Source organism: Phodopus roborovskii, unplaced genomic scaffold (genome assembly GCF_943737965.1).
Source record: "Phodopus roborovskii unplaced genomic scaffold, PHOROB, whole genome shotgun sequence".
Classification (NCBI taxonomy): Eukaryota; Metazoa; Chordata; class Mammalia; order Rodentia; family Cricetidae; genus Phodopus; species Phodopus roborovskii.
In genome coordinates, this window is record NW_026126638.1 from 195,116 (window position 1) to 339,294 (window position 144,179).

Genomic DNA, 144,179 nt, shown 5'->3' on the forward strand with positions numbered 1-144,179 from the left:
ATTAGCAGCATTAGCTCACACTGGCTGCTTTTCAGAAATCGTATTTGCTTGTGGAAATGGAGGGCTCGGGTCTCAGCATACACCATTGCTTAGTTCCTCTTTTCCGTTTCTTCCTGTTTCTTCCTCTTCCCCTTTCAGCCCACGTTTCACAGTATTTGCATATCCACCCCAAACAGGTTTAAAGCTTGCGATTCTTTCTTCTGATTGTGGGGATCGGACTCTCTGTGAACCAGAGAGTTTCACCCTGTGGCTTTAAATTTTCATGCTGTAGTCTCAGAGGTACTTTGCCCGTGTAGCGCCTTTGAAGCTTCCAGTTGCTGGTGGTATACTTATCACCATGCTTATTTCTTGTTTGTAAGGGAAAAAAATTAAGGATGACACGGGCTTTCTGAAGAAAGCAGGTCTCTTCTCAATATGGCTTCACCAAACATATACACAGATGTGAACTTCAAAATTCAATCAGTTTCCTCAGGCACTGTCTCAGACTCATCGCCAGGTAAACTTCCCCCACCTCCAGAACAATGCAACCTCATTTTCTGGTGGTCTAAGCTAATGGTGAGGTGAAGAAGGAGTGTTTTTGAGCAAGGCTTGGGGGCATCTTCGCTGCTGTCTGTCTGAGTGCTGTGTACGGAGGCAGGAGTCTCCCTACTTGAATTGTTTGTGGAGAGCTTGAAGGGGGTTTGCCTTGTATGGTGGAAAAGACAAGAGCTCGTGATACTACTGTCTTTATTCTCACCATTTAGAGAAAGTCTGAATTCTACTGCATCATTTTTGACGTATTTAGAGAAAGCATGCATTTTTGATATATGTAAAACTATACTTTCCCCATGAAAATAAAATCTTTTTTCTTTCTTCCTTTTCTCTTTCTTTCTTTTTTCTTTTTTGAAATAGGGTTTCTCTGTGGCTTTGGAGCCTGTCCTGGAACTAGCTCTTGTAGACCAGGCTAGTCTTGAACTTACAGAGATCCTCCTGCCTCTGCCTCCAGAGTGCTGGGATTAAAGGCGTGTGCCACCACCGGCCCACTGAAAATAAATTCTTGTGATATTATACTGAAGTTATTAGTTTTCTGCTTACTTGACAGCACACTATAACTTTAAGAAATTACTTTGTATTTTGGAGGCAGTTTTATTTTGAAGGACAGTTTGAGTGTCCTCATATTGCAATGTGTCTACTCATATTGCAATGGATACAGGAGGTCACACATGCTGGATATAAGCTCTGTAACTAGAGTTACAGGGGTCTATACTATTTCAGAAAATTTTATTTTTTAAAACAAATTCTTTAGCTAGCATGCAAACCAACCGGTTGATTCATTATGGCATTTTATACAAACACATCATATCCCTAGCTCTCCCCCACCCTCCCTCCTGGTCCCCTTCAACCCAGAAGAGGGATTCTAACCAAGAGATAGTAGCTAAAAAGATAACCTTAGACCACATCCTAAACATGTGACTTACCTGGTTTTGCATGCTTTAAAGTAATATTGGAGACAGTTTGGGAGATTATTTAAATATACAACGTATGTAGCCAAATAAAGAATATTAAAGAAGAAGGTATGGTGACAGAAAAATGTTCATAATACAATGTGAAGGAAAATAACAGGGCAGAAATGCGTGATTGTGGTATGTCAGTCATATGGGGAAATATGCATGCATATATATGCACTTTAAAACTGTGAAAGGATATACAGCTACACTCACATGTGTCTCTTAAATATCAACATTAACGAGTTGTTGTCACTGATAGAAACTTGTGCTTTCATTTTATCCAATGGACAGCATTGTTTCTCTCCTATTCAATTTTTATGTTGTTTCAAGAGTCCATACTATTAATATTTCATGGTAGAAAAGAAGATGACAAAGAAGAAATGACAGAGTTCACTACTGATTTAATTTGGTTTTTCCTTTAGCTCCCCCAAAGAAGACCACCATTCACAAAAATAGTCCTGGCTGTCCCACGCTGCTTCTTGCCTCAATGATATTTTTCCTGCTGTTGGCAATCTTGTCCTCTGTTGCTTTGAACAGTAAGTATGTCCATGGAGTAAGCAAGCAACGCCTATCTTGTAGGAAGAGAGACACCCATTAGAAACAGATAATTATCAGTGGTTTTCTCAAGAAACCTGAGACTGATGCTTTCCCTGGGGAGGTAGATGGCATTGGGAATTTTGCTCTGTCTCAGAACAACTCTTCTGTAAAGTCATTCTTTCTCCCTGGAGAAACAGGTGTGTTTGTTGGTATGATAGAGTGAAACCCTGGGCTTGTGTGTTAGGCTCCAGTACTGAGGACCGGTCTGTGCTTCCCAGCAGCGTTTAGAAGCCAGCCCCATGGACACACAGGCACTCATATTTTGGAATGAGTAGCAAGAGAAAAGAGATGGGTGAAGCGATTCCAGGGGCAGAACTCCTAATTATTTATTCCTGCTCCAGACTGCGTGAGATCAAAGCCAATTTAGCAAACAGGTGGCTTTCAGCAAAGAAAAAAATAAAGGCAAGGCACAGCAGAGGCAGGTAGATCTCTGTGAGTTCCAGGCCAGCCAGGGTTATATAGTGAGACCTCGTCTACAAATAAAAGTGCAAAATTAGTATATTTTTGTGTATTTGAGCTTATCTTTCCCCTCAATAACTGGTAATGTCCACTTAGGGTGTGATACACAGTGTGTTAGAGTCCAGAATAACAGCCCCTGTTCTAAAAAACTTTAGAGTGACCGAGTGAAGCTACTTTTACAAAATTGTACAGGAAGTGTTGTGCAGGCTGGGTGTAAGCACAGGGGGCTGAGGTAGGCTCGGGGGAGGTGACATCTGGACCTGTGTGGAATAGCAGTGTCCTGGAAGTGTGAGAGCATAAGAAAATATGGGGAAAACTAAGCAAGCTTGTCTAGAACACATAGCCCCAAGGGGAGAAGAAATGGAGCGATGTGTGGTAGACATAAACAGGACTGATGGACCCGGGAAGCAAAGCCACTCCAACACCCGGACTTGGTAGACTCAGCTGCGATGAGCGTGTTGACACAGGAAGACAATACAGGGCAAGGGGCAGGTTTAGGATAGAAGATGTTGATTTGACTTGTGAGTGTGTTGAGTTTATCTTCAAGTGTCGTGTTTAGTGAGCACACCCTGGTCTGGGTGTCAGGGGGGAAGGTCTGAGGTCTCCCAGACCTTCACATTGGGTAGCAGGTGAGACCGTGGGCCTCACTTGGCGGAAGGAAGCATGAGAAGGAAGGATAATGGAGCAGTGGGGAATGTTGTGTTTGTAAAGGGGTGGATGGAGGGAGAGGAGATTATAAGAGACAGTAAGAAGTGGAGGCGAGGAAGGTGAGGCACAACAGAGCAGAGTCCCAAGGGCTGAGGAGGGAGAGAACTGGGGTCAAGTTAAAAAAAACCACGGCCCACTTTGTAGCCTAGACTGGATTTGAACTTGATACACAGAGTTCAGGCTTGTTTGGAATTTGCAATCCTCCTGTCTCCCCCCTCCCCAGGCGGGGATTATGTGTAGGCGCTATCATGTTTGGCTCAAGGGTGGTTTTAGTGAAATGAGAACAACAGGCAGGATGTGGTGGGTCAAAGGGCAATAGGTGTAGTCAGGGAAGGGAAAAGCAGTCAGTTAAAAAAAAAAGTTCATTGCAAATCACAGACAAAAAGTATTTCCATCTTCCTTATTTTAAAAGTACATTTCTATGGTTTGAGAATTTCATACAATGTATTCTGGTCATATTCACCCACATCCTTTCCCCCTGTTCCTCCCAGATCCACCCCAGCCCCCTATCTCCCTGACTTGTATCTAGGAGTCGTTTCAAATTGCGATCGATCACTATGCTGGTTTGGTTCATTAAAGTGATAGCCAAGAGTGAGGGTTCAGGCCTAGTTCTCTGGGGGGAAGGCGAGAAAACTGTGTGAGATGAGTCAGGGCTGCACAGCTAGACCCTGCCTCAAAGAACCAAACGCCAGGAAACGCCAGGCAGTGGTGGCTCACACCTTCCATCCCAGCACTCAGGAAGTAGAGGCAGGTGGATCTCTGTGCGTTTGAGACCAGCATGCTCTAGAGAGTGAGTTCCAGGACAGCCAGGAACCCTGTTTTGTAAAACCAACCAACCAACAAACTGACCGACCAAACGAACAAAAAGTGTGTGTGTGGAAGACATGAGTGAGGAGTAAAATTACAGTGCTACCAGGAAAATGACTATCTTTCGTTCTTTTTTCCAGTTTTATTTCAATTATATTCTGATCTTCTTGAAGAAAAAAATACTATAGAACAACTGAATCACACAAGATTGGATTGTATGAAAAACAACTCATCTAAGGAAGGTAAAACTGAATGTGCCTTGAATCCAGTTGTCAAATGCAGAGTGTAAACACCCTACATATAAGTATTTCCAGGACACATTAAGTCTTGGATTATTAGCCATTAGACCTAGAGATGTATTATTTAGGAATTCTTTTTTTAAAACATTTTTTTAAAATTTATTTTTCTTATTTTACATATTGATCCCAGTCCCCTCTCCCTCCCTCTCTTCCTCTCATCTAACCCTCCCATGCTCCCCCACCCTCCCCTCCCATTTCTCTCACCCCCCCCCCATTCCACATGTAGGGTGATGCCTTCCAGGAGGGGTCATCTAAATCTGTCAAGTCAATTGGAGTAGGGTCTAGGCCCTCCCTCCTGCCTCTAACTTAAGGGAGTGTCCCTCCATGGGGAATGTGCTCCCAAAGTCCTTTTGTGCACATGGAATACATCCTGGTTCCGCTGTCAGATGTCCCTTAGACTGCCCAGGCCTTCTAACTGAGACCCATGTTCAGGGGGTCTGGGTCAGTCCCATGCTGGATTCCCAGCTTTCAGTCTGGGGGCCTGTTAGCTCCTCCTTGTCCAGGTCAGCTGTCTCTGTGAGTTTCTGCAGCGTGGTCTTGTCCTCCCTCTCTGCATCTGGATTCCAGTTCAGCTCAGTGTTTAGTTGTTATTTAGGAATTCTTATGCATTTGATTTGTTTTTTCTATCCATTAATTATTGTCCTTAGTCACGTGTATCTGCATGTACCGGCAAACATTTATTGTATTATGATTTGACACTTTTGTGTTTTCTGCCTTTGTGCATTTGGACTACTTCCCATTGGTCCTGTGTTTTTGGCATATCACTGTCAACAGTTTGCTTCCTAACTTCCGGGATTTAGAAAGCCTCTGTCCTAGACTCTCGATGGATAGTCTCCATCCTCATCTCAGCCATTTCACTGAGAAGCCCTGAATCCTTTTATTGAAGAATAGTGTCCTACAAGTTTTGACATTCCGTATTTTCATTTTTGTTCAGTTCAGTTTTATTTTGAGATAGAGTCCTACACAGCTCAGGCTGGCCCCAAACTCATTATGTAGCTGAAGGTGACATTAAACGTTGAATCCTCCTGCCCCCACCTCCCTAATCCTGGGATCATAAGTGTTCCCTGCTCCAGTTGGTTTTATGATGTGCTGTGGATGGGACACAGGGCTTCTTATTCATTAGGCAAACACTCTAACTGAGCCTCACCCAGCCCAGTTAAATGTGTTTTTAAAATAGACTTTGATGTTTTGACACCTATGTTACTTAGAAGTGTATTAATTAGTTCTAAGATTTTTTTGTATGTTTTATAGTATTTGCTGACATATGATTTATTTCCACCATTCCCTTAACACTCTTTCTTTCTGTTTTTCGGAGTGGTCCTCTCTCTCTGAGTGCCTCTTTTCTCCTTTCCCATGTGTCACTTTATACTTCACAAATCTTGGTCCTGTGTTATCTCATATATACCCATTTGGGATCATAACATGAGGCTATATTTATTTTATCTGTGTATTTCCCTTTTGTTAAGTTGGTATTTTTTATGGTCTTATTTGACAGTTCACTGATTTGTCTGTTTCCTCCCTCTGCTATTGGCTCCATTTATTGTAAATTGAAAAGGTTATTACATTTTTTTCAAGTAAAAAAATTCCATTTTGTTTTTTTTTTACATCTGCTTTTTTGCTGCTTTTTATATTTTCAAAGATGTTTGTATCTTCTCACTGAAGCCTTTAAAATTATGTTTTCTATTTTTGATTATGATTACATAATTTCCCCTTTCCCGTTCCTGAATCCAAACCCTCCCATTTACTCCTTGCTTTCAAGTTAATGGCCTCTTTTTAAAAAAATAATTGTTGCTACATATGTACATGTGTACATCATATACATCCATCTATCTATCTATCTATCTATCTATCTATCTATCTATCTATCTATCTACCTACCTATCTATCTATTCCCAAAGGCTCTCCTTGAAGAAAAATTAAGTACACTAGTATAACCTGCTCATTATGTAGAATGCTAGCTGTATGTGTGTTTTCAGGGCTGACCATTTGGTATTGGATAACCAGTGGGTGTGCTCTTCCCTGGGGAGGACCACATCTCCCTCTCAGCATTCCTTAGTTGCCTGTAGTTCTTTGTGTAGGGATGAGGCCTTGTAGACTCCCTGCCTCACACCCCATTCATGTTAGCATGTCTATTGTTGTTGTCCTTGTTCAGCTCATGTTTGGGCAGTATTGGTGGTGAGACTTTATGGGTGTACATCCTGACATTCTTAGGAGACACAGTCTTTGATCAAAGGCTGCCATTATTCTCTTTTAATCGCCTGCCCTTTCCCACCAAGACCCTTCCTTTTTCCAAGACCCCTTCCTACTTCTTCCTCTTAATTGAATGTCTTGCTTTCTGTGACTCACTGCATTGAGGGAGGATTTCTTGCATGAGCATGCATGGTTAGGGGTTCTTTATTTGAGTGATAGTGAAAGACCCTCAGATCGAGGACCTTCATGCTCTGACTCAGGAAAGGCGACACCCCAAATCACTCACAAGAAGCGGTCTTGATGCAAACAGCATGAGGACTTTTTTATTTCAAGTGCACTGGGGTCCACAGTCATACACCACACAGGGGTAGAGGACTGAGGACCCCAAGTGCAGAACTGAGACAGCTTTTATAGAGTTTACAACAAAGCGTGCACATCGCAAACCAATCATCCTAAGTATCAAGAGCCTGCACTGAATTTAAACCATTCAAGCCCGCACTTTATAGACCAATCAGTTTTCTATAGCCCCAGAGGTCTGCATTTGCACAGGCTCCTGGGTGGGGTGACAAATGACAGTTAAGATAGGTCACTGGGGTGGGGGTTTCACAAGAAGTTTACTGATGTCGGATAAGCTGTTAGTCAGTTCATTTCCCATTATCTTACTATGCCAGGATCACGTACTCAAGGGCCTGTCTGTCGTAAGCGGCAAGGAAGGTGGCCTTTTGCCTATTTACTGGCAGAGGACAGGGTCTGGAATTTGAGGTTTTTAGGGCTTCTTAGGTAGTATTTCGAAACTTCTAGCTTCCTGGGGTCATTGGAGAGTTAGGCTGTATTTTCCATCCTTTCAATAGCAGTGTATCCACGGCTATACCACTGAAGAACAAGACTTCGTCATTCTGCAACCTTTAACTGCTGAGGTCCTGTAGGAAGGGTATGATGGACTCAGTTTCAGGTGGGTCACCACCACTGTGATTGTAATGTGCAACAACCACGTTATGTCCAGAAGAGAACACTCCTTCCCATCATTTGGCTCTTATATTATTTCTTCTCCCTCTTCCTTGATGTTTCACTTCTTGTTTTGTTTCGTTTGAGAATTTCTTGGTTCTTGGTATGATCACTTTCTTCTGAGCACCGTCTTATGCAATATTTATACACTGTGCTTTGCATTTAATCTCCTTCCTCCCGGATAGACAAAGTCTGGAGCTGTTGCCCAAAGGACTGGAAGCCATCTAGTTCCCACTGCTACTTCATTCCCACTGCCTCGGCAAACTGGAGCGAGAGTGAGGAGAAGTGCTCCAGCATGGGCGCTCATCTGATGGTGGTCCACAGCAAGGAAGAGCAGGTGCATTGTGGGAGGGAGTGGCGCCTGGGGCCTGCCTGGTGTCTGCCTCCTCATTTTACTGAGAGGGAGTTTTGCGGACATGGAAGTTGGTGATGTGGCAGAAGGCTTTCCATCCAATAGCCGGAAAGGTAGCTTCAGCCTTGGCATTCTACACCTTGCTCCTGCTTCAGTGGAGCTAAACAGCCCACAAGGAACCATGGCAACAGACATGCCAGGCCTGAGGGTGGAGGGAAGGATGAAATGTTTCTGCCTGAAAGACCAGTGTGCCATCCCAGCCCTCTAATGCTTCCTGTAGTAGCAACTGCCTAACAGAGGAGGGCGCAGAGCTGACTAGGGAAATGGGATGGAATCAGCAGTCACAGCCAGCCATCAGAAAGGAAATATCCGAAGTTATGAATGGAGAATGATTCATCTGCAAAATTCTGTCATGTACAACTTTCAAGAACGGTCTTGGGGAAGAAAAGAGGGGAGTGAGTCTGAGATGAGAATTATTATGATCATGGCAGAGACTGTTTCCAGTCACATGGAAATCAGGCCTATGGGTGATGACTTTGTGTCCTGGTCAGATGGGGACGATGGCCCTCCTGGGGGTGGGGGTGGCCCTTCTGGTCTTTGATCCTTTCTTTGTCTTCTCATCTCTGTGTGACCAGAAAAAAGTATCACAGAGTACCTCTAAAATGTACAATTATTGTGTATGAATCTAAAATTTGAAAACTGTTTAAGGGTTGGAGAGATGAACTATGTTTGATTATTATATATTTGCATATGTGCATCACACTGAACCTATAATTTTATGTTGTTATAATAATTTTTAAAAGAGTGTATAAAACTTCTATAAAAGAAACAGCAGCCCTCCATCCAGGCTGAATACTTCATCTTTCCTTCCTTTAGGATTTCATCACCAAGATCCTGAATGTTCATGATGCTTATTTTATCGGGCTTTCGGATCCAGGTCATCGGCAGTGGCGATGGGTTGATCAGACACCATACAATGAAAGTGCCACGTGAGTCTAGAGTTACCTAGAGGAGGCCTGGGTGCTGTGGCATGAGAAGACTTTAGGGTGTTCCAGCTGTTGGTTGTGAAACTAAAGCAGCTCAGTCCTGGTGTGGCTGCTGGGGATGGAGTTACTTTTAGCCCCATGTACTCAACACAGGAGTCCTGTGAGACATGTGTTGTTGATGCTCAAGAAGAGATGAGGAAATTGAGTTTGAAGAGTGTGGAATGATAGGTACCCGGTGTACACAGTCTAGGTGCTTACACGTAGGTGTGTTTTGTTATGATTTCAGGCACTCATCTCTATTTTAGAAACTAGGATCCATTTTTACTTTTGTTTGTGTGTGTGCATGTGTATCTCTGTGTGTGCCATGTGTATGTAGGTGCCCATGGAACCCATGAGAGGTTGTTGGATCACCTGGAGCAGGGGTCACAGGTGGTATGGCCACGCCAATATGAGTGCTGGAAACAGAACTCTCACATTTTCTGGAAAAGTAGCAAGCATTCTTAATTTTTGAACCATCTCTTCAGCTTTTATTTATATCTTCATGACAAAAATTAATGTCAAGATCATAACTGATTATTTTTCACAAATCAAAAGCCCCAATCTGATATTGTTGTGTTTTATATTTATGTAATTATTTAAAAACTCGAATATCTTAGTATTTTCCCATATTTTATCCTGATTTCTGTTTTGAGAAATAGTTAGTGATGGTATTGTTGTTCTCAGTTTTCAGAGAAGAAAAGTAGGAATCCAGGATATTAAATTACTTGTCCTAGATGACAGAATAATTAGTTCGTCTACATATTTTAACTAGTTCTCCAGTTTCTAAAGTAATACTGTTCTAAAAATGAAAAAACTTTATTAAAACATGAGAAGGAGAGACCTTTTCAGCTTGTAAATAAGCACCTATGGAATGACAGCCCCAGATACCAAGACCTAGGGATGAAGTAGCCTCTGGGATGTGTCCTGGGAGAACAGTTAAGTGACAAGCTAAGAGAACTTTGAATGTGGTGGGCTGTGTTTTCCAGGGAAATGTCAGATATGGGTGGTGGAGAATGGCTGCTTTGCACACACTTGAATCTGATTTCCACAAATTCCAGCCTCATCCTCAGACTTGCTTACTGTGCCTTCTCTTTCCCAGCATTGCTGTAGGAAACACCCTGATGACCTTTCCTCCCTTTCAGGTTCTGGCACCCAGGTGATCCCAACAACGACAAGGAACAATGTGTTATAGTAAATCATCCACGTTCTAGTTGGGGCTGGAATGACATCCCTTGCAGTGTGAAACAGAAGTCAGTTTGTCAGATGAAGAAAATATACGTATGAAAAACCATTCTCCATGGACATGTGATTGCATTTTTATCTGCCATTACATAGACACCTGCCAAGTTTTAGGCATACCTATTTAGGCATAGGTATACCTATGATAATACCGCTCCACGAATATACTTACTTATTCATCCTTTACTTTCTTATATAATGAGAATATACCAGACACTATACAGGATCCCCTTTGTGCATATGTGGAAGCACACCAGCTTCTCTGTCCATTCTTAGATTCCTAAAGCCTTAATTGATGATAGAACTGTGTGGTGTGGTTCCTCTACTCATTTCTCTCTCTCTCTCTCTCAGCTCCTGTCGTTGGATTTATTGATGTATAATTGGCAAATAAATTATATATATATATATACTAATATTATATTGTCTTTATTTGATAAGGAAATGCATTGTGCAGTGGCTACCACAATCAGGTTAACAACACCTTCTATTACATGACATAGTTGCCTGTTTTGTGTTTATGGTGTTAGATCATTTAAGATCTTCCTAAGCACCTTCAGACAGACAGGGCGACATTGTTACCTACTGTCACTTTGATCCTCAGTGCTTACTCAAATTTTCTTTTAATTAAGTGCTACCTTGTTAAAAATTAATCTTTATCAATTTTGATGGTATCCATAGCTTTCCTCCACCTGTGGAAACAAAAGCAAAACCTCTTCCCCAATTTAACACATGTCCTGGTTTACATTTGGAGGTCAACACATCTTTAAAATATAGAGGCTGATTTTTCTTTTGTTTATGTTTTCTCCCTGTAGATTTATTTTTTATTTAAATTAGAAATGATCTTATTTCATATATCAATCCCAGTTCCCTCTCCCTCCCATTCTCCCATGCCTCCCACTGACCCCCCATCCCATCCCTCTTCTGCTCCATAGAAGGTGAAGTCTTCTATGGGGGATCATCATACTCTGTCACATCATTTGGGGCAGGACCTAAGCCCTACCCATGTGTCTAGGCAATGAGAGTATCCCTCTATGGGGAATGGACTTCCAATGTCCATTCGCACACTAGGTATAAATGCTGTTCCATTACCAGGGTCCCCATAGATTGCCCAGGCCTCCTAACTGACACCCACGTTCAGGGGGTCTGGGTCAGTCCTATGAAGGTTTTCCAGTTATCAGTCTGGGGTCCATGAGCTCCTCCTTGTTCAGGTCAGCTGTTTCTGTGGGTTTCCCTAACATGATCTTGACCATTTGCTCATCACTCCTCCCTCTCCACAACTAGATTTCAGGAATTCAGCTCAGTGCTTAGGTGTGGGTCTCTGCTTCTGTTTCCATTAGCTACTGGATGAAGGCTCTGTGATGGCATATAAGGTAGCTTGTTACGAGTGGTGTTTTTCCACCAGCCTGGTCTCATTGCCATGCCAGCCCCAAATAACACACAGAGACACTGTATTAGATATAAAGCTGTTGGCCTGTTACTAGCATTTCTTATTGACTAGCTCTGTCTTAAATATTAACCCATTTCTATTAATCTAAGTATCTCCACATGGTCTTATGTTACTGGAGAGAGGGTCCGGGATTCAGCTCTCTTGGTCCTACATGTTGAATATCTTCCTACCTCTTCCCAAAACCTACTTGTCTCCTAGTCCTGCCTATCTTGCTTTCCTATTGGCCAACAGGGCCTTATTCATTAACCAATAAGAGAAACATTTACAGAATGACATCTCCCATCATCTCCTCTTTTCTGTCTAAAACATAGCAAAATATATAACAAAACAGTTATCAGATAAGAACCACAGTTAACAATATTTAGCCCATTAACATTTAGCAAGATTTACAGAAAATATTTCATCATCTATCCTATCTTTGTGAGTCTAAAGTTCTATATGTAACTTCTCTTTAATCCTAAGGAAAAGTATAACCATAACTATCTGTCTTCAACTCCATCAAAGACCACAGAAGGATAATATATAAACTCTAGAAATGACAGAGACATCTTGCTACCTGGTCAGTCACCTGAAGTTCTTCTGTAATGTTCCATCTTCAGCCCATAGGCCATAGTGTGTCTGGCAGACTCCTCAGCAAAGCAACAAATTTTAAAATGTCCCACCTGTGTTGGCAGTTTGTCAGTCACTTTTCTCTGTGTCCTGCAGACTGTCTGGCAGACTCTTCCATGAAGCAGGAACCCTGTAGCAATGCCCACCTTGTATCAGCAGTCACTTTCCTGTGGGTCTTGCATGTCTACTTTATATAGCATAAAGTCAAACAGTCCAGTATTTTGCCCAAATGGCTAATCTTGCTATATTGAAAGCAAACTCCATAATGAAGTTCTTTTATGTTCATCTTCCTTTCTGACACAGGTGGTGTTGCTAGGAAGAGTTGTGCCTCACTGTTAAGAAAAATCCTAAACCATTTTAAATGCCATATTCTGTAGGTCTTTGAAAGATTTGAAGAATGCATATTCATCTCAAATATATCTCAATATATCTAGAAAACCTAACTCACTTAACTATAAGTTTTGACTATTATAGGTATACTAAATTATACATTTTATATGAGTTTTATAAACACAATACCTAAACAAGAGGAGAAATAGACATATCATAAAATTGACCTTAAATTTGTATCAATAAATGAAAATCCATTCCAAAACCAAATATTTATATATCTATACCTTTTTTTTTTACCTTTAAAGAGAGATTGGTTGTAGTAATTTAAAACCAACCCCATATAAATGAAAACAAACATTTATACACAATATTTGGGAATTTAGGTGTTGTTCTTTCCAAACTGCTTCCTGATGGTAGGGGGCACTGTCATGGAGAAGCCTAAGAAGATGCAGAAATCCTGGCTGTAGTGGTCTGCAAGGCTGCCTTTTCCCAGCTGTTTTGAATGTTGGATCACCCGGAACATTGCTTCAGAGGGTCTTGTTTGATCAAACCATGTTAGTTTGGAATAATCCACAGTTTTTTATTTTCTGTGGAAACAAAAATACAAATTCTTTTCCCCAGTAACTTGTCCTTAGACTTAAATTTGGAAGTCAAAGCATTTTTAAAATATATAAATTGGATTAATTTAGCAGCATTTCTTTTAACAATTGTTGCTATTTCCTCAGCAGTCAAATAATACAAAGACAACACAATACCATATAGTATCCAGAATCTTTTTTGTGCTTTCCATCTTTATGTGGCTTTTTTATAATTCTATTTTTTTAACTTTTATTTTTACATTTTTTGAGGCAGGGTTTTTACTTTGTCTTAAATATTAACCCATTCTATTAATCTAAGTATTTTCACTTGGTCTTACCTTACTGGAAAGAGGGCCTGGACCTCTGCTTTCTTGGTCTTACATGTTGACTCCTCCTACCTCTTCCCCAAACTTCCTTGTCTCCTAGTCCTTCCTATCTTGCTTTCTTATTGGCCAACAGGGCTTTATTCATTAACCAATAAGAGAAACATATTTACAGAATGACATCTTCCATTAGTAGCCATCAATCTCATTATAGAGGAAGGGCATTTAAGTTAGCCTGTCTACTATTGCTTAGATTGTTAGTTGGGTTCATCTAACATATCTCTGGATATTTCCCTGGTGCCAGATTTCTCTTTAAACCTATAATGGCTCCCTCTATTATGATATCTCTTTTTTTGCTCTCCTCTATTCTTCCCCTGACTCAATCTTCCTGCTCCCTCATGTCTCTCCTCTTCTCCCCTTCTCTTTCTCCTAACTCTCTCCCCTCCCACTGTGCTCTCAGTTTGCTCAGGAGATCTTGTCCCTTTCCCCTTCTCCAGGGGACCATGTATGTCTCTCTTAGGGTCCTCCTTGTATCCTACCTTCTCTGGAGGTGTGTATTATATGCTGGTAATCCTTTGCTCTATGTCTAATATCCATATATGAGTGAGTACATACCATGCTTATCTTTATATGACTGGGTTACCTTACTCAGAATGGTTTCTTCTAGTTTCATCCATTTGCCTGTGAATTTCAAGATTCCATTTTTTTTCCCACTGTATAAATGTACTCCATTGTATAAATGTACCACATTTTTTTTCAATCCATTCTTCAGTTGAGGGGCATCTAGGTTGCTTCCAGGTTCTGGCTTTTACAAATAATAATTCAGCTGTTTTTTCTATACTCCAATGTCTTTCTGCAGTTGTTGTTCCTGTCTTACTAGCATTCAGAAAATTCAAAGTTAATAAAGCACTATGAAATCTATTTCTGGGGTTCTATATCATCCCTTTTGTTTATTTGGCATATCCTTTAGAGTTAAATTTGATCTTTTTATAACTGCTTGCCCTGTAGGATTGTGTGGTATATTTGTAATATGCTTTAAATTATAATAAGCAAAAAACTGTTTCATTTTCTTAGAGACATATGCTGGAGCATTGTCTGTCTTTATTTGTACAAGTATACCCATGATGGGCATGACTTCTAGCAAATGTATAATTACCAAATCATCCCATTGAAAACCTGAATAGGTGTCAATGATGTGGTGTATATATTGTAATTTTCAAAATTCTATAAAATGGAACCCATCCATGTGCTAGATTCCATTCCTTTGAGTACCCTTCAGGTTACTTCCCGCAGGTAGTGGTGTTTGCTTATATAAGCAACAAGTAGGGCATTTCCTTATAATTTCTTTGGCTTGTTACCAAGTGATGGAAAAATCTTTTTTTGAACCTTTGTTATTGAAATGATGTTTTTTAAATGGAATTCTGAGGTGTTTAGCACAGTTCCTATCAATAGCTGATCAATTTCATCATTGTGCTAGAGGGCCTGGCAGGTTTGTATGGGATCAGATATGTGTTATGTATATGGGATGATTCTTATTCCTGATTATGCCTTGTAATTGAATAAATAATAAAGTCAATTCTTTATCATCTGGTATAAATTCAATGGTTTCAATACTCAAAATAACTGCATATTTTGAATCTGTAACTATACTGAGAAGTTCTTCATGATCCATTACCACCATGAGAATAGCATATAATTCTGCCTTTTGGAGAGAAGTATAAGGACTTATAATGCATGGGAATTATGATTCACTGTAGTACCCGTGCTATAATCTGTTCCATGAATTGGGTGAAGGCCTAGAGATTGAAATAAGAGACAAGACAGAGGGTCATTTGTTGAATGGCAGTGTCGGAATGCCAAATGCTGTTTATTGAGGGGATGGAGTGGGCTTTTATACTGATTTGCAGCAGAGTGGAAAATAACAGGATTTTCAGGCTTAGCTTCTCCCCACCAGGTGTGTGTTAGCAAAACAGGAAGAGTACCAATGACAACTTCAGGGGGCAGGAAGAGTACCAATAACAGCTCTGGGGCAAGAAGTTCTGGCCAACAGCTTAAGGCTTGCTCAAGGTACCCCGAGGATCCATTCAGGGCCCTACAATTCACTAGACTCAGTATAGGTCAAGTGAGGTTTATTTGGGGAGAATGCACTTACACAGGAAACAGATGACCGCCATAGGTTCCTGTTCCATGGATGCCACCCTACCATCTTGATGCTCTCTGAAACCCGATCAGGAAGCTAGAGCAAACTGGGGTCCAGGATCCCAGAGGTAGCCTTCCCCGGCCATGTCCACACCTGTGACCATGTCCAAACAGGTATGGTCAGTTTAACAGGTGCGGGAGGGATGGATATCTAACTACAGATTTAGATTCACCTTATTTAAATTTTCTGGTTTGTAACCTGCCTTTCCTGATTTATTTGCACCAGTATAAAATGTAGGGGCTCCAGTTATTGGTGTTTTCTGTACAATGCAATAAAGGATCTAGTTAATTCTCTTTATAAGTTTAATTGTCTTTCTTTTGGGGGTAATTTTTAATCTCTCCCCCAAAACTACTACAGGTTCTTTGCCAGGGTTCACTTTCTACCCATAATTTGTCAATTTCATCATTAGTAAAAGATCCTATAATTTCTTATGGATCTGTTGCTGCTGATTTTCTTAATTTTCTTTTTAGAATCAACTCAGAGATCTTTCCCACATAAGTTTTAATTTTTGACTTGGTTTGTGTGGTTAAAAGATCCATTCTATGGATAATATTTTCCTCTGAATTAAGATTCCTGTAGGGGAAAGTGATAGGGATAGAATGCAGTTAAGCTTTGGATCCACACAATCCACATGCACAATCTAGAATTTGTTTTCCACTAACACCAACTCTCTATCAGCTTCAGCTGTTAATTGCCTGGGACTATTTAAGTCCTTGCCACCATCTAAGGTTTTGTTTAAATTAATCAGTTGAGCAGGTTTTATTCCAATAATGTGCCATAGATGGGAAATGTCTCCTAGCAATCTTTGAAAGCCAATAAGAGTCTGAAAATGATCTTTCCCAATTTGCACCTTTTAGGGTCTAAATTTGTAAACCTATTTTATACCTTAAGTAATTAATAGAATCTCTTTGTATTTTTTTCAGGAGCAATTTGTAATCCCCAACAAGGCTAAATTTTCTTTACTTTTTTGATTCTTTCTAAAGTATCTACATTTGAATCAGATAATAAAAGTCGTCCATGTAATGGTAAACTATAGATTGAGGAAATTGCTTACATATTGTTTTCAATATTGGCACAGGGTGGGGCTATTTAACAGTCCTCATGGGGCAATCTTCCATTGATATTTCTTAGCAGGCTGAGAATTACTGTAAGTAGTCACTGTGAATGCAAACTTTTCTTTGTCCCTTTCTTGTAATGGTATATTAAAAAAATCTTTTAAATCAGTAAGTGTGAGAGGCCATCCTTTAGGAAACAGAGAAGGTAAAGGAATACCAGAATGTAAAGAGCCCATTGGTTGAATCACCTTATTAATAGCTCTTAGATTTGTTACCATTCTCCATTTTCCAGATTTCTCTTTAATAACAAATACAGGAAAATTCCAAGGGATGGTTGATTCCTCAAAATGCTGAGCATTTAGTTGTTCCTGAACCAGCTCTTCTAAAGCCAGCAGTTTCTCTGTCGTTAGAGGCCATTGCGCAACCCATACAGGTTTGTCTGATAGTCATTTTAAAGGTAGGGCTGTTGGTGCCTTTGAAAGATTAGCAACTGCTGTGTTCTTGTACTATCTGAATGGTTGGTGATTTTTCTTTTACCAATAAATTTTCCAGAACCATATGTTAATTATGGTTTGTTTTTAATATTTGTGGAATGTTTTTCTGAGTATTCCATTGCTGTAATAAATCACATCTCCACAAATTCATTACAATATTAGCAACATATGGCTTTAATATTCCTCTCTGTCCTTCTGGCCCTATACATTCGAACCATTTTGTGCTCTGTTTTTATCTGAGATAAAGTTCCAATCCCTAAAAGTTGAACATTTACTTCCTAAAGAGGCCAATTTGAATGCCAAGATTCTTGGGATATATAATTGTTATGTCTTCACCTGTGCCTACTTGACCTTCAATTTATTTGTAATTTTAATTTTGGTCTCTGCTCATTTATAGAAGTTTGCGATTTTTACTTTTTTTTTGTTTTCTCTTTTATAGCTCTTCTATCATCCAGAGCAGCATGATTTCCTACAATAGATATTGAGCTCTTTGCTCTGGAAAGTAATTTCCACAGTGATAGGAAAGGACTGACCTAAGGGCCTTCAAGAGGCCATTCATGGAGTTTCCTGATGGCAAAGCATTGCCTTGATAATCTCTTGCTGACCTACATGTTTTAGTCCAATGCCTGCCTTTGATATACCTTTTGCATAATCCAGAATGGAGGTGCATTCTGTTTGAATTATACTTATAAAAAGTATTGTTTCTAGAAATGCTCTGCTTACGATCCCTTTTTAGGTGAACTGTTTGCCACAATTAAAACATTTGACAATTTGATTTTTCTTTAAACCTCTTGAAATCACCTCTGCTATCCATGTATCATCATCATGGTCATGAGCTTCAATATTAATTGTATCTTGGATCCAATCCTCCAAAAGTTCTGTCCTTGCTTTTAAAGTTCTAGTTATTCTTTTGCATTGGGCGCTAGCATTTTCAAAAGCCATTGTTTCACTTATTATTTTTCTAGCTTCTGACCAAAATTTGTTTTATTAAGGTCTCCAAGAATAAAGAAGAATGTTACTTAAAAAAGGATAAAACTGTAGGCCCATAGTGAAATATTCTCATAGGATAAGAAAGCCTGAGAAAGGATGGAGGAGTGATCAAATAGAGGTGAGTCTTTGGGATACTTCCCTGCCTACTAAGTGTGGTGGGCCCAGTTTTCAGGAGAAATGCAGAGATTCAAGTGGAGGAGAAACTGCATGCCTAGTGGGGGGAGGAGAAATTTGGGTGCACATAACCTTGGTTTCAACAAAGTTTACTGCCTGTTGCCTCTGTCCCCTTTCAAAGTATTACTGTGAGAATTGCCCTTGTCCTTTTCACTTAGACGAACCCAGTAGCAACCAGGAATTTTGTGTTGTGCTAAACTATCACCCAAACATTAAAGATGGGGCTGGAGGGACATCCCTGTGATGGTTATCAGAGGTCAGCTTGTGAGATGATGCGGCAGCACTTATGAATCAAACATTTTCTATGGACACAAGACTTGGTTGGAGTGGAATCCATAATTATGGAGATAGCTTGAGCACTTCCTTATTTGGCCCTAGGAATCAAACATAGGCTCTTGGAATTGAAATCAGTAAACCAGGGTTTTAGCTCTCTCTCTCTCTCTCTCTCTCTCTCTCTCTCTCTCTGTGTGTGTGTGTGTGTGTCTCTGTCTCTTCACGGTGTCTCACTGTGTAGCTTTGGGCATCCTAGAAGTCACTATGCAGACCAGGCTGGTCTCATGCTCACAGAGATCCTCCTGCCTTTCCTTCCAGAGTGCTGGAATTAAAGGCTTTTGATGCTGTACCAGACTCCTAGTAAATTCTCAATGTCTGCAGAATTTTAGGGAGCTGGGTCACAGATTCTTCCATTTATGAGAACACTGGCTCACATCTGTACTTATTCATTCATTTTCTCTTTCATGAAAAAGCATTTTCTCCACATCAGCCCTCACGTTAGAGACCCCTTTGTGCACACACAGAAAGCACATGTGTCTCTCTGCTAAGGTCTGTCTGTCTGATAAGATTTTACTCACTGATGGGATGATGTGTTCTGTCCCCTATTTGATGGCTGTCTTTCTCTTTGGCTTCGTTGATGTATAATTGACAATAAACTTTTGTATACTTAAGATACCAGATGTGATGATCTGTTGTACCTATATACTAGGAAATGATTACAGGTTAATTAACACATCCCTTACTAAAGACAGTGGCCATTTATTTGTGGTGAGATATTGGTTATGATTTATTAAAGCTTTCCTGGGGATTCAGAAAGCAAAGTCAGCCACAGGCCATAGAGGCCCGGCACATGCCTTTAATCTTAGCAGCCAGAAGATAGGAGTCGGTGGTACACACCTTTAATCCTAGGACTCAGGATTAAGAGGTAGCTGGATCTCTGTAAGTCTAAGGCCACTGAGATCTTCACAAGAGTGAATCAGTCTAAAAGAGAATTATAGCTCACATCTTTAATCCCAACATTAGGGAAGTATAGAAGACAGAAGCAAGGCCCCAGAGAGGCATTCATTCCCCAGATGCACTGAGGAGAGGTAGCAGTTTGAGACTTGGCCCTTTCAGCCTGAGCTAGAGAGCTAGTGGCCGGCTGCTTTGCTTTTCTGATATTTAGCTTGAAGCTTGAACTCCAATATCAGTGTCTGGGTGTTTTATTTTTCATGTTACATTTATTATGTTTGTGTAGTAAGAACACTTTAGGTCTTCCTGAACAAATTTATATCACGCTGTAATATTATTGACTGTTGTCACCGTGATGCTCACGGGATCTCCAGAACTTCTCTTTGATCTGAAATGTTCAGTGTGCCACCATCGCCCATTTCTCCCAACACCCAGGTCCTTGAAATTGCTACTGTACTTTTTTCCTGTGAGATTTACTTGTGAAGATTCCACACACAAGCGGGATGTACACATGGCGATCACAACGTGACCTCAAGAGTTCCTGCCACTGAGCCTTTCATTAGCTGCCTATTTCCTGACCATATCCAAATCTCAAGTTATTTTTATGCAGCTTTCAGTTTCATGTGTTGTAAGATTTACAAGTTCACTTCCCAGAGAACAATTTACATAATAATTCCGGGGGAGACTTTTTCCCCCCTGATGTGGTTTCTCTGTGTAGTTCTGGCTGTCCCGGAACTCACTCTGCAGACCTAGCTAGTCTTGAACTCAGAGATCTGACTCCCAAGGTCTGGGATTAAAAGTGTGGGCCATCATTGCCTGACTTCTGGGGGGAGGGATGTGTTTATTAAAGTATTTTTACAGCAGAGGTGGGAAGGAGGAAGAAGAAAATTTCATTTCACTAGGTACCTCTGATGGCACAGTGCAGTGCTCTTGAACTGTAGCATCACCTGGTACTCAGGGCTGAATGGCTTCCCTCTGCTTTGTGTTTCCTGTGCCTCTTTAATTTTCTTGAGCACCTTTAAATAAACAGACAAGTCAAAAAATTAAATAAGGGCTGTGCTTACAGAGTGATACTAAACTAAAATCTGCCCAGGTGAGCCCTGGGCAGATCAATGAATAGGTCTGTAATCAGGAAACAAGTGTCACTTTTGTTCCCGAACATGGAGCAGAGGTGGCAGGAGAAAAGCAATCTGTGGTTTGTAATTTAAGCCACACTGGAGCAACAGTGAACTGTTTTAATCCAGCCTATCCCAGACAATCCCCACAATGCCAGGGCAGGGAAGTTTCCCTCTGGACCAAGAGGGCTGTTTGTATTCTCAGAGGCAAAGACTCAGGAGCCAGGAGGATCCTAGCCACCTGAGTCACCTCAGTAGCCCAGTCTCCTGCCATTCCCTGAGCCACCCCAGTAGGCCAGTCTTCTGTCATCTGGAGCAGGTGCCTCCAGGCAGAAGCTGTTTTCAGTGTGTATGTGACGGGTGGGGGGGGGTGGGCAGTTGCTACACCGGGCTGAAATGATCCGAGCTTGTGTTTAACTGCAGATGATGTCTTGTTTTTGCTCTGACACTTGCTAGAACAAACCCAGGGTAAAGGACAAAGCCTCCAAAGGGAGGCTAGGACAGTGGCGTTAGAGAATGTCTAAGCTCCTAGGCCCACTTCTCTGGAAAAATCTGTGGGAGGGGCTGGGCCATGCTTTCCTTTACTGTTACTCAACTTCCAAGACATGTTTACCCAGACTCACTGTTATTACTTGTGCACTGGTATCCGAACAGTTGAACTGCTGTGCTTTGGGGAGGCCTCTGCAACCCTAGCGACCTTCCTCGGCAGCTAATTTGCACATTTTGTAGAATAACCAGTATTTCCAAGCCTCCTGTGAGAGTCAGGGGTCAGATACTGGAACTTGACTTTGTTTTTTTTGCATAGCCTGAGTTTGACTTGATGCCTGAAAGAGAATCCCGCAAGCGAAAGCTGTTCAGACCACAGGCCAAATGAGCAGCGTTGCACAAGGAGATGGGAAAGTGGGCGACCTCCTTTGTATCCAATGCCAACGTAGTGAGGAGGAGGGAAGACCCCAGTAGCACTGCCAGCTCCTGGAGCTGGGGCTTCTTTTCCAGCTCCCCAGCACCTCAGGAAGGCCACTGGGGGAAGATAGAGCGTGAGGCTGCCACCATACCAGAGCCTCTGTCCTGGATGACACCAAACAAAGTCCTGTGGGAGCAGGGAGAGTGGGGAACCAGGTGGAGAAAGCCATGGCCACCCCGCCCGCCCCCCCCCGTCTCCCCTCCCTCCGCGGAACTCAGATCTTCTGGTCTGTGTAGTACATGGTTTCTCATTGTAGGTCACAATCCCTGGGAGGGTCAAATGACCCTTTCACAAGGGTCGCTTAAGACCATTGGAAAACGCAGATATTTACATTTCGATTCATAACAGTAGCAAAATTACAGTTAGGAATTATCAACGAAAGTAATTTTATGGTTGGGGTTCACCACAACACGGGGAGCTGTATTAATGGGCAGCAGCTGAGCAGAGGAGGACGCCAGCTCCTGCGTGCCTGAAGCACTTACCTGTGGGCAGGCCTGGCTCCTGCAGCCAGTGTGTACCTGCTCTCGCTTACACCTGTAGCAGCTTCAGAGACTGTGTACATTGCCCCTCACCCAGCTGGCCCTCTGCACCCAGCTCAGGGCTTGCAGGATCAGGCGGCCCGACAGCCTTTCCGGGCTGGAGTAGGTCTGAGCATTGAGTCGGATCTAGTGCCTTCCATCTGCTGCTGCGGTGCTCAAAGTACAGCCCCACCCCGTGCCCCCTTCAGATCCTAGTCTTTGCAAGGCCTGCCAGCCCTGGCTTCACCACACTTAGCAGATGCGTCCCAATACCCAGCTGCCGAGTACTTAATTAGCAGACGCTGCATTCTCCAAACCCTAACTTTCACCATTTGTTCTTTAAAACTTTCTGGTTCTTCATAGAAATTCTCAATATTGATTTTTATGGCACATTGAACATACTTTACTTCAAATTGCAAATCTAAAAAAAAAATCAACTCCATGTATTTTGAGTTCCATGCACTTACTATTTCTTTGGGATATATAAATATATATCTTCAAATTGTGGTTGCATTCGTTAACTGTGAACTATTGCATGAAGAGTCTGATGGCCTCTTAATCTTTTATCAGAATGGAGTGACTTCTGCTTCCCAAGACAGCAGAGAACTCCAGCACTGTTCAGCCACCTGAATCCATTTTCACAAGCTTAGCTGATTCAAGTTGAACTGCTGGATCTGGGACTGCCCGTCAGTTTTGGTTGGCCTTTGTGTCTAGGCTGTAAGGATCCAATTCAACCTTAGGGCAAAGATGATAGCAATTAGTGAGGTTACTTGAGATCAAATGATTGTTTTTTTCCTCAAAGGGTTTTAAATAAATAAATAAATAAATAAATAAAGAGATGCTTTTTGGGGGAGGCAAGACCAGCTCATACTGTTTATATTAAGGAGTTAAAATGTTAAAAAAGTACTATTTATAATTTTTGTTTTGAAATATTTATGAAAGAACATCCATCAGTGAGTCCAGAGCTTACATTGGAACCTGAAATGGGTCTGTGAGCCCTGCGAGCTTAGGAACATCATCCTGATTGGTTTACGATTCTCACACCATAGCTACTGTTTTACTGCTCTCTGATAAGGGCAAGGAAGGACAACCAAAGCCACATATCAAACTGTTCTTCTTCCTGTTGTGTCGTGTCTGTCTTTCCACACCATTCATCATATGAGCCAGCAGGACAAATCAGGCTGCAAAGCCCTGCACAGGGCTCAAGGATTGAGGACCCGGCTTTACATCTAACCGCCTGGAAAGGCTCCAGGGTTTTCCGTTCACCTGCACACTGGTCTTGAACCTACCCACCATTCTGCCCATCTCTTGGGGCTTCCATTCCTCCTTACCACTCACTTTGTTCTGTTTGGTATTATATTTTAACCAAGCTGTTCTTGTGTTGGAGTTTGTTCTACCTGCCCATCACTCTTTATAGGGAGGTGTGCTATCATACTCTAGAAACTTAGGACAGAAGGCTGGAAGGAAGCAGACAGTGGCCACAGCGTTGCCAGTGGGCAAGGGCACACAGCACAGGCAGGGCTCACACAGATGAGGAAAAGCAAAAGAAGCTTAAGCTGCTTTGCTGGTGCCGCTGAGGAGAACATTTTCTCTGCACAGCCAGATGACTCAGTCTTTCAGCTTGCATCTCTTCCTCCCTGAGGAAGAGACTGGAAAACATGATAATGTCCTATAACCACTTCCTCCTTTTCTCCTTATGACTGAATCATCCATGCACTCACACCAGCCATGATCGAATTGTTTTGGATTAAAAAAAAAGTTATTTAAAGTCTATTTAAAAATTTTAAAAAGTCAGACATGAAAGACAGAAGTTGAGAGAGATACCAGAAGGTGGAAAGATATCCCCTGCTCATGGGTTAACAGGGTGAATGTGAAAATGGGTTGGGTATAGAAGGTGATGCTCAGACTCGGGTATCTCTTTTAGATAAATATTGGGTCTGGTTGGAAAGGGTGTGGTTTAGATGGGATATGGGTAGATTAACTTATCTTCTTGTGAATTATCTTAGTAATTATAGTTATATACAACTTACATTGTTATAGATTCTTATGTGTTGTAACTTATGTAAAATCAAGTTTCTGTTCCTTTCTTAGATAATTTGTATATTATGTCTTGTCATATTGTGTAAGATCTTTCTGTTTATGACGTTTTATGCACAATATCCTTATCATATTCTATGTATGTATACTTTTACATATGTTCAAGACATTTTGTATATTGATACAATTTAGAATATTTTTATCATGTTGCACTATACAGTTCTACCTCTGGTGAAGACATTTCAATTCTACCTCTGTTTTAGAGATTTACATGTATATGATGGGAGATGTCATTCTGTAAATATGATTCTCTTATTTGTTAATAAATAAAACCTTGTTGGCCAATAGGAAAGCAAGATAGGCAGGACTAGGAGACAAGGAGATGTAGTAGAAAAATTCAAGATGTAGAGACTTGAGAGAGAAGCAGTCCAGACCCTCTCTCCGGTAAGATAAGACCACATGGAAACAGATTAATAGAAATGGGTTAATATTTAAGACAGAGCTAGCCAATAAGAAACACTAGTACAGGCCAACAGCTTTATATCTAATACAGTGTCTCTGTGTGTTATTTGGGGCTGACGTGGCTCTGGGACCAGGATGGCAGGAAAGCTGCTCATAGCATATACATATATGTATATATATATATATATGTATATAGTTATATTGCTAAAATCATTGTCCTTGCTAATTACTTAGGGAAGTTTCAACCATTCGTATAGCTAGGTTCCTGAGTATTACAGATTATCTTCACCCATGTTGCTTATACCTATGAGATTAGTCAGTTATAGATATTAGATCTTCAAACACTTCATAGATCTGCAGAACATGATATTTAAATGTTTTAATATTAGTACTCTGTTGATATGAGACACTATTGCTCCTGATAGCATCAAGCATTTCCCAAGAATATATTGGGCACTAATGTCACTCCTTCTGGAGTCCATCCTCACCCAGCTAATGGTCTCTTGGGCAAAGAACTGCCCCCACCTCGACCACTGACTTTGGACACACTGTCCTGCTGTGCTTGCAGGAGACAAACATAGAAGATTGCTAAAACTTGCCAAGTCAGGGTAAGATAGCCTTTCTACCTCCCTGCTTCTGTAGTGGTCTGTCAGATACTCTAGACTTTAGCCAAAACTGGTTGCCTGATGTTGCTGAGAGACTTTAGGTGACTGTCCAGGTAGCCTGCTGTTTCTGTCTTCACCACACCTTTTGGAAGCTGCTCGCCTGCACTTCCTGCCCACTCTACTATTGTTATCTTCCTTCTCAGGCCTTTGATGAGGTTGAAGATTAGACTGTCACAATTATTGTTCTCTCTCCCTAGATAGAAATATTAGGTACAAGACTTAAACTTTCCAGCTTAGGACAACTTTATAGTAATTTCTATAGAATTGGATATGTAGGTGTTATGTTTGCATGTTCTTAATTTTCCTTTTCCTAGAGTATACTTGATATTTACTATCCTTGTATATAGTTTTGTTTCAGGCCTAAATCTTTTATTTAGACTAAAAGCAGAATTGTAGTGAGATGTCCACCCCACCCATACCTGTTGCACTGACCATGCCCATTGGGGAGTGGAGACAGGATACAAGTTAAAGAACCTAGGTTTTGGAAATTTTGTTGCCTTGTTCACATTTCCATAGGCAAAATATTGATTCATTGTCTGTACCAGAGTGTGCTTGGCCAGACCACAGACCACAGACTAAGTTCTATACAGAAGGAAAACCTTTTCTTTTGTCTACATGACTGTCATACTATATATTTCTACTCTTGTTTAAGGTTTTTATGTTTATAGAGCTCATTTAAAACTGTATAGTTAAAATACAAATTAATAGTCATCTATAATAGTCAAGCTTATAGTGTTAGATTTTCTAGATATGCAGAGATATATTTCAGATGGATAGGTAATCTTCAGACACTTCAAAGACCTACAGAATATGGCATTTAAAATGTTTTGAGAACTTAGACTTTTCTCAACAGTGAATCACGTCTATTCCTGGCAGCATCAATTGCTTCAAGAAGATGATGGACATGGAAGAACCTCCTTATGGAGTTTGCTTTCAATGTGGCAAGACTAGCCATTTGGGCAAGAAGCTGCTTTTGCCTGGACTGCGTGATAATATGTTATATAATCTGAACAAGCATGGCACACAGAAAAGTGACTGCTGAACTTGCCAAAACAAGATGGGACTGTCCTTCAGGGTTCCTGCTTCATGGAAGAGTCTGTAAGGCAAGCTGTAGGAAACAGAGAAAAATAACGGACAATACAGGTGGGACAGTTTCAAGTTTTCTGCTTCACCGAAAAGTCTTTGAGATATGCTAGGCCTGTAGGCCAAAGGTGGATGCCTCAATATTGCAGAGGAACCTTGGGGGACTGTACAGGCAGGCAGCTGTTTCTGTCTGTCATTTCTCACTTTTTTTTTTGGAAGTCACTTTCTTGCATATTGCTTACTCAGGCAACAATATCATTTCCTTCTCTGGTCTCTGATGGAGTTGAAGACTTTCTAGTTTTAGTTTTCTTTGTTATCAGATTCAGAAAAGAAATTCACTGGAGAAATGTATCATGTTTAAGGTTTAGAGACATAAAAAGAGTTTTGGTAATGCAAGTTAGGATAGAAAGTAAATTAGGTACAACGTTTTGGACTCACCATGATAGGACAGATACAGAGTATTTTCTCTCAGTTTGTCAATTGTTAATGGACTAGAGAATGTTGATGTATTTATTGCCTGTATATATTATCCATAGTTATTGTACTTACTGTATATAGTTTTTCTTATATTAGTTATAACCTTTTTTATTTTTAGACAAAATGGGGAAATGTGGTGAAATCTTGTTTATATTCTGACAAATAAAGCTTGCCTGAAGATCAGAGTTAACCATAGAGGTCTGGAGGTCTGTACAGACAAACAGGAAGTGAGATGGCTGGGTGGAGAGGGGAGAAGACAAGAACTCGGCCCCTCTTCAGTCTGAGGATTTCACAGAGCTCTAGTGGCTAGCAGCCCTGCTTTCCTGACCTTTCAGCTTTCAGCCCTTAATATATGACTCCAGGCTTATTATTAAGACCTATTAGAACTTGTGCTATATTAACTTTCTTCTATAAATACAGAAGACCCAGGATAACAAAAACAATCTTAAATAACAACGACAAAAACAAAACAAAACAAACAAAAAGACCTGCAGGGAACATCACCCAAGATGTCAGTTATACCACAGAGATATAATGATAGAGGCAATATAGTACTGGCATAAACACAGGCTAAAAATAACTCACCTTGGTTTTGACAAACACACCAGCAACACAGGTTTGAGAAAAGATATCATCTTTAACACATGGTGCTGGTCAAACTGGATAGCTATATGCAGAAGAACAAAACCAGACTTTTAGTACTGATCTTGCACAAAACTCAACCCCAAATGGATCAAGGATCTTAACATAAGACCTGGGGTTCTGAGTCTGATAGGGCAGAAAGTGGGGGCATACTTGACTTCAATGGCACAGGAAATGACATTCTGAACAGAACTCCAATAGTACAAGCATTATGACCATCAATTAATTAAATTAATACATGGGACCTCGTGAAACTAAAGGCATCTGTACAACAAAGGCAGTCCATGGCATGAGAAAAAATCCTCTACCAGCTATATATCTGACAGAGTTAATATCTAGAATACACAAAGAGAAAAAGGAAAGCACTCCTCCCAAAAGAGAAAGGAATGAACAATTCAAAAAAAAAAAAAAAAAGTTAAGAAAACAACTTTTAAAACATCCTTAGCCAAGCAATTAAAGAGTTCTTTGAGATTTTTATGTCATTGCAGTCAGAATGACTAATGCAAAAGAAAACAAAACCAAGGAAACAAGGCAGCAACACATGCTGGGTTTGATGTGGGAAAAGGGGAACACTAATCCATTGCCAGTGGGAGTGGAAACTGGAGAAATGGCTGTAAATATCGTTGTTCTTCAGAAAGCTAAAAATAATATCTAGCACATGATCAAGCTATGCCACTCTTGGGCATTTACCCAAAGGACTCCTCCCAATCTAGAGACACTTGATCCTCTGTGTTCACAATGGCCTGGAATATGAATAATGAAAATGTATATTTACACAATGGAATATTATTCAACTGTTAAGAAAGATGAAATTTGCAGGTGAATGAATGGAACTGGAAACAGTCATTATGAATGAGGTAATCCAGACCCAGAAAGACAAATGTGCATTTTTCTTCAGTTGTGGGTGTTAGCTTCGAATCTTAGATATGTTTTATTTGTTACACGCATAGAGGTCAGGAAATTCCCAAGGGACGAGGAAGAGGCCTCTAAAAGGATGAGCAATAGACTGCAGTGATATAAAGAGTTAAAAGAGAATAATGAAACAGGAAGAGTTATATTGGTTAAGGGAGAGGAGGATAGAGTAATTTAGGATGGATAAATAATATTAAAGACCTTTTGAAAAAGTCATATGAAAACATATTGCCATATAGGATTTCTAAAACACACACACACACACACACACACACACACACACACACACGTTAAAATGGAGTTATCCTGTAATATGGCAACAATGTCCCTACCAAACGGAGGCTAGCAAATAAAAACCCAGAGCCAGGAATTTATTACTTGTTTTGTACTTGTAGGTCTCATAGACTTCCAAACAGTATAGGCTATTGCTATCATTCTTGATTACTCTTCAGAATGCTCTTTTTAGTTTTAATTTACTGTATTATTTTTAAAAAGTCTCTTGTATTATTCGTTGCATGTGGTATAATTACATAGGACATTTTCATATACCTATACAATACACTCTGAGCTCATTTCCCGCATACTCCCTGGCTATGAATCCTGGGAGCTACAGTTATGATTAACCTGGAAAGGCAGTGTCACGGGTGCAATAGTGGCTGGTACATCACGGGAGCAACAATGATGTTCTCATTAGATTTAAGTTTTGCGCTATAAGATGAAACACATCCCTGGCACCATTATTGGGCTAAGAACCTATGGCTAGACATATCACAGGCCACAGGGGAGAATTTATTACTGTTATTTAGCTAGAGGGACATAGTATACTGACTCTTGAAACTCATCATTAAGCCCTAAGATCAATGCATCTCTCAATACCTCTCCTGAGAAGCTTCAGTTTGCTACAGATGATGATTAACACAGAGAGCCACAACTGGCGAAGGTCCAGACATTAAGCAGAATGTTCACCCCTAAATGGGGCATCCATACCACAACTCCTTTCCCTACAGAGCTCTGGGAACACTGTGGAAGAAGGAACAGGAGTTTTTAATAGCCAAAGTGATGAATATATGGACTCACAGTGGTTATTACACAGCACACAAGCCCAAGTCATACCAGATCCTATCATGGGAGAAACCCTGTCTCTAGGTTGTTTCCAGGTTCTAGCTTTTATAAAATAATGCTGCTATAAACATAGTTGAGCAAGTGTCCTCGCGGTATGATTGAGCATCCTTTGGGGGTATATGCCGAAGATTCTTCCAGGGATTCGTATGTCTCCCCTTCATTTTGACTGGTACAAGTTGGAGTCTCAAAAATATTTAAATTTTTATTTCCCTTATGGGTAAATATTTTGAACACATTTTAAGGTATCATTGGCCATCTATATTTCTTCCTTTGAGAACTCTCTGATCAGTTCATGAGCCCTGTTGAAAAAGATTCCCCCCCCCCAATTCTGTAGGCTGTCTCTTCACCCTGCTAATTGTTTCTTTTGCTGTTTATGCTGCATTTTTTTCGTTTATGCCCTCACTTCTTCCAAGTTAACACTTCAGGGAGGCTAAGTGGCAGCTCTTTAGGGCTCAGGAGTAGAAATCACAGCACAAGATGGGAAAAGGAGGCTTCATTGTAGAGGTTGTCTTAGACCACGTGTCAGAATCTCAACTCTGTGAGGAGTTTGACTTCTCTAATGGCCTGGTTCCTCTTTTCCATTCCTTCCTGTTTTCTTCTCTCCCCGTCTGAGTTCTTGGTATTGCTATGATTGTATAATTGTCCTGCGTGTATTCTCTGTCTGTGTTCTCCCTTTGTAGGGCAGGGGATTGGACCTCAAGCTACATGCTCAGGGAAGCTGTTACTGCCCCTCATCCCTAGCTGTATCAGGATAATTTGCTCCCACTTTTGTTCAGGACCTGTTTTAAAGAAGGGATGGCACACATCTTCTGAGAGCAGGGGAAGATTTCTTCTCAACATGTATTCAGAAAACATTTATATTAACACGAACCTCAAAAACAAATTTGATTCCTCAGACATCAAAGCAGACCCTCCTCCAGGTAAGAAAGCATTTTCTGATGCTCCTAGCTAGTGATGAAGGACGAAGACAGATAATCTTAGTTGCTGGCTGTGTTTCTGGGTCACTGGAGTCTTAACCAAGTGTTCTGCCTTTAGACAGATGTGAAAGGTTGTGGGACTGTACAATGGAAAAGAGAAGGTGTTGTCTTTACTTTTACCATCTTGAGAAAATCACACCATCAATGTTATTGTATCTTATGTGTAAAAACACATAAATATGTATAACAAATTGCTTCAAAAATTAAATTATGGTTTAGTGATTTCCCCTTCTCTATTTTGTAACATGTTGTAGCCTGTTTGGCATCTAAGTGTTGAGTAGCCTTTTTCACTCATCTCCCTCCAGTGATGAGGACAGAACCTTGGACCTCACAAGAGGTTGGAAAGTATTGTAACTCTTTCAGAAGTGGTGACTTTATCATAAAATGTAACTTATTGACTGTGAATACTTTGAAGTTAGAAGCAAGCTGGAAGACTTTAAAAGTCCATAATGGAGTACTATGCAATCATTATAAAAATGATAAAGAAGACATGATGGTATAAAAAATGTTCATCCAGATGTTCAGGCACATGTTTGTAATCACTAAATTCAGGAGGCTGAGACAAGATGGGAGGGATTGTTGTGGGTTTGAGGTCACCTTGGATTACACAATGAATTCAAGGTCTGTAGCAAGACTCTGTATCAAAAATAAAAAAAAATCATAAAGGAAAAAATCATGTCAAAAAATGATAGTCAGGAATCAATATTTATGATGTGGAAATCAGTTGTGGAAAATAAAATTAAACTTGTTGGAACGATACATACCAGAATACTGACAACAATCATTCTCAATGTCAGGAATGGGTGATTTTACACTTACTGTAATGCTTTTATAATTAACATGATTTTTTTCCTATTTGCATTTTCCTATTATTTCAAACATCATGTTATTAGTGTTTATCATGCACAAAAAGAGAGGAGAGGGAGGAAGATGAGGAAAAAGGAACAGAACTGAAGACATGAATTTGTTTCATTTTTCAGATCCTCAAAAGAAGACCACATCTCATGAAAGCTGTCATGGATTCTTCAGGGTCCTCCTCACCTCATCCACAATATATTTCCTGCTGTTGACAATCTTATTCTCCACTGCTGTGATCAGTAAGTATGCCCGTGGGACAAGTAAACTAAGGGGAGGAAAGGGACCCATTAGACAGATGCTTTCCCTGGGGAGGCAGATGACGCTGGGAATTTTGCTCTGTCTCAGAACAACTCTTCTGTAAAGTCATTCCTTCTCCCTGGAGAAACAGGTGTGTTTGTTGGTGTGACAGAGTGAAACCCTGGGCTTGTGTGTTAGACTCCAGTACTGAGGACGGGTCTGTGTTTCCTCAGCAGCGTCTAGAAGCCAGCCCCATTGGATGTGTAGATACTTATATTTGGACTGAGCAGGGTGATGAGAAGATATGGCCAGAGATATTCCAGGGACAGAGCTCAAGTGAATTTCCTTCTAACCATTTACTTTTTGTTTCAGATTGTATGAGACCTGAAAGCTAGTTCAGAAAATAGTGGATTTCTCTGTAAATGGCTATCAATTTATGAAAAATTAAAAAGCAGAAATTATATTTTTTGTAGGTATTATATTCATTCATTCAATAATTAATGATATTCATTTCCTATATATTAGGCAGCATATCAGAGAGTCCAGAAAGTGCTACCATCCCCAGTGTCGAGAAATTTAGACAACAGTCAAGTGAGTTAGTGCTTAAGAAATTGCATGGGAAATGCTATGCAGATGGGAAGGAAGAAGTAAACACAGGGAGCTCAGAAAAGCTTGGAGCAGATGACATCTAGACCTGTGTGTGACTTCAGTGTTGTAGACATGAGGGATCATGAAAAATATGGGCTAATATAGTGATGCATTACTTTAATGTATATTGCTATGTGAAATTGTAGAGGACATACAAAACTAGACTCATATCATAAAGTAGTACATCCCATATTACATGGGTGTCCCTCTAAATGTTATTTTATTTAGTAGACTTAGTAGGTTAGTTGAGCTTTTTATTTAAATCTTGCTTGGTAGCTTTACTGAGACTGGGTTCTCTTGGAAGATTCCCTCCGTCCTAGGTGAACTTACTCCTTCTCAGCTCAACTTCCCATGCCAATTGCAAACTTCCAGGCAAGATGTGGCAGGAAGCCAAGCTCAACATGGAGCAAACATACATTTGCTTTTGTGTATTTTAGTGGCCAAAGAAAGTCTTAAAGGCAGCTCAGATGAGGTAATGTAGAAGTAGACCTTGTTTCTTGAGTAGGGATATTCATATCAGGAAGGTTAAAAAGTGTGTCTGGTTTTTCAATGTGCCACAATCATGAGGATTCAATGAAGAATCAGAAGCAAAACATACTAAATTAAAAGTGACTTAGAGAAGTGTGCTCTCACAGAGGTTTGGGAAGGAAAACAGGTGAAAATTAGGAAGCTGATTCAGAACCTATTTGATCAGTACTTGGGGTTTGATCCAAGTGCTGATGATTACAGGAGGGGAGAGAAACTTGATGGAAAGGAGGTGAAGTTTTGATTAATATTTATGGCTGAGGATTAGGGAAACACATAGGAGTGAGGCCTGGTTTAATATTCTGACTTCATGAAGTCAGAAGTCATGAAGTTATTACAAGACAAGAAGGTAAGGAACAGGTTTGGGTGGAATACGATGATCGAAGTTTTGTTTATGTTCACCTGAATCTCAGATGCACAGATTCTATTCGAATGACATTAACATGTTTTAGGAAAGAGGTGTGCATTTTAGAAGACCTTTGCTTATAGGCAACAGATAACAACAACAACAACAACAAGACTACAAAAACAAAACAACAATGCTTAGTTCCCACCCCCACCCCAACAACCCAGGGAAATACAATATCACTAAGCAAGAGGAATTTGGAGAAAAAGGGGTTATAGATGGAACTGGGTGCAATATTTCATTGTAAGAGAGGTGGGTGGAGAAGGAAACATGCAGGAAGGAGCTCAGGAAATAGCATCAACAGGGCCAGGCAAAGCTGGAGGGAGCCACGGTCTCCTCACAGTTAAGGAGGAAGAGAAGTCAAGTGAGAAGTCCCACAGGAAGGTGTACAAGAGCGGCATTGATATCTATTTCAGGAACAGTTTGGTAAATTAGCAGATGTGAAAGCCAGACTCTAGTGACTCAAGGAACAAGTGGGACATGAGGCAGAGAAAAAAGAAAATTGTATTTCTAGAGGAAAGGTGAGTTAGTTTTAAGTGAGGAGCACCGTGAATGTGTAGGGACACTGGGAGTCAGGGCTAGCTGGGGTGGAGGGAGGGACAGGAAAGAAGAGGGTGGAAACAAGGTCCTTTAGATCAGTGTCAGACTCTTTATGACTTCATGCTCAGGTAACCTGGAATTAGCTCATTTCTCCCTCACCTTTCCTGGGATACCCACATACTTAATAGAACTTGTCTCCTAAGATGTAGTCTTTAGTAATTTAGTTTTTAAATGTTGAAGACTATCCAGGGTCATGATCTGTCCTGTCCTTTTCCTGGAGATATCTGTGTCATAACGGGGTTATATTGGCTGTGGGTTGATGGCAAATTGCCTTTTTTGTGGTAAGGTATTGTGTAGCCAAGGATAGACATAAACTAAGTAGATAACCAAGTAACTAAACCAACCAACCAACCAACCAACTACACTAACTTGTATAGTTAGGGATGACCTGAAACTTCTGATCTTCATCATTGTAACTTCCAAGTGCTAGGACCACAGCCACCACACTATAGTGATGGGAAATCTTTCCCAGACAGGCTCTAACTACTCAGGTAGTTAACATTTATAGGTTTTGCTTCTACAAAGAATGTAAGACAATAAAAGTAAAGAATTGAGTCTTAGTACTTTCAGGAAAATGAAGTGTTTTTATTCTGTTTTACAGCTTTGTTTAAAAAATATTCTCAGCTTCTTGAAGAAAAAGCAATCAGAAAAGAACTGAATTATACTGGATTGGAATGTACAAAGCAGCATTCATTCTTGAAAGGTAATGCCTGGAATCTGCATTTCCAGCATAATTCTTGGGTAGATCCATCCCCCAGTAATGGGAGCTATGGTAACATGTTCAGATCAGATGCTCAGGGAGTCTGTTCTAGAGGTCTCCAATGAGGCATAATTGGGATGTATGACAACCTATTGACAATGAAGGAGAGTTTCAGGGACTGAGAGCCAATGCTGGGCTGAGTGAAGTTTATTAGAAACAGAAAGGAGCTCCAGAGAGAATAAAGCAACCTGATGGTGTGAATGTGAGCATCTCTAGGGTGTTATGCTCAAGGGGTGTGTTTAAGGTTTTATTGTTTAATTAAAATACCTATACATGCATGTGCTTGTGTGTGGATTTGTGCATGTGAGTACAATGCCTGAAGAAGGCAGAAGAGGGCGCCAGATTCCTGGAGCTGGAGTTGTATGTAGTTGTCAGCCACAGGTGTGGGCGCTGGGAACTAACTCCAGTCCTCTGTGAGAGCTGTGCACACCCTTAACCACTGGGCCTTCTCTGTAGTCCCTCAAGATTCTCTCTCTCTCTCTCTCTCTCTCTCTCTCTCTCTATATATATATATATATATATATATATATGTATATACACACACACACACACACACACACATATATATATATGATGCTGTTGCTTTTTTAGTTACAGTGTCTAAAAGTGTAATTTTTTTCAAAATTTGAATACAGAATTTGTTTTTCTTGTAAACTAAGCTGGAAGGTGGATGTATGAAGGTGTATTGCTTAGATTTAGAAACGAGAAGGGAGTGCTTAAGGCTATCCCTTACTTTGCCTCTAGTAAGCAAAGTGTCTTTGACATCTATAAGTGAGATGTCTTTGGAATATACCATCTGGCCCTAAATAGGCAGTATCTTTACTGTCTGTGACAAGAGATCTTTTGCAGAAGACTGTTTGAGCTTGTCTAGGGTTTCCAGCCCTTCTGAGCACATCTCTCCATCTCTTCACTCAGCCGTATCCTTTGCTGTAAAGAAGCCTGCAGTCCTATTCATGGAATCTTTGCCTGTGACTACATCTTGAAATGTTTCTCTATGGTTTTTTCCCCCTCTAACAATTTCAGGATTCCAGGCCTCACAGCAAGATGTTTAACCCATTTAGACTCATTGTAGAGTCATTTTATATTCAGAATGGCTGTGGATCTAGCTTCATTCTTCTGCATGTTGGTAACTAGTTTTCCCAGAACAATTTGTTGAAGAGCCTATCTTCCTCCACTGTTTATGTTTGGTGAAAAGTCAGGTGGCCGTAGCCGTGTGGGTTTGTGTCTGTGGTTCTCTTTTGTGTTTATTGATCAATGTGTCTCCTTTTGTGCTGGTACTGTACCCTATAGTGTAGCCTGAAGTCAGGCATGGTGATACCTCCAACTTTATTCTTTTTCCTTCAGGGTTGCTTTGACTATCCAGGGTCTTTCATGCTGCTATCTGACTTTTGAGATTGTTTTGCCTATTTATCTTATGAAAAATCTTGGAATTGTTTTTTGGTAGGGATTGCATTCATCTGTAGGCATTTAGGATCTTTATAGGAGACTTTATTTTTCTATTTCATTTCAGTTTTTCCCCCTTGAGGGTTCACGGATATCTCTGTTGCTTTCAGGATTCAATGTAATACCCTGGAAAACTTAGAATATGATTTTCAGATATAAAATTGTTTATTGTAATATATTTAACACACATTTATCACCACTAATGAAAAATATCTGTCTGCTAATTCTGAAATTTTACTGCCTTGGCTAATGACATGTATGTATGTATGTATGTATGTATGTATGTATTCTTTTTATGTAGCAAACTTTCTGGTTCTTGGTGTGATGAGTTCAATTCTTTGGAGACCCAGGCTATTTAACATTATGTCTTTAGTGTCTGAGTGCCCTTTACACTGTGTTCCTGACATCACCCCAGTAGGACAAAGGGGTCTTGCCATTAGTGCAGATGGATGTAAACTGGGGTTGCTTGGCACCTGACGGGGAGAGGCTCCTTGTTACATCTGGAGAAGTGGGAGTCCCAACTCCCATGTGGTCTCTGCACACAACAACTTTTAAATGACTTAATGACATTGACTCACATCTCCTTCCTCCCGGATAGACAAAGTCTGGAGCTGTTGCCCAAAGGACTGGAAGCCGTTTAGTTCCCACTGCTACTTCATTCCCACTGCCTGGGCAAACTGGAGCGAGAGTGAGGAGAAGTGCTCCAGCATGGGCGCTCATCTGATGGTGGTCCACAGCAAGGAAGAGCAGGTGCATTGTGGGAGGGAGTGGCGCCTGTGTTCTGCCTGGTGTCTGCCTCATTTTACTGAGAGGGAGTTTTGCGGACATGGGAGTTGGTGATGTGGCAGAAGGCTTTCCATCAATCAGCCGGAAAGGTAGCTTCAGCCTTGGCATTCTACACCTTGCTCCTGCTTCAGTGGAGCTAAACAGCCCACAAGGAACCATGGCAACAGACATGCCAGGCCTGAGGGTGGAGGGAAGGATGAAATGTTTCTGCCTGAAAGACCAGTGTGCCATCCCAGCCCTCTAATGCTTCCTGTAGTAGCAACTGCCTAACAGAGGAGGGCGCAGAGCTGACTAGGGAAATGGGATGGAATCAGCAGTCACAGCCAGCCATCAGAAAGGAAATATCCGAAGTGGAGAGTGATTCATCTGCAAAATTCTGTCATGTACAACTTTCAAGAACGGTCTTGGGGAAGAAAAGAGGGGAGTGAGTCTGAGATGAGAATTATTATGATCAGGGCAGAGACTGTTTCCAGTGACATGGAAATCAGGCCTATGGGTGATGACTTTGTGTCCTGGTCAGATGGGGACGATGGCCCTCCTGGGGGTGGGAGTGGCCCTTCTAGTCCTTGATCCTTTCTTTGTCTTCTCATCTCTGTGTGACCAGAAAAAGTATCACAGAGTACCTCTAAAATGTACAATTATTGTGTATGAATCTAAAATTTGAAAACTGTTTAAGGGTCGGAGAGATGAACTGTTTGATTATTATATATTTGCATATGTGCATCACACCGAACCTATAATTTTATGTTGTTATAATAATTTTTAAAAGAGCATATAAAACTTCTATAACAGAAACAGCAGCCCTCCATCCAGGCTGAATGCTTCATCTTTCCTTCCTCTTAGGATTCCATCACCAAGATCCTGAATGTTCATGATGCTTATTTTATCGGGCTTTCGGATCCAGGTCATCGGCAGTGGCGATGGGTTGATCAGACACCATACAATGAAAGTGCCACGTGAGTCTAGAGTTACCTAGAGAGGCCTGTGTGCTGTGGCATGAGGAGACTTTAGGGTGTTGCAGCTGTTGGTTGTGAAACTAAAGCAGCTCAGTCCTGGTGTGGCTGCTGGGGATGGAGTTACTTTTAGCCCCATGTACTCAACACAGGAGTCCTGTGAGACACGGGTTACTGATGCTCCAGGTAGAGATGAGTGTGAAGAGTGTAGAATGATAAGTACCCAGGGTACACAATCTAGGTGCTTATACCTAGGTGTGTTTTGTTACACTTTCAGGCACTCATCTCTATTTTAGAAACTAGGATCCATTTTTACTTTTGTTTGTGTGTGCATGTGTACCTCTGTGTGTGCCATGTGTATGGTGGTGCCCATGGAGCCCATAAAAGGTTGTTGGGTCACCTGGAGCTGGGGTTACAGGTGGTATGACCACGCCAATATGGGTGAAGGTATCTCTCATGTTTTCTGGAAAAGCAGCAAGCACTCTTAATGTGTGAGCCATATCTCCAGGTTTCATTCATATCTTTTCTTCTTCTTTCTTTTTATTTATTTTTTAAAAGTCTTTTCTCATTTTACCAATCTCAGTTCCCACTCCCTCTTCTCCTCCTATACCCTCACTCATTCCTCAGAGAGAGTTAAGGCTTCCAGTCAACAAAGTCTGGCACATCGTTTTGAGGCAGGACCAAGCCCTTCCCCCTATATCTAGGCTGAGTAGGGTACCCCTCCAAAGAGAATGTGCTCTAAAAACGCCAGTTCAAGCATTAGAGATACCTCCTGCTTCCTCTGGCAGTGGCCACACAGACTGCCCAAGCAACAGAACTGTCACCCATTCAGAGGGCCTAGTTTGGTCCTATGCAGGTTCCAGTCCAGAGTCAGTGAGCTCCTACTAGCTCACTCAGCTTTTTCTGTGGGTATCTCCATCATGGTCTTGACTCCTTTGCTCATATTATCACTCCTTCCTCTCTTTAACTAGACTCTGGGAGCTCTGACCAGATTTTCAGGCAAATTGATGGAACTAGAAAAAAACCATCCTGAGTGAGGTAACCCAGACCCAGAAAGACACACACAGTATGTACTCATTCATAAGTGGATATTAGACATAAAGCAAAGGATAACCAGCCTATAGTATATGACCCCAGAGAAGCTAGGTAACAAGGAAAATCCTAAGAGAGACATATATGGATCCCCTCCCCCCAGGAAGGGGAAATAGACTATATCTCTTGAGAAAACTGGGAATATGAGCTGGGGGAGAAGGGAGGGGAAATGGGAGAAGGAGAGGAGGGAGAAAACCATGAGGAAATGTGTTGGTTGAGATAGGGGAAGGACAGAGAGGGAGAGCAAGGAAAGAGATGTCCTGATTGAGGGAGCCATTGTGGGTCTATCGAGAAGCCTGGCACTAGGGAAATTTCCAGGAATCCACAAGGATGACCCCAGCTAATAACCCCAAGCAATAGTGTAGAGGGTACCTGAACTGGCCTTCCCCTGTAATCAGATTGATGACTGTCTTAATTGTCAGCATAGAACCTTCAGCCAGCAACTGAAGGAAGCAGACATAGAGATTCATTTGTATCTTTATAACAAAAATTAATGTCAAGATAATAACTGATATTGTGTTTTGTGTTTATGTAATTATTTTAAAACTCTAATATCTTAGTATTTTCCCATATTGTATCCTGACTTCTGTTGTGAGAAGTAGGTAGTGATGGTATTGTTGTTCTCAGTTTTCAGAGAAGAAAAGTAGGAATCTAGGATATTACTTGTCCTAGATGACAGAAATTATTAGATCGTCTACACATTTTAACTAGTTCTCCAGTTTCTAAAGTAATACTGTTGTAAAAATGAAAAAAAAAACTTTATTAAAACATGAGAAGGAGAGGCCTTTTCAGCTTGTAAATAAGCACCTATGAAATGATAGCCCCAGGTACCGAGACCTAGGGATGAAGTAGCCTCTGGGATGTGTCCTGGGAGAACAGTTAAGTGACAAGCTAAGAGAACTTTGAATGTGGTGGGCTGTGTTTTCCAGGGAAATGTCAGATATGGGTGGTGGAGAATGGCTGCTTTGCACACACTTGAATCTGATTTCCACAAATTCCAGCCTCATCCTCAGACTTGCTTACTGTGCCTTCTCTTTCCCAGCATTGCTGTAGGAAACACCCTGATGACCTTTCCTCCCTTTCAGGTTCTGGCACCCAGGTGAGCCCAACAACGACAAGGAACAATGTGTTATAGTAAGTCATCCACGTTCTAGTTGGGGCTGGAATGACACCCCTTGCAGTGTGAAACAGAAGTCAGTTTGTCAGATGAAGAAAATATACTTATGAAAAACCATTCTCCATGGACATGTGATTGCATTTTTATCTGCCATTACATAGATACCTGCCAAGTTTTAGGCATACCTATTTAGGCATAGGTATACCTATGATAATACTGCTCCACGAATATACTTACTTATTCATCCTTTACTTTCTTATATAATGAGAATTTCCCATATACCAGACACTATACAGGATCCCCTTTGTGCATATGTGGAAGCACACCAGCTTCTCTGTCCATTCTTAGATTCCTAAAGCCTTAATTGATGATAGAACTGTGTGGTGTGGTCCCTCTACCCATTTCTCTCTGTCTTTTCCCCCTGTTACTGGACTTATTGATGTATAACTGACAAATAAATCATGTATATTTATGTTACACTGTCTTGACTTGATATGGAAATGCTGGGCAATGGCTACCATGACCAGGTTAACAACACCCTCTATTACCTTTCATAGTTGCCTGTTTTGTGTGTGTGGTGTTAGGACATTTAAGATCTTTCCAAGCACCTTCAGACAGACAGGGTGACATTGTTACCTACTGTCACTTTGATCCTCAGTGCTTACTCACATTTTCTCAGGCAGTTTGTGCCCTTCCTACAGCAATTTCATGTCTCCAATACCTGTACTACCAGCAGCCATTCAGGATCTCGGTCCTCATGGCTAGTGTGTGGGGGACTCTGGGTACTAAGAGGCTGATGAGGGCCTCTAAAGCGTGGCTAATCCTGGGCTGGGCGGCCTTCATCAACAGGAAGTTTTAGAAGACGATAGCCAACCTTTTGGCACCCCCCGTGATTCTTGGTGTCTCACCTTGGTGCCTGCCACATGAGGGACAGCCTCTGCCCTGTAGATGGACACTGAGGAGACCCACATGTCCCATCGAAGCCTGTATGCTGCTTAACACTTTTGAGGCCCTTTCAACTCTTTATCATGAATATTTTGAAACAGAAGTTGACTGGATGGTGTCATTGTTACTCAAATGATTACTGTCTATATTAATGGTAGTTGGCATTTAGATGATTTGACATATGTGTCTATATGTATATATATGCAAAGTGATGTGGGATAATGCTCTCGTAACTGTAAAGATTTGTCACTTGTATTGGTTTAATTAAAAGCTGATTGGCCAATAGCTAGGTTGGAAGTACAGGTGGGGTGACCAGACTAGAAGAATTCTGGGAAGAGGAAAGGCGGAGACGCAGTTGCCAGCCAGACCCAGAGGAAGCAGGATGCCTCACTGAGGAAATGTACCGAGCCATGTGGCTAAACGTAGATAAGGATTATGGGTTAAATTAAGTTTGTAAGAGTTTGTTAGTAATAAACCTGAGCAACAGGCCAAACGGTTTATAATTAATAAAAGCCTCTGCGTGTTTATTTGGGACTAAACAGTTGCATGACTAAGTGGGACAGAAATTTTGGTCTACCTGCAGCACCCAAACATTTGCCAAGAATTTCGACATAAAACCTGACAAAAGCTTGAAAAGGGATTCTGAACACAGAAGAACAGGACAGAGCACAGCTTCCTGGTAGCAGCATTTTCTCGAGTAGGCTGTTTACTAGAGGCAAGCAGAGGCGTGGCCCCGTTAGGAGAGGCTTCCTGATCGAACATTACTGGCAAAAACCGCAGGGCTCTTTTAAGAGGCCCTGCTGCTACATTCACACCACAAGGGCATTTGCTCAGCTATGTTCACAGCAGCATTATTATAATAGCCAGATCTTGGAAACAGCCTAGATGCCCCTCAACTGAAGAATGGATAAAGGAAATGTGTTATATTTACACAGTAGAGTACTACTCAACCATAAGAAACAATGACATCCTCAGATTTACAGGCAAATGAACAGAACTAGAAAAAAACATCCTAAGTGAGGTAACCCCAAACCAGAAAGACAAATATAGAATGTACTCACTCGTAAGTGGATACCAGACAGGAAGCAAAAGTTACCCAGCCTACAATCTATAATCCCAGAGAAGCTTGAACCCTCTTCCAGAAACACATGGAAGCAGATGCAGAAATCCAACTAACCAATGGGCAGAGCTCCTGGAGTACAATAGAAGTGAGGGAGGAGCAAACATGAACAAAGGAGCCAAGACCATGATGGGCAAACCCACAGAATCAGCTGACCTGAGCTAGTGAGAGATCACTGACTCAGGTCTGACAAATGGGGAACCTGCATAAGACCAAACTAGACTCCCTTAATATAGGTGACAATGGTGTGATTGGGGCAACATATGAGGCCACTGGAAGTGGGTTCAAGTCCTAAAACTAATGCACAAATTGACTTAGTGGAGCCTGTTCTATATGGAGAGATTTCTTGCCCAGCCTAGACACAGGGGCATGGGGGGGTGGTGGAGAGGTGCCTTGGTCCTGCCTCAATGAGATGATGGGACAGACTTAGAAGACTTCCTATGGGAGGCCTTACCCTCTCAGTAGAGCAGAAGGGGGAAGGGGAGAGTGGAGGGAGTGGGAGGAGAGGAGGGAGGGGCAACTTGGTTTGGAATGTAAAAAATAAATTATTGAGAGAGAGAGAGAGAGAGAGAGAGAGAGAGAGGCCCCTGCTGCCAAACACTTAAATGATGTTTATGAGCAACTGGCAGCATGCTTCTTCATAGTGACACGGACCTAGAAACTCTCCAGAGTTGTGGCAATAACCATGGATCCACCAGTACCTCCATCATGAAGCTAGACTCTCAGGAAGCCAGGGAATGTGGCAGAGCCAGCTGCTGCTTTATCCTAGCCATGCTGGCCTAGCCTAGCAGATTGAAGACTCATGTGGTCAGAAAATGATAGAGATATACAGTAAAGACTGATTCAGATGAAAAAACAAACCTCTAAAGGGTTTACAGTGTGTTTAAAAATATACATAGGCTTGGGAGAGAAAAGAAGGATAGAGAAAGTTCTTAAAAAAGAACTAGAGTAGTTGTGTGTGATAGCTCATGTCTTTAATCCCAGCACTAAGGAGGCAAAGGCAGACAGATGTCTGTGGTTTCAAGGCCAGCCTGGGGTACAGAGTGAGTCCCAGGACAGCCAAAGGTACACAGAAAAACCATGTTTCAAAAAACCAAAAAATAAAAAAGAGAGTAACAAAAAATAAAAGCCATAAAATGATGGAAAATACGGAGAGTCTGGATACTGCATGTTACTGTGTTGTCTCTGGATTGTTTGAACCCTGAGGAAGGGGCAGCAGCTGCTAAAAGACTTGTGGCTATAGATGCTGCTGGATTAATACAACCTATACATTTAAAAACTGCCTGCCTCGACTTCAAAATTTAAGTGAAAATATATGTTACTTTGGAGAAGAGGTTTTGCTTTTGTTTCCACAGGAAATGAGAGGCTATAGATTCATTCTTGTTCAAGAAAAATAAGGTTTGATCTAGAAAGAACTCCTGAAAAATTTCCAAAGGGAATAAATGGGCTAAATGATCCAACATTTCAGAACGCCTCTTTTTTTCTGAGTTCTGTATCCAGAACAGCTTCAAGGCTGCTGACTTGAAGATGATCCAATACTCCAGGCAGGACTTGACCATAATCCTAAATTTTCTTTGGGTCCCCATAAGATTACCACTGCCCCCCAATCAGCAGGAAGTAGCCTAGAAAACTATGTTCACATCCCCCAAGTGGATTATGGATGTTTGTCTTTGTTTAGCATGTTGGTTACAAGTTGTTAATGGATAATGGATGGTCAAGAAAAAAGCTAAGCAAAGGAGATGAGATTCAGGGTTCTTGTGAAAAGAAGAAAGGGGGAAATGATGTGGGATGATGCTCTTGTTCACTGTAAAGATTTGTTATTCAGAGTGGTTTAATAAAAATGCTGATTGCCAAGTAGCCAGGCAGGAAGTATAGTCAGAACGACCAGACTAGGAGAATTCTGCGAAGAGGAAAGGCAGAGATACAGATGCCAAGTAGACACAGAGGAAGCAGGATGAGAATGCCTCACTGAGGAAATGTACCAAGCCATGTGGCTAAACATAGGTAAGAATATGTTATAAGAGTTTGTTAGTAATAAGCCTGAGTGATAGGCCAAACTTTTATAATTAATATAAGCTTGTGTGTGTTTATTTAGGACTGAATGGCTGTAGGACCAGGCAGGACAGAAACTTCTGTCTACACACATTACTTGATAGGGCATTTGAGAGATACTTAGATTCATAACACGTCAGGCAATATTTCAGCATATATCATCTGAAATTGTCATTGCACAGCAAAACAATACCATTATTACTCTTGGAACATTTAACAACTCTTTTCTTAGCCATCTCCAAAATGTTTCTTATGTCTGTTCTAGTAAGCCATGGCCAAAACCATTTCATTGACTAATTAAATTTATTCTACAGGTTCAGGCCATGCTTTCACAAGACCAATAAACCAACCACCAACCCTTAAAAAGAATTTAGAGGAGTCCATTGCTAGTAAAGTTAGGTTAAGATGTTTTTGTTAATGGCTTTGATGTAGAAACCCTTTGGGAACAATTTACAGTTTAGGAAGGTACACTTTTGCTTGTTGAGCAAGGGACTTATTGAGGTCAGGGAACCAGAATGATAGCAGCCTGACTAATGCTGGCTGAAGTACCTCTCTTGCTAAAGGCAATGATTAATTTCTTGTACTGATTTTTGTCCTCAGATTCCTAACAAAAAATTGTTGTTGAGTGGGTGTGTACTCTGAAGATTTAAAATAGAAATGACTGATTTTTTTAAACATGAAAGTTTATATTTCTGATCCTAAAATTTTAAAAATAAGATTACCTTTTGAGATAAATCATAAAATAATTGATCTTTTTTTTTTTTTTTTTTTGTAACTCGAAATGCAGCTTGCCAATAAAAGAACTGGTTGAGAAAAATACCTTGTTTGCTTACACTTTGTTATTCTGTAACAAGTTGCTTAGATGTGAATGTATGTGGATCCATTGGAATAATTTGTTTGGAATAATTTGTTTTTTAACTGTAATACATAAATATTTAATCATGTAAAGGAAATGGGGATCATGCTGTGTTTTACTCATATTCATTGTAATCATTCACTCAAAGAAAAAGAATATAACCACATTGTAATGTTTATATTGCTTGAAAGATTTTGCTGGGGTTTAAAAGCTGTAAGGAAAAAAAATAAAGGTGGTAAAAGGAAAACAACAGGGAAGAAGGAGGAAAACAACAGGGTAGAAGAAAAGAATAGAGAGGAGCAGCAGATGAGAAAAAGAAAGTAAACATGAAGTTCTGTGTGCGTAGGTCATTCCGCAGACTCCGTGCCTCCTCCTCAGTATCTGAGCTGCCGAGGTTCCCTGCTGAGGTAGTGACGATGACTTTAATATTCTGATTTCATAAACTCAGAAGTCATGAAGTTATCTGAAGATGAATAAGATGTGTAGGAGGTTCTTTTGGTTGGAATACGATGATTTAAATTTGTTTATGTTTACCTAAACCTCAGATTCATAGATTTAGCTGGATTCATATTTAGCATATTTTAGGAAAGAGGTACATTTTAGCAGATCTTTGCAGCAGATATAACAACAACAAAAAAAAAGATCAAAAACCAAAACAAGCCCTCCCAGCCCCCAACCACCCAGGCAAATGCAGTATCATTAAGGGAGAGGGATTTGGAGGAGATAAAGATGGAACCGGGTGAGTGTTTCATTGTACGAAAGGCAGATGTAGAAGGAAACAGGTGGAAGAGAGCAAGGAAACAGAAGCAAGCAGGACCAGGCAAAATTGAGGAAGCCATCATCTTCCAACAGGAGGAAGAGAGCCAGCAGGCTTGGGTAATGTGCCAAGTCTCACCAAAGATGGCTGCTGTGTGGACAGGAGGAGCAGCTGATGGTCGATTTCATACACAGTTTGGTAAATTAGCAGACGTGAAAGCCAGACTCTAGGGACTCAAGGAACAGTGAGGCAGAGGTGAGGCAGAGAAAAAATAAAATTGTATTTCTAGAGGAAAGGTGTGTAACGTGTACGGGGTTTTCCGCCCGCCGCCTGGTCTTGTCCCGCCGCCAAGCCAGCCCCAAATAACACACAGAGACTCTGTATTTGATATTATACTGTTGGCCAGGTGCTAGTTTCTAATCGGCTAGCTCTGTCTTAATTATTAACCCATTTCTGCTGATCTATGTATTTTCACATGGCCTTCTCTTACCGGGGAGGTGGCTGGCGTCCAGCTCTCTCCAGACCCTCCATCTTGGCTCCTCCTTACTACTTCCTATTTCCTCCTTGTCTCCTAGTCCATCCTATCTTCCTTTCCTATTGGCCAACAGTGCTTTATTATTAACCAGTATGAGAAACATATATACATAATGGCATCTCCCATCAAAGGTGACTTAGTTTTAAGTGAGGAGCACCGTGAATGTGTGAGGACACTGGGAAGTCAGGGCTAGCTGGGGTGGAGGGCTCTTTATGACTTTGTGCTCAGGTAACCTGGAATTAGCTTATTTCTCCCTCACCTTCTGGGCTATGCACATACTTAATAGAACTTGTCACCTAAGATGTAGTCTTTAATGTCCTCTCCATTAAATATTGAAGAGTCCTCAGGGTCATGATCTGTCCTGTGTCCTGTCCTTCCAGCTCTTCCTGGGGATATCTGTGGTCATAAATCTCTAGGAGTGGGATTATACTGGTTGTTGGGTGATGGAATTGTTATTATTATTATTATTATTTTGTGTGTGGTAGGGTCTCATGTAGCTCAGGCTAGCTACAAGTTAACTAACAAACCAACTACACTAACTTGTATAGTTAGGGATGACCCGAAACTTCTGATCTTCCTCATTGTAACTCCCAAGTGCTAGGACCACAGCCACCACACTATAATGATGGGCTCTAACTACTCAGGTAATTGGACAATTATAGGATTGGTTTCTAGAATGTAAGAAGGTAAAGTAAGAAGTGGAGTCTTAGTACTTTCAGGAAAATGAAGTGTTTTTATTCTGTTTTACAGCTTTGTTTAAAAAATATTCTCAGCTTCTTGAAGAAAAAGCAATCAGAAAAGAACTGAACTATACTGGATTGGTGTGTACAAAGAGGCATTCAGTCTCAAAAAGTCATACTACATGTGCCTGGAATCAGCACTTCCAATACGATTCTCGGGTAGACGCATCAGCAATGGACACCTTGGGGACACAACTTCATACCGCACACTTAGTACCAGCTGCCTGGGGAGTCCTTTTTAGAGGTCTCCAACCAGGTACAATTGGGACATAGTTTCAGGGACTGAGAGCCAATGCCCGGCTGAGTGAAGTTTATTAGAAACAGAAAGGAGCTCCAGAGAGAATAAAGCAAACCTGGTGGTGTGAATGTGGGCATCTCTAGGGGTGTGTTTAAGATTTTATTGTTTAATTAAAATACCTATACATGTGGGAAGCCACAGCCCCAAGGTGGTGCCTGGCTGGATACCAGGTAGTCCAAGCTTAGCTGTAAACAAGCCAGCCCCAAGGTGGAGCCTGGCTGGATGCCAGGTAGTAACTGGTTGTAAACAAGCCTTATTTGGAAGTGCTTGATGGATCTGGTGTGCTTCCTCCTTCTGTGGCCTATCCGGGATTGCCAGGTGGCATGAGCTGATTGGGCAGTGAGCACATATTTAAGGGCTTGCTGGGGCTGGGAGGAGCAGAAGAAGATTGTTCAAGGTTCCTGAATAAACTGCTTAAAGAAGAGTCTGAGCATTGCATCTTCCTTGCTGGTCAAGGTGGTTGTGACAAGTGTTGGCCCATACGGGGAAACCTCTCATCGAAAGACTCAGAACTTTCTGCAGTCAGGGTAAGTGCACTGGTAGTTCCAGGTTAAAGTGGGACAAAAGCGGGTGTTTGCTCTTCTCTGTAAACAAAGAGGGAGTGAGAAAAGTTCTCGGCGCTTCAAACCAAAGTAAAAGCTTAAAAGGAAACTTTGCTAGTTTAGCAATGGGCGCTTCTCAATCGCACCCAGTTTTGTTTTGTTTTTTGTTTTTGTTTTTTTTTGCTCTGAATGAGCTGCTTCGTTCAAAGAATTTAAAGATTAAGAAGAGCACTCTAGAGAGATTCCTCGGGGAGGTTGAGATGGTTGCTCCCTGGTACACTGTTTCTGGTAATTTAACCGTCAGTTGCTGGGACAAGCTTGGCAAAGACCTAGACTTTGCCTGGGAACAGGGAACGTTGAGACCAGGGACAAGACCAATGTGGAGGCTTGTTCGCAGCTGCCTAGAGGATCAAAGGTGCTGCAGGGCTGTCGAAAAGGGGCACGAAGTGTTAGAACAGTTGAAAGAAGAGTGCTCCATGAAGTCAGAAAAGGAAAGCTCCGGGGAAAGTCTAGAGGAAAGTAGCTCAGAATCAGAGGAGGAACTAGAACCACCCCCTCTTCCATACAATGAAACTTCTTTGTTAGATGATCCTGGAGGGCTGTCTTTCTGCCCAGAGGTCTGGAAGGAGGTTAAACATGAATTTTGTTCCAAGCCTCGTTCCCCTAGACAGGGCTTGGGTTTTTCCTAGGGGCCGTTGAGGACATTATTCCCATTACCTGGAATACAGAGGAGCCAGTCTGGGTACCTCAATGGCCTCTCTCCTCTGAAAAACTTGCTGCAGCTAAATCTTTAGTTCAAGAACAATTAAAATTAGGACATATTCAGCCTTCTGTTTTACCCTGGAATACACCCGTTTTTGTGATAAAGAAAAAGTCGGGGAAATGGAGGTTGTTGCATGATTTAAGAGCCATAAATAAGCAAATGCAAGTTATGGTGCCTGTGCAGCGTGGCTTACCTTTCTTTACTGTCAGCTTTACCCAAGGATTGGTCCCTTATAGCGGTGGACATTAAGGATTGTTTCTTTTCCACCCCATTGTGTGCTAAAGATAGTGTTAGATTTGCTTTTACCTTGCCTTCTGTTAACCATGAAGAACCTGATCTGCGCTACGAATGGGTAGTGCTGCTGCAGGGCATGGCTAATAGCCCCACTATGTGTCAGCTTTTTGTAAGTCATACCATTGTTCCCATTAGAGAAAGATATCCTGAGATGCGATGTGTTCACTATATGGATGACATTTTAATGGCCAGTAAAGATTTGATATTACTATACAAGGCATATGGAGAGTTGGTAAAGATCTTAGAGAACAAAGGGCTATATATAGCCCCAGAAAAGGTATACCAGGGCAATATTATTGATTACTTGGGAGCTAAGATATATAAGGACCACATAGTGCTTCAGAAAATTACTTTTAAGATTAGATATCTTGCAAACCTTAAATGATTTTCAAAAATTGTTAGGAGATATAAATTGGATTCGGCCATTTTTGAAGCTTTCCAATCAAGAATTGAGACCCTCATGATATATTAATTGGCAACCCTGATTTAATTTCTCCTCGGGCATTAACTGATGAGGCCCGAGTGGCATTGCAAAAGGTCTTTAATGTGGTGCATTTGGCTTTGTATACTGACAACTGTGTGTCAACCCTCAGGAGTACTGTGGCAGGGGGCACCGTTACAGTGGATCCATCCCAAAAGCTCAGTGACTAAGTCTGTAGAGCATTATCCGACCAGCGTTGCTAGTCTAGCTCTGATGGGGATCCAGCAATGTTTACAATTTTTTGGATGTCAGCCTGAAATGCTTATTACCCCATATTCTGCTGCCCAAATAAAAGTTTTAATTGCCTCATTAGATGAATGGGCTATTTTAAAATGTAGTTTTGATGGAGATATTGATAACCACTATCCCAAGCATCCCATTTTGAGCTTTTTTAAGGAACATCCTGTTATTTTCCCAAAAGTTACCCGTAAAGTACCCATTGAGGGTGCAGTAACCATTTTTATGGATGGGTCTAAGACTGGGTGCGGCACGTATGTAATTGTAGAAGCTGCCCCAATTATTTGTCGGTTTATGCCAGGCTCGCCTCAAATAATGGAGTTTCAAATAGTGTTAGAGGTTTTTAGAAAAGTTTCTGAAGCCTTCGATTTAATTTCTGGTTTCAATTATGTTGTTAATTTGGTTAAAGATTTGGAGGTAGCTGGAAAAATACTACTAGCCCTATTCAGCCACATGTAACCCAGCTACAAGAGATCATTTGGAAACGTTTGCAACCCTTTTATATCCAACACATTAGAGCTCATACTGGATTGCCTGAACCAATTAGTGAGAAAAATGAATTAGTGGAAAAGTGTACCCGGATGCATTTTATATTTGCCTCCCTCCCAATTGATAGAGCTCAGCAATTTCATTCTCAATTTCATGTTAATTCAAAGACCTTGCAGCATCGCTTCGGGATATCCAGCGCAGCCACTCCTGATATAGTTAAGGCTTGTAAAAATTGTGTAGTGTATTTACAGCCACCTACTTGGGGGGTTAATCCCAAAGGATTGGCCCCTCTTAGAATATGGCAGATGGATGTTACTCATATCGCTGAATTTGGCACATTAAGGCATGTGCATGTCTCTGTGGATACATGCTCAGGAGTGATACATGCTACTCCTTTAAATGGAGAAAAGGCACAAAATGTAATTACAACTGCTTAGAAGCTTGGGCTACGTGGGGTATGCTGCAGCAATTAAAGACTGATAATGGACCAGCATATACTGCTGCATCTTTCTCTGCATTTTGCAAGCAAATGCAGATAGATTTGAGACATGGTCTTTCCTACAACCCACAAAGTCAAGGCATTGTTGAATGAGCTCACCGAACTTTGAAGGAATGCTTAATAAAACAAAAAGGGGGAATAGGCCAAGGTCGCAACCCCCAAAGAGAGAATATTTCTAGCTCTACTGACTCTTAATTTTTTTCAATTGGATGTGAATGGGCGCTCAGCTGCTGATTGCCATCACAGTGTCCTCCCCGTTGATAAGGGATTTGTAAAATGGAAAGATGTCATTTCTGGACTATGGAAGGGTCCTGACCCTGTGTTATCATGGGCGAGAGGGTCTGTTTGTGTTTACCCACAGGATCAGTCAGAACCTTTGTGGATTCCTGAAAGACTGACCAGGAGAGTTCCTGCCTCTGTAGATGGTGAGGTCCACAAGCAGATTGATGCACCTGATGCTGACGATCATGATGATGGTCCTGGTCGATGAGATGGAGGCAGATCCACGATGGGGGATCCTGTCAGTGTTTCCTAAACCCATGCCAATTAGGCATTATGCCCAAGTTTTTCCCAGATTTTTTTAGTAGCAATTTAAGTTTAAATTTACCCTTTTTGCCTTTAGATAAGGATATTAGTCCTGTAGAGGGAAATGTTAGTTTTGCGCTGGGAGGGATGCTTATCCTAGTCAGTCTCATTGCTTTATGGCGTATCTGCAGGATGAGAGTTACACAGCGGAGAAGTAATGCCACGATTGCACAAGCCTTCACAGTTCTGGAGGTAGGGCAATCACCTCAGGCTTGGTTAACTGTGCTTAAAAGCTAAGCAGTCATCACGCTCAGGATGCCAGACGAAGTACTGTACTTGAGGCCAGCTATTAGCGGCTTCATGGAGGGCAAGTCTGATTGCATATGGGTTGGTATCGTAATCCCATCTCTGAGAAAAGATACCGGACGGGTGTGGCACCAGCTTGGCTGATAACTGGGCGCGGGGCCATTACAATGTCCCTTGTTCATCAGAGATCAGACCTCTACCCTTGCCTGTTGCATTTTAAACAAAAAAGGGGGATCTGTGGGAAGCCACAGCCCCAAGGTGGAGCCTGGCTGGATGCCAGGTAGTAACTGGTTGTAAACAAGCCTTATTTGGAAGTGCTTGATGGATCTGGTGTGCTTCCTCCTTCTGTGGCCTATCCGGGATTGCCAGGTGGCATGAGCTGATTGGGCAGTGAGCACATATTTAAGGGCTTGCTGGGGCTGGGAGGAGCAGAAGAAGATTGTTCAAGGTTCCTGAATAAACTGCTTAAAGAAGAGTCTGAGCGTTGCGTCTTCCTTGCTGGTCGAGGTGGTCGTGACAATACATGCATGTGCTTGTGTGTAGAGTAGTGCCTGCGAAGGTCAGAAGAGGGTGTCCGATCCCTGGAGCTGGAGTTATATATGGTTGTGAGTCAAAGGTTGCTGGAAGCTGAGCTCCCGTCTTCTTCCAGAGCAGTACACACCCTTAACCACTGAGCTATTTCTGTAGTTCCTCAAGTGTCTTTATAAGTGTGTGTGTGTGTGTGTGTGTGTGTTCCTTCTCAGTTACAGTGTTTACAGAGTGTGATTTACTCAAGATTTTTATTCATTTTGTTTTGTTTTGTTTTTTCAAGACAGGGTTTCACTGCCTTGGCTGTCCTGGAACTAGCTTTGTAGACCAGGCTGGCTTAGAGCTCACAGAGGTCTACGTGTCTGTGCCTCCCAGGTACTGGGATTAAAGACTGTGTCATCACTGCCCAGCAATATATAAAGTATGCTTTCAACCCTAATCATCTGGTTTGTCTAGGTGACTTTCACTGGCCCATAGAATGAGAATGAATCTGATTCTCTAAATACAGGAGGCTACAAGGAGCTGCCATTCTTTATGACCTGGCTCCCAAATGGTAAGTGTGGAAAAAGACTGAACAGAATGACAGCGGTCCATAGCCAGACCCCTAGGGCACACACACATGAGAAACATTTGTTGTTGGAAGCTATTTGAATATTGTGTGTGGATCATTCTAGTGTATGTGAGATATGATAACTTTAGAAATACGTTTTTCTGAGAAGGTAAAACCCCTGAGCATCTGTGACTGGAGTGAAGTGGTATGTAGAAATATTTATGCACCTGGAAATACTTGATAGGTTTAATAATTATACTTTATTTGCGTATTCTCCGTCATACCCGGTTTCCTTTCCTGGCAGCACCTCAGTTACTAAGAAAGTTACTGAATAAAGAATGGCGTAGGAAGGGCAAGGCAGGTGTCTGTGGAAGGGCAGGTGTGGGGCAGCAATGGGCTGTCTGAGGGTGTGAAAATCCAAGCTGGGTGGTCGTGCAGCTCTGGCTTGAGAGCAGAACTGGAGTCCAAGTAGTGAGGGGATTGTCAGCAGGCTGGAGAGAAAGTGTCTGGGTCAGGAGAGTCCATGAGCAGCAGTCTGGTTGAAACATCAGAGCCTGAGAAGTGAGGAGGGCGGCTGTTCTATGGAATGAATGGTCCCTCTGTGCTCAAGGATGGTGAGGAAAGTATCAACTCATTAGACCACTTCCTGCGGGGAGTCAGAGCTCCAAACAGGTGAGCAGAGGGTCCTCGTGGAGTAACTGGACATTTGCAAGGGTGGGGAGGGTACCAGCACATAATGGGTTGGGATTTCAGAGGCACAGAAGGAACTTCCTTGCAGAGTGTAGTTCAGGCATGGGTAAAGAGTGTGTGTACAGTAGGTGTCAAGGTGGGCCCTATGATTCCTGCAGCAAGGTGTCTGTCCCTGAGGGGGAGCATCCAGCTGAAGGAGGAAGGCAGCAGTGCAGGGGACACAGGCTTGACCTGAGGGCTGGAGCCCATCCTGCAGGGCAGGTGTCTTAGTGGAGGTCGTGAGAGGGCGATGGGCAGCATCCAGGAGATTATCACTTGAGAGCCTGCGATAGAGATGATGAACACAGATGTTTTCAGCCACAGATGTAGGTTCAAAATGCTGAAATTGGGGAAACAAAATGAAGGATGTGGTGGCATTATGTTAGAATGGGGTTAATAGTGTGAACCCATGGTTGTTAGTGTGTTTGGATACAAACTGGAGAGAAAAACCTGGAGACACAAACACCGTGTGTGTGTGTGTGTGTGTGTGTGTGTGTGTGTGTGTGTGCGTGTGTGCGCGTGCGCACGTGCACATCCCGTTTGCTTGCTGTATGAACATGGAAGTAGCTAGAGAAGATTTCAAGAAGGGAAGTGTCTGGACGAGCCCAAGGGTGAGCATGTGAGTACGAGCTGGAAGACATCTGCACAAGGAATCCCACTTTTAGCAACCAGTTAAAGTTTCCCCTCACATATATTGTGATCTCTTAATTCTCCCAGCTGTTTCCAACAGTGCAGTGGACCCATGAAGCTCGTGCTGAGCAGTGCAGGGATCCAGGGAAGAGAGGCATGAGGAGAGGCACAGCCTGCGCCCATTGCTGCCAGCCAGAACTATTTCTGGATGTGGCCAGTAACACAGTGAGGGGAGAGTCCCTGTGCAGTGAGTTATGATCTGCTTAGGGAAGCAGAGAGCTCAGGGGAGCAGCTCCAGAAGCAACAGTGTGTGAGTGTTGCCTTCCCCTGCTGAAGGCAGCCGAGGGGGATGGGAGAGCCCACATGATGGTGAGGGGCTAATGGTTGTCTAGAATGTTGTGCCAGAACTTGCCTTTTAGTCAAAATGGATGCTGTCATGCCTTAAGTGTTTGCTCATGTTGTCTGTTTCATCTGAAACAACATTTGCATATAAAAGTGCATGAGTTTATGTTTGCCGCAGTGTCTTAAGACAGAGTTCCCTAATGGCATGGTTCCTCTTCCCTCCTTCCTGTGTCTTTCCTTCCCACTTTAAGTTCCATCTTTATAGTGTTTGCATATCGCATTGACTGGGCTTGAGCACTACAATCCTTTTTTCTTGTTTTAAGATTTTTTTTTTTTCATCTCTGTATATGGCCCTATTGACTCCGTGCTGTGGTATCTCGTTCTCATGTGGTAAATCTTAGAGGGAAGTCCTTCTTCTCTTATAAAGTTGTGTGATTGCCGCGTTTGGTTCCCACATACCACAAGTTTTAGGGAGGAGGCGAGGTGTGTTTTCTGAGGGAGGCAGGCCTTTTTTTGATATGGCTTCAGAAATCATGTATGCAGAAGTGAAGTTCAAGAATGAATCCAACTCCCCAGGCACCGACTCAAATTCTGCTGCAGGTAAAAAACAGTTCAGATTTAATGTAGTGGGAAGGATAAAGGAAGGGTCATTAATAAGCTTTGGGTGACGTTGGTTACTAATTCTCTGAGTGCTCATGTCTGGGATTTTACTGGAGTCACAGAGGATTGAATTGTTTGTAGAGTGACTTTAATAGCTGTAGAGTTGTCTGGTGGGAAGAAAAGCTTTCTATTTTTTGCTTTTTCCATTTACTGAAATTGTATCGTCTTCTATATAGCATTTCCTGCTACATAAAAATTAATGTAAAATGAAATCATACTTTTCAACATTGAGCTTTCCCTTCCATGCTTGACAGTATATTGTAACGTTGTGAAAACTGCTTCTGTGTTTGGAGCTTTTATCTCGAAGAAACTTTTTCTTTCATAGGAAAGATCAAAGCACAGCTTCTCCCTCAGTAGAGAGTTGCTCTGTCACTGAACTACACCTTCACCTAGCAAAGGGTTCCCAGCCCTGATTGAACTTACGCTAAAGAAGTTGAACATGATTAGAAATATTTATCTCTTACTGTATATGTATCTTTAGTGTTTTGACAGTCTGGGATTTATTTGAATACATAGTGCTGCAACCACATTACAGGACACCAAGAAAACATGCGATATGAAAATGTACTTACAATACTGTATCAGAGAAAAGTCATAGGCCAGACAGGAGTATTTATGTTGTTTTGCCATGTGGGAAAACATACTATATGTGCATCCTTTAAAATTTGCTTAAAAGGCCAGTGTGGTGTAATTCTAGCACTCTGGAGGCCTAGGCAGGAGGACCACAGAGGATTTGAGGCCAGCCTGGTCTACATAATAAGTTCCAGAACAGCCTGTTCTACGTAGTGAAATCCTAGCTCATTACACCTCCCACCACTACCAAAAACAAAACTAACAAACAAAAACAAAACTTGCTGAAAGATTTGATCAAAGTGTTTTTGTGAAAATATAATATATTCAAATTATTTTTTCAGATCTCAGAATGTTAATACCAGTCATTTCAATGGTGCATGTGCTCTTATGTATTTTATAATGTTTTTACAATGGACATTATTTTTCTGTCATTTTAAGTGTCCACACTGTTAGTAATTCTGTGATATGGAGGAGAAGGGAGGAAAGACAGGATGGAGGATGGGACATTGTACTCATGAAATACATGTGGCTGTCCTTCTAGCTCCCGAAGTGAAGCCCACCCCTCATCTAAGTAAGCCTGCTGGCCCCACGCTGCTTTTTACATCTTTGATGGCACTTTTCCTGCTGTTGGCTATCTCATTCTTAGTTGCTTTTATCTGTAAGTATCCCAAACGAACCACTAGGCAATGTTTGCCTTAGGGGGAGGGAGGTTCCACTGTAGCACTTGGCATTTAACAGAATATGAAGAAGAAATATTCTTTGAGAAAAAATAATTCAAGAGATTATGTTGTGACTTTTACTTTGTCCTTGGATTTAGCTATTGTCTTAGGAAAACAATGGAATCCATTCTCATTGGAAAAACTGAAGTGCATTTATGAGTGTATGTGGCATTGTGGAGTGAACTCTGTGAGGTGTTGTCTTTGTTAGAGTGGAAGGGCAAATCTATATTTTCTCATGGGATTGAGAAGTCAAGCTGGATGTGTATACAAGCTGTGTTTGTATACAAATTGTGTGTGTATACAAGCTGTATGTGTATATAAGCTGTATGTATATAGTATATACAGTCTTTGTGTGTGTATGCAAGGTGGATATGTTTGCAAGTTGCATATGTATATAAGCTGTGTGTGTATACAAATTGTGTGTATATACAAGCTGTATGTGTATATAAGCTGCATGTATATAGTATATACTATCTGTGTGTGTGTGTGTATACAAGCTGTGTGTGTATACAAACAGTATGTGTGTACAAGCTGTGTGCATATATAAGCTGTGTGTGTATAAAAGCAGTGTGTGTATACAAGCTGTGTGTGTATATAAGCTGTGCGAATATACAAACTGTGTGTGTATTCGAGCTGTATGTGTGTACTGGCAGGAGCCATGAGAGATACAGCAGGTGCTAACTAGTGTTTAATAGATTGACCCACAAGATGCATGATTCCTGATGGGGTCACCCTACTTGGCAAGGCTGTGGGGTTACTGGCTGTGGAAACAGGCTCTTGCCTGTAATTTCTTTCATGAGTCACTTCATTCTTCCCCAAGAACTTCCTTTCTTCCCCAAGAATAGCTTTGGGTCTTTCCCACTGCTTGTGTATTCACCTCATGAGAATATTCCATCCACTGGCACATGTATCTGTGGGTGGTCTAGAACATGACTTTCCATTTAACTATATAGTTTTGATATCTAGAATATATACTGGGACATGCTTCATAACCAGAACTATTTGTCCCACAAGGTCTGTGGACTCTGAACAGCCTGCCTTGTTCTCTTACTTAGATTAACTGCACACAATAGATCACTTTCACCTCAGAGCAAGTTCAAACTAGACTAAAAGGCCTTTTATAAATAGATCATAAGTTTAAACCCTTACAGCTATGTCAGAGCTGCAGATGTCCAACCAAGGTTACTAAGAAAAGCATGCCAATTCTTCACTTGCCTGTCTACTAACAATGGATCTGTGTCTCAAAATTGTCATTGGGCACTGTGCCCCTTCCTGTCTGGTCATAGATTTGCTCCCATGGCCTTGGACCCTTGCATTGCCATGGTAATCACTTGCTCTAGGAATGTGCTTTTGACCAATAAGAGGTCTGCTCCTTCTTCTCCCTGATCTCTCAGCATTTTCCTCTATATATGACTCCGGGTTTTTATTACTTAGACCAATTAAGAACTCCATTTATATTTTAGCACCCAATGTGGGGTACGAACCCTGAGATCTGAGATTGAGTCTCATGCCCTACTGACTGTGCTGTTCCTGCCCAGGCATCTCACTTCCTGTCTGTGTCCAGCCATCTTACTTCCTCCCCTCCACCCCCCAGCCATCTCCCTTCCTGTATGTCTATACAGACCTCCAGACCTGTATGGTTAGCTAGTGGCAAACTCCATTATCTGATCTTCAGGCAGGCTTTATTTGTACAAGCAAGATATCACCACATGGAAGCTAGAAGAAGAATAACGGAGAAGTTAGAAGTAGAACAGGGTTATCAGAGTAGAAAAAGAACAGTAAAGAACACATGAAATAAAGAGCATGACCCTCAGATTGTGTGCGAAATTACTATAGAAATCTTTTACCCCCTCCTTTGCTTCTGAGAAGCGTATCACCTTTGAAACCCTGGGCAGGGGCTGGAGTAGGTCTTATAGCACTTACAGTATACAAACAGTATATGTATATAAGCTGTGTGTGTATATAAGCTGTGTGTGTTTACAAGCTGTGTGTGTATACAGGCTGTGTGTGTATTCAGGCTGTGTGTGTTTATAAGCTGTGTGTGTGTGTGTGTATATATATATATAAGCTGTGTGTATACAAGCTGTGTGTGTATACAAACTGTATGTGTATAGAAGCTGTATGTGTATACAAGCTGTGTGTGAATAGGGCTTCTTCATCTTGGGATGAGCATGTGGACAAGGAGGAGCTAGTGTTCTTCAGCTAATTCCTAATTGCTTCTGTCTTGCCCAAGATTATGTGAAACCTAGAAGCCAACCGAGAAAGCAGGTGGATTTCTGTTCATCAAAGATTTGAGAATATCTGAAAAATTCAAAATGCATGCAAACTCGTATATTTAGAATGTTTGGTCAGTATCAAGTAGTGGCCATTTACTCTACATCGTGAGGTGAGTCTGACAGAGTCCAGGAAGTGCAGGGACTCCGCTCTCCAGAATCTTAGAGAAAAGCCACTGAGCCAGTGCCAGCCGGGTGCAGCGGCATACTCCTATTATCCCAGCTACCTAGGATGTTGAGATGGGGGACAGCAAGTGTGGAGATAGCCTGGACTGTGTGAAAACTCTGTGTCTAAAAAAATGAAGAAAAAATGGGCTAGTGTCTGCAACACTGTCCAGGAAGTTTTGTGGTGACAGATTTCCTAGAAGAGGTAACATCTAGAACTGTGTGTCAAGAATGTCAAAGAGGGGTGAGACAGAAGCACGAGCGGCTGAAGCTCACAGTGCTAAGTAAAGAAGAAATGACATTTCTCTAGGCAGACATAGCAGGGTACAGAGCCTATGTTGTGCCCCTTTATGAAAAACTTAGTTTTTACCCCTAAATAATGTTTTTATCAAGTATGTTTTCTGGTTAATAAATTAGCATAAACTTAATGAGGCAAGACAATGACTTATTAATCTTATGCTTTCATGGCATGGCAATTTAGGCCAGTCTGTATCGACTGGTTCCTCTGGTCCTAGCTGAACTTAGGCATTTGTATGTGGTCAGTTACGAGTCCAGGCACCTCAGCTTCCCAGAGGAGGAGGCCAGCTTTAGTGACTAACAGTACGGCCCGTCTTTATATGGTCCCTTAGGATGGCCTGGGCTTGTTTACATAGCAGATTTCAGACTTCCAAGATTGAAGGTGACCATGAGCCAGGTTTCTCAAAAAAAATTAACATGAGGACTGGAGAGATGGCTCAGAGGTTAAGAGCATTGTTATTCTTCCAGAGTTCAATTCCCAGCAACCACATGGTGACTCACAATTATCTGTAATGAGATCTGGTACCCTCTTCTGGCCTGTAGGCATATATACAGGCGCAATACTGTATATATAATAAATAAATCTTTAAAAACTTAACTTACTAGTAGATCAGAGTTGATTTTTCACATTCTCTTGGCCAAAAGAAGTCTCGGAGGCATCTCACACAGAAGACTTCATCTCTTTTCTTTTGTGTTGTTATCTGGGAAAATTTCAAAATCACATTGCAGTGGTGTGTGGATACAGAAGTTAAAAATTGTGGTCATTTTTTGCAAAGTGTCACAGCCATGGAGAACCATTGCAACATTTCAAATAGAGAATTGATGTAGCTAAATTTAGGTCATAGACAGTGCTTTGCAGGAATCTGAAAATAGAGTCATTAGGACAAAGAGAGAAATGAGAAGGCCAACTTATAACCTGATAATGAGATAAGTAAAAAACACAAGAGGAAAAGGTTTCAATGGTAAAGAGCGTAGGACCAAGGAAATAGATGCTTGATGAATACCGAGATCCAGGGATTAAGGGGTCCAAGAAGTACAGTGTGACCTTAACATTCTGATAATGTAAACTCAGCAACCATAAAGCTATTCAAAGAGGTAGACAATGTACGAGAAGTCATAGGTTTAAGTTGGTTGTGTTGATTTGAGATTTGGGCATATTGAGTCAAACCTAACATGTTTGTGTTTAGGGAGCACAAAATCCCACACATATAGGCAGCAGGCAAGGCTGTAGCAATACATGACATCACTCGGAAAGGTTTTGCTCGAGGAGGAAACATAATAACAAGACTGTAAGTGTGACATTTTAAAGGGGTGGTTGGAGGGAGAAGAGATTATATGAGTCAACGAGTCAAAGAAAAAAAGAAAGAAAAGAAAAGAAAAGGGAGGCAAAACCAGGACAGAGCAATGTCTTGATTGCTGATGAGTGAGTGCCCTGGGATATTACTGCTAATCCAAATTCGGTGTTAGTGAAAAGGAGGGAGAAAAAGTGGTGGGGTGAGGAGGGTAAAGACACAGGGAGGAAACTAAGAAGAAATTCAGTTCCAGACAGAAGCCAGTCAGCTTTAAACCTGGAGAGAGCGAGAACAATTGCCTGGAGGAGTAAGTTGTTCAAAATAAAGAGAGTTTAAGGAAGAAAACAATGCTCCAAAGATAATGTTGGGTTCTTTCGTATTTCACATTCCAAAATAAACCTAGAGACCCTCAGAATTAGCGAGCCCCCTTTCCTCACAAAGCCAAGGCAGTTTACATCCTTGAATATGAGTATCTATGCACGCTTCACCTCCCCCAAGAGTTAGCATTACATCTTACATTAAGCATTTGAAAGGCATGGCTCATTCCCTTTAGAGTCACGACAATGGGTCCATCTTGCTTTTTAAATTACTGGTCCTTCTATGAATCCTGGAGGTACCTGTGGTTTCAAAATAGGAAGACAAGGACAGTAGGGTGATGGGAATCCCAGTCAGGCTCTGTCTGCTTAGGTAATCAGGACTTAATAGATCTGTGTACCAGTAAGTAGAAAGCCATAATTCTTTCATGAAAATGAGTGGTTTTTTGGTTGTTTTTTTTTGTTTTGTTTTACAGTTTATTTTCAAAAGTACTCTCAACTTCTTGAAGAAAATAATGCTTTAAGAGGTCTAAATTACACAGAGTTGAGCTGCACAAAAGACCATTCACTCAAAAAAGGTAACAGTTAATGTGCCTAAGAATTTGGTTGCTAGCTATAGAATATAATGGTTGCACATAGATTTATTTCTTCCTTCCTCCCTCCCTCTTTCCCTCCCCCTCCCTCTTTTCTTCCCCCTCTCTCCCTCCCTGCTTCCCTCCCTCCCTCCTTCTTCTTCTCTCATACATTACATCAGAATTGCAGTTTTCCTTCCCTCCACTCTTCCCAGTTCTATTCCCCATCTCCCTTCTCCCCCAGATCCACTCCTCCATTCCCTCCCAAAAGGGGCAGGTCTCTCAGGGATATCAACTGACACATGGAATAACAGGTTACAGTAAGACTAGGCACAGACCCTCATATCAAGGCTGACCAAGCAACCCAGTAGGAGGAAAAGGTTCAGAGACATGCCCTCTCCCATTGTTAGGAATTCTACAAGAACACCAAGCTACACAACCAGAACATGTATGCAATATGGTATCCTCCACTTCTCTGGCTCCTACAATCCTTCCTCCCCCTCGTCTGTGGGGTTTGTTGAAGGTATTGCATCACGGGTGTGGGTCCACTCCAGTCCATTGAGAGAAAACTGAGACACTTTAAGAATAAATTTAGTGGTTGCAGCTGCAGGGGACTTCCAGGAACTGACACACATTTCCCTACGTCCGGGGCATTTTTACTTTTCTCTATATTTTGCACTTTAGCCAGTTGATTACCATATCTCAGAACAACTTGAATGAGGCTTCCAAAAAGACAATGGCATGTGCAAAGACTTGACTCATAGGCACCACAGTTTTCTGGGTTTCCTGAACCAAGTTTTTTTTCTCCTTGGGAAATTCCTAAACAAGTTTCACATGGGGGAGCAAAAAGTATTCCCCTTAATCCAAAGGATGGATTAAGCTAGGTACTAGCTCTCCAGAGCTAGGCCAGGTGCACTGAGCAGATGGTTAGTATAGCAGTGGCCAGCAGGATACAGGGTTCCCCAAGCTCAGTCTGATGTTTGGCTGTGTGTCTCTGCATCTGCTCCCATCAGTTGCTGGATGAAACCTCTCTGATGACAATTGGGCTAGCCACTGATCTATGAGTATAGCAGAGTATCATTAGGAATACTTTTATTGACTCTTGTGTTTGTTTTTATTGTTTTTCTGTTTGATTCTACTCTAAGTCTCTGAGCCAGTCAGCTTCAGGTTCTTGGCTGTGTCTTGGGCCTCAAGCTGGACCAGTCTTACAAGTTTTGTGCCACCTTTACCCCAGCACATCTTGCAGACAGGATAAATTGTAGATTGAAGGTTTTGAGGTTGGGTTGGAGTCCCAGTCTTACCGCTATAAGTCTTAGCCTGGTTACAGAAGACAGCTGGTTCTGGCTGCATATCAACCATTTCTAGAAGTCTTTGCTAGGATCACCCTCATAGATTACAGGGAGTCTCCAGTGCAGTACAGGTAGGTTTCCATACCACCCCACCCCATTCCAGTCACCACTCTCAGTGATCCCTTCCACCACCTCCACACATTGATCCCTCCTGTTCCCATATCCATCCACCCACCCCAAAATCTATTCTATTTCCCCTTCCCAGAGAGAGCCCCCTGACAGGTAGCCTCTCTGGGTCTATGGATTGATTGTAGCATGATTATCCTTGAATCAACAGCTAATATCCACTTATAGGTGAGTACATGCCATGTTTGTCTTTTCTGGATCTGGGTTATCTCACTCAGGATGCTTTTTTCTAGTTCCATTCATTTGCCTGAAAATTTCACAATGTCATTAAAAAAAAAAAAAAAAACTGCTGAGTAATACCCACTGTGTAAATGTACCACACTTTATCGGTTTTTCTGAGAAACATCTAGGTTGTTTCTAGTTTCTGATTATTATGAATAAAACTGCATGGGCATAGTTTAGCAAGTGTCTTTGTGGTAGGATGGAGTGTCTTTTGCCCAAGAGTTGTATAGTTGAGTCTTGAGGTAGGTTGATTCCTAACTTTCTGAGGAACCACCAGGTTGATTTCTATAGTGTCTGTACAAGTTTGCACTCACACCAGCACTGAAGGAGTGTACATCCTCAACAGCTGTCACTTGCGTTTTTGATTTCAGCCATTCTGACAGGTCTAAGATGGAATCCCAAAGTAGTTTTTATTTGCATTTCCCTTTATGGCTAAGGGACTTTTCACTCACACACACACACACACACACACACACACACACACACATTTTTATTTTACATATTGATCCCAGTTCCCTCTCCCTCCCTCCCATACCCCCCACCCCTCCCATCCCATTCCTCCCCCCCACTCCACAGGGAGGGTGATGCCTTCAAGGAGGGTGTTTTAATTATTATGTGGCGAGGGAACTTTTTTTTTTTTGGTCCAGTCTATTTGGTGTTCCGTATGCTTCTTGTACTTTCATAGGCATGTCCTTCTTCAGATTGGGAAAGTTTTCTTCAATGATTTTTTTTTGAATATGTTTTCTGCACCTTTGTTCTGGGCTTCTTCGCCTTCTTCTATGCCTGTTATTCTTAGGTTTGGCCTTTTGACGTTGTCTCACATTTCCTGGATGCTTTGTGTTAAGGATTTGTTAGATTTAATTATTCTTCTCCTTCTTCTATGCCTATTATTCTTATGTTTTTGGTTGTGAGCCTAGCCTTTAGCGGCTGAGCCATCTCTCCAGCCCATATGTCTATTATTCTTAGGTTTGGCCTTTTCACTGTGTCCCACATTTCCTGGATGTTTTCTGTTAAGGATTTGTTAGATTTAAGATTTTTCTTTGGTCGATAAATCTATTTCCTTTAGTTTATCTTCAGAGCCTGAGATTCTTTTTTCAATCTCTTGTATTCTATTGGTTATGTTTGCATCTGTAGTTCCTGATTAATGTGGTTTAATAAGGATTAGGAAAAACAAATAGGCTAAATAGATGTTTATTCAGGGAGAAATAACTTACAACAGAGACAGATGAACACCAGCAGGTCCCTGGTCCCAAGGATGCCTCCAGATGCTCTTCTGTCCCCGTGCTGCAAGCAAGAGAGCTCCAAGGCCCCTTCCCCAGACCCAGTTCCCCCAGGTAACATCTGCCCCTATGTCCACCCCCAATGGGTGTGGTCAGTGCCACAGGAGTGGACAAAGTGAATATCTCACTACACCTGACTTTTTACCCAGTTTTTCTATTTCTAGCAATCCCTCAGTTTGTGTTTTCTTTATTGTCTCTATTTCAGTTTTCAGGTCTTGAACTGTTTGAATTGTTTCCTTTATCTGTTTGATTGTTTTTTCTTGGCTTTCCTTACTTTCTTTAAGAGATTTGTTCATTTCTTGCATTTTTTGTTTGGTCTTTAAGGAACATTTCTTTAACTGTTTCTTAGCCATTTGAGATTCCTCTATTGAGAATTCTCTGTTTAGCTCTATATCTCATTTTTTCTTTTTTTTATTTATAATATTTTTATTTAATTTTATATAACAAAGTCCAATTAAATGAAAACAAACATTTATACACAATATTTGGGAATTGGGGCGTCGTTCTTTCCAAACTACTTCCTGCCGGTAAGGGGCGCTATCTTGGGGGATTCAAAGAAGATTCAGATATCCTGGCTGTAGTCTGTAGGGCTGTTTTGTCCAGCTGTTTGGAATGTAGGATCAGCTTGTACTCTGTTTCAGGCAGTCTGGCGTGATCAAACCACATTAGTCTGGAAGGAAGCCACATCTATTCATTTTCTGTGGAAACAAAAATAGAAATCCTTTTCCCCAGTAACTTGTTCTTCAACTTAAATTTTGGAGTCAAAGCATTTTTTTTTTTAATTTATTATTTTACATGTCGATCCCAGTTTCCTCTCCCTCCCTCCCCTCCAACCCTCCCTTCCTCCTTCCCTCCCTTTTACCCTCTCTGCCCTCTCACATGCACTCTAAACACCCTCCCCTCCCATCCCCCCACCACAATTCCATATGTAGGGGAATGCCATCCAGTTGGGGTCATGTAGATGTGACAGGTCCTGTGAAGTAGGGACTAGGGCTTCTCTCCTGTCTCTAGAATAAGGCAGTTATCCCTCCATGGGGGATATGTTTGCAAAGTCCTTTTGTGCACCAGGGATACATCCTGGCTCCACTGTCTGAGGTCTCTTAGACTGCTCAGACCTTCTGGCTGAGACCCATATTCAGGGGGGCCCGAGTCAGTCCCCTGCTGGCTTCCCAGCTATCAGTCTAGTGGCCCTTAGCTCTATGTACTTCTCCACATGGTCTTGTCCTCTCCATCTGCTTCTGGGTTCTAGTTCGACTCAGTGTTTATGTATGGGTGTTTGCTCCTATTTTCAACAGGCATTAGTTGAGGGCTCCATAGAGAAGTTAGTTGTTGATCTCACTCTCCGGGAAGGGCATTTATGGTAGCCTTTCCATGGAAGCTGAGATTGTTAGTTGGGAGCAGTCTTGTAGTTCTCTCGACCTTTCTTTGTGTTCAACTTTATCTTCAAACCAATATTGGCTCCCTCTTTTATGTTCTCTCTCTGTCTCTGTCTCTCTCTCTCTCTCTCTCTCTCTCTCTCTCTCCTGTCTTCCATTCCTAACCAGGCTCAATCCTCCTGGTCGCACATGCCTTCCTCTCCTCCCCCTCATTTTCTCCTACTTCTCTCTCCATTCGCTGTCCTCCCCCACTTCACCTGAGCTCTGGGGGACTTGTCCCTTCCCAGTTCTGTGAGGGACTTTATATGAATCTCTTAAAATACACCTTGTATCCTATTCCTCTGGTGATGTGAATTATAGGCTGGTGATCATTTGATCTAGTTCTAAAATCCATATATGAGTGAGTACATACTGTGTTTCTCTTTTTGTGAGTGGGTTACCTCATTCAGGATGGTTTCTTCAAGTGCCATCTACTTGTCTGCGAATTTCAAGATACCATTATTTTTTTCTGCAGAGTAGTATTCCATTATGTAGATGTGCCACATCTTCATTAACCATTCTTCAATTGAGGGGCATCTAGGTTGCTTCCAGGTTCTTGCTATTACAAATAGTGCTGCTATGAACATAGTTGAACAGATGTCTTTGTTGCATGGATGTGAATCCTTTGGGTATATGCCTAAGAGGGGGATTGCCGGGTCCTGTGGTAAACTAATTCCCATTTTCCTGAGGAACCGCCATACTGATCTCCAAAATGGCTGTATGAGTTTGCACTCCCACCAGCAGTGGAGGAGTGTTCCACTTTCTCCACATCCTCTCCAACATAAGTCATCACTGGTGTTTCTAATTTTAGCCATTCTGGCAGGGGTAAGATGGTATGTCAAAGTTGCTTTGATTTGCATTTCCCTGATAGCTAAGGATGTGGAGCATTTTCTTAAGTGTCTTTCAGCCTTTTTGATTTCCTCCATTGAGAATTCTTTCTTCAGTTCTGTACCCCAGTTTTTAATAGGGTTATTTGGTGTTTTGTTGACTAGTTTCCCGAGTTCTTTGTGTATTTTGGAGATCAGCCCTTTGTCGGATATAGGATTAGTGAAAATCTTTTCCCAGTCAGTGGGCTGCCGTTTGGTCTTGTCAACTGTGTCCTTTGCCTTACAGAAGCTTCTAAGTTTGAAGAGGTCCCATTTATTAATTGTTTCTTTCAGTGTCTGTGCCCCTGGAGTTATGTTCAAGAAGCGGTCTCCTATACCAATTTGTTCAAGGGTACCTCCTACTTTCTCTTCTAAGAGGTTCAATGTGGCTGGATTGATGTTGAGGTCTTTGATCCATTTGGACTTGAGTTTTGTGCATGGCGACAGACATGGGTTTATCTACAGTCTTCTACACACCCTCATCCAATTGTGCCAGCACCATTTGTTGAAGATGCTGTCTTTGCCCCATTGTATAATTTTAGCTGTTTTGTCGAAAATCAGGTGTTCATAGGTGTGTGGATTAATATCAGGATTTTCAATTCGATTGGTCTACCTGTCTATTTTTATGCCAATACCAGGCTGTTTTCAGAACTATAGCTCTGTAGTAGAGCTTAAAGTCAGGAATGGTGATGCCTCCTGACGTTCTTTTATTGTATAGGGCTGTTTTGGCTATCCTGGGTCTTTTGTTTTTCCATATAAAGTTGATTATTATCCTTTCAAGGTCGGTGAAAAATTGTGGTGGGATTTTAATGGGGATTGCATTGAATATGTAGATTGCTTTTGGTAAGATTGCCATTTTTACTATGTTTATCCTACCTAACCAAGAGCATGGGAGATCTTTCCATTTTCTGGTATCTTCTTTAATTTCTTTCTTTAGAGTCACAAAGTTCTTATTATATAGGTCTTTTACTTGTTTGGTAAGCGTTACACCAAGATATTTTATGTTGCTTGTGGCTATTGTAAAGGGTGATGTTTCTCTGATTTCTTTCTCTGTCTCTTTGTCGTCTGAAAAAAATAGGGCTACTGATTTTTTTGAGTTTATCTTGTATCCTGCTAGTTTGCTGAAGGTGTTTATCAGCTGTAGGAGTTCCCTGGTAGAGTTTATTGGGTCGCTTATGTAAACTATCATATCATCTGCAAATAGAGACAGTTTGACTTCCTCCTTTCCAATTTGGATGCCCTTGATCTCCTTTTGTTGTCTTATAGCATTAGCTAGAACTTCTAGTACGATATTGAAGAGATATGGAGAGAGAGGACAGCCTTGTCTTGTTCCTGATTTTAGAGGAATTGGCTTAAGTTTCTCTCCATTCAGTTTGATGTTGGCAGTTGGTTTGCTGTATATTGCTCTTATTATGTTTAGGTATGTTCCTGTTATCCAATACCTGTATCTCCAATACCTTTATCATGAAAGGGTGTTGAATTTTGTCGAAGGCTTTTTCCGCATCTAGGGAGATAATCATACGGTTTTTCTTTTTCAGTTTGTTTATATGGTGGATCACGTTGATAGATTTTCGTATGTTAAACCATCCCTGCAATCCAGGGATGAAGCCTACTTGATCATGGTGGATGATTTCTCTGATGTATTCTTGAATTCGGTTTGCCAGTATTTTATTGAGTATTTTTGCATCGATGTTCATCAGGGATATTGGTCTGTAGTTTTCTTTCTTAGTTGTGTTTTTGTGAGGTTTGGGTACCAAAGTTATTGTGGCCTCATAAAAAGAGTTTGGCAATAAACCTTCTGTTTCTATCTTGTGGAACAGTTTGAGGAGTAGTGGTATTAGTTCTTCCTTGAATGTCTGGTAGAATTCTGCACTGAATCCATCTGGCCCTGGACTTTTTTTCGTTGGAAGGCTTTTGATGACTGCTTCTATTTCATTGCGGGTTATAGGTCTATTTAAGTTGTTTGTCTGTTCTTGATTTAATTTTGGTAAGTGATAGTTATCCAGAAACTTGTCCATTTCCTTTGAATTTTCAATTTTTGTGGAATACAGATTTTCAAAGTATGACCTGAAAATTGTCTGGATTTCCTCTGTGTCTGTTGTTATGTTCCCCATTTCGTTTCTGATTTTGTTAATTTGCATGTTCTGTCTCTGCTTTTTCGTTAATTTGGATAAAGGTTTGTCTATCTTGTTGATTTTCTCAAAAAAACCAACTCTTTGTTGCATTGATTTTTTGTATTGTTTTCCTGGTTTCTATTTTGTTGATTTCAGCCCTCAAGTTGATTATTTCCTGGCGTCTACTCCTGCGGGGTGAATTTGCTTCTCTCTGTTCTAAGGTTTTCAGTTGGGCTGTTAATTCTTTTATGTGACTATCCTCTGTTTTCTTCATATGGACACTTAGTGCAATGAACTTCCCTCGTAGCACTGCTTTCAAGGTGTCCCATAAGTTCGGGTATGTTGTATCCTCATTCTCGTTGAATATTAGAAAGTCTTTAATTTCTTTCTTTATTTCTTCTTTGACCCAGGTGTGGTGCAATTGCATATTGTTAAGTTTCAATGAGTTTGTAGGTTTTCTGCTATTTGTGTTGTTGTTGAATTCCAATTTTAAATCATGGTGGTCCGATAAGATACAGGGGACTATTCCTATACTCTTGTATCTGTTGAGGTTTGTTATGTCTCCTAGTATGTGGTCGATTTTAGAGAAGGTTCCATGTGGAGCAGAGAAGAAGGTATAGTCTTTTGTCTTTGGATGGAATGTTCTATAGATGTCTGTTAACCCCAGTTGAGACATAACTTCTGTTAATTCTTTTGTTTCTTTGTTGAGTTTCTGATTTGTGGTCCTGTCTAGTGTTGAGAGTGGTGTATTGAAGTCTCCCACTATAAGTGTGTGAGGTTTTATATGAGCTTTGAGTTTTACTAGTGTTTCTTTTACGAATGTGGGTGACTTTGTATTAGGGGCATAGATGTTCAGAATTGAGACTTTGTGTTGATGGATTTCTCCTGAGATGAATATGAAATGACCGTCTTCATCTCTTTTGACTAATTTGGTTTGAAGTCTAACTTGTTAGATATTAGGATAGCTACGCCTGCTTGCTTCTTATTTCCATTTGATTGGAAAATCTTTTCCCAACCCTTTACCCTGAGGTAATGTCTATCTTTGGAGCTAAGGTGTGTTTCTTGTATGCAGCAGAAGGATGGATTCTGTCTTCGTATCCATTCTGTTAGCCTGTGTCTTTTTATAGGTGAGTTAAGACCATTAATGTTGAGGGTGAGTAAGGTCCATTGATTGTTGATGCTTGTTTGATTTAGGTTTGTTGTTGGCAGTGGTATTGTGAATATATTTGTTCTGCTTCACCCTAGGTTTCTGGTGTAGTTGGATTATCTGTTGCCTACATCTTTGTGGGCGTAGTTACCTTCCTTGGGTTGGAGTTTTCCTTCCAATACTTTCTGTAGGGCTGGATTTGTAGATACATATTGGGAAAATCTGGTTTTGTCATTAAATATCTTGTTCTCTCCATCTATATTGATTGAGAGTTTTGCTGGATATAGTAGCCCAGGCTGGCATCCGTGTTCTCTTAATACTTTTAGAACATCTATCCAGGACCTTCTGGCCTTGAGGGTTTCCATGGAGAAGTCAGGTGTAATTTTGATAGGTCTGCCTTTATATGTTACCTGTCCTTTTTCCTTCGCTGCTCTTAATATTCTTTCTTTATTCTGTATGCTAGCTGTCTTGATTATTATATGTGGAGGGGTCTTTTTCTTTGATCCAGCCTATTTGGGGTTCGGTATGCTTCTTGTACTTTCATGGGCATGTCCTTCTTCAGATTTGGAAAGTTTTCCTCGATGATTTTGTTGAATATGTTTTCAGCACCTTTGAGCTGGACTTCCTCACGTTCATCTATGCCTATTATTCTTAGGTTTGGCCTTTTCATGGTGTCCCACATTTCCTGGATGTTTTGTGTTAATGATTTGTTGGATTTATGATTTTCTTTGGTCGATGAATCTATTTCTTCTAGTTTATCTTCTGCGCCTGAGATTCTCTCTTCCATCTCTTGAATTCTATTGGTTATGCTTGTGTCCGTGGTTTCCGATTTTTTTGCCCAGCTTTTCAATTTCCAGCCTTCCTTCCGTTTGTGTTGCCTTTATTCTCTCAATTTCAGTTTTCAAGTCTTGAACCGCTTCCTTCACCTGGTTGATTGTTTTTTCTTGGCTTTCTGTACTTTCCTTAAGGAATTTGTTCATTTCTTCCACTTTTTTGTTTGTTTTTTCCTCCATTTCTTTAAGGGATTTACTCACATCTTCTTTGAGGGCCTCTATCATTTTTATGATGGTGATTTTTAAGTCGTACCCTTCTGCTTCCTCTGCTTTGTTGTTGTGTTCCATTCTAGTTGGTGTAGATTCTCTAGATTCTGGTGGTGTCATGTTTGTCTTTCTGTTGTTAGGTGTTCTCTTGTATTGCCTTCTTCCCATAGTTTCTTCCAGTAGGTGTTGGTGGTGTCTCTTCCCTCTCTCTATGGTACTTCCCCGATGGGCTTATGTGGATCTGAGATTCAATATCTGTAGCTCTGTGTGGTCCAAGCTCTCTAGGAGGTTTCTCTGCACTCAGGGATTCAGGGATGGGGTCAAGGATGAGGATCCAGAAGAAGATGCCAGCAGGTACTCACAGTGGTCCTCTGGCCAATAGCTCTGGCCAATAGCTCTGGCCAATAGCCAGCAGAAGATCTTGCCTGCAGGAACTCCGAGTGGACCCGCAGAGATAGGCAGATCTCTGGGAGGGGCCCGGGACTCCAGCAGAGGACTGGAGGCGGGGTCAGAGACCAAGCCGGTGGAAATTGCAGGTGGTCCTGAGTGGATAGTCAGGTCTCCTTTGTATGGAGTTGCTCCAAGAAGTCTCTCTCCAGTAGGGTGGACTGTTGGCTCCACCCTCTGTCCCAGTGCTCAACCAGAGCAGCAGGACCGTAGGTGGGGTAGGGCACAGGTTAGGGGGGGTAGGCTGGAGGTGGGGAAGGGTGGGGGTGTATCAGAGCTCCAAGGGTGCTCTCGATGGGGACCAGAGGCAGGAGCAGCAGGATCAGGGGCCAATCCAGGGAGTTCAGGCAGGGGAGGGGGGAAAAGAGGTTGTAGGGGACAGGCAGCCCCAATTGGGCCCAGACTCACCTCTGGCCAATAGCCGGTGAAAGAGGATGAGGGCTGGGCTGGAACTTGAGAAGGTTTTGCAGGGTAGTGGGATCTCACTGGAAACTGGCACTCTCCCGCTGAGACCTCGTTCTTTGGCAGGGGCCCGGATTTGGGGGTCAAGGATCTTGCCCGCAGGAACTCCGAGTGGCTCTATATCTCATTTTAAAATTGGATTTTTTGTTTTGTTGATATCTAGTTTCTTGAGTTCTTCATATATTTTGAGATTAGCCCTGGGTCAGACCTGTAGCTGGTAAAAACCCTCTCCTATTCTGTAGGCTGCCATTTTGTTCTATTGATGGTGTCTTTTGCCTTACAGAAACTTTTCAGTTCCACAAGGTCCTGTTTATTGATTGATTGCTGATCTCAGTGCCTGTACTGTTGGCATTCTGTTCAAGAAGTTGTTTCCTGTACCAGTGCATTCAAGGCCATTTCCTACTTTCTCTTCTACCAGGTTTAGTGTCTGGTTTAAAGTTGAGGTGTTTGATTTATGATGGAGTCCACAGGATTCTGCAGTAGATTACAGCTGATATTTAGAAGGCCAGCCCACCAGAGATACACTATCTGGTGGAGGAAAAACTCATACGCAAGGCCTACAAGGAATACTGCCTTTTGAATAGCTGGCTCGTCTACCTCTAATTTTCAACACCCCCCCCAAACCCCAGCCTTTAACAGCTACGAGACTTGTCCCACAGCAGTGTATTCCTCATTTCTCTGGCACAATTATTCCAATTATTCCTGTGTACTGATAGAAGGATGACTTCTCCCTACACTGTGCAATTCTGGTGATTAAAATAAGTCACACAGTCAAGCTTTTGTTCCACATTACAACAAAAACTCAGAAGCCTATTCGTTATAATTATCTTACTGACGGGACAATTTGGCCAGATGACGTGTCCTCGCAGATGGACCACAAACGGGACTTCCACAGATAATGCTCAAGGATGGAATTACAGTATACCTGGATTTGTTGAATCAAAACCTTTTGGAGATTAAGGAGAACAAAATTACCCTGGTTTCACCCTGCCTGCTGATAGCCGAGCCACAGCGCTTCCTTGCTTTGACCCCAGAAGGCTATTAACACGCACATTGTATTTATTTTCACCTCCGTCTATTGATGCAAGATTTCAGCTTAGGAAACTGTTTATGTTTTAGCCCTGCGATTTGTGTGATTAACAGGAAAGATTTGTTAACTGACTGAGCATCTCCAGAGAGGGGCAGCTTTCTCACCCAGTTACTGTGGGAAGTGAGCCATGCAGATGACCAGAATGGCAGGGAGGTGTACGGCTCTGCCTTGTACAAAGTAGCCAACAGGCCGCCTCTTTGTTATAACTACACATAGAGTAGAAGATGAATTTTTAGTTCTAAAAAACTTTCTGTAGTAGACTAGGCTGTTCTCGAACTCACAGACAACCACCTGCCTCAGCCTCCCAAGTGCTGGGATTAAAGCATGCACTACCACCCAAGGCCAGAGCCTTTATCCAGAAGCTGATGGAAACAGAAGCAGACACCCACAGTGAAACACTGAGCTGAACTCCTGGAATCCAGTTGCAGAGAGGGGGGATGATAAAAGGGGTCAAGACCAGACTACAAAAAACCAGAGACAGCTGACCTGAACGAGGGGGAGGTCATGAACCCCCAGACTGATAGCTGGGAAACCAGCATTGGACCAACCCAGACCCCTTGTACATGGGTCTACGTTAGAAGGCCTGGACAGTCTATTGGACCTCTGACAGTGGAACTAGGATGTATCCCTGATACACGAAAGGACTTTGGGAGCACATTCCCCATGGAGGGATACTCCCTTAGCCTAGAGTCAGGAGGGAGGGCCTAGACCCTACTCCAAATGACTTGACAGATTTTGATGACCCCTCCTGGAAGGCGTCACCCTCCCAGTGGAGTGGGTGGGGAATGGGATGGGAATGGGGGGTCAGGGAGCATGGGAGGATGGGAGGGAGAGGGAACTGGGATCAATAGTAAAATAAGGAAGAAAGAAGAAAAAAAAAAAAAGACTCTGTCAGCTAGCATTTGGTGAATATGCTGATGCGAATCAATGCTATTTGCCTCCCCTTCAGTATACGCAGGTTGCCATGGTTATTCACTGACACCACTTCCCAAAGGCAGCTGCACACTCAGAGCTGGGATAAAAAGGAGGTTTGCCTTTTTTGAGTTTTATTTATCACAAAATTTTAGCTTATACATTTAGTCACACTTAAGAACTGTAGAATGGTGTCCAAATTCTTTGCTTTCTCCTTATATTTCTCTTTCACTTAGTTTCTCTTCTTTGAGAAACTTCACTTTACAATAAGCCAAAGCTTTTTACAGCCACAGAGGCAACCCTGGGCCTTAAAAAAAGCTGCCGAGTTATTGCTCCGTGTGTCTCTTATTGAATCTACGAAGACTGGCTTGTGACCCTGAGAAATAGCCTTGTAAGCTTTTTAATGTCAGAGAATTGCTGTTGTGTGTGTAAATAAACTGTAGATCTTTGAAACTCAAGGAAGAACAGTAAAGTGTCTGGCCTTGGGCTTCTTTTAGTCAGAAGACTTTTAATGACTGCTCCTATTTCCATTATAGGTCTATCTGATCTTGATTTAATTTTGGTAAGTGGTATATATTGAGAAAATTATCCATTTCTTTTTTGATTTTTCAATTTTGTGAAGTACAGATTTTTAAAGGGATTTATTCATTTTCTGTCTAAGGACCGCTATCATCTTAATAAAGTTGGATCTAAGGTCTTTTTGCTGTACTTTAACTGTGTTGAAATATTCAGGACTTGCTGTAGTAGGATAGCTGGGCTCTGGTCATGACATATCACCCTGGCTGTTGTTGATTGTGCTCTTACCCTGACATCCGGGCTTGGGTATGGGATGGCTATAGGTCTAAGCGCTGATTTCTAAGTTTGTGTATGTTTGGAGGGTGTTTTGTTCCTGGGGTCACTTTCCTCTCTGGCCTTTTTGGTCTGTGTGACTTATGGTTGAGTAGGGGTCTCCTTCAGAGTTGGGGGCTGGAACATGGTAAGGAGGGGAGGGGGCATTTGTGCACCCCTCGTGTCTGGGGTGCATAAGGACAGTGGAGGATGTCCTTGAGCGGGCATCTATCTGGAGTGGCCCTCATGGCCTCTGGTCCAGCAGTTGAGTCTCTGCCTGACTTCCTGTCCATTCTTCTGGCTGGTGTGGCCTGCACTTGTGTAGGGATGTCTACTTGAGCTGTGTGACATTTCTGATAGATTCCCAGGTGGCACTACTGAAAAGTGGAGCCCTCATGTACTTTCACATCAGACCGAGGAATTTGATATTGTATGAGTCCATTTGTCCACACAAGTCTTATTTGTGGAAGGGGTTCTGTAGCGAGTACGGTTTTTCCGCCTGCCGCCGCCCGGTCTTGTCCTGCCGCCGCGCCAACCCCAAATAATACACAGAGACTCTGTATTTGGTACAATACTGTTGGCCTGGATACTTGTTTCTTATCGGCTAGCTCTGCCTTTAATTATGAACCCATTTCTGCTGATCTATGTATTTTAACATGGCCTTCTTTTACCGGGGAGGCGGCTGGCATCCAGCTCTCTCCAGACTCTCCATTTTGACTCCTCCTTCCTACTTCCTATTTCCTCCTTGTCTCCTAGTCCCTCCTATCTTCCTTTCCTATTGGCCAACAGTGCCAATATTATTATTATAATAATATTATTAACAAGTATGAGAAACATATACAGAATGACATCTCCCATCATCTCCTCTTTTCTGTCTAAATAAAAAGAAGGGTTTTAACCTTAACATAGCAAAATATATTATACAACAGTTATCAAGAATCACACTTATCAATATTTAGTCCATTAACATTTAGCAAGATTTGAAGAAAATATTTCATCATCTATTTTATCTTTGTGTGTCTAAAGTCTAAGTAACTTATCTTTAACCCTAACTAATGAAAACTATAACCATTATTATCTGTCTTCAACTTCTTCAAAGACCACAGAAGGATAATATATAAACTCTAGAAATGACAGAGACATCTCACTGCCTGGCCACCCGAAGTTCTTTTGTAATCTTCCATCTTCAGCCCATAGGCCATAGTGTGTCTGGCAGACTCTTTAGCAAAGTAGGAGACTTTAAACTGTCTTCTTGTATTTGCAGTTTGTCCGTCACTTTTTTCTGTGTTCTGCAGACTGTCTGGCAGACTCTTCCACGAAGCAGGAACTCTGTAGCAATGTCTATCTTGAATCAGCAGTCACTTTCTGTGGATCCTGCATGTCCAGTTTATACATCAAAAAGTCAAACAGTCCAGACAAGAGCAGTATCTTGTTCAAATGGCTAGTCTTGCCATATTGGAAGCAAACTCCATAACGAGTTTCTTCAATGTCCATCTTCCTTTCTGGTGCAGGTGGTATTGCCAAGAGCAATTATGTCTCACTGTCACGAAAACCCTAAACCATTTTAAATGCCATATTCTGTAGGTCTTTGAAAGGTTTAAAGAATGCCTATCTCAAATACATCTCTGTGTATCTTGAAAATCTAACTCACCTAGCTATAAGTTTTGACTATTATAGGTAACTATGTAAAATCTGTACTAAATTATACATTACATTTTTAAATGAGCTATATAAACACAATACATAAACAAGAAGAGAAATATACATATCACAACACTGATCTTAAATTGTATCAATAAATGAAAATCCATTCCAAAATGAAGTATTCATATCTATACCATAATCCCCTTTTTACCTTTAAAAGATATTGGTTGTGATCATTAACCATTTATAACCAAGTCCATTTAAATGAAAACAAACATTTATAAACAATATTTGGGAATTTGGGCGTCGTTCTTTCCAAACTACTTCCTGCTGATGGGGCGCTGTCATGGGGGATCCTGAGAAGACTCAGAAATCTTGGCTGTAGTCTGCAAGACTGCTTTGTTCAGCTGTTTTGAATGTAGGATCACCTGGTACTCTGTTTTAGGCGGTCTGGCTTGATCAAACCACATTAGTCTGGAAGGAATCCACAGCTTTTTATTTTCTGTGGAAACAAAAATAGAAATCCTTTTCCCCAGTAACTTGTCCTTGAACTTAAATTTTGAAGTCAAAGCATTTTTAAAATATATAAATTGAATTAATTCAGCAGCATTTGTTTTAACAGTTGTTTCCTCAGCAGTCAAACAATAAAAAAACAACACAATAGCATACAGTAACCAGATTCTCTCTGAGCTTTTCATCTTTACGTGGCTTTATATTACTCTGTTTATTTTACTTTTATTTTTTTTACATAGGGTTTCACTATGTAACTCTTATCTGTCCTGGAATTTACTCTGCATACCAGGTTTACTTTGCAAATCACAGAGTTCTGCTTGCCTCTGTCTCTTGAGTGCTGGGATTAAAGGCGTGTGCCACCACACCCAGCTCCTCTCTGTCTTTTTAAAACCATTTTCCCCCCAAGCCTACGTATTTTTTTAAAACACACTGTAAACTTTTAGCACCTTTTCTTAATGTGAATCTGTCTTTACTGTAAATCTTTATCTTTTTCTGGCCATGAGTCTTTATCTGTTAAACAACAACGTTGTTAAAATGAAAGTCTTTGTTTCTGCCGCGGTTATCAAAGATGGTGGCGGGTGCTTTTACCGCCAGCAATGAAAGCTGTGGTCACTGCCCTGGTCAACGCTGCCGGCTTGGAGATGTGGTCACTGCCATTGCCATCTCTCATACACACCAATGAATTGTTAGCAGAGTTTCTTAAAAGCCTTGTGGTTTTTTTGTCACTTATGCTGAGTCAGGAATCCTCCCTTTAAGGAGCCGCGCAAATATCTGCTTGTCTCTCGCAAAACAGAGTCCAACCGAGAAAAATGCTGCTACCAAGAAACCTTGCTTGTCTCTTTTCTTTTGTTTCTAAATCCCTTTTTTAAGCTTTTGTTAAATTTTAAGTGGAAGTTCTTACTAGCCACGTGGGCGCCATTTGTAGCGAGTGGGTTCTATTGTTCATAGACTTTTCTAGCCTCTGTTTCTTTCTGAACCATCTTTGTACACTTGCTGTTTCTCACCTCAGTACACACATGCATACGCACATGCACATGCAGTGTATACATACATATATGTGTACACACACACATATGGACTGGAGAGATGGCTCAGAGGTTAAGAGCACTAGCTTCAGGGTCCTTAGTTCAATTCCCAGAAAACTCATGGTAGCTTACAACCATTTGTAATGAGATCTGATACCCTTTTCCACCATGCAGATACACATGCAGGCAGAACGCTGCATACACACTAAATAAATAAGCCTTAAAAATATATATTTTGAAGAAAATGATGATGCCCTGTATCATGAATACAAATTACTTAAAGCTTTAACAGACTCCTTGAGAACATTTTCAAATTCTTAGATTTCATAAGATATAAAGATATCATTCTAACCCCACATATTCATACACTGTCCACTGTCCATATGAACATTTTTATACATAGACGTGGTTGCTACAGCTACCAACTGACATCATTGCTGATTGAAGTTCATGGTTACTAGACTCTCATCAGTGATATAACCACCATATTTAGCTGTCACATCTCTTTAGTCTTCTCTTGGTCGGGATGAATTTTCAGAAGGTCCTTGTTTTTAAATGATTCTGAATATCAGTTTTGAGGATGGCTGATCTGGTATACTATAGGATATTCCTGTATTGAAATTTGAGAAATTATTTTTGGAGAGGCAGATGGCAGGTGTGAAATGCTAGTTTAATCACACCATGCACAGGGTCTAAACTATACAAATGACTATAGACCGCCATTATCACCTGATGGTCTACTTAAGGTAGGCCACATACAAGTGTGTCTTTTTCATCATCTGAGTCTCTTCTTTTCTTTTTTGGAAAAATGTTCTTCTTTTATACAGTACATCCCAACGGCAGCCTCCCATCCCTCCTGCAGGTCCCACCCCAGTCACCTCCCTCTCCCCCAGATTCACTGCCCCTCCATTTCCCTTCAGGAAAGATCAGCCCTCCTTGCTCATGGGACCTTTTCCCTACTACTGGGTTGCCTCTTCCAGACATGATATGTGGGATTGTGCCTAGCATAATTGCATCTTGCTATGCAGTGTTTGGTTGATAGAAGTGTACCTTTCTAGGGCTAATGATTTGGTACTGGATAACCAATTAGGAGGTTCATCCATGTTGAAGATTAATTGTCCCTCTCTCAGCAGTCATTAATTGCCTGTAGTTCTTATAACACTAAAAGTAGGCTATGGATTTGAGAGGGAGAAGGGAACATACAGGGTTTGGAGGGAAGAGAAGGAGGGGAAATGATATAATTATATTTTAATTAAATGTAAAGAAACTGATCTTTTTTAAAAAATCTATTTCCACAGTATAATTTTTGGAAGGATGTTGTGACCAATAGGCCACACTATGGTGGAATATTGAGTTAGGTTTCTCAAGAGACAGAATAATGTATCTTTCTATGTCTATCCAGGTTCCTCATGATGTTGCGCACTACTCTTTGTTCTCCGAGCCTTGTTATGTTTACCACTGCAAACGTAATTTCTTAGTTCTTTGCTTAACACTGCATGCTTTGGCTGTTCATTCTTCTATCCCCTCCCACTCTTTGATTGCTCTCTTAGCTCTTTGACATTCTTGGTGTCCACACAAGCACATAGGGATACATATAAGCGTGTGAATATATCTCTGTGTACCTGCATGATCTGTTTCTCAATTAATTTTTTTCATTTTTCATATATTTTAAACCTCTCTTATTTGGTATAGGCAGTTAAGGATCATGATAGGAGACTGTTTTTAAATTCAATTTCTATGGTTTTGTTTCTCCTGATTTTGCAATCCATCATACTATAACCTCTACATTTAAAAAAGATTATTTTATCATTTTTTATTATAAAATGGAAAAACATATTATTACAGATATGAGAAGTTATATTTACAAAACATTTGATCCTTTGATCCAGCAATTTATTATTTAAAATTCTTCCCTAGGACACAATTAACTAGTGTAGACAAAAGTTGATTTGCTATAATTCTTAGAGGGTTGTAACGAAAAGCAACCCCCTAAGTAACTGGCGAAAATTGGGATCTGTTAAAAAAAAAAATATGGTCATATATCATTGTAATGGAACATTATGCAATGGTTAAAATGTTTTCAAAAATAAAAAAGTTATATTTGCACACATTGGGTGTTTATATATTTTACTTTCCTGAGGCATTCTATTTTACATTTATTTCTAGAATCTTTGTAATATTTGTGTGAAGTACTTTTATTTTTTATCACTAAAAAATCTCTCTCAGGATTTTGCTGCCATTATTGACATGTGTTATTTAAATACAACATATAATATTACAAAACCTTCTTGTTCTTGGTATAAGTTCTATTCTTTGGAGACAAGGGCATTTGTCGTATGTCCTTGGTGTCTGAGTAGCCTTTACACTGCATTCCTGACAGCACCCCGTAGGACAAAGGGAACTGATGTTAGTGTTCACAGAGGTAGACTGGGGTTTCTTGGCACCTGACGGGGAGAGGCTCCTTGTTACATCTGGAGAAGTGGGAGTCCCAGCTCCCATGTGGTCTCTGCACACAACAACTTTTAAATGACTTAATGACATTGACTCACATCTCCTTCCTCCCGGATAGACAAGTTCTGGAGCTGTTGCCCAAAGGACTGGAAGCCGTTTAGTTCCCACTGCTACTTCATTCCCACTGCCTCGGCAAACTGGAGCGAGAGTGAGGAGAAGTGCTTCAGCATGGGCGCTCATCTGATGGTGGTCCACAGCAAGGAAGAGCAGGTGCATTGTGGGAGGGAGTGGCGCCTGGGGCCTGCCTGGTGTCTGCCTCATTTTACTGAGAGGGAGTTTTGCGGACATGGGAGTTGGTGATGTGGCAGAAGGCTTTCCATCAATCAGATAGCCGGAAAGGTAGCTTCAGCCTTGGCATTCTACACCTTGCTCCTGCTTCAGTGGAGCTAAACAGCCCACAAGGAACCATGGCAACAGACTTGCCAGGCCTGAGGGTGGAGGGAAGGATGAAATGTTTCTGCCTGAAAGACCAGTGTGCCATCCCAGCCCTCTAATGCTTCCTGTAGTAGCAACTGCCTAACAGAGGAGGGCGCAGAGCTGACTAGGGAAATGGGATGGAATCAGCAGTCGAATCCCCCATGATAGTGCCCCTTACCAGCAGGAAGTAGTTTGGAAAGAACAACGCCCAAATTCCCAAATATTGTGTATATTGTTTTCATTTAATTGGACTTTGTTATATAAAATAGAATAAATTAATAAAAAATAATAAAAAAAGAAAGGAAATATCCAAAGTTATGAGTGGAGAATGATTCATCTGCAAAATTCTGTCATGTACAACTTTCAAGAACGGTCTTGGGGAAGAAAAGAGGGGAGTGAGTCTGAGATGAGAATTACTATGATCATGGCAGAGATTGTTTCCAGTGACATGGAAATCAGGCCTATGGGTGATGACTTTGTGTCCTGGTCAGATGGAGACGATGGCCCTCCTGGGGGTGGGGGTGGCTCTTCTAGTCCTTGATCCTTTCTTTGTCTTCTCATCTCTGTGTGACCAGAAAAAGTATCACAGAGTACCTCTAAAATGTACAATTATTGTGTATGAATCTAAAATTTGAAAACTGTTTAAGGGTTGGAGAGATGAACTATGTTTGATTATTATATATTTGCATATGTGCATCACACTGAACCTATAATTTTATGTTGTTATAATAATTTTTAAAAGAGCATATAAAACTTCTATAACAGAAACAGCAGCCCTCCATCCAGGCTGAATGCTTCATCTTTCCTTCCTCTTAGGATTTCATCACCAAGATCCTGAATGTTCATGATGCTTATTTTATCGGGCTTTCGGATCCAGGTCATCGGCAGTGGCGATGGGTTGATCAGACACCATACAATGGAATTGCCACGTGAGTCTAGAGTTACCTAGAGAGGCCTGTGTGCTGTGGCATGAGAAGACTTTAGGGTGTTCCAGCTGTTGGTTGTGAAACTAAAGCAGCTCAGTCCTGGTGTGGCTGCTGGGGATGGAGTTACTTTTAGCCCCATGTACTCAACACAGGAGTCCTGTGAGACACGGGTTGCTGATGCTCCAGGTAGAGATGAGTGTGAAGAGTGTAGAATGATAAGTACCCAGGGTACACAATCTAGGTGCTTATACCTAGGTGTGTTTTGTTACACTTTCAGGCACTCATCTCTATTTTAGAAACTATGACCCATTTTTACTTTTATTTGTGTGTATGTGCACATGTACCTCTCTGTGTGTCATGTGTATGCCATGGAGCCCATGAGAGGTTGTTGGGTCACCTGGAGCTCGAGTCACAGGTGGTATGGCCACGCCAATATGAGTGCTGGGAACAGAACTCTCACATTTTGTGGAAAAGCAGCAAGCACTCCTAATTTCTGAGCCATCTCTCCAGCTTTAATTTATATCTTCATGGCAAAAATTAATGTCAAGATCATAACTGATTATTTCTCTTAAATCAAAAGCTTCAATCTGATACAGTTATGTTTTATATTTATGTAATTATTTTAAAACTCTAATATCTTAGTATTTTTTCATATTCTATCCTGCTTTCTGTTGTGAGAAATAGGTAGTGATGGCATTGTCATTGTGAGTTTTCAGAGAAGAATGTAGGAATCCAGGGTATTAAATTACTTGTCCTAGATGTTAGAAAAAATTAGATTATCTCAATATTTTAACTAGCTCCCCATTCTCTAAAATAAGACTTGTAAAAATGAAAAAATTTTAGTAAAACAGGAGAATAAGGAGACCTTTTCAGCTTGTAAATTAGCACCTATGGAATGACAGCCCCAGGTACCGAGACCTAGGGATGAAGTAGCCTCTGGGATGTGTCCTGGGAGAACAGTTAAGTGACAAGCTAAGAGAACATTGAATGTGGTGGGCTGTGTTTTCCAGGGAAATGTCAGATATGGGTGGTGGAGAACGGCTGCTTTGCACACACTTGAATCTGATTTCCACAAATTCCAGCCTCATCCTCAGACTTGCTTACTGTGCCTTCTCTTTCCCAGCATTGCTGTAGGAAACACCCTGATGATCTTTCCTCCCTTTCAGGTTCTGGCACCCAGGTGAGCCCAACAACGACAAGGAACAATGTGTTATAGTAAATCATCCACGTTCTAGTTGGGGCTGGAATGACAGCCCTTGCAGTGTGAAACAGAAGTCAGTTTGTCAGAGGAAGAAAATATACGTATGAGAAAGCGTTCACCATGGACACGTGATTGCATTTTTATCCACTATTACACAGATACCTAGAGCATTTTTCATGTCAAAGAGAGGGTTACAGAATTTAAATAGGCAGCAAATGGTTATACATGTGAGGACAGCATGTCTGCTTGCGTATTCATCCACTTAGTCCTACACACGATGACCTTTCTCTAGGATTTCCCGTGTGCCAGGTCACTGTACATTGATCGTTTTGTGCACATATGGGGCTTTCATTTCCCCTTCAAGCTTTCATTAACTCCCACAATTGTATGCTATGTTCTTCCCATTTATCGGTTTTTTTTTTCCTCTGTCTTACTCTGCCTTTGGCTTTGTTGACATGCACTTGAGAAATAAAATTATGTACATTTAAATTATAGTGTCTGGCTTTTAATATTAATATATATATATTTACTCTGAAACTACTATGCAAAGCAGGGTGACACCATCCATTACTTAATATAGTTACCAGTGTGTGTTCGTGTGTGTGTGTGTGTGTGTGTGTGTGTGTGTGTGTGTGTGCATGTATGTGTGTTAAGAACACTTAAGGGCTTTCTAAGAAAGTTCAGATATTCAGGATAGTGTTAACTATTGTTACTCTATTGTATCTTGGACCCTCAGTATTTACTTTTATTTTATCTGTCTGTTTGTGCCCTTTCTTCAACATGTCAGGGATTCCAACATCAAACCCCTGCCACCATGGATTTTCTCTCTAATTCCTGCAGTTTATGTTTTCAGACATTGTTTATAAGTGAGATCGGATACTGATCCTTCTTGTACTTGTTCACCATAGATGAACACCCCCTACATTCATCCATTGCTGCACATTCGACGATGCTCATTTCATGATGGACCAATGTTTCAGTGTGTTAATACACACACAGGTAGGTGTTAAACATTTATGACCAACTCATCCACTGACCCTGTGGTCCATAGGACTACACAGTGAGAACTCAGCTGACAAATCACAAGGATAACCCACAGGGATCACACATTCTGATGGAGGAGACCAAATGCAGGGCAGTGGGAGTCTGCTTTTTCAATAGTCACTGTCCTTGCTGCAAATTCCCTGTAGAGCCACAGTGCTCCCTTTGTATGGTGACATTCATCTCATTAACCCCAAAACTGTATTAATCAATTACTGGGCACATATATCTGTGGGTGGTCTAGAACATGACTTTCCATTTAACTATATAGTTTTGATATCTAGAATATATACTGGGACATGCTTCATAACCAGAACTATTTGTCCCACAAGGTCTGTGGACTCTGAACAGCCTGCCTTGTTCTCTTACTTAGATTAACTGCACACAATAGATCACTTTCACCTCAGAGCAAGTTCAAACTAGACTAAAAGGCCTTTTATAAATAGATCATAAGTTTAAACCCTTACAGCTATGTCAGAGCTGCAGATGTCCAACCAAGGTTACTAAGAAAAGCATGCCAATTCTTCACTTGCCTGTCTACTAACAATGGATCTGTGTCTCAAAGTTGTCACTGGGCACTGTGCCACCCACAGCCCCCCGCTCAGGTCGCAGTTTTGCTCCTATGGCCTTGGGCCCTTACATTGCTATGGCAATGCCTTTACCCTTATTGCTTTCCCTAGAAATGTGCTTCTAACCAGTGAGAGCTATCTGTTCATGTAACTCCTTCTTTTGCTTCAAGCCTCCATGGGAAGGGGGATGTTTGAGAGACTAGAATAGAAGAAACTGGAAGAAGTTGGGAGAAATTAAAGTAAGACAGGATTATTAGAGTAGAAGCAAAAGAGTAAAGAAACTGGTGTGAAAAAGTACATAGTGGAGAATTCATTTCGCCCTCAGATCTTTTTCAGTTAGTTCTCTTACTGGCTGTAGAATCTTGGCTGGACCCTGAAGAGGTCTAAGGGGCTGGTACCTGAAAGACCTCAGTAACTAACATACAGGTTGTTTCCAAGTTTTCACTTTAGTGAGTGATACTGCAAAGAACATGAATGTGGACGTCTTTAGGTGACGATATTTTTATGTTTCAGTCTATATATCCCAAAGTGAGAATGCTACACCACAGCCAGTGTTTGGAGGAACTTCTTTACTGATTTACTTAATGGTTGTACCAGCTCAGTTTCCTGGTAACAGTGCATCAGAATTTTACCGTTAAATATTTTGTGTTTTAACGTTCTTAGACATGGATTTCTTTCTACTTCTGTGCAACTGCAAAAGACCTGTCTATGATTTATCCTGGTACTGTACAAACTTGTTCTTTATGTCCAACATGTATGTATGTGAGCTGTATGTGTACTATGTAGAATTTTTAGGGTTTACTCTATAGATGATCACATTATCATTACAGAGAGATAATTACACTTCCATTCTGTGTGTGGGAGCATGGACAGTATGGACAGAAAATGTCCCCTGTTGCTTTCTCCCACTGGATGGTCACTGCCTGAAGTCTGCTCCCCTGTAGACACTGCTCCTACTGAGAGTAGCTAAACCTGGCTCCATGTTCAGTTGTATCTAATAAACACTCTGAGCTTCTGGGGTGTTGCAGCTTCTTCAGACAGCCTAACCCACCTGGTTCCAGCTTTTCTGTATCCATGCCTTTGTCCTGCCATCATTTTCCAACCTTTCTTTATTCCATCATCTCCTCTGGTCATGGCTTCAGAACCCAAGCCATGCACGATGTAGTACATTCCGAATTGGAGGCCATCTGAATTCCTTTCCTTGTCTACTTTTTCCAGTTAGGTCGTCCAGTACCACAGTGAATAGGAGTGGTGGGAGAGGCCACCATTGTTCCTGATGCTAAAGGAGTTATTTCAACTTTTCAGTGTTGAAGGAGGTGATAGCTGTGTATTTTGTCATTAATATATAGTCACATTTTATGATTTGTGTTTTAATTATTTGTGTTATCGTTAAATATCTTACATTCTATTTCCTTATCTAATTGTTCTATCTAATGAGTTGCAAAAAGCACCAGCCATAGGCAACCACACCAAGTAACTTCTGTTTTGTGTGTTGCTTAATTGATGTTTAAGGACAATCTTGGATTATAAATTAATCTTAGATAAATACAATATGAGAAAATAAGGCTCAACTTGTTAATGTAGCTACAGTGCTGATTTAAAAGAAATAAAAATCATGAACTTACATAACTACTATAAAATATGAGAAATATTAAATATTCCTTATTTGATATTACATGAAGACCACACTAACTTGCCTTTCAGTAAGTGAAAGTTTGACCCAAGAAATTTGATTAAATTGATATAGAGAATAAGAATACAAACAATTGCTTCACTCTTTTCAAACATTTCCTGTAGCAGGATAATGATGACAAATAGAAACACAGGCAAATATTGCTCAGCCCTGAGGCAGTGAGGCAGTTTCTTCAGCATTCCTATAACCAGTTACTTAAGTCCACATGTAAAACAGAACTGTGGTAGCTTCTGAGGTTGTGGTCCCATCTTTGAGCGGAAGTTGAATGTTGCTAACCAAGCCAGATCTTCTCTTTAGAAAGGGAAAACAGGGGTAGTATTCACTAAGCTGATTAAAAAGATCATATTTTTTTTTCACTATGAGCCAATTTTACTTAAACCCAACAAAAATATTCTGCTAGCCTTTCATGATCATGTATGAATGAAATTGTGGGGCAAGTTAAATGCCACGAGATGATTGGTTTGTAGTAAGTAGGCAATGGATATTAGTCATTAGTAGCCTCTTTAGCATAAGCCATCAAACTGGCCCCTCTCCCGCATTATTAATCCCAGTAAAGGTCAGCTTTGTTCCAGTAATGGCCCGATCCTTCATCAGTGTGCCCTGCCCTATAAGATGTCTCTGCGCTTGTTGACACTTGTGTAAGGGAAACCAGCGTTCTGACCTGCTGAGCTAATCCAGCCGTGTGCTACCTCTCTTACCCACAGAGTGGCGTTCTTCTTGTCTTTCTCAACAAAACCCAGGTTCATTTATCATTTTATTTTTTTTTTTGTTTTTGAGATACAGCCTTCCTATGCATGTATTCCTGACTGGCTTCAAATTCACAGAGATCCACCTGCCTCTGCCTCCCAGGTGCTAGGGTTAAAGGTGTACGCCACTGTACCTAGCCAAATCCCATTTTTAATTTGCTCTTCTATAATACTGACCATTACCCATTGGAAGCAGGACTGTCTCAATAGCCAAATGGATGTTGATGTACATTCCCGTTGTACCCATTTTGTTGAGTCTTTAAAATTATGAATGTGTGCTAAGTTTTCAGATACATTAGATAATTTATTGAATTTGTAAAGATTTTTTTCCCTCTTCCTGTTAATGTGGTTCATTGCATTGATTGGTTTTCATGTGCAACTCATTTTTGCCTGTTATTGGTAAACCCAATCTGATCATAATCCTTCAATGTCTGCTAAAGTCAGTTTTCCAGGTTCTTTGTTTGTTTGTTTGTTTTGTTTTGTTTTGTTTGGCCTCTAGCAAAGAGACCGACCAGCCTGAATTATGTCTTCTTATAATACATTCTTGTCTCACTTAGGTATTTGTACCACATAAGGGTTATCAAGTGACTTTGCAAATGTATCCTTCCCTTAAAGGTTTTGCTTTATTTATTTATTTGGAGGTCATTGGGCTTCTTTACTAAGCATTTGACAAGAAAAGGTGCCTCATCAGACTGCAGAGAAGAGAAGGTTGGGATCGCACTGTGAGAAGGGTTCTGCCTTCCAGTCCAGCTCCCTTTATTAGGAAAACAGCCTCAACCTAAGATATTTTCTTTGAGTGCAACTTACTGCTTCCTAGAAGATAGGATTTCTGCCTCAAGTGTCCCAGAGTTTGAAGAACTATTCTTAAAGTTTTGAAAAACTGAAAACGAATAATACTAGTCCTCTTGAAAAAGTGTTCTAATTTATCCATGAGACCATATGTTTTAAGGCTTTCCTTTGTAATAGTTATTTGTTAATAAATTCAAACTCCTTACATATTGATTTGTTCAGAGTTTCTACCTATTCATGACTCAGTATTGGAAGTTATAATTCCTTCTTTCCTTCCTTCCTCCCTCCCGCCCTCCTACCCTCCTTCCTTCTCTCCCCCTCTCTCTCCTTCTCCTTCTCCTTCCTTCCTTCCTTCCTTTCTTTTTCTTTCTCCTTTCCGTTCTCCTTCTCTCTTCACTTTTTACATAGCATCTCATGTAATCCAGGCTGGCCTTGAACATGTTACATAGCTGTGAATGACTTTGAACTCCTGGTCCCCTTGCACATCTTCCACATGCTGGAATTACAGGCTGTCTCATAGCATCCAGCATGGATTATTAATTTTTATGGATTATTCAATTGTTGATATGTAATTGTTCATAGTATTTTATGATTTTTGCATTTTATTATATCTACTATAATATGAGTTTTGTTTATAGTTTTAAAAGTTAACTCTTGTCTTTCGCAATTATTTAATTATAATTTCAGCCCTTTCCCCATGCTGCCAGGCAGGCTGGCTCCTTGCTATCCTATGGGCCTGCCTGGCCCCTGTGGGATTTCTCTCCCCTGCATTGCCTCAGGAGCAATAAACAGCAAGAGACAATCAAGATCAGGGCCGAAATTCATGAAATAAAAATGAAAAAAAAAAAAACAAAACAATGAATCAGTGATAGGAATAGTTATCTCTTTGGAAAGGTTAATAAGAATGACAAAAATTTAGCCAAATTGAGTATGTGTGTGCGTAGATCCAAATTTACAAAATTAGAGATGAAAAAAAGAGACATTAGAATAGACACTGGTGACTTTCAGAGAGTCACCAAACTGTTAAAGTAAGATAACTAGATAACATTTCTAGATGCTTATGACTTACCAAAGTTAAACCAAAATCAGGTAAATAGTTTAAACAGTCTCATAGCAACTGATGAGATAGAAGCAGAAATTAAAAATATCCCAACTTAAAAAAGCCAAGCACCACTAAACAACTACCCAGGGCTAGTGAAGCTTTGAATCTTGGAGGAGAACCTACAACCACTTCTCTACTAAACGAGTGTAGCCCCTAACTACATTCTAAATATTTGTCCTTGTACCCACAGACAAGTGTAGTCCTTGCCCCTCATCAAGGAAACTTCCCTTTGCAACCAATCAAAATGTAGAGTTGTGGACCTCAGTCCCGAAAGATACCCCTGCAGCTCCTGTACCCAAGGCCCAGGGAGTTTGTGGAAGAGAGGGTTTGTACAGATTGTAAGAGCCAGAAGAATGGGGAGTGTGTTGTGATATTGTTTCTGCTAGGAATGTCAGAAGCTACATCCCATAAGGTGTCATCAACATGACTGCTTAAACATGAGCTGAACAAAGGACAGCAATAGACATACTAATGTGGGTGTGGGGAAGGCAAGGAAATGTCACCCCTACATAAAGAACTACAGGCAACTACAGAATGCTGAGAGAGGGAGAAATAGTCTTCTCAGGCAGAGATCAGTTGATTTTCCAACACCAAATGATCAGTCCTGGAAATATACATACAAATATACAGATGGAGCAGGATGTACTTAGGTATTTAGGTGTGTGTGTGTGTGTGTGTGTGTGTGTATGTGTGTGCGTGCAACAACAATTAATAAAAACAAGAAACCGTGATTTTGAAAAAGAACAAGGAGGGGCATTGGGAAGGAGAAAAGAAAAGGAGGAAATCACGCAATTATAATCTGTTGTTCTCGACTTCTTTGGCTCCTACAGTCCTTCCCCCTCCTCTTCTGTGGGGTTCCCAAGCCCTGTCTAATGTTTGGCTGTGAGTCTCTGCATCTGTTCCCATCAGCTACTGGAGGAAGTCTCTCTGATGACAATTGGGCTAGGCACCAATCCATGACTATAGCAGAATACCATTAGGAATAGTTTTATTGACTTTTGTTTTTGGTCAGCCATGTTTGGTTCTACCCTAGGTCTCTGGGTGGGGGTTGGGTGGGGATGTCTCTGACTCTTTTGACTGCTCATGGAACCCTTTTCCTCCTCCTGAGTTTCCTCCTCAAGCCTTGATGTGAAAGTTTATGCCTGCTCTTATTGCATCTTGTTATGCTGTGTTCAGTTGATATCACTGGAAAGCCTGCTCTTTCCTCAAGGGAAATGGAAGAGCATGGCTGTGGGGAGAGGGGATGTGGGAGGGGGCAGGAAGGAGAAGAGGAGGCTGTGGTTGGGATGTATTATATGAGAGAAGAATAAAGAAAGAGGGGAAAAGTATATCATAATCTCAAAATATAAAGTAAATAAAAAACCCCAAGACCAGCTGGATTCAGCACAGAGTTCTGCCAGGTCTTCAAAGCACTAACACCAACATGCTTCAAATTATTCTGTAATGTAGAAAAGGAAGGAAAATTTCCAAATGATTTTTATGAAGGAAGTATTTACACACACACACACACACACAGAGAGAGAGAGAGAGAGAGAGAGAGAGAGAGAGAGAGAGAGAGAGAGAGAGGAGAGAGAGAATGATAAGCCTTGAGAATTATTCCTGATGAACACAAATTGAAACATTCTCAATAAGGTAATTCCATTTTAACTCCTATCCATCTATCTATCTATCTATCTATCTATCTATCTATCTATCTATCTATCATCTGTCTATCATCTATCTATCATCTGTCTATCATCTACCTATCTAGCTATCTATCTATCATCTACCTATCTATCATCTATCTATCTATCTATCTATCTATCTATCTATCTATCTATCTATCTATCTATCTGAGCCTCTACAGAAATAAGCTTCCACACCACTCTTTTGAAAGGTCTTCATTATGATTCATCCCTCCCTGCATTCCCTTTTCTATCCTGCCCTTCTTACCCTTACTCCAATTTAACCTTTCCTATTCCATTATTCCTCGTTAACTTTTATACCACTGCATTCTATTTCTCTTTGGTTAAGAGTCTGTTTGCTACTCTAGAGGTAGTGCAGCTTGGGAAAATGGAGCTGATAAATGATGCAGACTAAAGTCTCCGTCAATAGCCAATTTACAAAAACCAGACAATTTACACTCTGAGGGTTAAGATGAGTCACTTGAGAAAAGTGTACAGTCACACAGGCAAGCTGCATGTGGCAGACAAACCATACATGGCAAAAACATGTCCCCCCCAGAAGCATATAAACAAATAAAATAAGCAGTTGTAATGAATAATCTGAAGTAAACTCACTCCTACCCACCATGCCTGGGAGGGACATGAAAGCATAACCCAAGAATGATTCTGTCTTTTTGCAGACTGGTTATTACTGCTGCTTGCAGGCTTCATAGGAATGGGTTACCTTTTTTAGAGTTGTTTGCCAGTTAGCCCCATAGATGCCCCCAACATGGTAGGCTGTTGCAATTTTTTTGGTTACCCTCCAGAACTTGACCATAAGATCCTATTGCTTAAGGCACCACATGCTTGAATCATAGATCATGGGGAAATCAAGCTGGTATTCATTTGGATGCTTCATCCTTACTGGATAGCTTTCATGGAAGGTGTTTTGCAAAGCACTGAGAAAGAAAAATAATCATCAATCCTATTCATCTGTGAAGCCCGAAAGGAACAGTGTTAACCAGTCTGGTTATCACTGTTATGCCCATTGGTACAATGGTGGCATAAATATCATGGGAGTAATCAACCATTTTCTTATTGGATTTAAGACCCAATCCATAAGTTGAAACACATACATGGACTGTTATCAGTGCCAAGAACATATGACTAGATAGGTCATAGGCTCTAGAGGGAGAACCTAATACTATCATTTTGCTAAATTAAATTCACTCTTAATGACACATTATTATAAAATGTTAAAGATATGTTATATCTTTCTATGCTCTAGAATATTTGTTTAATGAGTGCAAAGATGTGTTGCATTCTTTTATGTTGCATTTGTTTAACTCTGTGAAGCTGTGTTATTTTGCCTGACTAAAACATCCGATTGATCTAATAAAGAGCTAAAGGTCAATATCTGGGCAGGAGAGAAAAATTGGCAGGGCTGACAGGCAGAGAATAAATAGGAGGAGAAATCTTGGAAGGAAAGATTGAGGGTCAAGGAATAAGAAAGGAAGGAGAGGAGGACATCAGGGGACAGTCACCCAGCTACAAGGCCAGTCATGGAGTAAGAAGGAAATAAAGGAATATAGAATAAAGAAAGGTAAAAGCCTAGAGGCAAAAGGTAGGTGAATAATTTAAGACAGCTGGCTAGAAACAAGACAAGCTAAAGTTTGGCATTCATAAGAAAGAATAAGCCTCCATGTGGTTAATTTGGGAGCTGGGTGGTGCCCCCCCAGGTCGGGAGATGTCTTTGTGGGGCTGCAATCGTAGCCAGCAGAGCTGCCCCAAATCCATACCTGAGTGGGGGTGGGGGAATGTGGATGAGAGAAAGGCTAGTTATAGACAATAGAGAAAGACAGAAAGACAGAATAAAGGTCAGGAGGGCAGATCAGTCAATACTGAAATGCCATGAGTTTATTTTTCCGCCACTCTTATATACCTTAACCAAAAAGGGGAAACACCGTATCATGTATATGGAACAAGCAGACTTTAATTCTTCACTTATTCTAAGGGTTCAGTAACCACACCTTAGCTCCAACTTCTTGTTCCCTAGCCTTGAGGTCAGGAGTAGCCATGCCTCAGATTCAACATCTTCTTCCTTAGCCTTGACAGTCAGGAGTAGCCACACCTCAAATTCAGGTCTGTTGTTATTTAGACTAAGACAGCCAAAGCCTCCTTCTGTAGCCACACCTTTGTCCTTAGGTCTTATGACTTGCTGACAGCTTTGAACTTTCTGCCCTTGTGCCAAGATGGAGTACAGCCATCTTTATGGGCACCCCATCCCCAAAGAGTAAAGGGTAAAAACAAACAACTACAACACATAGTTTAATACATCTCTCAGCTCTTATCAGAGAAACTTTTATTTTCAGTAGACATTGATTAACACTGAGAACCACAACTGGCCAAGGTAGAAAAAAATAAGAGACTGTGACATACTCAGTCCTAGATGGGACATGTATGTCACATCCTCTCTTCTCAAATCTCATTGAGGAAGAGGGGATGGGATGAATGTGAGAGCCAGAAGCAATTTCTTCTGAACACAACAGGGTAGCTGCAATATGAACTCAGTGGTTGTCACACCATGTGTAATGTCTCTATAAGCCACCAAACAGACTAATTCCAGCATGGATAGGGGAGTTAGGCATGAAACGTCACCCCTATCCACTGAGCTATTGGCAGTAGTTGTTGAGAGAGGTGAGTCGAAGACTGTAACTCTTGATGATGTGACCATCCTTGGATGGATGGCCACACATGGAAGAGTATGTGGGCAGTGCAAATTGAGTTTGATGGATTTAAAACAAAGGAGACACAAAACTGGCTGGATAGGGAAGCGAGAGTGGATATGGGGAAAGCTGGAGGAAGGGAGGAATACAAGCAAAATGTGAAATTCTCAAAGAACCGATAAAACATTTCTCAAGAAAATACTTTCAAACTGAATTCAATAACACATCAAAGGGATCACCCACCATGATCAAGTCAGTTTCATTCAGAAATGCAGGGATGGTTCACCATATAGAGCTGAATAAATGTAAACACGTGGTGATATATTGTTTATGGTCTAATGAAGCTTGCTTGGAGGTCAGAATGCAAAGCTAGTGACAGCCATAGAGGCCAGGCAGTGTAGCACACACCTTTAATCCCAGGACTCAGGAGGCAGGCATATAGATTCCTGTGAGTTCAAGGCCACCCAGGGATACAGGAGAGTGAATCAGTCTAAAAGAGAAATAGCTCACACCTTTAATCCCAGCACTAGAGAGGTATATAAGACAGGAGCAGGGTCTCAGAACTGACATTCAGTCTTATGGAATTATTCTCCAGTTGCATTGAGGACAGGATCTCCCCAGCCTTGATAGAGGTAAGAGCTCTCTGGTGACTTGGCTGCTTTGCTTTTCTGATCTTCAGCTTGAACCCTAATATATTTGTGTCTGGGTTTATATTAGTCATGCTACATAAACCACCATATAAACAGGCAAAAGACTGAAAGAAACAACATGAGCATCTATCTTAGTGAAACCCTGTCTCAAAATAAAATGCAGAGAGAGGGAGACTGGAGAGATGACCCAAAAGTTGAGAACATAGTTGTACTGGTGGGAGCAGATGCAGAGACCCACACTCAAACATTAGACCGAGCTTGGGGAATCCTGCTTAAGAGAGGGAGGAAGGATTGTAGGAGTCAGAGGGGCCAAGGACATCATAAGAAAACCCATAGAATCAACTAAACCTGGGCTCGTAGGAGCTCACAGAGACTGAACCAACGACCAGGTTGCATGGGACCAACCTAGGTACTCTGCACACATGTGACAGGCGTGTAGCTTGGTCCTCTTGTGGGACTCCTAACAGTGGGAACAGGGACTGTCTCTGACTCTTCAGCTGGCTTTTGGGACCCAACTCCTCATACTGGGTTGCTTTGCCCAGCCTTAATACAAGGGGAGGTGCTTAGCCTTACTGTAACTTGACATGCTATGTTTTGTTGACATCATGGGAGGCCTGCCCTTTTCTGAATAGAAATGGAGGAGAAGTGGAGGGGGCAGAGAGGAGGTGGGGGAGAGGGACTGGGAGAAGGAGGAAGGGGAAACTTTGACCAGATTGTATAATAAAACAAATATTAATAAGAACACTTGCTGTGTTCCCAGAGGAAGTGGGTTTGGTTCCCAACATCTACACAGTGACTCACAAGCATCATAACTCTGGGTCCAGTGGGTCAGACACCTCTTCTGACCTCCAACAGCACCCGGCATGCACGTGGTACATAGACAGACATACAGGCAAAACACTCACACTCATAAAAATTACTCACAAAAAGTAGGGAGACGGTGAGCTCTGGTGTTCATCACCCTTGCTTTCTGCCTTGTGGCTCCTGCCTCCAAGAATCCTCCAAGAATACGGACTGTGCCCTTGGACTGTGAGCCAAATAAACCTGTGTCGTGTAAGTCACTTTTGTCAGGATATTTTATCATGGTGACAGGAAAAGAAACCAAGGCAGTTTCCTTGTCTCTGTTTAATCTTGTAGAAAAATTTAGTAATCAAGAAATTAAAAAAAAAAGAGAACTAAGCCAGGGAATATTAGATATTTGAATTAGAAATTTAGAATAAGAAGTCAAAGTCCTTCTCTGCATCTAATGAGATGCAGAAATCAAATGATCTCTATCTTTGAGTTTATTTATAGACTTACATATGTTGAACCATTCCTGCTTCTCTGCAATGAAACTGACATGGTCATGATCTTTTGATATGATCTTGAATTTGGTTTGCTAATTTTTATTGACAATTTTGTATCTATGTTACTTAGAGAGGTTATTTTGTAGTTATCCTCTTCTTTGTATCTTTCTTCAATTTTGGTATTAGGCTAATAGAAGCTTCATAAAAAGAATTTTGGAAGCGTCCCTCCCTTTTCTATTTTCTAGATTAATTTAAGGAGTGTTGGTCCTTTGACGTTCTCAGGATTCTGTGATGGATCCCTTCAGTCCTGGGTTTTTATTGTTGAGAGAGTTTTTGGTACTGACTCAGCCTCATTGCTGACTGTGGGTCTGTTTATATTATCTATTTAATCACCTCTCTGATTAGTTTCTGTGGGATGTAGAACAAGGACTAATGGTTCTTAACCTGATTCAGGAATGGTCCACACCCTGAATCTGCAGCATCTGTCGAAGTCATTTAGAAATACAGAACTTCTTGGGTATCTGTGGACCTAACCTGGAGTCAAATCCAGTCCCCACCCTGCATCTGCACTTCTGCTGGAACCCCTGACATACAGCACTACTACCTGGGGACCGAGTGTTCAAATACATAAGCCCATGAGGGGTCCCATGATTGGAACCACCACAACTACTAATCTCACAGCAATAGCCTCCATGGAGAGTGAATTAGAAGAAATCCCAGGACAAGAACTCAAAAAATGATTGTGAGTCTCTTCAAAGAAATTAAAAAAGGCAGTAAATGGATTCCTATCTGAATTCCAAAAGGATATAGAAAAACAGCTGAATGAATTGAGGAACTAGTACAACACACGAGAAATGAATCCAGAAGGAAAACAAAACAGAAATACTAGAAATTAAAAGTACAATAAGCCAAACAAAATGATCCATAGATTGAATCAGAGAGGAGAGAGACTTTCTGAGCTAAAACAACAAGGTGGAGGATTTGGAACATTCCTCTGAGTCTTTTGTTTGGGGGAGTTGAGATCTTTAATTTTCAGAGCTAATATTAAAAGGTATGTATTAATTCCTGTCATTTTTGTTAAATTTGTAATATGTGATATTTTCCTATTCATCTCTTGCTTAACTATTTAAGTATAGTTTATTCTTTCCCATGGTCTCATGGATATGTTGTCTTTATTTTTGGTTCAGAGTATCCTTAGTAGAGCTGTGTTAGTGTCACGAATCCCTCCAGTCTGTGTTCTTTTCATGGTGAGTTTTTCTTCCTTTTTCTATTGTGACATATAGCTTTTGAAAGGCATTGTAATACATTGGCATGTAATTCCCAACTCTCCTGGCCTTTAAAATTCTGTTAAGACATCTGCTCTTAGTCTGATTGGCTTGCCTTTATATATGACTTGGTCTTTCTCTCCTGCTGCTTTCCACAAATGTATTTGTTCTTTCTATTCAGTGGTTTAATTATATTATGATGAAGGATGATTGCTTCATAGTTTTGTCTGATGTTTATATGCCTCTTTTATTTAGATTGGCAAACATTCTCTGAATTTTGGGAAATTGTCTGCTATAATTTTTGATGAAAATATTTTCCGTGAATTTAGAATGAAATTTTCTCTCTTTTATGCCCATGGGTCTTAGTTTTTGTCTTTTTGTTGTGTCCTGAATAGATGAAAAGCCTGCTTAGATCTTATTAGTTTACGTTTGCCTTGTTGGAATGTTCCAACTCCTCCACCTTGCTAACTCAGAAATTCTGTCTCCTCCCTGATTCAGTCTATCTATGGATTCTTTTATTTGACTTATTATACTTTTAATTTCTAGTATTTCTGTTTTGTTTTTCTTCTGGATTCCTCTCTTATGTGTTGTATTATGTAGGTGGAAGTTTCTGTTCCACCCCATCCTGCAGCCATCCAGTCCTAAATAAACATACAGAAGCTTATACTAATTTTAAGCTGTTTGGCCTGTTGCCAAAGCTTATTACTATCTAGCTCTTACAACTTAAATTAACCCATAGTTCTTATCTATGTTTAGCCACGTGGCTTGGTACCTTTTCTCAGTAAGGCATTTTCATCTTGCTTCCTCTGCATCTGACTGGTGATTGCGTCTATGCCTTTCGCCTTCCCAGAATTCTCCTAGTCTAGAAGTTCCATTTATACTTCCTGCCTGGCTACTGACCTATCAGTGTTTTATTAAACCAATACTTGGGCCAAATCTTTACAGCGTACCAGAACATTATCCCACACCAGCATTAGGACCCTCAATTTATTTAGCTGTTTGCCTATATTCTCTCGGAATTCAGCTAGGAATTAATTTATTGTCTACTTTAATTTCTTTGGATGCACTTGCAACGATTTCTTGAGTTCTTCTCCTGAGATTTCTTCTAATTCACTCTTCATGGAGGCTATTACTGTGATGGTCCCAATCAGAAATGTTGCCCACAGCCTTATGTATTTGAACACTTGGTCTCAGGTGGTGGTGCTGTTTGGCAGGGGTTGTGGAACCTTAAGGAGGGGCAGCCTTGCAAGAAGAATTACAACGTGTGTGTGTGTGTGTGTGTGTGTGTGTGTGTGTGTGTGTGTTCATGTGTGTATGCACATGCATGAAACTTGAGGCATTACAGCTTTATTCCTACTCTCAATTTTCTTTCTCCTCTTCCTGAATGGAGATGGAAATGTGATCTCTAAGCTTTCCACTCTGCTTGCTGCCATGCCTTCCCTCCCATATGGACTCTCCCTCCAGAACGGTAAGCCCAAATAAACTTTACCTTTTCTATGTTGCCTTGGTTATGGCATTTTTTTTTAATCACAGCAATAAAGGTAACTAATACAGTAATTTTGGGGAGAATCATATCACCTTCATTTTTCATGTTTTATACATTACTGCATTAAGATTTATGCATCTGAAGTATTTTATTGCTTGTGTTTTTAAGCCCATTTTATTATTTTAGTTGAAGTATTTACAATGTTCCAGTGGGGCTAGATTGTGGTAGAGTTGAAGCGCATGGTTCAGAGTTTAGATTTTCAGTTCTGGAGCCCAGAGCACCTGATGCATTCATTGTCTGTACTACTGTCAGAGTAGAATATCAGCAGCAGCCTCAGCTGCTGGATAGGACAATTATGGAAATTCATATTAGGAATGAATAACAGTTGTGTCTTTAGTTTCAATAGCTGTTGAAAGATAAATGACCAAAAGTATATGGTATATACTAAGATTTTAGTTACTAAGAACATGATTTAGAGGAATTTAGTTTAGGTGACAATAGGGAACTTTAGAGAAAATCAAGATTGAAAAAGTTACTTGGAGGGTGACCTAGTTAGGGTTTCTGCTGCTGTAATAAAACACCATGACCAAAGCAAGTTGGGGAGGAAAGGGTTTATTTGACTTACATTTCCATATCACTGTCACCACCAGAGACAGTCATACAGTAACTCCCACATGGTAAGGAACCTGGAGGCGGGGACTGATGCAGAGGTCATTAAAGAATTGTCCTTACTTGCTTGCTCCTCATGGTTTGCTCAACCTGCTTTTTTTATAAAAGCTGGGACCACCAGCCCAGGGATGGCACCATCCACAATGGTCTTGGCCCTCCCTCATCAATCACTAATTAAGAAAATGCTCTATGGAGGCATTTTTCTCAATCAAGGTTCCCTCCTCAAATGACTATAGCTTGCGTCAAGTTGGCATAAAACTAACCAGGACAGAAGGGAAAAGTAGAAGACTGCTAAAGCCCACAGACTTTAAGGCTAGAGAACATTAGAGTTGAGTAGCAGTGATAAGGAAGAGGGACAGAAAGAAGAACGAGGGAAGGAATATAAGCTGTGCAGAGGAAGCATAGTACAGAGTGTCTATCGGTAGACTTCGTAGAGAAACACACAGAAGTGCCCTAAGCATAACCGAGCAATGGATTTACTATGATACAGCAAAAGTACTTACATATATGCATGCATATGCACTGATTCAGGAAGTATGTTTTGCAATCTAAGTTTAAGCCCACAGAGCCTGATTTGAGGTATGTACCGCCCTGGTGGAGTTTAGAAGTTAACTTGGAGTGACATTCTCGCACAGCCTCCCCGAGATGAGAGGTGAGCGGCTTAGCTACATCGTGAGCCTCTCTCTGACTCATCTCAGTACTGTGTGTTGTAAGTTTTAAGTGGGAGCCCTTGGTTGCAGCCTTTGAGGAAGGAGTGGTTGTAAGTCATTGCCTGGTGGTAACCGCAGACCTCCAGCACCTCTATGCTGCTGTAACTTCTTCCTCTCACTGGGTCACTGCTAATTACACATCCAGCCCTTGGTGTTCAGCTCACTATTCTTTCCAGCCTAGTGTTAGTAAAGCACAGTGCTTCCCCATCATCTGAACTGCTTTCACCGGAGAAGCCTGGTTTGTCTGGGCAGTTCCGTCTCTCCTGCCTGCCCCTCCAAAGAGATCTCTCTTAGCTTTCTAAGTTCATTGGCAGTTCCTGTGTCCTTTTGACTGATCTTTCAGTTTGGTGACTTCTCATTTCTCATCTTACCTAGGAGTCAGCATTTATAATTTTTTGAATTAATGTATTTATGGAAAAAAGTCTGTTAGCTAGGTCAAGGCTGCCATTGGAATCTGAAATGAATTTCTGGTTCACAGGAGCTTACTCATGGCTTATTTTTATTGCTTGCACCTTTCCAATAATTTATCTGCAATGCTCCAACCCTCTGATAAGGACTAAGAACAACCAAAGCACACCAAGTATTCTACTGCCAGGGATGTTGAGCCAGCCTATTCTAGACCAAGCCACATATGAAAGACAGCTGGCAGGATAGCCCAGGGGAAGATATGAATTGAGGACTCAAGACCTAGGCATTGTGGATTTTTAAATACCTTATTTATAAATACTTCGATCTCCTTAGTCCTGTGCCTTCAGAAATTCCTAGAATTTTGATATATTGCAGGGTCTGAGCAGAGTCCCAAGCGTAGCTTATAGGAAATTTCTAACTAGCAAGATTCAATAGGAGCATTCTTTTTTTTTTTTTTTAAATAAAAGAAGTTCAGTGAAAACAAAATAATATTCCGTTTGTCTATGTCTCCAGATGTGTGTGCTCCATGCCTCTAGTTTAGTCCCCAGTGTTTATGATACTCTTCATAGCGAGTTCTTGCATTTTTTCTGGATAGACTCATATTTTATATTTGTCTGCACATCTGATTTGAGCTTACTCTGATTTCCCATTTTCCTACTAACTGGCTTTCTTTTGTTCAATGTTATATTTTATTTCAGGACAGCTTTTGCTCCATCTCTTCAGCATTCTTTATTAAAGGCATACAGCACAGTCTGGGAGATGAAGGGAGCAGAGGCTAGTGTGGTCCATCAGGGCGTTAGTGGTCCAGACAGAAGACAGTTAGGGGAGCAGTTAGGAACAGTTAGGGGACAGTTAGGAAGCAGAGAGAAGTTTTCCCTCTGTACAGCTTAGCAGGGGTAGGGGAGTCATGGGGCAGGGGAGGGAATGTTTTCTCTCCCTGGACAGTCAGTCAGTTCAACACTATAGATTGTATTTCTTCATCCCTGAGGGGAACTGGAAACAGTTGGTAATGTCTTAGTGGTAATAACCTCTTCTTCTTCCCTTGTGACTTACTACACCTCAAACAACCCCAATGGGAAATAGCTTTGGGGGCTTTTACAATTACTAAATGGATCCTGTCGTAAGTGGTAGCTACCCTGTCCTGACACTTGAAAAGTCCTGTTGAATTCAACCCACATTTGAACTTTCTCTGCAGGGTCTGTAATGGTTGTGGTGGTTGAACTCAGTCTTCAGCTCTTTTCCGTTTCTGAAGGGGTGGGACTGAGGGTACCAATGGTCTGATCACAAGGTTGGTCCCATTTTGAAACAATCCTGGGGACTGGCAAGAATCATCTCATTGCCACACAGTAAGGCCTGGTTAATATGGACTTGTTATACATATGAAAAGCTGGTCCTTTCATATTTATTGCTCTGGAACTATTTTTTGGAATTAAAAATATCCTCACAAAAATTGCAACTGAAAATGCCCTACGATCCAAAGACTTGGGAGTTCTGTGCCTAGAACCTAGGAAAGGGATCATGTATGTTTTACATCCGGGTACTGTACTATCTATCCTTATGAGTGTGGAGGTCTTGGTGATGATAGAAGAGGAGAGGCCTGTGCTCCCGAGAGTGGGTGAGGAAGGAGTGGAAATGGACTTCATGAATCTTGCCTCTGACTTTCTACCACCTTTCACATCTCTTAACCTAACGAGAGAACACATAATGTTACTAACTTTTGCCTGATGTTACTCTTGATGCACTAAGAATTTTAAGTTGATTTTGTCATAGTGGACCAGCCAAGGTGAGTCTGGTTCCTTGGTACCTGGTCACAATTTCAAGTCCAGGGATTATAGCTCCTGCCAGAGGAGCAGGCTTTTTACTCTCCTGTCAAACAGCAAGTCATAAAACTGGCCCACAACTTAATCAGTTTGCTTCAAGGATCACAAAGTCAGAACACGAAAAGAAGGGAAAGGAATATATGGATATGTAGGCAAAAGTAGATAAAAGAAAATTACTTGAGCCCACAGTGTTAGTCATGAACCAAAGATATGCTCATGAACGAAATCCTATAGATGGTTGCAGAGATCAGTCCCTTCCATGATGACAATGGACAAAGTCTGGATTGCCCCCAAATCACCAGCACTGAAGGAAAGGACTCATTTGTTTCAATAGAGCCTCCGCATGCACAGCTCAGAAGGAGTGATAGAGTCAAGACGTGTCGCAAATGTCAACCTGAATCATTCATTGGTCCTTACTATATAAGGAAATGTCTAAATATCTAAAAGCCTACACCCCAGCAGTCTCATTTGCATATTGACCTACCATTGTCAATGTGATTGCCATCGAGATGATAGATCAGTTATTTGCCTCAGTTATAGCTTGTACAACAAGAGGGGGTTCAAACTGGAGTTGGTACTGTCAAGGCATAGTCACAAGAAGATCATAATTAAAGAACCAGTTTACTCACATTCGAAAGAGCCATAAGACAGCAAAACTCACATCACGACGCGGTTGACATTTCACAACACCACTTCTGAACAATGCTCATGTGTCTTGTTCTTAATGTATGTATGCGTGTTGCGTGTGTGTGCATGAGTTGGGGACTGTTAGGTCTCAAACCTGGGCCAGCCAGCCAGCTGAGGTGCCTATTAACACATCAAAGTAGACACTGTCCTCTAGTCTCTCGCAGCATCTCCAGTAACCGTTACAGAGACATCCTGGCTGGCATACACCACCGCTAGTCTGGACTCTCCAGCCCAGGGCCTGGACTGGGCCCTTTCCACCAGCTTCTCTTCCCCACATAACTCATCCATTTTGGCTACATGGTCCTTTTTGTTTCCTGGCCTATTGACTCTCGCCTGACCTCTTGGCCTCTGGTTCCTCTCTCTTTTTCTATGGCTGGCCCTCCCACCATGCCCCTGGTTCAGTCTGGACCATTCCAGACAACTCTGGCACCTCTGGATGTGCTCTCCCTTGTATCTATTATAAAAACTTCAGCTCCTTAGGAGCAGTAGTGTCCTCCTTTTATTTTTTCATTCAAGGACATCCTCGGGTATAATTCTCAGGACACCATCTACCTCCTGTGAGTCAGGGTCTCATGGGTCTGCAGGACACCAATCAGGCTGGGCTGTTCAGACAAGAAGCTCCCAAGGTTCCACCTGTGTCTACTCCCCAGTGCTGGGATACAAGTGTATATCATTACACGTGACATTTTTAGGTAGGTTCTGGCTATCAGTTTCAGGTCCTCAAGCTTTACCATCTTGCAGCCCTCCATGAACATCTTCTTATTCTCATATGTCTCATATGTCTCAACTCTAACCATTCGATCAGACTTCTTAGTACTTTCTGGACCTGCTCAATACACGAATTAAGCCTTATATGAACTAAATAACTCACATGCGTTTTGTGAAGAACCAGCGCTCAGCAGGCCAGAGAAACTGAAGAGGAGATGTGGAGTCGTCCAACTGCTGGACACACTCACGGACTTTATCTGAGAGGCAAAGCTTAATTCTTCACTTAATTTTTCTCTGTATGCCCCGACTCTGTTCTTACTCTGCTCTGCTCTTCTGCCCAGTTGTTTTTCTTTTTCCTTGCTGTTCTCCTGCATCCTCTCTTACTTTTCTCTTATCCTAAGGCAAAAATTTCTGTGCAAGAAAAGATTACCTCACAACCACAAGTTGCATATTTTCCAAAAACAATTAAAATCTTTACAAAGGAAGAGACCACAAATTAAGATTACAAGTTACATGTTTTTCTTAGAAGTCCACAAATAGTTAAACATTTTCCTCTGTGTTAATTGTCCCACCATAGCATCCTCACCCCAAAGCATTGATTTTTTTTTTTATAATAGATGAAAAAAGATTTAAGCAAACCAAGTATATTACAGCAGGTTCCTTTTGTAGGGGCAGGAGGCTGTTTGTGGTTTGAGATCCCTATCCTTTTTCTACTCAATTAACTACCCATTTTTCTTTACACACAAGAGGGTCATTTAATTTCCTTTCACAATTTTGTTTTTTCAAGGTGCATACTGAAACCTGTGATTAATTCTGTAAGTTACGGGACTTAGGCTCAGGCCTAACTTTGGTGTAGGGACATGATTGCTTTCTTTGATCATCAGCCTGTTTCTCCACAGGCAGAATCCATGGGTCTGTAATGCATGAAACACCCTTGTTCTTATTTTCCATACTCTGCAAATCTCATATCTAACAAAGGAGAAGGTGACTTCTAGCCTATTTTTGCCTTTTTATTTATTTATGTATTTATTTATTTATTTATTTTTGTATCCCTTATTGGAGCAATTGGCAGAATAACCTAAACTACTTCCCTAATCATCTTCCCCAAATGTCTTGGCAACTTCTATCTTCTAGGCTGACTCCAAAATTTTAATTAATTAAATCATAGATCTAACTAAGCATCATTGCTCTTATAAAAATCATCTTCATTATGATCCACAAGTAAACTGCCCAGTGAGGCGCGGGATTTTCCCATGAAATAATCACACTACACTACATACAGTGGGATCCACTCATACAGGAATCAGAGCATGCCAAACACAGCAGGAGCATGCAGGAACAAGGCAGGAGTACAGAGCATGGCCCAGCAGGCAGCAGGAACAAGGGGCCATCTGGGAACAATCCTTCTGGGGCTTTGCCTGTCCAGGGCTCATTCATCGCTTAGCTTGGCTATTAGGTGCTTGAACTTCATAAGCTCCGTTGCTGCCTGGAGCTCCTCTGACATGGCCACTGACAGAGAAGGAACACTTAATTTGAGCACATTAGGAACCAAGCAGATGATGAGCCTCTTCTTGTCAGAGTTTTCAGGAACAATTTAAGGCATGTTTCTCAATTTCCTCTTTCCCATGTCTTTAAATCACTGGAAACCAGTTCAGACTGTGACTTCTTCTTTGTGTATCCAGTGTTGGCCATCTCTGGGCCATTTAGCTTGGAGCTTGTAGAGGTTGACTCTGAGCTCTGGCCAGGTCTCTTTGTCACATCTTGGAGAGACAGATACAAGAAGTCTTGACCTTCTGAGCGTAGACCTAAACAATGGTGCAAGAAAGACATTCCCAAGGTGGAGGTGAGCATTCATTGAATGGGAGTGTGTGAAGTGATGGGCAGTGGATTGGTGTGAAAAGGCAGGCAATGGGCAGGCTAAAGTGAGGGAATGGACCAAGGCAGCAAGAAGCCACATACTGAAAGGAGACGTGAAAAGACAGGACATCCATGGAAGAAGATGATACTTACAAACAAGTAAGGACATGAGAATTGCAACTGCCTGATGGTGAACTTTTTCTTGGTTTTGTGTGTGTGCGTGCTTCAGAGCTGACTTGGTCATTTAATATGGGGCATTGACAGCTTTTTCCTGCTCGAAGATTATCATTATTCTGAGCATTTTGTCAGGTTTTTCATTGCTCTGACCTTCTTGGTCTTGACATGAGTGCATCTGCTTGCTATCTGACAGGGGAGGGAGTCGGAGTCTGCTGGTCCCTGAGAGACTGGTCAGTCTCAGTGATTTCCATCCTACTCCTCAGCACCTGTTTCATCGGCAGCTGTGTGGGTAAGTTCTTCACTGACGTAGTGTCTCTTTTGGATACTTTCTTTTCTGTTCTGCAGAGACTCCTGGGGGTCATTTCTTCCTTCCCCCCATTAACTAGTCAAATCTTAATGCAACACCATGTTTTTTTTTCATTGATTTCTCTTCTTCCATCTTTTGATCTCTGAAACTTCTAAGTTAGTCCATGCTATTCATCACTGTCGTCTATGACAGTGGCATCAAATTCCCTGGTCACAACACCACTCTATTGGGAATGTAATTCCAGTGGCTTTCGTATTGTCTGCAGTTTAGAGTCTTTGATCCATATGGGATTTTTTCAATACAAGAGGAAAAAGCAGCTAAATTAAATGATGGAGATTGAAGAAATAAAACATTTCTTCCCTGTTCACCAACCCATAAAACCATATCTCAGTCCACGGTGTGAGAGGTTTGGACGGTGTTCTTTGCAGCTACAGTCTGAGTCTCTGTTTGCCGTGAAGATGATCACAGTCATTACGGAATGGTCCAGGAGGGCGTGGGAGTGGCTTATGCCAAGAGCATCATGCCTGCAGTATGCTCTGAGATGCAACAAACATCCCATTCTCACCAAAGCAGGAGGGGCTCTCATCTGCACAGTCAAGCCTAAGAAGGCAGGCTGTGCTGGTTCAGAATAGATTTTACTGGTCAGGAAGAAACAGAAGGTCAGGACCCAAAGCACAAACTAGAAATGTAGATACATTTGCTGAAGAAAGTTTGTTTTTTGTTAATGCTGTTTAATGGGCACACCCATGAGCAAAATGCTAACTTTAAAACATTAAATCTTACTTACTCAATGAAAAATTCATACTTACATACAATGTATCTTGACCATATCCACCCAAGATGTTTATGTTAACATACCCTGTGGTCTTGCCTTAAAGTTGTTTAAAGGACCAGACATTGGTGAGCCAACAGATAACTATACAGAACCAGTGACAGGGTTTGTGATTAATGGATGTAGAAGATGGAATTTCTGCTCCAGAAAACAAAGCTGATGTTATAGTCAGGGAGAAGAAAAACAAATGAGATGTAGAAACAAGCAATATAAGAGAATATGGAGGGGAGGGCTGGAGAGATGCCTCAGAGGTTAAGAGCACTGGCTGCTCTTCCAGAGGTCCTGAGTTCAATTCCCAGCAACCACATGGTGGCCAGAACCATCTGTAATGAGATCTGGTGCCCTCTTCTGGTAGTTGTGCAAGCGTACATGCAGACAGAACATTGTATACATAATAAATAAATCTTAAAAAAAGAGAGAATATAGGGGAGCAATAATTTAGTCTGCTCTTCAGTGGTTTGCCTGGAGAAGAGAAGTGGGGAGGTAGAGCGGAGGTGCATTGGCCTCGTCCACACGGAGGACATGAGCTTCTGGGGTTGACTATGTGGACATCCATCCCTTCTCTCCTCACAGTGACTTACCAGTTTGTGATGAACAAGCCCAAAACAAAACTGTCTGAACTCCATGCATACCATTCCAGTCTCACCTGCTTCAGTGAAGGGACAAGGGTGTCAGGTAAATATTCACAATATATTTCCTGACATGGGGGGGATACTAGGGTTGAGCTTAAGATTTATTTATTATAGTGTGTGTGTGTGTGTGTGTGTGTGTGTGTGTGTGTGTGTTGTGTCATGTTTCAACTTGGATACTATCAAGGTTTCTCTAAACTTACATGTTCAGTTCAGATTCTGGGTACATCCAGGAAATGATTCAATTACAATCCCCAGGCTTCTTGATTTTGGGAAATACTATCAACACACAACACATAGTTTGCAGTAAACTCTGGAAGTCATTCATAACTTTTCCCATGAGGTTTACATTCAATGTATAAAATTCTCTTTGACATTTAAGTTTCTCAATTAATACTATCCCTCTCCATTCCAAGTGCCAGCTTTATTTACTTGGAAAGCTGACTCAGCCTGAGCCTGACCCTGTCTAAAATGCACAAATAGCAAATTCATCTGTGGAGAGTTGGGAGCTGAATTGAGTGTCATATCTGACTTACCTCTGTGTGATGATGGATGCTAAAGACAGTCATATGTTTATCTGTAGTTTTCCTTAGGCTCTCAGTCTTTACACATAAAAGAAATACCATTTAGACAGATGTCAGGGGTCTCTAGCAATACGTGAAGCAAAGACAGAGCAAAAGCCCCACATATGCCTAGGAGGTGCTGCTTTTAGTTATTGGTGAGGGCATGTTGCATGAAAATGTAAAAGTGTTGTCAGTTTGCCCTGGCCATGTTTCTTTTAGCATATTAGGGTTCTTTGGGTCAAATGACTATGGAGTTGATTTATTCCTAAGGAAAACAACTCCATGAGGATAGTCTTTCTCTTATTTATTTATTTATTTTGGGAGAAACTTATACAATAATAGCTCATCTATCTAATTTGACACAAGGTTTCACATATAACCCAGGAAGGGATGGACTCCTTAGACAGCTGGAACTAGCTCGTACTCACCATCTCCCTGAGCGCAGGTATTACAGATGTGCTGGACCAGGCTACAATTGCAGTTTTAAAGAATAACTTCCTGGAAAGGAGAAATGGGCACTTCAGAGATGAGACAGAAGTGGATTTTAATGAAAAACTTTGTGTCCATTCATAAACACACCCCCTAAGCATATCTAGTTTAAAACTATGGCCAAACAGGCTGTTTGGTATAATTCATTCTATTTGTAGATAAGCTTATGTGGTGAAATTATTTTATATACTATCATATCAGAAAATATAAATAGCATTTGGGCAATGCTCTTTTGAATTAATATAACAAAAAACAACACTTACAGCAAAAATGTTATTCATGGTGGTGCATGCACAATCCCAGCACTTAGGAGGCAGAGGCAGGGAACTTCCTGTAGTTCTGAACTCAGTCTAAATCTAATCCAGAGAGTTCCAGGACTACATAGTGAGATTCTGTCTCAAAGGAAAAAAATAGCTGGGTGTCGTAGCCTGGACTGGTAACTGTGGTCTCTTAGGTTTTGTAGAACATCTGTCCAGGCTCCAAAGAAAAGTTGGGGGGTTATTATAATGGGTCAGCCTTTATAAGTTACTGTCTTGTTCCCTTGTAGCTTTTAATATTCTTTCTTTGCTCTGTATGCTTTGTGTTTTGATTAATATGTATTGTGGGGAATATCTTCTCTGATCCAGTCTATTTGCTGTTCTGTATGTGTCTTGTACCTTGACAGACATGTCCTTCTTTAGGTTGGAGACCTTCTTCTTCTTCTTCTTCTTCTCCTCCTCCTCCTCCTTCTCCCCCTTCTCCTTCTCCTCCTCCTCCTCCTTCCTTCTTCCTTCTTCTTCTTCTTTCTCCTTCTCCTTCTCCTCCTTCTTATTTATTTTTCTTATTTTACATCTTGATCCCAGTTTCCTTTCCCTCCCTCCCTCCCTCCTCCATCCCTCCCTCACTCCCTCTCTCTCTTCTACCCTCCCATGTCCCCCTACCATCCCCCCCATAGGTGGTTGGAGACATTTTCTTCTGTTCTTTTGCTGAAGATATTTTCTGTGCCTTTGATCTGGGTTTCTTTTCCTTCTTCTATTCCTCTTGGTCATAGACTTTGTTTTGTTTTAACAAGATCCCAGATTTCCTAGATGTTTTGTGCCTGGATATTTTTAGATTTTACATTGTCTTTGACTGGGGTATCCATTTTTCCTACCCTGTCTTCAGTCCCTGAGACTCTGTCTTCCATGTCTTGTGAACTATTGGTGAGGTTTGTTTCTAAGGTTTTGTTTGACTTCTTGAATTACACATTTCCAGTTTTATCTCTGGGTTTTACTTAGTGATTCTATTTTTACTTTCATGTTGTGGATTGTTTTTGTTATTTTATTCTACTGTGTGTGTTTTCACAGACTTCAAACTCAATGATAGACATTTTTTTGTTGTTTCATATTGCTTTATTTGGGCACTTAAAAATATTACTGGTCTTTTGCTTGTATTATTATTTTCAATTTTGTGTTTTTTTTTAAATGGGGCTTTCTCTGTATCAGTTGAGTCTCTCTCTCTCTCTCTCTCTCTCTCTCTCTCTCTCTCTCTCTCTCTGAATTTTTTGTGCTTTCCTTCTGTTTTAAATTCTGTTCTTTAAGAAAAGTTGCTTGTTTGTTTTCTAAAGAAAGAGAGAATGAAGGTGTGGAGTTAGTTGGGTAAGGAGGATCTGGGGGGAGAAGAAACCAGGATCAGAATATATTGTGTGAAAAATTATTTTCAATTAAAAAAATAAAAGAAAAAATAAAGTTAGCTCATAAAGACCACAAAAATATTCACTTTGGCTACATTTAAAGATAATTGGAAAATAGACTTTTTCTTCTCCAGTTAATTCCTCTCACTCAGTGAGAGTGCTACAAAGTTTGGATGCTTGAGTTAGAGCATGAACCTATGATCTGCACTCTTAATAATCAATAAATGATTGTTAAGGTTCCTGAATGTTTGATATCGGCTAAAACTTGGTGAGAAGTAACATTTACGGAGCAATTATTCTTAGTTAAGTATTGTTTAAAATGCTTCAGAGATGTTATGTGATTAAATAACCCACGAGGTCAGCACTGCTCTTAACATCAATTCTATGGCCTCAGACGATATCTCCAGAGAACAGTAAATACTGTAATTATAATAAGAAATCAATTCTGTCGAGCGGCCTCAGATCCTTGGAGTTGTGTAAAACATCAAGAAGAACTTGTCTCCTTAATCTTATTTATCTCCCCTTGTGGTCACACTTCTCGTTCATGTCACAGAAAAAATGTGGGGATGCTGCCCGAGTAACTGGAAGTCATTTGGCTCCAGCTGCTACCTCATTTCTACCAAGGAAAACATCTGGAGCATCAGCGAGCGGAAGTGCATCGAGATGGGGGCTCATTTGGCGGTGATCAACACGGAAGCTGAGCAGGTAGCTCTTTCTCATTTTTCATTAGACGTTTGTAGGAAAATGTAGCCAAATTTACTAAACTTGATCGTTTTCATTTGTCATTAATTAACTAGTTAATTAACTTTTCTCAACCGGCCCAGTTTCCCCTCCCTTTCTCCTGTTCTCCCAGGCCTCCCCCACAATCTTCCCTCTTTTACCCAGTGCGGCGCGCTCCTCTCTTCTCTTCAGAAGAGGGCAGACCTCCCATGTGTTTCAGCCAGCCATGGCATACATATCAAGTTGCAGTAAGACTGGGCGCCTCCTCTGCTCCTGAGGCTGGACAAGGCAACCTGGTAGGAGGAAAGGTCCCCAAAAGCAGCAACAGAGTCAGACACAGACCTGCTCCCACTGTTAGGAGTCTCACCAGAAGACCAACCAACACAGCTGTAACATACATGCAGAGGCAATGGTTAGTAGTGATTAGTATGTTCACTAAACATGAACAGTAGAATAAAATAACACAAACAATGCATAATATGAAAGTAAAAACAGAATCACTAAGTAAAACCCAGAGATAAGAATCCCCTAGAACTTTTTTGTCTTGCAAGACTGGAAGTCCTTGAACAAACTGTCCACTTCCCAATTCATAAAGGCTCTGGAAATCACTCCTCTACTTCCTGTTTTTTTTTCTTTTTATGAGTTTGATTACTTTAGATTCTTCATGTTAAGTGAAATCATGTATTACTATTGGGTGCGCCTGCATGCGTGTGTGTGTGTGTGTGTGTGTGTGTGTGTGTGTGTGTGTGTGTGTGTGTGTAGCTTGGTGTCCTCAAGGTTCGTCCATGTTGTAATATATAACAAAATTTTCTTTCATGTTACATCTGAATATTCCATTATATATATATATTCCCTTTTTATATAAAATTTCCCCGGTATCTTAAAGTGTGATTGACAGAAAAAAAATTCATCTATTTCCAGGGTACAATGTGATTATTTGCTATATATGTGCTTATGAACTGAATGCTCAAGCCAATTATGTTCATGTATGTATGTGTGTGGTGAGAACATTTAAAATACCACTTTCCCTCCATTCATCAAGTGGTTTTTGTATAGACTGCTCCCATTCCATGGCTGTTATGAATAGTACAGTGGGTATAGTTGTGTAAATATATATTTTAGGTCCTGCTTTTTGAAAAAGTATTCATATTTCACAATCTCATTTATGTATAAGGTTCTCTGATCAGAATGTCCCTCATCATTTTCTCTTATCCCCTTCCTCTCCCACTGCATGCCCTCTTCTTTACTAATCTCTCTCTCTCTCTCTCTCTCTCTCTCTCTCTCTCTCTAGTGGATGAGACTCATATTTCAATAGCATTGCCTGCATGAGCATGAGTGTGCAGCCACCTCTGAGAAATAGGACTCCTTTTATACCAGCAACTGTTAATTACCATAGCTCCTCAGGGAGGGATGAGGTCTTACCAGCCCCTCCCACACCCATGATGGAATGTTGATGGATCCCGCCTTGTGAGTGTCTGTCACAGGTAGCCATTGCTGCTGTGAGTTTCAGCGCTTGTATCTTCCTCTCTGTGCCATGTTCACTGACCTTGGTGTGCCGTGACGTAGCTGTCCCATTGAAGAGCACTGACCAGTTATGAATCTCTGTACTGACCGTCACCCACTGCGAAGAGGGGCTTTTCCGATCAGCATCTTATAAGGAGGTATCTAGAAAAAACACTAGGGTTTCAAAAAATAACTTACAGAGCATCTATGCCCATGGTGGTTAACTCCCTTAAAATTCCATGTTAAAGACTGCGTTTTTAATTGGCTTACACAACAGCGGTTTCCCATGTGACTTTCCCACCCACCCTTAGTTTTGGTTAACCCTCCCGCACCCAGGCATCTCCCTCATCACCCACCACACTCTCACTCAAACCTTTACATTCCCAGTATTTACTCCGTTTACTTTCACTTGGTTCTGCTATCCCTCCTCCTATAAGGCATTTCCTCCCTTTCCCACCAATGGTCCCTTTCTAGTTTCCTGGACTCTACAGGTAAGTTAAACACAAATCTAAAAATTCCAAGATAAAATCTCCATAGAGATACATTTGATTTGTCTTCCTGGGCTTAGATTACCTCAGTAATTTTTTTCCCACCCCATTGATTTACCTGTAAATTTCACAATTTTACTTTCTTTACAGTTCCATAGTGTACATGTATCACATTTTTCATTGTCCATTTTCAGTTGATGGATATCTAGATCAATCTTACCCGCTGTGCATAGAGTAGCAATGAACATGGATGAGTAAACCCCTCTGTAATAGTCCTCTGGGTATGTGCCCAGGAGTGATACAGTTGCGTCACATGGCATCTCTAGCTTTAGTGTTTTGAGAAACCACCAAAAATAAGCATTTCTCTTTCCCCATATTCTTGTCAGTATTTGTTCTCACTTGTTCCCTTGATGACAGCTGCTCTGGTTGGGGTGATTCTAAATCTCAAACTAGTTTTAATTTGCATTTCCCTGGTGACTAATGATGTTGAACCCTTTTAATCTGATAGTTTCACATGTGAGTGCATGAGTGTTTGTAGCATTTCCATCCTTTCCTGTTTCCTGTTCCTTCTGTTGGACATCTTTTAATATTTCTGTTGGCCATTTGTATATTTTCTTTGGGAAAATGTCAACTCACCCCCCCCTCACCCCGGCCAAGTTTTTAATTGTGTTATTCTTTTACTTTTGTTGGTTTATAGGTGTTCTTTATTTATTTTGGATGTTAGTCCCTTATCAGATATATGGCTTGCAAATGTCTTCTCCGGTACCACTGGTGGCTTTTTTACTTGCTGACTTTTTTTTTTGTTGTGAAAAAGCTTTTTGGTTTGCTGTATTCCTTTGTCTATTTTTATTTTGTTGCCTGTCCTGTCTGTACCATGTCCCAGAATACCTTGCTAATTCCAATGTAGCGGAGCCCTTACCTTGGATTTCCTCCCAGGACTTTATAGTTTTGCACCATTCAGTTAGGTCTTTGAAGCTCCTTGAACTGGCTTCTGTATGAAGAATGGACTAGCTTTGTTCTTTTCCCGTAGTGTTCATTCCCAACACATTTGTTGAAGAGTCTGTTCTTTTCTCATCATACGATCTTGGTACTTGGCCAGAGATCATTTGACTATACATATGAGTTTACTTATGCACCCCAGGAAAATGGAGTCTCTCCACTGAGTGCTCTTTGCTTTCCTTAGTCAATGTCTTCTAGTTTTCAGAATACATTGTTTTGCTTGCTGAGTGAATCGGTTGTCCTCTGGGTTAAGCTTATTCTTCGGTATTTTATTCTTGATGTTATTGTAAAGAGCCATTCTCTTTTCAGACTGGTTTTGTTCTTGTTGCTTTTGTTAGTGTGAAGAAATGGCATTGATTTTTATATGTTGATTTTGATATATCTCCAGTCAGAGTTCAAAGGCCTGAGAACTAGGGGCATCAAAAGGCTATCTCTATCCAAGCAGGCAGGCAGGAAGCAAAATAAGAGGGACTCCTGCTTCCTTTGATTTGTTGTTCTATTCGGGATGTTAAATGTTTGAATGATGACTACTGATGATAGATGGCAAGCTAGCTTACTGAGATCACAGAGCCTGTGGAAACACATCACAAACATATTCAGAAACTATTAATCTGGCTGTCTCTTGACCTTGCCAAGTAGAGACATAGAATCCAATATTATAACATTTAAGCACATAGCATTTTAAAAGAGATTAAAATATAAAAAAATAACCTCCTGGAATTAGAGATTATCCTTTTGGTTGGTGAAGAAGACCGGTGAGGGTTCATGGGCTTGGGCCTTCTGGCCTTGCCACCGTGTTGGTATTTTGGTTCTTGTGCTGCTGGTACTTTTCTTCTATTTTGTACGGCTGTGAAGGATGCTCAGCCTGTTCAACAAGGGCACCTGCAGCTTTAACTCCCTTTCATCCATACAGAACTTCATCACCCAACAGCTGAATAAGTCGGTTGCTTACTTCCTGGGCCTTTCTGATCCACGAGGTAACGGCAACTGGCAATGGATCGATAACACTCCTTTCAATCAAAACGTCAGGTGAGTGCAGTCCTGGGTTAATGCACCACTGGGATTATTTACATTGAAAACTGAGGGAAAGTTTGCTAGCAGTGACTATTAATATTAATGATTACAGAGACTAAGTTCTCACTAACTGCATGAATAATCTAAAGTTTCATGAAACTTCTCTGTTAGAAATTCACTTTACATATGAAATATTGAGTAATAACTTCCTCAAGATCAATAGACCAATAAAATGAGAAACTGCATTTAACCCAGTGTCTACCTGGTGTTCTCAGCCATTAGATTTTTCTGCCTTTAAACACAACTAGAGACTTAAATTAATTTATTGATCTCTAATAAATAAAATTTTAAAATAACTGGATCAGGATTATGACAAATAGAAAAATTACATAATAATTCTTTTGTTATTTTTAAGTGAATTTACTGATATATTACCTTATTTTACCCTCATGCAGTCTTGTGAGTTCCTTTGAATCCTTTACTAAATTTATTTCTATTTCTTTTTATGATTTTCATCTTTATACACAAAGAATTTAAAATAAAAAAAAAACTAAATGTCTTGATCGGGGTTAAAGTGAATTTGAAGTTAAACAATATTTTATTTATTTATCTTCCCCTTTTATTAGACATAAATATTTTTCTCATACAAAATAATCTGGATATATTTCCCCTCCATCTACTCCTCCAAGTTCCTCCCCACCCCTCTCCTATCTGTATCTACTCCCTTTTCGCCTCTCATTAGAAAAGAACAGGTTTCTAGGAGATAACAATAAAGCATAACAAAATAAAATATAGCACGATAAAATGAAAACCATCACATCACAGTTGAAGAAGCCAAGCCAAGAGAAGGCACAAGAATCGGAGAGACTCCCCCTCCTTACCCATTCATAAATAAATCCCATAAAAGTACTAAGCTAGAAGCTACAGTACATATGCAGAGGACTTGGTGCAGACCCCTGCCAGCCCTGTGCATGCTGCTTCAGTCTCTGTGAGTGCGCAGATCAAGATTCACGGGACTAGGTTCAATATAGGACAATATAATTTTATTCGGGGAGAGCCACTTACACAAGAAACAGAGGACCGCCACAATCCTGCATCAAGGATCCACTCAGGCTACTCTCTGTGACCTGGCCGGAAGCAGGAGAGTGAGAGCTGGGGCTGGGACCCCAGACCTAGTCCTACCACATCATGCCCACACCTGTGACCACGCCCAAAAGGGCGTGGTCAGCACTACAGGTGTGGGGGGTGGGGGTGAATGTCTCACTGCATGTGATTTCATGAGTTTTGCTCCCGTTGACTTAGAGGGCTTTGTTCTCCTGGTGTCATCTGTCCCCTCTGTCTTCCCCACTCATTCCTTCTCTTCCACACTGGGTACCCTGAGGGGGGAGGGATTTGATGGGGACATCTTGTTTAGACCTGTGTGGTCAAGGTTTCTCTCTGTGTAATCTCTTGCTGTGGGTCTCTGTATTTGTTCCCATCTGAAGCCTCTCTGATGATGGATGAATAAAGCACCGATCTGTGAGTACAGCAGAATATCTTTAGGATTCATTTTATTGTTACATCTATTTGTTTTAAGACCGCTGGCATTTGGTTTTACTCTAGTTAATTAAACAAGTATTTTAGTTCAAAAAGTAAGGCCCACTCCTATGTCTATCCCCTGCTATCGCCCTCAAAGTAGGTAGATAACTCACATTCAGTTAGGAAGCCGATAGTAGGAAGCAGCCTCTGTGAATGCCAAAGAGAAAAGAACTTTCACTAACTTATTTCACAATGAGAGATTTGTGAAGAAGAGAAAGTAAACACTGGATCGCAGGGAAAAGGTCAAGGTGTACCACATCAGGAAAAAAAAAAAAATCTATGTAAAACTGCCTGTATTTGGTATTTTAGAAGTGGGTTGTATGAGAGAGGGGAGAAAATGCTGGAATCTTCTCTTATCTTCAGCTGTGTTCCAATTAACCTTAAACTCCATCTTTCAAGTTACCACTGTGCATCAATGGAGGAGTTATTTCCATCTTCTGTTTCCTGCAGGTTCTGGCACATACATGAGCCCAACCTGCCTGAAGAGCGGTGTGCTTCAATTGTGTACTGGCACCCTATGCAATGGGGCTGGAATGATGTGTTCTGTGATGGTAAATACAACTCAATATGTGAGATGAAGAAGACTTACCTATGAGTGGCATTTTGTTCATTTATACCTTCAAAGTCTCTTGGCATGTCACGTGACTGCAGCCATTCTTTTCCTAGCTGTTCCTTTTGACTGATGACAGAATGTATCCTTCCTCTCTGTGACGGATAGTCTTGTCAATTGGACACAAACTAGAATCACCTGGGAGGAGGAATCCCCAGCTAGGGAGTTGCCTCCATCAGACTGGCTTGTCAGCATGTCTGTGGGGCATTTCCTTGATATGATTATTGAAAGAGAGTCCAGTGGGTACTGGGTAGGTGGTCGTGGGTGATGGAAGAAAGCAAGTTAAAAAAGGCATGGCAAGCAAGCCCGTAAGCATTGTCCCTTCATCTCTGCCCCAGGCTCTTGCTCTGGCTTCTTTCTGCAATGAACTGTTGTTACTTGAAAGTATAAGATGAAATAAATCACTTTCTCCAAGCTGCTTCTGGTCAGTGCTTTGTTTTTTGTTTGGTTTTGATTTTTGTTGTTGTTGTTTTTCCCCCCACTGCAACAGAGAAGCAAACTAGGATACCTCTTTATTCTGCTCTTTCATTTATGGTTCATGGCTTTCCTCCTTTCTTCCTACTTCTACAAACATTCCTCTTTCAAGACTGTACTCTTTGGGTTGTTAGAAGATTTACAATACAGTATTGTTTGAAAGTCACTTCATCCTCAAAATGCCATCGGAAAATCCCCTGGTGAAGGTTGTGGCTATGGCTAGAGCCACAACCATCTGGGAACCAGACAGGAGCTCAACTCTGCTTTCTCGGCGCTTACTCTGGCGGCTGGCACCAGCTTGTTGCTGGCAGCTTGTGTGTGTTCAGAGCCACCTTCCACTTGAGAAAGTGACCCCAAAATCTAAAGCTGCAGTTTTTCACGAGGCAGCTTCAGAATTTACTCACAACCAGAGAAGATAATCAATGCCCCAAAGTATGAATAAAGGAAATTGAGAGTCTGTTGGAGACCATCTCGGAGCCTGGTTATGCCAGGCCTCCTTTAAGAAACAAAACAGGTATAACAAAAAGGAATAGAATCAAAAGTTCTTCACTATGATGAACTTCCATTTACCAAAATGAGAAAAATTTTCAAACATATATCAATAACACAATATTAGTACAAAGGATATATAAACGACTGTCACATGAATTAGAAAAAGTCAAAGTGAATAAAATATTTGAACAAATATGACATAGAGGAATACATGCATTCATTCAGTGTCATTCAGTGTTGGTGCCATATCAGAGGGCAGCAGGTGGTAATTGACTGCCCACCAGGAAACAAGGGATCTCAGGCAGACACGGTCCCAGAATGTCTTTTGTTACTGCCGCATCTTTGCATGTTTGCAGCTGCCATTTTCCTCTGGTATCTGCCCTTAATATAGTATGATCATCTCTTGGGAATATCCTGTTCTATGGCCATTCTTACCTGTGGATCATTACGAAGATGATTTCCTCCTAAACTGTACTGTTTAAATGAATAAGTGATTTTATATAGCAATAGTGTTAACTCAAACAGAACTTTGATGATTAAGGGTTTTTAATAAATAAAGTAAGGAATTATGATAGAGGTTAATTTAGTGGGAAAATCAACACAGCTAGAATGCATGAGTTTCTTTTGAGGAGCTGTAGACTGTGGCTTTGGTTGATGATTTAAAACAATGATTGAGCCCCAGTTGCCCAGCTAGCTTAAACTCTTTTAATCTTAATGTTGGGAGATGTGTTCACAGGTTTCAGAGTGCACCATAGCAGAAACAAAGCTTTGGGAATGACTTAAAGTTAGACTAAGATGTTTTTCTCAAATAGCTTTGGGGCAAAAAATCCAAGAAGACAATCTGAAGTTCACAAGGACACATAGCCGAGTGATAGACTTATTAAGGTTAGGGATGAAAAACAAAGCTATTATTAGCTGACGTACCTTTCTTGCTTGGTTAGTGATCAAAAATGATGATTAATTCCTTGTACCCATTTCTACCCTCAACTCCCTGTCATAAACAAAACAAAACAAAAACCAACAAACTACTGATGAGTGGGTATGCACCCTTAAGTAGCGATGACTGATTGTTTTTTATATACAAAAGTTTGGGTCTGTGATTCTTTTAAGATTCCTTATATTACCTTTTAAGATTAGTAAAGTGATTGATTCCTTCTTTGTAACTGCAATATGTAGCCTACCAGCAAAAGAACTGGCTGAGAAAAATACCCTGCTTGCCCACACTCTGTTAATCTATAACAAGTTACTTAGTTACGTGGCTTCTTGGATGATTTTGTTTAATCATGAAAAGGAAATGGGGAACTTGGTTTTACCTATACTCATTACAATCATTCACTTGAAAAATAGAATGTAACCACATTGTAATCTCTATATTGCTTAAAAGATTCTACTGGGGTTTATAAGCTATAAGGGAAAAAATTAACGTTAGTTAGAAAGACATCAACAACGAGAGAGGGAAAACACCAGGAAAGGTGTAGGGAAAAACAATAAATAAAAAGCCAGCAGGAAGTCAGTGTGGTGAGATTTTGTTGTTTTGTTTTTCTTTTCTCTCTCTCTCTCTCTCTCTCTCTCTCTCTCTCTCTCTCTCTCTCTCTTTTTGAGACAGGGCCCCTCTGTGTAGTCCCAACTGTCCTGGAATTCAATTAGTAGACCAGATTGGCCTCGAACTCAAACTCATAAAAGACCCACCTGCTCCTGCCTTTCAAGTGCTACTATTAAAGGCATGCACCACCATCGATCATCACTCAGTTCAGACGCAAGCTCTTTAACTTGTATACTGACATGATAGTGTTAGGAATGTTGTGTGAATAAATCAAGAATATTTGAAAGACAAAAGAAAGGGTGTATGCGTGTGATTTTTCCCCTTACTCCCTCAGATAAAAAAGTCTTAGCTTACTACTCCAGAGATGCCCATCGAACCGTGTGATGCTGGAGGCTGGTCTTCATGGTGGCAGCAATTTAGCAAATACTATTGTATAGAAGTGTTTCACTTGTAATTTGGGAGCTGCACATCAACATTAGAATACACCATACATATTATGTATGCTTCTTTGTTGGTGAGTGTATATGTAAATGTTCACGTGTGTGTTCGTGCATGTATGGAGGCCAGAGGTAGATGTTGGGTGTTTTAATTTTTTGCTACTGTGCCTTTTGAGCTCACTGGTTTGACTAGGCTGACTGGACAGCAAACACCAGAAGTCTTCCTGTCTCTATCTCCCCAGTGCTGGGATTATCGGCAAGCGCCACTGTGCTTGGCTTTTTTTTTTTTTTTTTTTTTTACACGAGTCCTGGGGATCTGAACTTAGGTCAGAGGTCAGCCAGGACTTTATCAATTGGTCCATCTTTCCAGCTTCGTAGAGGGTCTCTCTACATAGACCAGACTGGCCTCAAACTCACAGAGATCCTCTTGCCTCTACCTCCAGAGTTCTGGGATTCCAGGTATGAGCCAATACAGCTGGCTACAAATACATCTTAGGGACAAAACTGGAGACAGGTTAATACCAACTGTTGGGGGAAATGTAGGTGAATGCGTCACAATAACTGTATATTGTTACTTTAGCTAGCTTTGGCACCTCTGCTTAGGGAAGTTGATCAATGGCCATTTTCGTATGTAAACACCACCCAACTCTATGTTTATGATGCTTGAGGTGTGTGAACACATAAGCCTATGACAGAAAAAAAGTCTAGTTTCTGCATTGACTCATGTTGCTCTTGCAACAAACATCAAGCAGAATAAAACAAGTGTCAAAAGAATAGATTATGATGAATTAAAAATCACTAATATGTCAGAGATTATGATATGACAAGTATGTAACAGATATAGGACACACACATCTATCTACACTGTTGGGTGGTAAACTTTCTTCAAGGTATGCTATAGAAATTAGTATTTTCTAATTCCTCCCCTCTCAATCTCATGACTTTTCTTTTCCAGCTTCTTGTGCTTTTTCCCATCTCCCAGTCCACTTAGTGCTGCCTGTGAGTGCCTGGTTGTGGGGCCATCTACTGGAGCACGGTTAGCCTTACAGGGGCTACATCCCTGAAACAAAATGGACTTTCCCTCCCCCAGCAGCTTCTAAGCTAGGGGTGACAGACACCTCAGGAGCTCCTTCCATGCTTGTAGAGGTCTTGTGCATGTAGTCACAATTTCTGTGAGTTCAAAGACCTGTTTCATTGCAGTCACCCACTACTTCTGGCCCTGACAACCTTTCCACCACATCTTTTCATGATGCTCCTTGAGCCTTGGGGTAAGGAATGCGGTGTAGATGTCCAATTTTGGACTGAACATTCTGTAATCTCTCTCTCTCTCCCTCTCTCTCTCTCTCTCTCTCTCTCTCTCTCTCTCTCTCTCTCACACACACACACACACACACACAAACTTTTTTCCAGGCAGGGTCTCTGGTTGACCTGGAACTCATTAAGTAGACCAGGCTGACCTTAAACTCTGAGTTCCTCCTGCCTCTGCCTCCCTAGTTTAATTATTCTACATGTAGCTATCAGTTTGACTAGCACTGTTTGTTGAAGAGGCTCTTTTTGCTAGTGTCTATTTTTTGGCCTCTTTGGAAAAAAAAGAGTGTGGACTTATCCTCAGTTTTACTCCACTGATAAATGAGTCTGTTTTTATGCTGATATCATGCTGTTTGTATTACTATAGCTCTGTCATATAACTTGTAACCAGGGATGGTGATCCTTCCAGCGTTGTTCTTACTCAGGATTGTTTTGGCTGTTCTGGGCCTTTTGTGTTTCTATATTAACTTTAAGATTATTTTTCCAATTTCTGTGAAGAATTACATTATCATTTTGATAGTGATTGCATTGAATCTGTAGATTGCTTTTAGTAGGATGGTCATTTTTGCAGTACTAATTTAATTTGTGGTGATCTATATGATTTAATAAAGCTTGCCTGGAGATCGGAATGCAAACAAGCCACAGCACTAGATGTTGGGTGGTGGTGGCATGCACCTTTAATCCCAGGACTCAGGAAAGACAAAGGCAGATGGATCTCTGTCACCCAGTGCTACGCGAGAGTGAATTAGTCTAAAAGAGAAACAGAGCTCACACCTTTAATCCCAGAACTAGAGAGGCATGTAAGAAGCAAAGGGTCGCTTGTGAGACTCAGTTTCCAGTCACAGGAAAGATAGACTCTCCAATTCAGGCTTGGTAGAGGTAAGAGCTCCTGGCTGACTGCTTTGCTTTTCTGATCTCCAGCTTTAACCCCAATATCTGTCTCTGTGTTTTTATTATTCATGTTGCATTAATCCTACCAATCCATGAGCATGGGGAGGTGGGTATCATTCCATGTGCTTGTATCTCCTTCAGTTTCTTCATTGACTTAAAGTTTTCATTGTATGTTTTCCTCCCCCCCCCCCCGCTTTATAATTTTATTTTTGTTGCTATTGTAAAAAAAAAAATCCTTGGTTAGATTTATTGCAAGACTTTTTAAAAATCCATTGTGGATGATATTGCTTCCCTGATTTCTTTCTTGGCATGTTTGTCACTGGTATGTAAAAAAAGCTGATGCAATATTGTGTGTTAATTTTGTATCATGCCGCTTTGATGAGCGAATTTATCAGCTGCAGTAGCTTTCTGACCGAATCTTTAGGCCTTTCATGTCATCATCTATCTACTTGGGGAGTCTTTGATGTCTTCCTTCCCTACTTGCATCCCCTCTGTCATCTCCTCTTGTTCAAGCCCACATTGAACAGTAGTGGAGAGAATGGACATCCTTGTCACTCTTCAGTGAAATGCTTGGAGTTTCCCCTCTGTCCGGCATCTATGGGCTTGTTACACATTGTCTTTATTATGTTAAGATGTGTCTTTTGTATGTTTAGTTTCTTGAGAATTTTATCACGAGGGGATATTGAATTGTATTAAAGGTGTTTTTTAATGTAATGAGATAACCATATGGTTTCCGTCATTGAGTCTATTTATGTGGCAAATTACATTTATTCACTTCCATATGTTGAATCATCCCTGCATCTCTGGGATGGACCCAACTTGGTTGTAGAGGATGATATTTTTGATATGGTCTTTAATAGTATTTTACTGAGGATATATTTGCAGCTATGTTCATCTGGGAGGGAGAGCTGAGATTGCAAAATGGGATGAAACAAACCAACAGAAATGAAAGGGACTCTTTGGTGAAAGGGCAGTGAGCCGTGGGGGGACAGGTGACAGCAAGGGAAGGCCCCGGGGGGAGGAGTACAGATGGCCTGTGTCAGCGTAAGTTGTTGTAGGCAATTGCTAGTTTTCCTGGCGCTGTCCAAGCAGTGATCCACTTTGCAGAGCCCCCGCTTTGACTGCAGCTTTCACAGTTGAATGTGATAGACATGAAAATGTATGTAAGCACAAATACCATCAACAAACACAAGCAAGCTCTGGGAGAGCAAGGCTTTCATTCCTGGGTGTATGTACAGAGGAGACAGACTTCTAGAGGGGCTGGGGAATGCATTGAATGGATCAGCCTTGTGATAGCAGACGTTAACCTTCAAACACTAAGGAGGATAAGTGTGGTATAATAGACCTGAGCTGAGCTGTGAGAGGATTTTGTCCAGAGATTTGAGAACCATTAAGTTTTCTGGCCTGATTACATCCATCAGAGGTCTCTCTAGATCCCCAGACATCTTCCTCTTTTCTAGTGACTCACCAAAGTCATACTGGGAAATTGGCGACATGTTTCATAATCTTCCCTAAAATGCAATCTTGTTGAAAAAGTACCATCTTGCCATGAGCAACCAAACTTCCTGTTCTAGTGTCTGATTCCTGTTCATCTTGAGCTCCATCCTGAATTCCTCCTACGCAAGTCCTGTTGCTTCATTCGCAAATCAAAAACATTTCAGGCTGAATTGTTCAGGTGGCATTGTAGATTTTATCAACAAAGCCTCTTCTCCTCTTGTAGCATTTTCTTTCTTTTTTTCTTTTTAATTAATTAATTAATTTATTTATTTTTTATTTTACCTTTGTAGCACTTTCTATGAAAGTAAGTAAGAAACTCATGGTATTTATCTAAGAATCATTAGAAAATTTTCATGGTTCTATATATTTAATATATTTATTTTAATATTATGTTAATATTAATTTAGTATTTAATATTTATTTTAAAAATATAATTGCATAATTCCCTTTCCCCACTTCTGCCCAATTTATGTACTCCTTCTTCACACCCTCTTAAATTCATGGTTTCTTTTTTTTTCTTTGTTACCATTACATATTTGTATAAACACATAGATATATAAAGTTAGCTTGTAGGTATGTGATTTTAGAAATGATTACTTTGTATTGGAAAATCAATTTGGGGGCTCATCCCTGGGACAGACTAATTTCTATCCTGGCAGTTGTTAGTTGCCTGTAGTCCTAGGGTTGAGGCCCAGTGAGATTAGCCCCTTCCATGATAGAATGCCCATTGGTGCCTTAAGTGCTTGGGTCCTGTTTAGGCAGCCATATTATTGAGGTCTCATGGGTGCAGCCTCCCTGTCAATTCTAAGATGCAACATTTCACAGCAGACTTCCTGGCCTTCGAGCTCTCACAATTTTTCCACTTTGTTGCCGGATATTTGATCCCACAGTGAACCCCGAGACTGCATTGTTTACTGGAAAAAGCTTTTCTACTTGTGGTGTGGATTAGCTCTAGCACACATCTTCAATCCAAGAGATTTCTGTATAAATACTGTAAACAGTATCAAATAAAGTCAACTATGGGTTAAGAGATAGAGCAAGCAACCAGCTGACAGGAAAACAAATCATAGAGAATGAGAGGGAGTCAGGAGGATTGATAGAGATCCATAGGAAGTAGAAGAGCGGCACATTCCGTCTGAGGAGTTTTGTTTGAGATGGAGTAGGAGAAAGTTCTACAGATTGGGTTCTTGGATAGTCAGAGATAGATGGTGAGACTCTGTCTCAAAAGCAAAACAACCAAACAAGAAGCAGCACTGAGATTCCACCTCAGTGTCTTCTTCTAGGAAACATATTGCCAAGGATGTGCCGAAGATGGGCCCTGGGCATCACAGGCAGGGCTGCAAACCAATAGGCTTTCTGTCCCTTGTTAATAGGTTTCTCTACTGGGGCAGTAAGCCAGAATACGATGACTTAAAAAGTAAAGGACCAGGTTTATTTGACAAAGCACTCCAGTCCCCAGAGATAGAGGTGGGGGAAGGAGGCAGGAGAAAAATCATATGGCCTATAGGTGCTGGGGTGATGACGGGTCCTCTACAAGCTGGGTTTGTGCCCAAGTATGGTATGCTTTTAGGCAGAGTCTTGAGCAGCTAGCAACGTTGGGAGAGAAGCCACAGACACTTTTAGCTGTCTTTCTGAGAAGGTGTGGTTTGGAGAGGGAGGAATGGCCAGATCAAGCAGGGGTGAGTTGAAGATTCTAGCTGAACATAAACTACTTTAGCTATAATGAAAATCTGCATAGATTAAAAATAGCAACACCACATGCTCAAGCTAACTACCCTACCACTGATTTTCATCCAAACAATATTTACTTTTGTTTAATTTCAAAGAAAGGCATTTAAAAATAAATATATGCCATGATGGGAATCAGTGGTTTAGAACCCGAGCATCTGGGAAGCCAGAATCTGTGTTTGGGACATTCAGACAGTTTCCCTTGTGTCAGTGTCCAGTACCATATTTATCAGGAAGTCTAGCTTGACTTTGTAGCACCAGAATGCAGTGGTATGTATGCTAGCGTCTTATGTGACTTGAGCCTTTAAATTAGTTGGTAAATTTGTATTACACTTCTCTTCAAACACCTTAAGAAGCTCATAATTTCTTATTTGTGTGAGTGTATAACATAAAATCAGTAATTTCTTTAGAAAGTTTTAGTTTCTTATGAAAAAAAATACAGTTTGAAAATTGGAATGAGTTTGTATGGACTCCAGTCATCTTACAAGATAGGTAGTTCAAAAAGGATTCTAAGTTGGTTTTACACATAACTTCTATAGAAAGGTGATTTCTCTCTTCCTTCTTTGCAAATACATTAGTTTGTTGCTTCTCCATAAGCTTTTTCTGGAAATGCTGTTATTTTCATTTGTTTGTGTGTGGGTGTTTCGTTGCATGTGTCTCTTATGCATTCTCTTCAGTGGTCAGAAGAGGGCAGCAGATCTCCTGAAACTGGAATTACAAATGGTTGTTAGCTACCTCGTTGGCACTAGGAATGGAACCTGGGTCCTCTGGAAAAACAGATGCTGATCTGTCTTTCCAGTCCATGTATTTCATTTATCTTTCCATCCTTCTTGGGGTTATTCTAAAGCAAAATCAATAAATAACCAATAAGTAAATAAATAAACAAATTAAAGAGATTAAGAAAAAGATGATCATTTTCTAGTTAATTCTGCAGGGACTGTGTAGAGTTAGGGAGTTCTTCCAGATTTTATGGGATGCATGAACATTGCAAATATCACCATATGTTTTTGGTGGAAAGACAATGATTCCGTAACTTATGCAGGGCATCGCTTACTAGAGACAATTTTAGAACCATTGCAGCGGGGGTGGGGAACACCTGCTCATTTCAAGACAGGAACACGGTTCTTCCTCAGACGAAGACGTGACATTGACCACTGGAGAAAATACCAGCAACAGCTGTAGTGGGGAGGTAGAGGCATGATGGTAAGGGGCTCGAGGTCTGATCTCATTGCTGAATCAGAAAAGGTGTTCCAAGAGTGAAGCCACAGAAGCCACAGCGGCGTTCTTGGCATAGACTCGCGTTTCTTCCCAGCAGGCCCCAATGTCTCTGCCACCACCTTCCTCCAGCACTGAGGTTCAGATGTCCACTGCCATGGCATTTTTACATGTGGCGCTCAGGATCTGAACTCAAGTCCTTGTGAGCCTTTCCAGCCTTTCCATAAATCTTTTGAAATTTAAACGTGGATTTCCTGGTAGGGGGAACCAGTGACCTGTTCTTGGTACCCCAGATGGTGTCTGGGATACCAGTGAGGCTTGTGCATGCACTCTGTCAGAAATTTAGTCTTCATACATTATATTTCTATTGTGAAATCGTTCATATGCACCTTATAGCTATTGTTGTATTGCTTTAAGCTTACTAAAAAATGTATATAGCCTAAGATCTGGGTGTGCTGGGACACACCTATAATCCTAACAGTTGGAGATGGAGGCCCGGAGTACTGTAATTTAAACCAGCCCAGGCTTCATTCTGGGTATAGGGAGACTCTGTGGCAAAAAACCAAACTCCCCAATCCTGACCAACCAATCAAAATTGAAGCAACAACTCCCCAGACATCAACATAAACCACTGACACAGACTCAGCACCTACGGAAGGTGTCATAAAGTGCCAATACCACATGATTAGTTTTAATTCACGAATGAACAATCTTTGGCATTTCCAAGAGCACACAGGCTTACTTTTCTGTTTACTTAACAGAGATGCATCAAACACATCCCACACCGGCCTGCTTGCTATTCCTGCAAATGAAGAGAAGCTTCTACTGCAGGACCCTGCCACGCTCCTCTCTCTGAGACCCCTGCTTCCACCTCTAAACACCAACAGAAGGGAAGTGCCTATGGCTTCAGCAAACAAAATTTGGAGGAACATAAACATTCATTCTTTAACAATCCTGTAGGTGGAGCCAGGGATCACCATGGTGCGTTTTTTCATGCAACCTTTTTACCTTTGCCACAGGAGCCTATTTTCTCTTACCTGGGACGAGCTTGAGATCCCAACAGCTTCACTGCCCTCTTCCTCAGTTCTAAAGCAAAGGCTTTCACATCCTTACATGTGCTTGTGCACAAAGTATATGTTAAAAGTGTTTCTCTTGCCATCCTGGGCACATCTCGTCGAGCTCACAGAATTCTCCAAGCCACATCTTACCTCAAACGTTTACTACTTTTGAAAACATGATATATGACTTAACAAAAACACATTGAGAAATCTTACATGACACACTTGTGGAAGTTTCTATTGACCGTTTTGGAGTTGCTTTCTCAATTTCCTTTTTCTCTTTGCCTCATCTGCTGGAGTACCTTAGAGGAAACCTCATTGTTTGAAGATTTCTTCTTCTCAGCTTCCTTCTACTGGCACTTACTGATCTTACCGGAATAGGTCAGATGCACTGATGTCAAGTTTTAAATGTTTCTGAATGTGAAGAAGTAGAAGAGAGACGAGTCTCCTGGTACACATAATGGAGCTAGAAGAAAATCGAAGGAAATGTGAGTCTCTTTCTCTCCCCACCCTCAAGACAAAGTCTACCTATTTAGTAAGGCTGGCCTTGAATTCTCTGTGTAGCCCAGGCTGGCCTCTAACTGGATCTTCTTGCTTTCCATTTCTGGGGGCTGAGATGACAGCTGATGTGCTATCAAGTCCAGCCCCTTTCACATTTAACTAGTTAGAAATATTTATGACTATGACTTTAAAATATGAGTTAATGCAGTGCAGAGATGACAGAAATGAGAACAAAATGAAGATACCCTTGGTAAAGAGAAAAGACATAAATAAATCCCAATAGGCTGCACAACAGACACTAAATCAGAGAGAACCAAGAGAAGACATAAAGAATATAAAAGAAATGGGATAACAAGAAAATGATAAATACTTTGGAAGATTGCTTTGAGGGGAAGAAGACCTATAGCAAACATAGCTCATGATATACCAGAGGCTCTATCTGGTTTCCTGTTAAGTGATGCTACTGGGTTTGCACAATGAGACTGCTAAGTAGCACTTTATCATATTAATTACACAATATAATAAGCAAGCTATAGATACATCTTCTGGATATGATATGGTCATTGTAGCCATGAAGTCCCAGCAGCTATGGCTGCCTGCACAAGATCAGTCAGTATTCCAGCAGACAGCACTCTGTGGGCTTAGTGAATTACAAAAACAACAACAGCTACAAAAAAAAAAAAAAAAAAGCAGAGAACACGCACGGGGAAGTGGGAACTTGCTGGGGATGGGAATGGGAGGGTGAGGTGGGGCGACTTAAGGATGGGTATGATCAAGACACATTGTTTAGATGTATGAAATTATCAAAGAATAGCTTAAAATGCTTTAGTAATAAAAATAGTAAAAATGTTAAAGTATGTTTAAAATTTAAGTCTTTGCTTAAAATCTCATCAGTCTGCTATAGCTAATTTCAACAGGACCACAATGTACTATAGTCCTAAAAGACACTGTTGGTTTTTTTGTTTGTTTGTTTGTTTTTTGCTTTGCTTTGCTTGCTTGGTTTTGATTTTGTTTTGTACTGGATACTAGAAGCAGTGTCTACCCATCCTAGGGAAGTAAATGCGCTGGCCCTGAGATACACCATCAACCCTTTTTTTACTTTTAATTTCTACACAGAATTTCATTGTATTTTGTGGGTTAGCCCCAGGCAGCCCTTGAATTTAGTCCTTCCCCACTTCCTGAATGGTTGGGATTATATGCCTATTGTACCAGATATGGTAGAAAAAAATACTGCTAGGAATATGCTTTTATACAAATAAATGCAGTTATATTTGTGGCATAGAGTTCTAGCTTGAAGTTGGTACAGAAATGCAATGCATTTACAAATGGATCAATGCTGGGTCATCAAGGTGCCTCCATAGATGACAGCACTTGCCATCAAGCCTGAGGACCCAGATGGTAGAGGGAAAGAACCAGCCCTCACAAGTTGTCTTCTGATTTCTCACGTGCACCATGGTAGGTGCACACACACTAATAAATAAATAAGTAAATAAATGAAATAAAAAAGTCAAGAATGGACAAGTGCTGCTCATTGGTGGTCGGGGCGGGGTTCTTAGGGATTAGCCTCAGCAATCTCCTCTCCTGAGTGCTTTCTCTCAGTTGGGCTAACACTGCATACTTCCAGTATGCTTTTTGAATCAATGTGAAAAACCTTGCCTTTAGTTTGTAGTTCTCCAATGAAATGCACGTTCATTTGTCTGATGACCACTGACAGTCTCAGCAGATTAAATATACTGCTCATAATTTTGCTCTGTTTTTGAACTGATTTTAGAAATTCATGTGTGCTTGATAGTGATATTACAACAAGGGCTTTCTTTTCCTTGTGTGTGTACATGTGTGTGTACATGCATGTGCATGTTTTCCATTATTTATGCTATATAGAAGCTTTAATTTTTATGGCTTTTGTTTTTATGTTCTGCTTAGAAAAAAAACCTTTATTAAAAAGTTTATGTTTTTCTTTATTTACTAGCAGATTCTAAGATTGGTTTATTCACAGGAAATATTTAAGTCTCCTGTACTCCTCAAATACCTTCTGCATGCTCATACTTAGCCTAAGGCTCGATAATCTTGGCTTCCCTCACAGCAGAGAGGAAACTCACTTATTTTTCTTTCTGTCTTAGGGAAAGGGGCCCGACACCCCCAGTTGGCCCCTTGGGTCTTGGCTATTGTTTTCATCTCGCTTCTCAGTGCTTGCTTCACAGCAAGTTGTTTGGGTAAGTTTTACACAAACGAAGCTCATCTTGAATAATTTTCCCCAAGGATTTCCAACATGCATGCCCAAAGCTTCACTTATCCTCAGTTTATCCACATACAATGCATCTCCCCCCCCCCCCCGGCTTAACATTAGAGCTATACAGTTGATTTTCCAATCTATGTAAGATTGCTCTGTTTGCTTCCAAATAAAGCACTTGTTGAGGCACATTTAATTAAAAGCTATACGTATTAAATGTGCCCACCTGAAAATTGGGGACAAACAAGCATCCATGAAGCCATCAGCACCACTGACCCCATAGAAAGTCTTGTTCTATCCGATATCAAGCTTTAAGATAAGGTTGTTATGACTGGACTAATACAATGTAGGTCTAAGACAAATAGACTGGAGGAAAGAATAGATAGTTGAGATATGGACTCTACATAAGTAATTCCTTATCTAAAATAAAGGGAGATATTTAAGAATTATGGGGAAAGTAGAGTTTTGTTAAACTAATGTTTTAGACATCATTGACTATGTTTAACAAATGAAATTGGGTTCTTGGATCTTATGCACAAAGAACAGCCCACTGTAATGAAAACAGAACTCTACAGGACAGAATATTTGTACTGGATTAATGTGCAAAATGTATAGTAATCTGTCAAAACAATTGGGAACATGTCAGCAATATAATAAAAAAAATGGACAAAGTCTTAAGTAGACATTATAGAGAAGAGACAATAAAAAGATTGCAAACACAACCTGTCAACCTCCTTGGTTGTTAGGGAAGTAAAACTGCAATTCACAATGAGTCAACACTGTAAAACACCAGAATGGGAATGACTAAAAGTTTAGCATCTGAGGATAAAGACACAGGAGAGAACACAAAGTAGTAAGCCTGTTTGGAAAGCTTTCCCATTTGCCATGCATGTAACTACCACCAGTAACAGAAATGCATACTTAGTCGCTTTGGGATACAATGTCAAAAATGCTCAGAGTAGCACAGTTCATGTCAGCCAAACTCTGGAAGCAAGGAATGTGCTAGAAGCTGTGTGAAGATAATAGATCACTTTCTAGTTATGAAAATGGATGAGCAGTAACCATGGGCAGCAATATTGTTTCAGAAACAATGCTGAGTGTAAGTCAGCACCAAAGGACACATGTCAGCTGAGTTCATTCCGAGAGAATCTCAGAAGGACATTCTGATCTGTATGGTTCCAGGCAGGAACTGCAAAGCACAGCACAGGGTGAAGATGATTAACCACAAAGGAAGATTGGGCTGTGTCTGGGGTATAATGGCTACCTGGGGTGTTGACAGCATTCTATTTCTTGAACTTGGCAGTCCTTGCTCAAAGTGTTCACATTATGGTAGTTTACCAACCTGTGCATTTATTTTATTTTTATTTTTAATATTTGATTACATTTCAAGTACTTGAAATATAATGAAAATATTACTAAACTCACGAAGTTCATAAAACTTTGTAGAACTAGCCCAATGTTTACTAAAATCCTTCCTCTCACACACATTCTGATAGAATAAACTGAAAATGGCATGCACCCAAAAGATTCCAAAACTTCCAATGTAATCACAAAGTGGATAAGACGATTATAAAATATTAGCTTTCTGAAGGTGCTTCCAATGAATTTACCTGGGATGACAGAATAGCATAGGAAAGAAAAAGGGTGTGGGAACCTTAACTGCAAGGGTAGGAGAAGGGTGGGGAGGTCGGTTCACTTTTCTAAATCAGTGGCTACACAGGGAATAACTTTTTTTTCCTGCCTGACAGTGACTCACCGTTACTTTTCACGATGGGAAAGAAGAACAGAAATGGTGAAGCTCTCAGAGTACCACACAAGGCTAACGTGTGTCCGAGGGGAGCCAGAGCCTGGAGCTACAGGTAGTAGAGGAAACGCCTTCAATTCAGCCTTTAAAGAACATCCATAGCAAATCAGAAAGAAAAAAATGTAACACATGAGACTGGAGTAAGTCAGAAAGGAATATTGTAACAGAACACGAGACCTTGTAAGTCAGAAAGGAACAATGTAACAACATGAATCTGGAGTAAGTCAGAAAGAAACAATGTTAACAGAATGTGAGACTGGAGTAAGTCAGAAAGGAACAATGTAACACAACATGAGAACTTGCTACAAGGATGAGTATCAGTCAATTGGGACAGAATGACTTCTTGTGACTGTAGTCTAGTAGTGCAACACCTTTAGTTTATTTTTGTGGTGCTGGGGATGGAGTGCAGGGCCTTGTACATGCTGGGTAATTGCTCCCCATCAACAGATCTTGCTTTTGTTTGCTTGTTTTTTTTTTCTTTTTGGAGACAGGGTCTTACTATGTAGCCCAAGCTGGCCTAGAGTCTTGTTTCTGTGTCCTAAGAGCTAAGATTACAGGTCTGCATCATTACCTTAGATTGGTATTTTTGACATCTGAAACATAACAACATGAACTTCAGTCAATTTTACTTTGATTCAGGTATATCATGAGGACAGTTTCTTCTCAGTTTAAATAACTTTGCTGAGATACCTATTTCTTTATATTGTGGAATTTATAAAGCTACAGAGAACTAAGGAATTCTTGAGTTTTGCATATTCTTTGCTTTTTTCCCAAATAAAATGTCCTGCAAAAAAGACTTTGTTATAGGAACATTTTGCTTAATTTTAAATTAAAAATTCTCTCTTCCTCTCTTTCCCTCTCTCTCTCTCTCTCCCCTCCCCCTCTCAATTCTTTTCTTTCTTTGCTAAGTATCAAACTCAGGACTTTTCACGTTCTAGGAAAGTACTTTACCATTGAGCCACATTGCTAGCTCTGGAAATACTTTAAATGTGAAAGCACATACATGTAAGGATACTGAACCATGTTAACGTCTTCTAAAGTAGTACTTGTAGTAAGTTAAGTGTGCATCTGTCACAAGTGAAATGCTCCTTTGTAACTAATGCCCATTTCCATTCTCATCTGAGGAGGTACCTGGAACTGTTGTCCTGATGGCTGGATAGCCTTCCAGTTTAACTGTTACTTCCCCCTTAATGACAACCAGACGTGGCATGAGAGCGAGAGGAACTGCTCAGGGATGGGCAGTCATCTGGCGACCATCAACACCAAAGCAGAGCAGGTATGTATCAGCTCAGCTTACACTGATGCTCCTGCTCCATTGTGTTGCCGTGACAACACAACCCAAAGTAACTTCCAAGAGGAAAGTGTTTATTTCAGCTTATAGTCCCTCATGAGGGGAATTCAGGGCAGGAATTCATGCAGGAACTTGAAACAGAAACCAAGGAGGAACACTGTTTTCTGGCCCACTCAAAGCCACATGCTTAGCTAGTTTCTTTTTAGCCCAGGACCACTTGCCCAGGGAATGGTGCTGTCCACAGTAGGCTGGGGTACCCCTGTGTCAATTAACAATCCACACACCTCCCTACAGACACACCCACAGACACCTCCCCACAGACACACCCACAAGCCATTCTGATTTGGATGTCTCTTACCTGAGACTCCCTTCTCAAGTAATTCTAGGCTATGTGAGTAGACAGTAAAAGCTAACCGGGGCCACCGGTTATTTTGTTGTCTTACATCTCTTTGTAGAGAAGAGATTTCTTGGCTCCCTGTGTATCCTTCCCTCCTCTTCTTCATCAGCCTAGAAAGCCTTTTCTTCCTGTCCCCAATTCCTTCTTTTTTTTAACTTCTGGTTTTCAACTGTGCTTTACGTAATAACAAAGTCCAACATACATTATAGCATAATTTACCCTTTTTCTGATAATACACCCAAGGAATTATATAGAACACATCATGTCTTTGTTCCTTTTTATTGAAAATAGATTCTTCTCTCATACAATACATCCCAACCACAGTTCCTGAACCCTGCTCCTCCTAGGCCCCCCAACAACTTTCTCTCTCCCCCAGTTTCATTCCTGTTCCATTTCCTCTTCAGAAAAGAGCAGGTGTCCAAGAGGTGATGGCCATACAGGACAGAACAATAAGATAAGGTGAAAGCCCTCATATTGAGGCTGGACAAAGTAACCCCATGGGAAGGAAAGAGTCTCAAGAGCAGGCAAAAGAGTCAGAGACCCACACTCCTCACAGCCAGGAGTCCCAGAAAAATACTAAGCTAATAGCTATAATATATATGCGGAGAATCTGCTGTAGACCCATTATGCCCTGTGCTTGCTTCTTCAGTCCCTATGGCCTCACATGCACCTTGCTTATTTGGTTTAGGTCTTGTTCTGTTGTCCTCCATCCCCTTGACTCTTACAATCTTTCTACCTCCTCTTTGGGATTCCCTGAGCTCTGAGAAGGGGGCGGGATTGATGGATACCTCAAATTTAGAGTCTCTTTCTGCATAGTGTATGGCTGTGGATCTCTCCCATCTGCTTCCATCTACTGCTAGAGTAAGCCCCTATGATGACGACTGGGTAAGATACTGATCTATTAGTATAGCAGAGTATCATCGGGAATAATTTTATTGATCTTTTAAAAAATACCTGTGGTGTTTGGTTTTACTCTAGGATTCTGGGGCATATAGTCTCTGGTTCTAGTTAGCCAAGCAGTGTTGGGTCTGGGTCAAATCAGATATTGGTTAGTTACTCCCACAAGTTTTGTGCCACCATTGCCCTTGCGTGTTTTTCAGATGGGACAGATTGTAGGCCAAAAGTGCTGTGGTGGGGTTGATTCTTCCAGAACCCAAAAGACTAGAAAGTAGGGATGAAGGTTCCAAGTAGGCACTGGTTTGATCTCTCTTTGTTCAGTGAATTTGTATGGATATTGTCCTTGGCAATGTAGAACCCATTGCCAGTTTACAGAGAACAACCCTTTGCTTTAGCATCAGCTTGGGTTGTTTGGGGTTTTCCAAGAGACCTTTCTTGCCAACAACTCAACTGAATATAACCCACCTGGAAGCCTCTGGAAGCCTCACCTGTCTACAAGAGATGGTCAGTTGAGACTCTGTATTCCATTGCTAGGAGTCTTCATTAGGATCGTCTTCATGGATTTCAGGAAGTTTTCACTGCACCATTTCATACCACCCGACAAATGCCCCTCCCAATTATAGCTGTCTCTTCCCACACTCTCTCCCTCCATCTCTTCTCCTCCCATAACTGATCCCTCTGTAACACAAATAAATAAAATGACCCAGTGACTGATACTGGTGTTCAAATTTCAAGATAAATGTCAGAAACGCTAAACCACCAGTCACTATCTTCTTACTTCTACCTCAGACTGAAAGGGCTGGTCCTGTCCTTATGAGCTCTCACCTAGCCTCAGACTGTAACCTCTCCTCAGTATGGCTGGAGAAGGAATGTCTCTCTGAGACCCTGCTTCTGTCTTATATACTTCCCCAACATTGGGATTAAGGGTATGAGCTATAATTCTCTTTTAGACTGATTCACTCTTGTGTAGACTTGGGTGGCCTTGGACTCACAGAGATCCATCTATCTCTTAATGCTGAGTCCAAGGATTAAAGATGTATACCACTACCTCTCACCTCACTCAGGATGGTTCTTCAAGTTCCATCCATTTGCCTTTGAATTTCAAGATTCCATTGTCTCCCCCACCCCCTGCTGAGTAGTATTCCATTGTGTAAATGTGCCACATCTTCTTTATCCATTCTTCACCTGAGGGGCATCTAGGTTGCTTCCAGGTTCTTGACATTGGCTATAGGCTTGCTGTGATTACCTTTATTATGTTTAGCTATGTCCCTTGTATCCCTAATCTCTCTAGGACTTTTTATCATGAAAGAGTGTTGGATTTTGCCAAAGGCTTTTTCCACATCTAGTGAGATGATTATATGTTTTTTTTTTTTTGTTTTGTTTTGTTTTTTGTCTTTCAGTTTGTTTATATGGTGAATTACATTCACTCATTTTATCATTTTCATATGTTTAACCATCTCTTCATTTCTGGAATGAAGCCTATTTGATCTTGGTGTATGTATTTTATGATTTGGTTTGCAAGTATATTATAAAGCATATTTTATATCTATGGCTCATCAGGGAAATTGGTCTAAATTCTCTTTCTTTCTTGAGTCTTTATGTGGTTTGCATGTGGCGTTATAAAATGAATTTGGAAGTGTTCCTTCTGTTTCTATTTTGTGGAATAATTTGAGGGGTATTGGCATTAACTCTTCTTTGAAAGTCTGGTAGAATTCTGCTCTAAAACCATCTGGCCCTGGGCTTTTTTCCCCCTTGGGAGACTTTTAAGGACTTTATTTCTTTAGGAGTTATAGGTATACTTAAATTATCTGTTTGAAGACTCCCCATGGAAGGCACCACCCTCCCTGGGGAGCAAAAAGGGGATGGGATGGGGGTTGGTGGGGAGGACAGGGGAGGATGTGAGGGTATAGGAACTGGGATTGACATGTAAAACAAGCTTGTTTCAAATTTAAATAAAAAAGTTATAAAAATTGTTTGATCTTTGATTTAGCTCTGCTTAAGTGGTAGCTATCAAGAAAATTACCCATTTCTTTTAGATTTTCCAATTTGGTGGAGTACAGTGTTCTAAAGTATGTCCTTTAGATTCTCTGGATTTCCTCAGTGTCTGTTTCCCTCCCTGACACTTTTTGGTTTTGATTTTGTTAATTTGGATATTCTCTCTGTCTTTTAGTTAGCTTGAAAAAGGATTTGTCTATCTTGTTGATTTTCTCAAAGAACCAACTCTTAGTTTCATTGATTCTTTGTATTGTTCTCTTTGTTTCTATTTTATTGATTTCAGCCCTCTGTTTACTTCTTGCCATCTACTCCTCTTGGGTGTGATTTTTTTTGTTATTGTTCTAGAGCTTTCAGGTGTGTTATTAAGTTGCTAGTATAAAATCACTCCAATCTTTTAGGTAGGCACTTAGTGCTACGAACTTCCCTCTTACTACAACATTTACTGTGTCCCATAAGCTTAGGTAGGTTGTGCATTCATTTTCATTGGCTCCTAGAAAGTCTTTAGTTTCTTTTTCATTGCTGTCTTGACCCATTTTTTATTCAGTAGAGTTTTTCAGTTTATATGAGTCTATAAGCTATCTCTTGTGTCTGTTGCAGTTGGTATCCAGTTTTAATCCGTGGTGGTCTGATAGGATGCAGTGAGTTACTTAAATTTTTCCGTATCTGCTGAGACTTGCTTGGCATCTGAGTATGTGATCAGTTTTGGAGAAAGTTCTGTGAAGTGCTGAGAGGAAGGTATGTTGTTTTGTGTTTGGGTGAAATGTTCTGTTAGGTCCATTTGGTTTCCAGTGTCTGGTAGCTCCTGTATTTCTCTGCTTAGTTTTTGTCTGGATGTCCTGTCCATTGGTGAGAACTGGGTGTTGAAATCCCCCACTATCAGTGTTTTAGAGTCAATATGTGATTTAAGCTGCAGTGGTTATAGTAGTGCTTCTTTTACAAATTTGGGTGCCCTTGTTTTGGGGGCATAGACGTTAAGAATGGAAATGTCATCTTGGTGGATTTTTCCTTTGATGAGTATGTAGTGTCCTTCCCCATCTCTTTTGATTAGTTTTGGTTTGGAGTCTATTTTGTTACTTATTAAAATACCTACACCAGCCTGCTTCTTAGGTCCATTTGCTTGGAATACCTTTTTTTCCAATCCTTTACCCTGAGGTAGGGTCAATGCTTGATGTTGAGGTGTGTTTCTTGTATGCAGCAGAAGGATGGGTCCTTTTTTCTCTTCCATTTTGTTAGTCTGTATCTTTTTATTGGGGGGAATTGTCCATTGATATCGAGAAATATCAATGACTAATGATTGTTGATTCCTGTCATTTTGTTGTTGGTGATGGTGATGATGTGTGTTTCTGTTATTTTGATTTTGCTGGTATGAGGTTTTTTTTTTTTTTAATTTCCTGTGTTTCAGGGGTATAGTTAACCTCCTTAGTTTGGAGTTTTCCTTCTAGCACCTTTTGTAGGGCTGCATTTGTAGATAGATATTGTTTACATGTGATTTGTCATGGAATATCTTGTTTTCTCCATTTATGATGATTGGAAGCTTTCCTGGGTATAGTAGTCTGGGCTGGCATCTGCAGTCTCTTAGAGTCTGCAGCACATTTATCCAGGCCCTTCTGGCTTTTATAGTCTCCACTGAGAAGTCAGATGTAATTCTAATAGGTCTGCCTTGATATGTTATTTGGTCATTCTTCCTTGCAGCTCTTAATATTCTCTTGTTGTTCTGTTTGTCTAGTGATTTTGTTGCTATGTGGTGAAGGGAATTTCTTTTCTGGTTCAATATAGTTGGTGCTTAATATGCTTCTTGTGCTTATATAGGCATCTTCTTTATTAGGTTAAGAAATTTTTCTTTTATTTCTGGGCCTTCCTTCTTCAGGTTAGGAATTTTTTCTTGTACGATTTTGTTGAAGACATTTTCTGGGCTTTGGAGCTGGATTTCTTCTCCTCCTTCTATACCTATCATTCTTAGGTTTGGTCTTTGCAAAGTGTTCCAGAGAGAGTTCTTGGCTGTTTTGTGTCAGGAGTTTTTGGATTTAACATTTTCTTTAACTGATGGATCTGTTCCTTGTGTCTTCAGCACCTGAGATTCTCTCTTTCATCTCTTGTAGTCTGTTGGTAAAGCTTGCCACCATAATTCCTGTTCAGATTCCTAATTTTTTTATTTCAGAATTTCCTAATTTTGTGATTTCTTTATTGCTTCAATTTCCATTTTCAGGTCTTGAACAATGTTACTCACTTCCTTTAACTTTTTTGTGTTTGCTTGAATTATTAAATAGATTTATTAATTTCCTTCATTTTTTTGTTTGTTTGTGTTTTTCTGAATTTCTTTAAAGGCAGAATAGTTGAGCTCTACTGGAGACATAGTGCCCTGACTGTTATTTCTATGTTGGTTTCTAGGCATTTGAGTTTGGGGTAATTATATGTCTATGTGCTGGTTTCTGGATTTGTCTTTGTCTTTGTTGGTGGGTATTTTCCCCCATTAGTTTCTGTTTCCTCTTAGGATTTTCAGAGAATTTCATAGCTGTGTGTTGTCTGTTTTCTGGCCTGCTTCACTGGTGTGTTCAAAGGCAATGTCTGCTGGTGTTGGAGGCTGAGATACTGGGATGAGTTAGGGGAAGGAAGGTTGGAGGAGATCTTTGTGATCCACTGGGGGTGGGGTCAGAGGGGAATTGGAGAGCACAGCAGGTTTCCTACCCCAGAGCTGGGGATGAGAGTGGGGGAGTGGATCTCAGGAGAGGTGTGGGTCTACCTTCAGCCTACTTGTTGCCCTGGGAGGAGCCACCTTTGGGTTATCAGGGGGTGCCTACTATTGCTGGGGTGTGGGTTATTAGGGGGTGCCTACTATTGTTGGGGTCTAAAACAAGGCAAAAAGTGGAGGAGGAAAGTTAGAAGGGGAAGATCTGTGGGCTCCATAGGAGATGGGAACAGGGATGTCAGGGAAGGATGCCATGGGTGTTCTACTGCAGAGCTGGGGATGACACTGTGGGATTGGGTCTGGGGGAATCGTTTTTGTTTTCTTTTATTTTTTAAGTCTCTAAAAACATCAAACCTATTTAGCATGTGCTAAGGGTGTTGTCAATACAGTATTGCTTAATCTTCATGGTGATTCTACTTGTCAGAAGACTCAGGGTTTGGTGAGTAGGATCCCTCTACTATTTTAAGCAGGTTTGAGGACAGACTTACCTAATATCGTGATGTTTACACCTAACCCATAATCTCCTGACCTCTTCCCTCCTTATCAGCCTAATGGACATCACCTAAGAGCACTTACAAAAATGTATATTTTGTATTGCAGAGCTTTATGACTCAGCTTTTGGACAGACAATTTCCCTATTTCCTGGGACTTACTGATCAGAACACGGAAGGTCTGTGGCAGTGGGTAGATCAGACGCCATTTAAGCCACACATGGTGTGAGTATTTTGGTTGGGGCTAATGGCATTTATAGGCAAAGGTGAGAAGAGATGGCAAGGAGAACTCATTTTAAAGTAGGGCACACCAGTGTAAGGACTTACTCGACAGGATACGGGCAGTTGAGCAATCTCGATATGCTATGTTCCCACTGCATAATTACTTCAGCAAAATGTTCAGTATTTTTAATCATACATTGCTGACAAAAGAACAAATAACAGGAAAGTAATGTGAAAAAGTGTTTAGGATTGTCATTTTGATAAATAATAGTATAGGAACACACACAGAGTTCTAGGGAGGCCATAGCTACAAAAAGCAAGACTGTGTTTCAAATAGAATAACAACAAGTACACACACACCCAAAATGGAAAAATTAGTAAAATTTATGGTAATAATATAAATAGACTTTTCCAGACAGGATTTCTCCATGTAACAGCCCTGGCTGTCCTGGGATTAAAGGTATGTGCCACCACCTCCCACTTTAATAATATGTTATCAGTTATTAATAATGTATTTAATATAGTACAGCCATGTGCACTTAACACTTAAAGGATACCTCAGTATAGAGAAACCACATTTCTTTCTTTCTCTTTTAAAATTAGTTCTTTTATTTGAGATTTTCAAACAATGTGTTTTGTTCATATTTGTGCCTCCCTCCCCACCCAATTTTGTGTCATCTTGCATTTTCTCATCCATTTGGTGTTGCCCATATATTATGGTGGAAGGTTTACCAGGGGCCACACTCTTACAGTTGACTCTCCCCCTCCCAGAAGTTATCAGTTCCTAAGGCCAGCAATGGGACTTTGTGCCCACCTCCATTCTCCATGCTGGGGTCTGATACACCTTGAGCTTGCACAAGGTTTGTGCATACTTCCATAGTCACGGTGAGCTCATATGTACAGCCGCCATGCTGTGTCTGGAGGACACTATTTCCTTGTGGTCACCCATCTCCTCCGGCTCTAACACTTCATCCACCAAGATCCCTGAACCTCAGGAGGATGGGGTGTGGTACAGATGTCGCATTTAGAGCTGAGCATTTAGAACCAGCTGTGGGTCTCTGTTAACCTTCATCTACTATAAACAGAATCATCTCTGATGAAGATAGAAGGATGCACTAATCTACGGTCTTAATGATATGTCATTAGGAGCTGTTTTAGCACTATGTACATTTCTCATACTAATAGTGTAAGGTCTCCACCATGCCACAAGCTCTTGGGCTGACACTGGTGTCAGATGTAGGCTTCATCCTGCGGTGCAGCACTTAAATCCAGGAAAGTTGGTTGCTCCTATAACGTTCATACCACTACTGTGACAGTGGTTATATCTTGCCAGACATTCATTGCAGCTTGCCAGGTGCACAGCTGAGTAAGGCTAATGACTTCTCCTCCTCATCATCCTCCCACCCCCCAACCCCCAGTAGCATTCACAGCATCTTCGGGCCCTATAAGAGCTAGTCAGTAGGGATGAAGCTTTCAGATAGCATCGGCTTTATTTATGTGGCTTGAATCTGTGTTATCCTTGCTAATAGGGTCACGCTATGAAGTTCTGGAGGGCAACCACTAACACTGGTAATAAGCTGTAATATTTAGATGTCTGTTGGACCTCATTGGACAACAAATCCAAAGGAGGTAAACCATTCCTGGCACTAGGCCTTTTATTTGTCAGCCTGAGGTGTCTAATAGGGGGTAACTTATAGGATAATTTCATTCTAAATCTGTCTGTCTGTCTAACTATATGTCTGTTTGTCTGGGTTTTTTTGCTCAGGATGATTGTTTCCAGATCCATCCTGTAAATGTCATCATTTAATTTTTGTTAATAGCTGAATAATATTCCACTGTGTAAATATGCCAGGTTTTCAGTATCCATTCCATAACTGATGGATATCTAGGCTATTTTCTTTTCCTTACTATTGTGAATAGAGTGGCAATGAACATGGATTAGTGGGTATCTAGATCTACAGGAGGATATAGAGTCATTTGGATATATTTCCCAAGAACAATATAGCTGGATCACATACTGGTTGTACTTTTAGCCTTTTGAGGGTACATCACATGGATTTCCATAGTGGCTGTCCCAGTTTTCACCCCTATCAGCAATGAATGGGTATTCTTTTTTCTCTGCATGTATGCCAACGTTTGCCTTCATTTTTTTTTTTATTTGGATCTTAGGAATTCTGACTGGGGCAGGATAAAATCTCAGAGCAGTTTTAGCCTGCATTGCCCCAATGGCAAAGAATCTTGGGCATTTTAAAGACATTTCTCTGCCATTTGTACTTCATCTTTGAGAGTACTCCACTTGGTTTCAAACCCCATTTGTTCTCCTGGTGTTTACCCATTTCCCTTTCAGTTCTTTGTATATTCTATTTGCTAACCCTCTGTCAGAGGCATAGCTGATAATATCCTCTCCCCTCTGTAGGCTGCCTCTCCGCTTAAATGGTGCTGTCATGTGGTTTACAGAAGCTCTCTACTTCCATGAAGTCCCATTTATTAGTATTGGTCTTAATGCCTTTCCCACTAGAGTCCTGTTCACAAAGTCCTGTGCCCATGACTTTGAGAGCATCCCTACTTTCTCCTCTATCGGATCAGGGCATCAGGTTTTATCTGAGGTCCTTGATTCATCATCTATTGTTGAGCTCTGTGAGGTGAGAAGCAAGAATTCGGTTTCATTGTTTTACAGTTAGTTATCCAGTCCTGCCAGCCCCATTTGTCAAAGATGCTCTTTCCTCCCATCTTCGTTGTTGGCTTCGCTGAAAAACAAAACAAAACAAAAACCCAGGCAGATGTAGGAATGCTGACTTTCTTATGATTCCTGCATTCTGTGCCATGGATCCCTCAGTCTGCTTTTATGCTAGTACCATGCTGAGGTTTTTGTTTGTTTTGTTAGTTGGTTTTTGGTTTTAGAGACAAGGTTTCCTGTGTATCCCTGGCTGCCCTGGAACTCACTCTGTAAATCATGATGGCTTCAAACTAAGAGATCTGCCTACCCCTGCCTCTGGAGTACTGAGATTAAAGGCGTGTGCCCCCACTGCCAGGGTTGGAAGTCACATTTCAAGTGCCCAGTAGCTCCATCTGGCTGGCGACTCTTGTCGTGCAGGTTGCAGCTCTGTCCCTGCACTATTGTTACTCTGTTATTCCACCTGTCTCTCCAGATTGTATAATGTCATTGTTCTCTTTCAGATTCTGGCATGAGGGTGAACCCAATGACTTTAGGGAAGAAGACTGTGTTGTTCTTGTTAATATCGAAGATCAATGGGCCTGGAATGACTTTCCTTGTCACTTTGGGGCAAGTAGGATTTGTAAGTTACCTGGAGTAATATTCAGTTGGAAGCCCACAAAGGGGTCCTTATGATGGAGATGGCAAAGATGGACCTATCAGAGCAGGGAAAAGTGTCTATGCAACATAGAAGTAGAGAGCACGCTGGATCATGGGGGTACCGTCAACCATGAGGATGTTTTTAATTATCTTTGCTTAAATGTAATTCAACATAAATAGTGTGATTTGTGCTCTCTCTCCTCCCTCTCTGGATGTATGTGTGCTCATATGCTTAAGATAGGTTTTGTATGGTGTTTTGGTGGAATGATCATCGTTCTATGGGAATCAGGTTTTATCTTTGCTTCCTTGACAGTATTTTAAGACATTTACTTTTCAGACACTATGTATTAGTTATGTATTAATGGAAGAGTTGAATAATACAATCTTTTTGCCATTTTTTTTACTGCTCAAATTATTACCTCTTAAAATTCAAACTTGCAGTAGACAAACTGGTTGTGATAAATTGTTTTACTGTTTGTTTTTTATTCTTCTCTCATATGTTACATCCTAACAGAAGTTTCCCTCCCTCCAGTCCCCCAAGAACCCCCTGTCCCCCCAGTACCCCCTGATGTCCTGTCCCCCCCAGGACCCCCTGACCTCCTGTCCCCCCAGGACCCCCTGACCTCCTGTCCCCCCAGGACCCCCTGATCTCCAGTCCCCCCAGGAACCCCTGACCTCCTGTCCCCCCAGGACCCCCTGATCTCCAGTCCCCCCAGGAAACCCTGACCTCCTGTCCCCCCAGGAACCCCTGACCTCCTGTGCCCCCAGGACCCCCTGACATCCTGTGCCCCCAGGACCCCCTGACATCCTGTCCCCCAGATCCACTGCTCCTTCATTTCCCTTCAGAAAAGAGCAGACCTCCCAAGGATATCAACTGAACACAGCATAACACGATGCATAACTAGGCACAAACCCTCACGCCAAGGCCAGACAAGGCAACCTAGTAGGAGGAAAAGGGTCCCATGGAAACCCAAATCTTAGTTTAAAACTTCAGCATTTTTACTCTTTGATATTTTACTTCCACATTTAAATAGTTACTAACAGTCTCCCAGGAAAATGGGATAATACAGGTCTCAGTGATTTATTGCACAGGTAGAAAGGAAGGACATAAAAAAAAAAAACCTAACAATTTCTCTTCTTTCTTCATTCTGGCTGTCAAGTCAAACCATGTAGTGTCGTGCTGACCTAACTCTACTTTAATGGGCTCTTTAAACTCCCTTATAGCTAAGGAAACAGAGTCCTTGGAAGCTGAAGGGCTCATGGCAATCTGAACTACTCCTGTGGACCTTTTTCAGGAGATGAACCATAATTCCTTTGTACTTCCAGGAACATTAATGCAGATACACTGGCATGTTCGCTTGGCTAAAGACTCAATTTTCCAATTATTCAGCATTCACTCTGTTGGTGTTTTCATTTTGAATCATAAAAATATCACCTTTCAATTCGCTTATGTAAATTGTCTATTATTTAAGAGATGCACTAATGGCAAGAAAGTCACTTAATTGACAACCTACAATTACTATGTACTGTTAATGTTTGTAGTGAGATAGTTACTTTGTCTCCTTCTGTGGCACCGACCACGCAGTTCAGTCACAAATGACTATCAGAAAACCTACTGGGGGCTGAGGAAGGAGATGGATCAGCAGTTAAGATTGCTTGCTCATCTTTAGAGGACTGGAGTC

The 144,179-nt window shown here is 41.0% G+C and overlaps 5 protein-coding genes across 6 annotated transcripts; all 5 read left to right on the forward strand.

The window, feature by feature from the left end:
- Nucleotides 1–204: 204 nt before the first annotated feature.
- LOC127212929 (C-type lectin domain family 4 member A) lies at nt 205–10,569 on the forward strand. The gene is made up of 6 exons (XM_051173129.1): nt 205–496; nt 1,910–2,023; nt 4,199–4,300; nt 7,738–7,889; nt 8,781–8,893; nt 10,072–10,569. Exons 1-6 carry the CDS (start codon nt 415–417, stop codon nt 10,211–10,213), a joined length of 705 nt encoding a protein of 234 aa, XP_051029086.1. The 5' UTR covers nt 205–414; the 3' UTR covers nt 10,214–10,569.
- Nucleotides 10,570–30,242: 19,673 nt separating this feature from the next.
- Nucleotides 30,243–40,440, forward strand: LOC127212928 (C-type lectin domain family 4 member A). Its single transcript, XM_051173128.1, has 6 exons — nt 30,243–30,512; nt 31,550–31,666; nt 34,445–34,546; nt 36,645–36,796; nt 37,676–37,788; nt 39,963–40,440. Exons 1-6 carry the CDS (start codon nt 30,431–30,433, stop codon nt 40,102–40,104), a joined length of 708 nt encoding a protein of 235 aa, XP_051029085.1. The 5' UTR covers nt 30,243–30,430; the 3' UTR covers nt 40,105–40,440.
- A 14,104-nt stretch (nt 40,441–54,544) lies between these two features.
- On the forward strand, nt 54,545–82,719 carry LOC127212869 (C-type lectin domain family 4 member A-like). Its single transcript, XM_051173063.1, has 6 exons — nt 54,545–54,812; nt 55,987–56,103; nt 60,982–61,083; nt 80,127–80,278; nt 81,302–81,414; nt 82,578–82,719. Exons 1-6 carry the CDS (start codon nt 54,731–54,733, stop codon nt 82,717–82,719), a joined length of 708 nt encoding a protein of 235 aa, XP_051029020.1. The 5' UTR covers nt 54,545–54,730.
- Nucleotides 82,720–104,271: 21,552 nt separating this feature from the next.
- Nucleotides 104,272–116,444, forward strand: LOC127212841 (C-type lectin domain family 6 member A-like). Its single transcript, XM_051173029.1, has 6 exons — nt 104,272–104,453; nt 104,838–104,933; nt 106,357–106,458; nt 109,669–109,820; nt 113,739–113,854; nt 115,868–116,444. The coding sequence occupies exons 1-6, from the start codon at nt 104,423–104,425 to the stop codon at nt 116,010–116,012; spliced, it is 642 nt and encodes a 213-aa protein (XP_051028986.1). The 5' UTR covers nt 104,272–104,422; the 3' UTR covers nt 116,013–116,444.
- Nucleotides 116,445–127,013: 10,569 nt separating this feature from the next.
- Nucleotides 127,014–142,894, forward strand: Clec4d (C-type lectin domain family 4 member D). 2 transcript variants are annotated; one of them, XM_051173232.1, is made up of 6 exons: nt 127,014–127,158; nt 129,292–129,384; nt 131,150–131,260; nt 132,330–132,481; nt 139,072–139,187; nt 142,362–142,894. In XM_051173232.1, exons 1-6 carry the CDS (start codon nt 127,131–127,133, stop codon nt 142,531–142,533), a joined length of 672 nt encoding a protein of 223 aa, XP_051029189.1. In that variant the 5' UTR covers nt 127,014–127,130; the 3' UTR covers nt 142,534–142,894. The 2 variants fall into 2 exon arrangements, with proteins under 2 accessions (XP_051029189.1, XP_051029190.1); XM_051173233.1 differs by having other exon boundaries at nt 132,333–132,481.
- Nucleotides 142,895–144,179: the final 1,285 nt, after the last annotated feature.

Excerpts from the sequence above, each read along its gene's own strand:
- LOC127212869 (XM_051173063.1), top strand. The coding sequence starts at position 54,731 with ATGGCTTCAGAAATCATGTATGCAGAAGTGAAGTTCAAGAATGAATCC. Across the intron at positions 54,813-55,986 it reads CGACTCAAATTCTGCTGCAG|CTCCCGAAGTGAAGCCCACC; the intron begins GTAAAAAACAGT and ends CTGTCCTTCTAG. Across the intron at positions 81,415-82,577 it reads CCATACAATGGAATTGCCAC|GTTCTGGCACCCAGGTGAGC; the intron begins GTGAGTCTAGAG and ends CCTCCCTTTCAG.
- Clec4d (XM_051173232.1), top strand. The coding sequence starts at position 127,131 with ATGGAGCTAGAAGAAAATCGAAGGAAAT. Across the intron at positions 129,385-131,149 it reads CTTCACAGCAAGTTGTTTGG|TGACTCACCGTTACTTTTCA; the intron begins GTAAGTTTTACA and ends CCTGCCTGACAG. Across the intron at positions 132,482-139,071 it reads TCAACACCAAAGCAGAGCAG|AGCTTTATGACTCAGCTTTT; the intron begins GTATGTATCAGC and ends TTTGTATTGCAG.
- LOC127212928 (XM_051173128.1), top strand. The coding sequence starts at position 30,431 with ATGTATTCAGAAAACATTTATATTAACACGAACCTCAAAAACAAATTT. Across the intron at positions 34,547-36,644 it reads GCAGCATTCATTCTTGAAAG|ACAAAGTCTGGAGCTGTTGC; the intron begins GTAATGCCTGGA and ends CCTCCCGGATAG. Across the intron at positions 36,797-37,675 it reads TCCACAGCAAGGAAGAGCAG|GATTCCATCACCAAGATCCT; the intron begins GTGCATTGTGGG and ends CCTTCCTCTTAG.
- LOC127212841 (XM_051173029.1), top strand. The coding sequence starts at position 104,423 with ATGGTGCAAGAAAGACATTCCCAAGGTGGAG. Across the intron at positions 104,934-106,356 it reads TTTCATCGGCAGCTGTGTGG|TGACTTACCAGTTTGTGATG; the intron begins GTAAGTTCTTCA and ends CTCTCCTCACAG. Across the intron at positions 106,459-109,668 it reads TGAAGGGACAAGGGTGTCAG|AAAAAATGTGGGGATGCTGC; the intron begins GTAAATATTCAC and ends TTCATGTCACAG.
- LOC127212929 (XM_051173129.1), top strand. The coding sequence starts at position 415 with ATGGCTTCACCAAACATATACACAGATGTGAACTTCAAAATTCAATCA. Across the intron at positions 7,890-8,780 it reads TCCACAGCAAGGAAGAGCAG|GATTTCATCACCAAGATCCT; the intron begins GTGCATTGTGGG and ends TCCTTCCTTTAG. Across the intron at positions 8,894-10,071 it reads CCATACAATGAAAGTGCCAC|GTTCTGGCACCCAGGTGATC; the intron begins GTGAGTCTAGAG and ends CCTCCCTTTCAG.